Raw genomic sequence first — 111,186 nt, forward strand, 5'->3', positions numbered from 1 at the left:
TGATTTCATTCTTTTTTTTGTACTGGTAAACGACTCTAAACACTTCACACAGGGACATGTCAAGAATTGGCATCAGAAGTCTCATTTCTGGCAGAGCACAGAGCAGATAAAGTGTTATAATAACATAATAATAACCATCTTTTTCTTAGAGCCCCTTATATCTCTGTACTCTTCAATGCAAACATATTAGCTTCTTTCATTTGTAAATCCAGGATCCAAATGTGCCAAAAGTTATAGACTAAACTCACAAAATAAACCTCTATTTTTAATATTTATTACATTTATATGGATACATACATTCATATAAATACAGATTAATTGGAATTTCTGCCTTGATTTTAGTGAAAAAGACTAAAACCTGATTTTTCTTTTTGCTCAGATCAACAGTAAAGGAAAATCAACAACCAATACACTTTTATTAAATGTTGTGTTACTGTTACCAGAAAAAGTCTAAGAAGAAATCGCTGCATTTATTTTCCATCAGTAAGCCATGATAGGAGATTTTGACTGTCAGTTAAGTAAAAACCTTTTTCTGTCTCTTCAGTATGAAAAAGACTTTTCTGCCATTAAAAGGGTAAAAAATTTTCCATTTTCAGCTTTAATAATTATATGTAGAGCATTTTAAGTGAAAAGAATATCATGGTAGTAATCTATACTATAAAACTTTGAAAAGAGTCTTGATGAAAATTACATTTTCTACTTTTTTTTTTCCACATTTAAAATTTCATGCTGTTGTAAATGAAAAGCCAAATACTTACATAACTTAAGCTTTTACTCCTAATAGGTTTTGATCAGTTGTAAAAGTGTTGTGGTCTTCTAATTATGTTTATGTGGTTTTGTGACCCTTGTTCTATCCTATGACCCCCCCCCCCCCCTCTTCCATTGAGGTGTTCTCCCTACCATGACAAAGGTGGATAAAGGTGGAAAGATTTCATGTAATCCATGGACACCAGTGAAGATCACAAATCATTGAAGAAAAAAGGTTCAGAGCACTGTCTAGTGGGTCTAGATGACCCCACTCCCAATGGTAAAGTGCCTAGGATAGAACAAGGGTTACACCTGTCATTTTCTGGGACATAGCTTCTGCAGAGCGGCTGGAGTTCATTAGATAGACTGATTGCTTGTTTGCCCCGATGGCCCAAACGTCACGCCCTGATATCCGTGTGTACCTGCTGCATAGTACAGGTCAGACTATCGTCACGGACTACAGACTGTAGATTTGTTCCAGCGGCGATTCCTTCATTGCGTACCATCTCTAATCTCATTTCATTGAGTTAACCTTTGCAACCTTTTGCTCAATCAGTCTTTGTAAAATATCTGTGAAACTGAATCAAACAACATTCTAGCCCTTTCACTGGACGTTTAGTACATTTGGCCCCTTTGGTTGACCTCTTTTGTCCTCTGGATGGTTAGCCTGAGTTCACGGGGAGGTCCAGTGAACCAAACCAGAGTGAACATGGACCTGAACACTTCAGAGTTACTGACTCAATGACGTGGAGGACCCTAGAACCAGTACTAGAATGGATTGACATGAACATGTTCACAGAAGTGAACACCTTGAAACTCTACCGGTCTAGTCATCGTGCCAGGCTTCCAGGCCCCCACACCACTAATGGACGCCGATGCTGTTTGGTGGTACCCCTGACAGTTGTGGTTGTGTAAACGACCAAGACACAATTCTTACATTGTCACAGATTAGAATATGCACGTGGGTTTTTGAGGGTTTTGTGGAGATGCTCCTCGATCGTCTTGTTGGCCCAGATGTCCAACAGAAAACTGAGTTTTGGCAAAAATCAGGAACATGGAGGTCAATCCTCAGAAATGCAGTCTTGTGCCTTATTTTCTACATGTCCTCCTTTATGAGAAAAATCTGCAAGAACATGGTAAAAACATTACTTTTAGGTTTAATGTTTAAGCTTTGAAATTGTAATTTTCCTTTTTTGTCTTTCTTTGACTTAATTTCACAGACTCTTGCCTTTAGCGTGATCCCTCTGGGATTGTAGAGGCCGGATGGCCTCGCACGCGTCTCCATTGGCTTAAAAAACCCTCCTTTTCTTCACACGTCTGTGAGGAGATGGACAGCAGCTCATCTTCCAGTCCATCTGTGGTTCTTTTTAGTAAAACTAGAGACTAACCAGACCAGAGCTGAGGAACGGCCGTCTCTCTACAAAGTGCTGCAAACATCAGTGCATGAGTCCGATCCCAGTTCTGACGCTGGCCGGTTTGCTGCGGTCTCTGTTACGTTTCGTCCATGTTGGAGACGACAAACATTTAATTTTGATGTTGTCAGGAATCTGTCACAAACATACTCACAAAGAAAAATGAATGCTTTGTGTGCAGCTTTGCAAAAGAAATATGAATTTAACATTTAGTTTGTTTAGAACACAACTTTTCTTTACTGTCAGCTCTTTTTCACAAACATGGACTTTTAAACCTAAGAGGAGGCCTGCCTGCTGCTCTTTTTTTCCCACCACTCCCATGAAGTCAGCAGAAATGTTGTATTCTCGACAGACATGTTAAGCACAAAACCAAATGTTGTTTTCCTATTTTTCATATAGTTTGTCTGTATGAATGTTTCTTTTTGAGAGATATCTTACAAAAGGACAAAAACCCCATGAATGACGCAAAACCAGCATTTTACAAGCACTATGTGAGGACGAAGAGGGGATGGGGCTTGATGGCCAAATGGACCGGAGACACAACGGCGACTCCCCACGCAACGCCAGGGAGACGAGCGGACCAACCCGGGTAAATCAGGCTGTAAGGGACTGTAGGAACGTTCATGGCAGGAGCTAAAGAGCTAAAGGGCTAAAGAGCAAGCTTCACATGTTCCGTTTGAGAAATACTTTCGATTTGCTCCTCCCTGTTTTGCCTTTGGCCCCCGTCCCTCATCAGCAACATGTCCTGCTGGGTCTGCGGGGGTTTCTGGCTCCGGTTCCAGATTTCAGGTCAGGCTGCAGAGCGCTCAATCGGATGCATGTTAACACCGTTCTGTTGTGACGGTTCCTCGTCATGGCAGATGTTAAAAAAGTGCCAGAAATACCAGCAGAAATCCTTTAAGCTGCTCAGAAGAAAATCCCAAGAAGTTACAAAGAAAGATACAAAATTCAATCACAATATGATCAGAGCTGCTGCAGCAGACCAGCATGGACGGCTGACATTCTTTCAATCCAGACTTTACACAGTAGCAACCAACAACTACAGCCTGTCATGCTAACAATTTAGCTTTCAGGTTGTATTGGAGCAGTTAAGAAAAGAACAAGTTGATGTTATGAGGATTACCTCCATAAATGTTGTTATCTCTTCTACTTTAGGCGCATCTGAGGAGGAGAAATAACTGCAGAGCTGATCCCTCAAAGTGTCCTCATGCAAACTAGTGAAACGATTTTGGCACCTTGAGTGAGTAAGCGTGAGCGAGCGGACCGTATAGCGCCGCACAAGAGCACGCATTTACATAATGAATCCACAAGTTAAACGGCGAAGCGTTCGGCTGCCATTTGCAGGGAGTCAAGAGCGTTATACTTAATCAATCACACCTGTGAACGCGGCGTCAGCACACTAAAACACGCTAAATGAATGTTTGCCGCTGCCAGACGCACTCAGTCTCCTTTACAACGTAAAGGTCATTTGAAACGCCTGTAAAACCTTTCCAACAACTTGGAGGGAAGTTGAGTTTAATTCCTAGTAAAAAAGAAATTATTATTCTACTTTTTTTTAGTCAAACATGTTTGTTCTAGTAAAATAGATCTGCAGCAAAATGTAAATGGCTGTAAATTACGCTTTGGAGTCAAACTAGCCAAACCGCTATGCTAACCGCTATGCTAACCGCTATGCAGTCTGGGGTTGGGTCTAAATTGCCCCTAAAAGCCCGTATAGTGTGGGACTATCCAGTACTCTGAATTTAGATTCAAACCAATGAAGTGAACATTGAGGCACACTAGTTTTTTGCAGAGACTTCTGGGACATTTTGAGGGAATTGTGGAATTGTAGGTTGTGTCTGAATTCCTTCCCCCTCACCATCTAGTGCAGGGGTCGGGAACCTTTTTGGCCGAGAGCGCCATAAACGCCACATATTTTTAAATGTAATTTCGAAAGAGCCATACAATAATGTAGTGTCCCTTTCCCACACTGAGGCACGGAGACTTAACCTCTTTTAAGGTTCTTTATTCTGGTTACTGCAGACCACAACAAACGTCGAACAATTAGTTTAGCAACTCTTGAATCTCTCCCGCTGAGACGAGAGCGTTTCTCCCAACTATATATTCCCCCCCTCCCGCTCCAGCCCTCCCATTTCCCTCATTCGGCCCATGGCTGAACCCCATTGGTCCAAATTACCTAACAACAGGCTGAGCGACAGAACTGAGGGCCAATCAGATCTCTGCTTGACGCGTTCAATGAACTCCAGAACTTTTAACGCGGCCCAACAGCCATCCAACTCAGTCCGCGACAATTTGTTTAAAACTAAATATACAAGTGAATGAGTGCATTTGATGTAATTTCAACATTTTTAAAGTACAATAAGTCTGTGAATTCTTTTTAATAACATTGTTATGCTGTTGCTGATAAATGATAAGTATTTCTCGTGGTAGTTTTGCTGATGGTCTAGTCTGGTTGATACGTGGTGAGTTTCTGCTTCATGCAGGCGTTGAGACTTTAAACGTGATCTTAGGTTGGTCTGAATGTTCTGTAAATGTGAGAAAGACTGATCACATGCAGACCTGGAGCCAAACACACACTCACACGCTGCAGTGAGTGACGGGAAGCGGGTTTTACGTTTTTACAATCCCTGCGCGATTCACCTGCTGCCTGTCCCCACAACACCTCAGCCCCACCCTCTGCTTTCTCCCTCACACATCCCGTCTCCGCATCTGCGCGCTCTTTCTCAGAGACGGGAGCGCGCAGTTTTATGCACGGCAATTCACAGGTTTCCGGCTGGTACAAACTCTGTGAAATAATAGATAATAGTAACTGATAGTTTTCTCTCCAAGCACCGCTACTACTGCGCGCCTCTGGCATCGCATCGCGCCTGAGAAGGACTGGACTAATGAAAAAAAAAGTATAATTAAAGATTTGTCTGCGAGCCACATGTGACCATCAAAAGAGCCATATATGGCTCGCGAGCCATTGGTTCCTGACCCCTGATCTAGAGCGTTCTCCATGTTCTAGTTTGTCTGAATCTACAATTCCAAAATCCAGTGTCCTAGAAATGTCCCAGAAGTCTCTGCCTAAAATCAGTGTGCATCATTGCTCACTGGATTGATGAATATAGACCACAATGCATTGCAGCGGAACAATGTTTACCCATTCATTACATTTTAACTTTGTGAAATCAATGACGTCATATCCGCCATTTAAAACCAAAACAGTAGTAAGCTTGGAGTCTGAATTGCTTTTATAATCCAGGGCACTACATGGTGCCGCACCATCTAGTTTTAGTAGTTGGGGTTGGGGGGGAATTCAAACACAGCCGTAGATTCAGACATACCAATAAAATGGTAAACATTCTGATCCCAATAGCTTAATAACAGAAAACAAAACCAGGGACTGTTAACAAGCTGGTGGGGATTCCGTTCAGGGATGCATCAGAATGGAGCTGGAGGCCCCGCCCACCCTACATCACAGATAGGATCTTTTTTTTGTCTGCTCCTGAGTCACAACGATTTGAGTAAAGAATTCCTCAGAAATGCAGCTCTGTGGTAAAAACACGATTACTTTTATAGGAGTGGATCTTTACGTTTGAACGTTTCCTTGTTTTTCCAGCATCTCTGTTTTCTGATTGGCGTTCTCAGGAGCCCTGAACCCTTCTCCCTCCTGTCTCCAGACCTCCCTCTTGCTTTCTTGCGTCCCCTTGCTCCCTGAGCGGACGGACTCCCCTCTCCTGCAGCCCGTCGGCCTCCTCCTCCGTTTATCTCTGGCCCTTGTTCCGTTAATCCCCGAGGGTTTTGTTTATTTGTGTTGGAGCCGCTTTTACAGCTTGCGACTGACCCCACCTATTTTCTCACCAATCATTTGAACAGCAGGGCTGCTTTGCAGCTATTCCACCAATTAACATAGCATTAGCATAATATTTGCATGTGTGCGTTGGGGTGTTGATGGGGAGAGAAAATAACAGTTTTACAAGGTTGATTCCTCAAAATGTTTTTTTTAATGTTTGAAGCGCCCGCGGGCGTCTTTATCGTGTTTTGATCTGACGTGGCGTCTGGTAAGGATCGCCATTTTTAATTTTTCATAAGTTTTGTGTGAGAAGCTGTGGCGCCCACCTGTGTGCTAGCACCTGACGATCGCTTCAGGCATTTCCACACTTGACATGCAGCATACCTGACATAAGAAGCTAAAAAGTGGAACATTCAGTAAGTGATCGTAGCGAAAGCATGGTAATTATTAGATGAAGAGGGGTGAAAGACGGCTGCATGAAGAGGAGCCGTCAGCAGTGTGGGGTCGGCGTCTCCGGGCCCAACGTGCCGTCGCTGTTCCGCCAGGCGCCACTGCTGCCACCGCCGAATCACTGAACGCTCCTGGGGGGGTGGGACCCGGCCATGGCGAGGTCACATGGCGTGCCGGGTAACCAATGTCCGCCTCATTTTGAAGCTGAATTGTCTGCAGAGGTCACCATGTGACCTCGTGCTCCTTAACCTGAAAACCAAATGCCGCCATATCAGCGTTTTGACTTGAAGACATAACTTCCTCTTTATGGCGTGATGGGGATTATTTTATGAACTGCTAATGCTTCAGCCACCTTCACAGGAAAAGCTTTTCTTCTCTATTTCCTGTTCAAAGTAATTTGATAATGCCATTAACAAAAAAAAGCTTAAATTCTAAACATTTTTATGCTGCCTTTATAAAATATTTTCTTTTTTATTTTCAGTGATGCAGCCGTTTGTGTGCATAGATATGTTAAGATTAGCTGAGCTGCCAGAATCAAAGAGGAAAGAAACGGAGCAGACGGACAAACACACATTTAGTGCTGAAATTCTGCTTTCAAACAAACAAAATGTGTCATTTTCTGTCTCTCTGTTTGCAACCAGATTCAGCAAAAGAATGTTTCATTTTTAAGAGTTATTTGCATACGTTTGAGTTAGAATTAAGACAAAAATTCTATGTTAATACATTTACAAGCTGTATCGTTGTGTGCAGTAAAAAAGACTTCTTGCATCACGGCTGGTGTTTCAGGTGCTTAAGCAAACTCCCCGCAGTGGTGTTTTTTAATGCGTGCAGTCCTACCTCCTGCATTGTGAAAGGCGTTCACGTCTAGCGGGCCTGTTGGCCCGGCTGCCGCCGCACTCGGCTCTGAAGCTGCTCTTGTCTCCGTATAATCCTTCTCCTCGTGAATACATTAATGCCGGAGCCTTAAACTCAGTTTAGCTGGCGGCTCAGCGTCACAGCACATCCTATTACCGACTTTAAATCATTAATGTGACATCGTTTTCACTCCGTTTCCAAACACCCACGGATGAACACTGCACGTTTTACCAAGTGGCACAGCGAGGCCGTGCACTGGCACGACGGTGATGGAAGTTGGTAACGGATCTGGAGGCTTGACTTAGATGAGAAAAGTTCCTGTGATGAAGGAGAAGCTGAAATCTGCACCCAGAGACACAAGCAGACATTCACATGGAAATGTGGGCGATGGTGATTTCCTCTTTTCTTCCTGGTTCCTGCTGTTGTGATGGAAATGGCTGCTGGGTGAGCTAACGTCCTACAGTCCACCTGAGGGCGCGCAGGACTTTATGCTGAGTCTCACCGCTGTTTGTCTCGCTGACAATAAAGCTAGAGCAAAAAAAAAAGAAAAAGAAATGGAAGGCCTTGTCTGCTCTTCCTCATAAAGCTTTTCTTTGGTTTTCGCCTCCGGCCAACTCCTGAAAAATTCACAGCGCCCAAAGAACAGCCGGCCCTTTTACTTACTTTTCTACATAAAAGGTTTTTTTTTGTTTTTGTGTGTGAGTCTGAAGTTATGCTAATTAGCAAAGCATGCAAAATCCTCTGAGTGCATTTATCTGCTTTTATGCGCCGGGCGTTTGCTGGATAGTGGGACATATGGACACAGATGGGTGATGGCGCTCTTTAATGCACCAGCTGAGTGGCGTTTTGTGTTTTTAACCCCTCAAAGTGGAGGAGCACTCCACCCCGTGTAGCATTCATTACATATTCTCTCCCAGGCGGAGGCACGCGCTGGTCCCACCGCTCAACTCCCTGAACACGTGTTCCTGGTCGTGCTAATGAGGTTCCTGACAGGTTGAGGTTCTCCTCGCCGCGCCTCACAGCTGGTTCCCTGATCGGAGAGGCGAAGAGAATCGGCGTTTCCTTTACGATGGAACCGCTGGACCTGACGAGTGACGGCTGACCGGAAGAAACCAAACACATGGATTTATGTAAGCCTGTGTGTTGGCTACGATGGAGAGTTTGGGTCACTATTACAGAAACTAAGAGGATTCAATTCTAAAAGAAAGTCCACATTTTATGAGAAGAATGGCATTTAATTAAGATTTTTCATTTCAAGAATAAAGTTGTAAAATAATTTTTAAAAATTGTAACAAAATAATTATAAAGAAATGAGAAAAAAAAAACTATGGAAATCAAGTTGTAAAAATATATTTAAAAAAACAAGAGAATAAAGTTGAAAAATTATGAGAAAATGTTAAAACTACAAGAATTAAGGAATAAAAACGATGAAAAAAATTGAGAATAAAGTAGAAAATAATTTTAAAAAGTCAAAATTCTATTAGAACAAAGTTGTAAAATGATGAGAAAAAGACTAAATTTATGAAAATAAAGTATAAAGTTATTTTTTGAAAATAAAGTTGTAAATTTACGGGAAAATGTGTCAAAACTTTACGAGAAATTATAAAATTTTACAAGTAAAAGTAGTAAAACTGAGAAAATGTTTTAGGAATAGAGTTGTACAAATATTAGAAAAACCTAGTCATAAAATATGAAATTTTGTAAAAATAAAAATTTTGTTAATCCCTTGTGCTATCCTAGGCACTTTAACATTGGAAGTGGGGTCATCTAGACCCACTAGACAGTGCTCTGAACCTTTTTCCTTCAATGATTTGTGATCTTCACTGGTGTCCATGGATTACATGAAATCTTTCCACCTTTATCCACCTTTGTCATAGGGAGAACACCTCAATGGAAGGGGGGGGGGGGGGTCATCTAAGTGGTTAAAGTCGTAAAATTATAGGAAAATATGAACCCTTTTTCTAGAAGCGAGTCCAAAATTTGATGAGCAAAAAGTCTTAAAATGTCGACTTTTAATCAAACTTTAAATGGAATTTGTACAATTATAGGCGCTTTTTTGTTGATTTATGAGATGAAAAGTTTTAATGTTTTGCTTCAGAAAGTTGTAATTTTAGAGCTAAAACGACCAGAATTACAAATTAAGGATTTTATTGTTTTAAAATCTTGATTTCTTTTATTATAATTTTATGAATTTCCCCTCTTAATTCTAGGACTTTCATGTCATGTATTGATTGTCTTTTCTGATAATTTGCTGCTAATAAAGACCCAAAAACCCCCAAACAACATGGACGACATGTTGGAAGTGCGTGCACGTGTGCGTGGAGGAAAGAAGGGACCCACACCAGTTTTACTGAACACATTGCTGTCTTTATTAGAGCCTTGTCTGGCGTAATACTGAAAAAAAGTGAACTTAGAACAGATGGTGGTGGCAGCCCACGGCTTCTTCTTTTTTTGTGGTTTTTTTCTTTATGTCTTTGATATTTTTCTTCATTTTTTTGTGCGAGTCCTGCAACTCTAGCTTTTCTGTGGCATGGATAACATCAATAAAAGAGACAGTAGGGAGAAGAAAAAAAAGAAATATACAACTTATATTACACTGTGTTATGAACAAAATATAAATCTATAACTCTATGTTATATTTACATAGTTATCTTGATTTTTTTAAGCTGAGACGGTCAGATATCTTATGTTTGTTATAAATCTCACTTCATTTTGAGCTCCACTCATGACTGATTGTCTTAAATAACATGATCATCATTTTCATTGTCTCCATGTGGGGGACAGACCTTGCCAGCAGGGATGATTGACGTGTGACTGTCGCACATGTTCTCACATGTTCTCACATGTTCTCACGGTACCATGAGGACCCCTCCCCACGTGTCTCTCCAGCATCCGTGTTCTGATAACAGGGGGGGACTTTACAGCACAGTCGAGACCCGGAGGTTCTTCTTCAAATAGAAACATCCAAAAAAGGTTTTAAAAAATGGCGGCGGAATCACTACGTGACGTCACGCCTGAAGAATAATCACGGCTCCTGCAGCGTCACGCGGAGCGGCAAAGGGCTCCTGGACAAGGTCGAAAGGTCGAGCCGACACCCTCGCTTATGGACACACAGTGGAAGATCTTTGGCGGATCGCTGTAAACACTGCCTTTCCTCTGATTGAAAAATGTCTGGCATCACAGAAAATATCTATGTACAAGGGTTTTAAGCAGGGACAGCATAGGATTTGATTGTTGTCATGACGATTATTTAAAATACGTAACTTAAGTTTCTTTTTTTTTTTTATCTCGAAGAGGATCAGAGCCAAAGACGTTCCACTGTGTCCCCACGAGGCGGCCAAACATGGACACCGGGTCTCTTTGTTCACAGAAAACAATTAGCCAACTGCTTTCCCAAGAAACGAAAGACAAGAAAACACAAAGAGAGAAAACCTTCACATTATACATGGTGATAATCATTACAAATTAAATTATGATGGCAATAAAAGAAAAAAAAGTTTGAGTGCTTCTTAGAAATGGGCTTGGACTGTTGACTGTATATGAGAACTGGACCGAGTGACTGTGATGTCATCCATAGAAAATGGCTCACTTCTGGTTCCAACAAAGTCATTTTTCCGCGATACGGATGTCGGAACGCAACATCGTCAGGAAGCAGAGATCTGTCCGGGTCAACATTTCTACTCCAATCACGCCCCTAACACTTGAAAGCGGGCTCAGGGGAATCTGTCAATCAAACGTTTGGGACGACTGACGTGAGACCGCATGCTTATGTCGAGGCGTCTGATTGGTCAGTTCAGAATTTCAATAACTTGAACTAAAGACAAATAGATGCGGATCATTAAGAACATGTAAACAAATGTAGCAGTAGTTGGAATAGTCGTTTATTCCTCTGTGAGCCCGCTGGTACTTCCTATTTGGAACGCCAAGGGGGCGGAGTCACTTATTCCAGCTGTCATATACAGTCAATGACCTGGACAACAGGTGTTCGGCTGGGAGGAGGGCTGACAGCCGCCCGCTCCGCCGTCCGAAGAATTAATACAAAACAAACGCATTTAAAAAAAAAAGGAAAACTCCTCAAATCTAAATACCTAACAGCTAAATAGAATAATGTTTTATTGACGAGAAGAAAAATAAATTATACTGTACATAACTTACTAAACTTAGGAAATGCTGACCATTCTTATAATTATTGTTAATAATATTATTAGTCTAGAGGCAGTTTGAAGAGAAATAATAATAATAATAATAATATTAAAATAAAAAAATTCAAATACAAACAGAAACACTGACTGGCTGACTTCACCTCGGCTCCACCCACTGGGATACAGCAGGATGACGTGATTGGCGGGAGCAGAAAAAACACTTGAGGGCACAGCTTGTGTGTGTGTTTGTGTGTGTGTGTGTTTGTGTTGCAGCAACAGCAGCAAAAGAAGTTGCCTGTCTTTCCAGAGTTTTTAAGCTTCTTTTTGCACGTAGAAAAAGAAGAAGTGCAAGCGTCCGGTCAGGAGGAACACACACACGCCGACACGGGCTGTCGGAGGGTTCGGGCGGCGTTGCGACGGGTTTCCGGGTAAAAGAGGCGGAGCGAGAAAAGTGGCGGATTGTCTCACAACACAGTGCTTTTGTTTCTGCTCCGTGACGCCAGAGAAACGAGCCTTTTCTCCCCCCTCTGACGACTGGGACGGTCCCTATGGCGTCCAAAAGGGCTGGACCATCATTGGCCAAAAACAGAGACAACCTTTTAAAAAGAGAGGGAGCATCGCCGACAGCACACAGTGAGGCTGAAAAACGGGGGGAAAAACCTGTTTCTGCTCAAAAATAACGTCTGTCTTTCAGGTGCTTTACAACAGAAAAGGGGGAAAAAAGAAAAGTCTCTTTTTTCTATTATTATCCAAACTTGTAGCACAAAAACAACAAATCACATTCACAAGCCACTTATTGGCACCGTGTACCTGAGTGAGAATATTATAGAACCAAAGAACAAAAAAAGCGGTTGTTTTCAAAGTGTCTTTGATAATAAACAGGTCCTCCGTCTTAAAGTGTCATCTGTTAGCCTGTGACAGGTCCACTGTTTTCATTTGACTTTTCTTTTTACAAACAGCACTAAAAGTGTTTTTCTCTCCTCACTCATGGCAGTACATAATGCAGTAGTACTTGAATCCTCCTCAGCGAGCTTCTCGGCTGGCGTGGTCCGCTCTTCCTCCCAGACTCCAGCTTGTGTAACAGTCAGTGTGACAGACAGGTCCTGTGCTTCCGTTGATTGGTCAGATGCTGGTGTCAGGACTCCAGTGGGAGGCAGTTTGGGCTCTGTCCACAGAGTCCTTCTAAAGGAGGATGGGCGAGTTGGTTAGGGGGCGGGATGAAGGAGAACTTTCCTGATTGATGGGAATTTGGGGATCTTGGGTTTATTGGGTGATGTGGTTCTCGTTGTCACTGGCGTAGTCCGCCTCTTCGTCCTCGTAGTCGAAGTCGTCGTACGCGTCGCCGTTGCTGTCGTCGAGCCGCAGCTCTTCCTCCTTGATTCGGGGCTCGTCTCCCTTCAGGCCGGCCAGGTTGGGGTTGGGGTGGTGGTTGGCGGTGGGTTCGGGGCTGCTGGACATGCTCGAGTGCTCTGAGGGCATCTGGGGGGAGGGCATTCCTGCCATGGTCAGGGCACCGGGGTAGACCACTCCAGCAGAGGATAGGGGCAGCTGGCCTTGCTGCCTGTAACACAGGAAGACAAAGACATTAAAGAAGTTCAAGCGCTGAAGTATGACACCTAAATGCAAATAACAAACCAGAAAACCAGTTTTTAACATTTAAATGTCCAAACAACTATTATTTTGGCTCTAAAGTTCCCCTAAATTCAGGCAGAACAAACAAGTGAACCCTGAATCTCTTAAGAGGAGAGATTTACTGAACCGAAGTGCATAAATGATAAAAGTGATGATGTCACCCAAAGAAGATGGTTACTTCCAAATGAAGTCAACTCAGCCGCCACTTTTTTACAAAATGCTCGTCGCCACGTTGGAGCCAGATGACATCAGTAAGCAGTGATTGGGTCAAGTCATTATGACTTATTGCCAATCAGGAGTGAGCTTGTTGGAAGGCCACACCCCCACCACTTGAAAACGGACTCGGCAGAAACTGTCAATCAAACGTCTCGAATGTACAACGTGGGGGCCAGAAGGGACCACCTACTGTCCTTTTACTGAGGCATCGGATTTTCAGTTTAGAACTTGAATAACTTGTAATAAAAAATAATAGAATAGAAAAATGAGAAAGAATATGTTAAAAATGTATCAGAACAAGAGTGTTTCTTCTGACAAGTAATGTTTATTTCTCAATAGAAGTCAATGGTTGGGTCTGAATTCCTTCCCTATTCACTATATAGAGCGTTCTCCATGTTCTAGTGTGTCTGAATCTACAATCCCAAAATCCAGAGCCCTAGAAATTTCCCAGAAGTCTCTGCAAAAAACCAGTGTGCATCAATGCTCACTAGATCAGACAATATAGACCACAATGCATTGCGTTGGAACAATTTTTACCAAAAAAGGTGTATTTAGATGTATCTTTTAATAAACCATCAACGTTTTAATCTTCAGAAGACAGTGGATCGTAAATAATCCTCATAAACGCTCATAATTAGATTTTAACTTCATCAGGTCGATAAAGTCATATCCGCTTTAAAAAGAAAAGAAAAGAAGTGAGCGTGGTGTCAGAATTGCTTTTAAAATCCAGGGCTCCTTACAGTGCTGAACTATCTAGTTTTATGGGGGTTAGGGCGGCAATTCATGGGATTTTGGCTTCTTGGAGCCAGCAGATACTTCCTGTTTGGAATGCAAGGGGGGAGGGGTCACTCAGTCCAGTTCTCTTATACAGTCAATGGTTGTAACAGTTAAAAAAACAGTGAGTCAAACAGAGTGAGGCGGGTGTGGGGAGGGGGTACAGGCACTTATTATAGCCTGTTGTCTCTGTCTGGGTCTTGATTGAAACTCATTTGGAGCTGTGATTGTTTCAGGGATTTTGCTCCTGAGAACGTCGTGTGTAAAAAACAAACCAAACCAGAAACAGAGAAGGTAACTGTTGGTATCCTACGCCCACTCATGCTCAGTCCACAGGACTATCCCCATGTGACAGCAGCAAAGAACTGTGGGATCAGACGTCTTTTTTTTCTACAAATGTTTAAATGTATTTTTATTTAAAGAGCCACCACACTATCACATGCCCTGACTTGAATCACATGAACTGTCCCGGACAGCACTCTCACCCTACGCTGAAGTATTGCCTCATTTCCTGTCGGCGGGACCTCATGATGGCCTTATACTCGCCGATGCGGAGCTTTTTGCCGTCCACCAGGCAGGTGCGCTTGGGCCGTGGCTTGTACTTGTAGTCCGGGTACTTTTCCAGGTGCTGCTTGCTGAGACGGGCCTGCTCTTCATAGTACGGCTGCTTCTCCAGGTTAGTCATGGCTTTCCAGCGGGAGCCTGGACGCACAGACAAACGCATCGTCAGGGATTACCCCCCAAAAAAACGCTCACTCAGTTTTTCGTTCTCAAAAATATGTATACAGCTAAAACAACACATATTTTAATGTTCCACTCCAATCATCTTCGTAAAAGAGTTCACTGTGGTCTTTTAATTATGGTTATGTGGTTTTTAGCCAAATTAAAAAATAAAAACATAGTTTCTGCAGAGCCACAGTAGTTCATTAGAAATTCACCTCAGCCGGTCTGCTGGTGCAGAGCAATCGCACCTCCCACTTCCCATCATCAATAACCGAGAGCTCTCTGTTTACATGCTATCCTGCTAGCTTACAGCCCCTCACATCCTAAACCTAACATTACACCAGCTGTACAGTTTTGATCTGGATTCCAGCTCGGATGAGGAAAGCAAAGTCGTACGTGGATCTATGTGTTTGTTTGTGTGTGTATATATATATATATATATATATATATATATATATATATATATATATATATATATATATATATATATATATATATATATATATATATATATATATATATATATGATCTTTCTCAAACTGCATTTTTTAATTTTCTTTTGACTCACGATTTGAAAAATAAATAATTCTAAGCTTTTCTTATCTCCTCCATCATCAGAGAAACGAAACAGAAAATGTTATAAACACTAATTTCCATTTTTTCAATCATTTCTTGGTACTGTAAGGTCGACTTAAAAGACTTTTTTACATAAAATGCTTTATATATGGATTATTTATATATGGATTAATTGTGGTTTAGCTTTCTGATGCCATAGTTTAAGAGGTACACGGCGCTGACAGAATATCAGTCTGTCTTTTTACGAGTTGCAACCACAATTCAGTGTTTTTGTAACATATCTAGCATGTAGCGGTGTAGCACTGTGGGGTTTCTATGTGTTTCTAACCAGGATAAGAGTTAGCATAGCCACAGTAATGTTTGTTTTAGCCGGATCGTCTGTTCTTTTACGTGTTGCAAAGAAGACTGGCTGTTACTGTAAATAGGCTAACGTGGCTAACATGTAGCGGTGTGTGTTTGTGTGTTTTTTAAACAAAGTTAGGAGTTAGTGTAATCTCAGTAACTTTTTGTAGCCGTATCAGTCTGTTTTTTTTTAAACATGTTGCAAAGAAGGTTTTGTGATTACATTAACTCGATTAACGCTTCTAACGTGGCTAACGTGTAGCATGTTACGAAACAGTTCTAAAATGACTCAGAACACAGTTCAGACAGTCTGACTCACTTATCTCTGACTCTGGTTTCACTTAATGCGTCTTTATGAAAATAGAAAAAAATTACAAAAATAGGCCGTTCATTGACGATAGAATCCGATGTGCGGAAAATACCTTTAGCAAAAAAAACGTTAGCATGGAAAACTGTGCATGGCATCTATTTAACGTCCCTGACATGATATGGATCAAATAAAAATTTGAATGATTAACAAGGAAAAACGTTAACTAGTCTACTAATAAAGGCTTTAAATGTAAATGATAAAAACGCAACCAGAGAAAACCAAATATCAATTGTGCTTGAGCTTAGCATTTTATTTTCTAGTTTACATGTACCTAATGTTTATACCAGTGAGACTCTTGACTTTAATTCTTGTAAATATCAGAGACACCGAGTAAATGTTGAAACGCTGCTCCATTCTGCCTAAACGACACGCGTAAAGTGGGCAAAAGAATCCAAAAGAGAGTAAAAGGCGGTTAATGAGGAGCAGCGCCGGGACGACAGGTACTCATCTCAACTAATGAGGACTTCACTTAACCTTCTGTCATCTGTGGGCTCTGAATCCACGCTCACACCGGTTATGGCAGCCCCCCCCCTCCATGTGCACGTGTGTGTGTGTGTGTGTGGGAGGTATGTTAGCTCGTCTTCCAGCCGTGAGCGCTTCATATCTGGCCTGAGTTTGCACTTGACTACTGGATGTTTAATGGGTAAAAGCTGTCAGCTGTTTTCTCTGCCTGCGATCTGTTAGCAGTTGGGGGGGGTGGGGGCTTATTAAAACCAGATTTCCCTCTGTTATAAAACGCTTAGGAGCTCTTTAAAATGTCAGGGCCCGTCCCGGCGGTCTGAGCGAAATGTCAGGCGGCCCCGCGCTGCTTGTTTAATGCATAATGAATTATATCATCATTTGTCGGGGCTGCGCGCCGCCTCAGCCGTTCGTTAACGCTTGCTGAGGAACGCCGGCGGCGGGGGCGGGGTCGGCAGGTCTTACCCAGGATCTTGCTGATGTTGGAGTTGTGCATGTCCGGGAAGGCCTGCAGGATCTTCCGTCTCTCGTCCTTGGCCCACACCATGAAGGCGTTCATGGGCCGCTTGATGTGCGGCTCGTTGTTGCTCCGCCCCCGAGACTCGCGAAATATCCTGGAGTCCGACACGCTGGGGGAACCTGGAGGAAGAGGAGGAGGTGCACTCAAACGACTGAAGATTCATTTAATAAGGATTCAGGTCGAATCATCGTGTGACGATGTGATTAGATCATTGACTGACCTGAAAAAGGCTAAAGAATTTGAGTTTAGGTGAAGTTTTAGTTTGAGTGAAATAAACCTACAGAGCCGGAATCCAGATGGTATTTTTCAAAATAGAAAAGATTGAACAATGGTGTAGGTTCATTTGATTGACAGCTTGCCACAGATAGATCCATCTGATCTGTCAATAGGATTATGAATTCCTTAATAAATTGCTCCGCCCCTCCTGAGGATGGATGTGGAGCGTCTCTGTTAGCCGTGTGTCCCGCTCACCGTCCGAGTCGCCGCTCATGGTGAAGTCCAGCATGGCGTGGCTGAACTTGTCCTCCGCCTGCTGCTTCAGCTGCTGACTCAAGCTCTCCAAGGCAGCTTTGTCCTGAACGGCACAAACAGTTGACAGTTGCAGGGGTCAGCGGCTGAGTCACACGCCGCCAAAGCCAGTGAATGAACCAAAACCACAAATCAGAACAACATTTTTCCCCACAAACAAAGAAAAACCTGGCCAATAATTGCTGTTCCTTTCGTTGACATCCAGTTGCAGGAGCGCGTCTGCATGCAAACACGCAGATGCATTTAGTGGGATGTGGATGTTTACTGCAGTGTGAGCGTGCGGCGCATCAAATCCCGGTTTGTGTGGCGACTCCTGGCAGCCACCTGCGAGAGTGGAGTGCGGCGCTCGCCTCTCTCTTGCAGAGGCCCTGAGGGTCGACGCATTAGCGCCGCGTGGACAAGAGCGAGGCCACGCCGCACGGCCCCCTGGGTATTTATTACAACCAATAAAAAGCTGATTTAGCGAGCATTTACATGCTTAATGCAAGCGGCGGGCACGCTCTCCCCTTGCACACACGAGTGGCGTGCAGCTCCAGCGCCGGCGTGCTTTTTTTTTTTTTTTTTCCACAGTTTAATTACACGATTAAGAGCGCAACCCAAAACACTGCGGTCTTCTCCAACGAGCTTCCCAAAAAGTGTCCCTCTCCATTTAGGCGTGACCCCTGCTCGCCGGCTGGCTGGATGGAGGGGGGGCAGAATGATAATGAAATGCTTTTTCTCCTGTTTTAAGCTCAATGGACTTTAATTGTTAGAGATAATTTCCCCCCCAGAGTGGAATAAACAGACAGGAAGGAGGGAGAATAAAAGCCACCAACGCGGCGGCGCTCTAATTGTCTTCTGTTCAAACCATTTAAAAAGTATTTTATGTTCGATTTGCTGTGTTTTGATGACTGCATAATAACCTTTAATGAATTTGGGTTTTCTTGTATGTAAATCCCTCATTTACTGGGAAAAAAAGAGAACAAAATGTCTCCCAGGCTTTTAGATTTTCAGATGAAACACGCGGGTGCCGATGGCTCTGCTGGTGAACGGGGAGACGGAGTGGATGACAGCCTAGTCTGACGTTAAGCCGCGCTGCAGAACACCAGAAAAGTGGATTGAATGGCTGACACCGGAGCCAAGACACAAAGTAGTGACAAAACTAATCCTGCGAGTGTGTCAGGGATGACGCCGCCGCGTCCCCACGCCGAGAGCGCCGCACAAAGCCAAAGGGCAGGGGGGAGAGCGCTTTTGGGAGAGGATGGGGTTTGTCCTGCGTCGACAGGAATCGAAAAATTTATCTCCAAATCCTTAAAAAAACAACAAGACATTATATCTTTTTAAAAAAACCCTGATTTAGCTTAAAGAAGGTTTCCGGTATTAAATTGTTGGTAAATGTCAGTTTTTTCAGAGTTTAGGTGTCAAACTGCTCCGTCTAGATAAATGTGTGGGGACGCTCTATGGAGACGAACACGGCGAGGCGCTTTTCATGCTGCGGCGTTTGAAGTGTGTCACATCTGAGCAGAAAGAGGCAGAAAGACACAGATGGAGCTGTTGAATGTCAGCGCCGAGGATCCGTGCAATTTGAGACTTTTTTGAAGTGTATATTTAGAGAACTATATGTTGAGTGTGAGGCACCAGCTGACTCTGAATGTGTTTAACAAATAACCACAATTTAGCAACGCTGCCAAGGAGCGGGCGCCGTCATTTCACATTACCGTCTCCATGCCGCTTCGCTCTGCCCCGCACGCATGCACGCACACGTGCACACACACACACACACACACACACGGGCTCGCCTTATAGACACACTCATTACCTCTGGGATGCCTCCGGTGTCACCTTATCTGCTCCTGTTTGCGCTCAACACATTTTCAGCCGGGGCATTGTGCGCCGATTTGCCTCCAACGTGGAGCGGCACGGATGGCGTGCGGCAAGACTAAATGTTACACGACGGAAACTGAGATGGCACGGCTCGGGAGGACTATTTCTGATTTACGGTTTTAGTTTCCAATATTCAACTGAGGAGATAAAACACTCGTCTGTTTGTAATTCTCATGTTTGAAAGGCGCAGAATAATATATAAATATATATATATATATATATATATATATATATATATATATATATATATATATATATATATATATATATATATATATATATATATATATATATATATATATATATATATATATATATATATATATATATATATATATATGTACATAGAAAAATCACACTTTAATTTAGAAAACCTATAATGCTAAATCAAACATGTACAGAAGTTGCAGGTAAAATCTGCAGAATAATTCACCTAAATAAAGCAATAAATGTCCATTTAAAATCCTAAACATCAGTTATTTTAACACAGAAACACAGAAAATGCATCACATTTATTCAGCGTTTTAATTATGGGAGTTTCATCGTTTTGTTTTGAATCGGGCAGATTCAGAAAAAAACTTGACGTGTTTTGCTGAACCCTTTCACCCCGGCTGCAGTGCTGGTCCTCTTTAAATTACTGTAAGTATTTCAGCATTTACCTAATTAACCTCCTTCATATGGATTCTGAGCATTGAGTGTGACGCATCAGAACCCGTCTGACGGCGTTTGGACAGTTCTGCATAAAAACGGCTTCTGTTGGAATTTTGTGAATGGGTTGAAGAGTTGCAGTCAGACAAAGAGTGTGTGTTTTTGTGTCTCAGGAAAAAGCTTTTAACGGAGCATCGGATGATATTACATTTGGAGACTTTAAAACATTTATTGTTCTTATTGAAACTTTCAATAATTAAAAAAATGAGGGCTGCCCTAAACTGATCATAAAGCGATTTTCCCCAGCAAGTTAATTAGCTAATTAGCATCCGAGCAACGTGCTAATATCAGGACAAACGACACAAAAATATTTCTGCTGGCTCTGAACAAACTGCATTGTTTGCCACAGATGCTGAAAGTTGCTCAAAGTGCTGATTTGAGCTTAAATCATACATCATTATTTCTGTTTCTGTTCCATTCAGTGTTTTATCCCTTTAGATGGATCCTTTCTTAGTCATTCTTACTGGTACAGTGACATTTAAAAAGTGCTCTTTGGTCTGTTTCCCGTTTTCCTCTTAGGACAACTGGAGTTTGATAGAAAATAAAGGAATTCGTTTAGATCAATGAATTAAAGTGGTTCTACAAAAACAGTCAGAAGTATTAAATTTAGCTTTAGTAAATCTGTAAAGACCGTGTGAGAATCAGATTTGCTTGTGTTACAGAACACCTAGTGGTTAGCTGTGGAACTGACCTGATTCTCATTACTTTTGTTTCCACATGTGCTTCAAACAGGAAGTGTACCCGCTTGGTGAACTGGTGTTTATATAAGTTGGCTTTCTTCCGCTCTCTTTCAAGCAATCTTTGATTGAATATGTAATCATCCTAAGTTTGATACGATACGATTTGTATGAATGTATGACTGCTGATTGTATTGGTTTGTGTTTTATTCTGTGATTGCTCGAAATAAACCATTTCAAATCAAAAAATGAAATCAAACCTTGTCCGAGCGGCCGTTGTTGAGGCCCAGGTTGCTGACGGCTGCCACCTTGGCGTCCAGGACCTGCTGCTCTCTTTTCAGCTGCTCCTTCATCTGCCGCGCCTCGGCGAAGGCCTTGGTCACCGCCTCGTGGTCGTTCATGTAGGCCGTTGAGGACAGCGACGATAGCAAGTCTGCTGGGACCAAACACCAAGGTGCAGGAAAGCAGTCCGTCAGTCAAAGCCAAGCTGCTGCATGTCTGCAAGTCCAGAAACCCTGAGGCAGCTCCGTGTGAGTCTGTTTGCTTCCTCAAGCTAGCAGGGGGGTTTTCACTCCATTGAAAGCATCTGACCCATGAAGTGAAGACATTAGCATACATGTTTGTTTCTCGCAGACACACATGGCATTTACGGACCACTTGGAGGTGAAACAGGGCGTGTGAGCCACTGCGCCTCTGGCTCGCTGCGCTTCATGCAGCAGCTCTCCACCTGCTTGAGATGCAGACCTGAGCAGCGCTACAGGAGAGCCGTCACACTGGTGAGGCTGCGTGTTCTGGCAGGACGGCTGTGTGTGCGGCGCTATCGGCTCGCTCCATCAGACGGGTCGCTTCTCAACAAAGAGCCTCTGCTGGTTTATGAGGCCATTATCTGCGCTAATCCGCAGCGCTAATGCCATCTCAGGCCAGATTACCAGCGTCAGATTGGTGATGACAGAGCCGTGAACTCTTTCAGAAGTCAGAGCTGGAAAATCTGGATATGAGCGGGGGGGCAAGAAGGAGAACAGAGGAGTGAGAAGAAAAGGAGTCAGATCATCTCCAGACTGACAGCGTTTCCATGTGCACTTAGATGCCACCTAACCTGCAGATTAAAGGGGCTTCACTTTAATCCCAGCAACGTTCAGACAGATTTTCGGTGGAAGATTTGATGACAGAAGCAGAGAGAAAAGTGAGATCTGTCAGGTCCGGTTAGATGTGTAGCTGACCGGATGGAGGAGACAAACACCACAAAAAGACACTAAAACACACCTGCCAGGGCAGAGCAGATGTTTGTGCACATTTTCAGAAATAAAAGCAGGTTTTCAGGGGCGTCCACACATTTGCAAAGTTGCTACATATTATTTATGATTAAATGCTCTCTGTTAAATTGTCATTTTATGTCACAGGAACAGAAAAACAGCAGATAAATCTGTTCTTCTCATTTGGTCCCAAAGCCTCTGAAGGTCGGGGAGCCACAGGTTTTTAACGGCTTGTAACGTCATTTAGCCAATCACAGTTAAGAAATCATAGTCCCAACAAAAGTGTTCGGGAGCCGCGAACTATTGCTTTTTTTTTACAGTAGTAAAAAGTTGACCGCTAACCGGACTTTGGAGTCCGGTAAGGCAGTTTTTTTTAAGTGTCACTGGTGATTTTTACTTTTGTATTCGCCTTTCTGTGCTGTTCTTTTTCTTTACAGCGCTTTTCATTGCCCTAAGTAAAAATTGTGCTTTAGTTTTTTAGTTTGAGTGTTTTTCTTTTGGTCCCCGTCATTTTTATCTTATTTTATTTTCTGATTCTACTTTTGCACAAAACATTTTTTTTAAACCAGATAATTTGATTATTTCAAGAAAATATATATATTCTTTACATTTGTCATCCCTTCTGTCCGTGTCAGTGCATGTTTCATACATCTGTCAAATATCTGACAGATGTTGTGGCATTTGAAAAAATGTTTGCAAAGCTTAATCCTCATTTGAAAACTTTAGTGAAAAAGTGGTCATGTTTTTTCAGACTCTCACGGATCCACCTGTAGCAGGAAGTCCAGTTTTTCCCGCCGAGCGCTAACGGCTAGCGGTGCTAGCTGGAGGGCCTGAGCGGAAACAGATGGCAAAACTCACACACACAAATCATGTGATGGGGGATCACACAGAAACTTTAAACACTGTAATCCATTTTTCCCAACAAAAAACATCTGGGACCGAGAATCCACTAATCTGATATTAAATCCGCCGATTTGTTGAAAAACAGTGAGATTAGCCAGTAAGTCAGAAAAAACGAAAAAAAACAGCGTATTTCCTCTGAGGAGGAGGTGGGATTGTGTTTGCATGTGTGTGAACCTTTGTGTGTGTGCTGTCATTGTGTCATTAATGTTTGCGCCGTCCTGGCTCATGTAAGAGGCTTGTCTAATCTCATTGGCGATAGCTCCTGTCTGTCATGCACCCCTTCTCTTTATTATTCCCCCGCTTCATGAAAAAAGAGAGAGAAGTGCTAATCCTCCTCTCTCCCTTCCCTGCTATGTCTCTCTGTCTCTTTCAGCCACTAATAAACACAGAACAATAAAGCCGCCTGCAGGCAAACAGCAGCACGGAGGCAAAAACAACAACAACACACTAATTATAGCCTGTTACATATGTGTAATATTTGAACTATCCGTGCCGCCTGAAAAAGGGATTAGGAGAACAGAATTGTGACTCATTCATGTCATGTTCTATGTGCGTATGGCTGCCTATGATTATGGTTCTGGCACCGGCAACAATGGTCCCCCAGTGAGGAGGAGCACACAGCTCCAGTCGTCGTTAGCATTAGCGGGGCGGCTTCACCTGACCATGGTGGTCAACGTGGACGCCACCCTCAGCCGTGGACGGACGCTACCGTTTCAAGCCGAGACGATGCTACATTTTCACCTTTTGTTCAGGTGGGCGTAAGAAAACAGAAAGAAACAAATAGTTTTAGCAAATATGAGATCAAAAGGAAGGATTTTCCTGTTTCTCTGTCTTTTTTCTAGTATCTTCCTTCATTTTTTGCAGCTTAACTTCTACAACTTTTCGTCCATTTTAATCATCCATCTACTCAAATGTTCAGCTCTTTCAGATTTTTCCAGCTGTGACTTTTGCTCCTTCAAATCCTTGAACTTTTCCAATTATTCCAGGATTTCCAGGATTCCTGCCTCCATTGAAATAAACGAATCCTTGGTGCAGAAGCTCGCAGGTTCGATACCCGGCTCTGGCATTTTCCACCAACATGTATTTTTTGTTATTGTGCTGTTCTACTTTATTTCTGGTTAACTTTGTTCATTTCTTTATTTTATGACCCTTTAAGCTTCATTTTCACTCAGCAATAAAACATTCAACCTGCATTTCTTCTAGAAACGCAGCTCCTTCTAGTTTTCATTTACATTTTTATAAAACACATTTTCATACATTGTTTAATTCCTGCTTTTTACTGACTTGTTTTATTTATTAAGTGTTGCGTTTCATTGACCTCTTTATTAAGTCTTTATGAGTTAAAGCTGAGAAATGCCGACTGCAGTGCAGCAGGACTGAGGAAGCGAGCCTGAGGATCAGTGGCTTACGTCAAAAATTGGTCAATGTTTGCTGGAAACCCCCCCAGCAAGACCCCGAGGTAAAGGGGGTTGACTCAGACCATGAGGAGGGCAGCAGAGAACTGCTCTGCAGATACATCCGGTTCATTGAACTTCTTGGATTGTTCTTCTCCTCTGACAGAAAAGAAGACGGCGAGACGTTCTAGGATGGGGAATCGTATTTTGTAATTGTTAATAAATGAAGCTGAAGCTATAGTTTCCAATGGTTTTCTAGCCGTCTCATTGGTTATCTTTGTCTTCATTGGTACTTCAGTTTGCAGATAACAGTATTATTTTTGAACATTTGTTTAAACAGCATTTCTCTAGAATATTTCTAATCATCCACAAAGTCAGATTCTAAGCATTTAGTTCTTTTAATGTTTTTCTTTTATTTATGGGAACATTTTAATGCTGAGAACAACAAGTAAATATTTGCATAAATGATGTTTTGAAGTTTTCCTCAAAGAGTCGGATGGATTTGTAAAATAAATCAATACATAAACTGTTTGCATTTATCTGAGACTTTTGAAGATCACTTTTCTTTTTACTTTACTGACTAATTAACTTCAGTAGAAGTCATAGAGTCCAACTTTTTTTAGTCCATCCAGTAAACAATAAAGCATCTATATCTCTATTGCATATATACATATATACATATATATATAATTGTGTTTATTCAAAGTGTCGCTACAGCAGATAATCCAGAATATTGATGTATTTTTTTGTGATGTCAGCAGTTCATCTTATTATGATGTGAAAGGACAGCTGTTTGTTTTTAAGGAGAGAATAGTTTAGATGTTCAAACCAAAGAAGACAACATTGATATATTTTTGGAGTTTGATCATCATTTCAGAGTTAGAAATAGGATTTCTTGGAGTTTGGACTTTGATCTTACAGTAGCATTCGCCTCCCTCCCCCCCTCCCTCCCAGATATGCTACATATTACTGACGTAAAGTGTTGCATTTCGGTGAAGCGGCTTTTCTCTGCAGCAGAACTCGTTGGAATTTCGTTGACTGCGTAAACGGTAGTGGAAAGAATGTAAACACTGGAGCTAAAGCTGCCACATGAAAGCTTCGTCTGTCCTCATTTTGCTTCCGTCAAAAGACCATCAATCATGTGACTGCCGTCTGAATCCTCTTACCTATGGAGCTAACTCTGCTTGGCGGTCCTCCAATGCTTGAGGGGGCGCTGTGCTTCATGGAGCTGATGGGGCCCAGCTTGGTGGCGGCAGCGGCAGCAGCAGGGACCTGTGGGGAAGTTGGGGGGGAGTTGGGTGACTTGCTCTCGCTTGCCTTAGGCTTGGCCGACAGGTTCAGTGGCTGTGCACCCTCACTGTCCTGCAAAAACCAAAACAGCACAGTTTCGCTGGCTGGGACCACCGCAAGAATTTGGAGGTGGGAGGCGGGCAGAGGGGGACGCCCTCCTTCCTCCCTCAATTGGGACTAATTGAGCGGGGGGAAACCCCCATGCAAGGCAGCCTGATGGGATGACAAGGTGACGGGGTGCATGCCACTGCCTGTTGTGTACACAGCTCAGCACAAACACAAACTGAAATGGTGCAGACCGCCCACATTGACATGCAAAGCAGAGGACTTCCTGTCCTGCGTGTCAGCAGGACAGCTCATGCTCATGCAAGTGCCACACTCACATGCAGGCTCCAGCAAACAGCGTCATGGGCAAACAAAGAGGACCCATAGATGATCACACATGACCCCAAGAACACGCCGCTTCCCGCCCGCACGCACTTCTGCTCCTCGCAAAACACGCAACTTTTCCTTCCACGTTGTTGACACCAACAGTTTGGGCAGATTCGGTTCTGTTAAACGCGGTGTTAACTTCAACACAAACGGCCTTTAAGTGGATCAGCCGGTGGACCGCCGCGCACGTTATCACGTTAACTGTCATAGCAACGTCACCCCCGCTGATGACCTAATCCAATCAGGCGAAACCTAAGAGGGTCACATGACAGGAAGGGAGAAATTAGATCACAGAGGGAGCAGATGCTCACAAAGCACTCCGTGTAATTAAAACGCCGCAATTAAAAGCCAGATGCGACGAGGGACGACTTCACAGAGGCGAGAGAGGAAAAAAAGAAAAACAATCGGGACTCGGAATAATAGATTAGAAAGTTCAAACCGGACAGGAATAAAAAATAAAAGTTTCTACAAAGCTGGTGAGAAAGTGAAAGCTAACAAGCAGATTATTTATCTCCATGTATTTTTTGGTCATTAGTCTAATTGCTGCTTAGCCAGTGTTAAACAGCATAGAGTGGGATTGAACCAAAACAGAGAGGATTGTCTTCTGTTCACTCATTACGGCCGACTTTCACTGATTCCCGCTCCTTAAGCCTTATGAGCCCCTCACAACTCAATTAAGCTCTTCCAATTAAGCCCCTGCATGTGTGCGTGCACGTCCGTGCGCGCCAGACAAGGGCTAACCGGATTGTCCTTCATTAGGGGGGGGGTCTTTCTTTCTAAATAGACGGAGGACCCCCAAAGATGCCTTCAGCGAGACAATGGGCCGGAGAGGAAGAGGAGGAAAACAGGAGCAGGATCTTCTCAGTCCCGACCCACATTTTGGTGGCTTTGGCTGCGAGTCGTCTGAATATTTATTACAAACAGATAAAGCCTCTTGTGGAGCGTTTGGGGGAGTTTCCTCTTCAAGCCAAATCCTGCGGTGGGAAGGTGGCCAACCTGAGCGATGCCAGTGTGGAGGAATTAGTTTAGACAGTGGAGCCGCGACGCTTGGACCGCCTTGTTCCAGTGTGTGTGCGTCACTGCCAGACATTGTTCAACAAGCTGTAAATCTCATGAAAGTGCCTGTGAGGACTCCAAAGCCTCTGAAAGGCTCCGAATCTTGAGTTAATACAATTGCCTTTGTGTCTGTCTTGGCTGCTGAAACGCTCTCCAGCTTTAGAGTGAACATGCAGAGTGACGGCGACAGCCAGAGGGACGCGCAGACACGGCGAGGAAGCAGAAGGGGGCCACCAATGTGTGAGTGGGGGCCACATTTCACTTCTGCCGATGTCGCCGTGTGCAGGAGACATCCACAGGAGTTCTGCATGTCGTCACGCCAGCTGACCGTTCAATCAAACGCACCGCCGCTAATCACTGTTTGCTCTTCCACGTCTGCGTTCTTCTGGCATCGCTCCGCCTGCGACCTTTGACCAGTCTCCATCCCGCCGCTCAGGTTTCTCCAGCCAAAGGTGAAAACCCCCGTCTGCTCAGACATGCACTGTGGCCTTTTCTTTCAGTGGAATTTGCACGTTTTCATTTCTTTACACTACTTCGGTAAGTTCTGTGTCTTGATTGGCTGACGACCTCGTCAACCAATCTCTGCAGTGCCACGTCTCCTGTCCAGAAAGCAGTTCTGAGTTCTCAGATCTTTGCTGTGGTTCTATCATGCTGGACCTAATTGTCTTTTTCTGCAAAGGTTTGAATTTGAGAGAGAAAACGGTGAAAACATTCAGGTCTTCCTGACAAAAGCGTTCACCTGAAACATCTCCAGACTGATAAAGGAGGGACCACAGAAGGGCAGAACTCTGATGTGTCGCTGACACATTCAGTCAAACGGTTTCTAGGTTCTGACTGTTGGTCCTAAATGAAGACGCAGCTTTTTGCTTTAGCGATTTCCAATAAAACCAAGAACAAAAGACATGAGACGTATTTTTTATGTTGACTCCTTTTTCCAAAGCATGAAGTCCAGAAATCAGAGCGGAAATTTCCTGACAACCGGTGGAAAACCTCAAATCTACGGGTGAAGGGTGTTATGACATCATAGCCCTGTATTGGTTTCTGAACATCTTGGCTCGGGCTTCTTTATTTTTACCCAGAATTCCAGTGGGCTACACTTTGTGGACTTTGCAGACCTGTTGTCATAAAGCACTTTTAAAAAGTATTCATCACTTTAGAGTTATTTAAACCTCAGCAGGCAAAAATGTAACTTTTATGATTTTGGAGATAAAATATTTTTGTTTGAAACTTCTGACAATGTTGTGCTTTTGCCTGATATTTTGATCCAATATACACTAAGACCTACATGAAGATAAACTGGGTTTGTGACGCTCTAATTTGTTTAAATTCATTTTTTCTGACAGTAACTTTTGACATTTAAGTTTAAGCAAAAGTAAAAATCTCTATAAATGGATGCTTTGCATGTATGCTTCAGTAGATGCATTGAAGACATGCATCAATGTTCTGTTCTGCAGGATTCGCATCTGTCAGACCCTCCAAAACCAGAAGTGACTTGGTTTCATGTCTGCAGCACGTCTGCATCTGTTCACGCACACACAATCTGCTGTGATGTGGGTCTGCCGCCGTCCTTCTGCACACCTGCACGTGTGCGCACACGTCTGCGTCCTTGTCTCACCCGAGGGGAAAGCACTTAAGCGGCGTGCGCCTGAGTCCAAACAGCTGTGAGCGGAGCCCGCCACCGGCTCCAAATGACTCCAGACCCGAGGTAGGGCCCGCATGGGGAGCGCCTCTCTGAAATATACATGGCGTTTGGCCAAGGAGAGCCAGGGGAGGGGCTGAGCGGAGCGCTTCGGTGGTCAGTCTGGATGGGAAGACGCTGCAGAGCACTTATGGTGTTTGTGCACGGCTCAGCAGCCAATCCGCCCGCTCCGCTGTGCGGCAGCGGGCGGATTGGCTCTGCTCCCCGGTCGCTCACTCCTGCCGGACTCACCGCTGCCCCCTCTCCGCCTCCTCCCCCTCCACAGGGCGCGACACCTGCCTGTCAACCCCACTCCATATAAATGGTAATACGAAGTGTGGGGCAGTGGGGGGTTTGGCAGCAAGTGTGATGGAGATACGGGGAGGGGGGCAGCCTCCAGAGGTCAACCCTAACAAGCGGTTGGCGTGCATGTTGGTTTGTGCACAACGGGGGCCGGAAGAAAGTTGTGATTAATAAAAACAAACAAATCTGAGATATAAGAAAAAAAAGTATTTCAGAAAAGAAAAAACTGGTGAAGTTAAAGAATGCTGAAGAATGTTGGTCGTCGGCCCCAGATCTCTGCGGGCTTCGGCGTGTCTGTGAGGATGAGGGGGGGGCCATTCCCCAACACAGGCAGGTAGATATTCATAGAATTCCACCTGGATGGACTCCATGCTCCTCCCTCCCTGTCATCCCTTTCAGGCAGCCAGCTGAGAAAAGCTCCCGCCGCCGCCGCATCCTCAAACGGACGGTGGCGGCGGCGGGAGCTTTCAGGGGGAAATCTGCACATTTCAGCAGCAGACGCTAGAGGAGCTCCTCAACATGCGTGTTGGAGAGGAAGGAAAGAGGGATGATGGGAGTTTTAGATGTCTCTCATCTAGAAGACAATGGGACATCCCAGGACGTTTCTGTACAAGAATAAAGTTTGAAACGTTTGAGGAAAAAGTCACAGATTCAGGACAATCTGTGTGCCGACGGCGTAAACGGGCCCCCCCCCCCCCAGAAATGCAACCGTGTGGGTCAGGTGTGTTCTTCTGAAGACGATGCTTACGATGCGATCTGCGCCTCTCATACTGAGACACCATCCAGGGTTATTAATGAGTCAGTCTTTGGCTCATAAATACACTTGATTCTTGTAAACTATTGACTTTTGGACTCATAATTTTTATGACTTGATTCTCGTTAAATGTCGACTTTTCCTTTTTCAGCCTATTCTCAGAAAATAATGAGTTATTTGTCATAATTTTTGAACTTTATTCTGGTAAAATAACAATTTATAAATGTTTTCTCATGACATATTTGCTACTTTGCTGTAGTTTGTGTGAACGGATCCCAGTGGAATCTAAAGTTGTGGTTTTCAGGCTCTGTGATGAGCAGAGATGCAGCAGAACGGAGGAACGTGCACGGACGCAGACTCCTCTCCTCACCTTGGTCTTGTTTGCAGGGGGGGGGCTGCGGCTCTTGTCGCTCTGCGGGTGGGTGTTGGTGGTGGGGGAGTGGGTGCCCAGGTTGGCCTGGGGAGGCAGGTTGCCGCCGTGCTGCTGTTTGGCCCCCGGGGAGACCTGCATGGCCGCCAGCTGAGCCGCATACAACTGCTGTGGGGTGGGACAGACGGGACGGGCAGGGAGGGGTCAGAGAAAGAACGGAAGGGGGGCAGTAAGAAAGAGGAAGGGGTAAATGTAGGGGAAGGAACGGAGAAGAAAAGGACGACATGAATAAATGAAAACTCCAAAGAGAAAAAAAGAGAGAAGTCGGCTAAAAAGCTCTGGAAGAAGAGGCCATTAGTGGCCCGGCCTCTGTTTGTGTGACCGTGGGGGGGGTAGAGGGGACACCGCCGCTGTCAGCCCCCCACCCCCAGGGAAGAAGCGCTAACAGCCTCTCTGACAGGCTCAGAGATGGCCGTGTCCCCTCCAGGTGCATCGTGGGAGACGGGCAAACGCTCGGCCTATCCAGGTCACGCCGGAGAGCCCCCCCCCTCCAGCTCAAGGTGAAAACGCAGAGGTGATGAAGAGGAGCGACGAAGAGCAGGCGCTGTGGAAAAACAAGGGTTCTCCTCACACTTTAATTAATGTCCAATTAAATGAAAGCATTATGGTGGGGGCTCCTGGGGTGGGAAAATACTCATTTATTTGTGCTACACAGTCTGCGGCCAGGATCCGTTTCCAAATCTGGACGGAGCTCCAGGTTTGATCAAAAAATGTGGTCCCCCCCCTCATGTTGACTGATCCAGATCTCTAAGAGGCTGTTTCCTCTAAAAAGCAACAGAATGTTGTTGTTGTTGTTTTTTGTTGCCGTCTTATTTTTTTGAGTGATTTTTGTTGATTTCTGCTCATTTTCTGGAAGAAGACCATCGTTTTTGTGTGTGTGTTTAGTTTAACGTCCGTCCGTCTGTCGGAGCTCGGCTGTTGGCCACAAAGCCGGGTTTATGCAAACGGACCGCGCAGAGATACCTGCCCCCCCCTCGCTGACAGCCACGTTCACCTCCAGCTCCATCCTAAACCGGGACTTCTTGAAACGGAGACGTCACCGTCAGTCACGGCGTTCCTCTGAACACGTGTGACGTGTTTTTCTACACTTTTAGACATCAAACTGAAAACAGGTTCTTCATGGTTCTAGAGGTCCTTAGCTGTTTATGTCTCTATAAATGGGCTTTGGCGTCTTGGGAGGGATCACTCAGTCCAGTTCCCATATATAGTCAATGGTCTGTTTTCACTCATTACTCCCCAGTAAGTACGCCTTCACCATTTTGAGGGGGGGTCCAAATCTATAATTCAGGACGCTGGATGGCCCCGCACTATTTTTTAGGGAATAGTGTGGGGGGTGGAGTTTTCAGAGCTTTGATTGGTTGGGGGGAGACCTGAGATCAGGTTCTTGCAATTAGCTGCACTGTAGCTCCTGATGAGGACTGGATAAGGGGGAGGGAGGGGTTGCAGGAGGTGCAGTGGAGCATGAACCTCCCACCTCCTTTCTCCTCGCCAGGCAGCCCCCCCCCCCAGCGATTGGTGGTGTGTATTCCCGGTCGTGCGTCTGTGGGTCCCGCCATGTTCGGACCAGTGGTTCAAAGGGCCTCTTTACCCGCGGACTGAATGGAGTTCCATTACACCCCCCCACTCAAAAGCCTGCTCAATGGGCCGGCGAGATGTGACGCACACTTCCCTCTCGCACACATGTGGAGGACTGCGGAGCGCGCCCAGAGCGTCGCCACGGCGACACTCATTTCAACAAACAGGAAGTGACAGCGCGAGCGCCGTCGGGGTGGCTGGGAGAGCAAACACACGCGTCGGCCCCGGATGCAAACGAGCGCACACACGCCGAGCGAGGAGGGGAAATGCCACCGCGGTTGAGCTTCAAATGTCACTCTGAGCCGCGTCACAAACATTCAGACCTGCAACGTCGGCGCCGGGACACGAGCAGCCCGTCTCATGACACCATCGAGCTTCTCGGGTCAGAAGGTGACCCGTCATCGATGTTCCCTGACTGACGGGGATCGTCCTTTGCCTCGGTTGCAACAAGCCAACTCTGTCCTCCTGTTTTGCTGCGGCTAAGCCCAAAGCGATCTGAGTATCTGTGTGTGTTTGTGAGCCTCCGGTCAATAATCTGCGGCTTTGCTCAGATTATGAAGCGGCCTGATCTCTGTTGTCCGGGTTCGCTGGACGGCAGCTGGAGCGCCATTGTTTACACAGACACCAGCATGGATTTGCATGGATTGTACTGTTTTCCGCACAGTGTTTGTTTCACGGTTTGGGGCAGAAAAACAAGCATCTGTGTGCACTTTTGGGGAGTCATCTGATAAAAAACTCTGTCCTTAAATCTCTGTCAGATTGGGGGTTGAATCTGTTGAACCTCTTGAAGTGAAACGTCTCAGGACCCATTTCCATGAACATGGCGTTTTGGTGTTTTAGCAAATAGAGAAAACTATTATTTCTTTAAGCAAACGGTTGTGAATCAGGAGGAGCTGAAAAAATGCTGTTGGAAAAAGATCCTCGGCTGTTTGTTTCACACGGACTAGGATCGGTGGCCCACAGGCTCCCTGCTCTGCTCCGTAACGACATTAACGCCGTCCTTTTGAATCTGTACGGCTTGACAGACAGCTCACCATTTTTGTTGCTCAGGTAATGTCGGGTTGGGGTTGAGAGGGGCTGTAAGCTAGAAATGAGTGCAGGCAATGCCAACGGAACTCAGAGGTGAATCTCTGCTAAACTCCTGCCGCTCTGCTGACACTATGTCCTAGAAAACACCGTTTCTTTTGACATTTAGGCTAAAAACGGCATCATCTTCCTTTTCAGCAGAAGCTCAGGTGTTGAGGCTTTGTGGAGCTTCAAATGCTTCAGTTGAGGATTTGTCCGGTTGAATTTGACGAATAGTCCATAAAGGAGCAGTATAAAACGTTTTGCTAGTGCGGCGGAATGTGCTCAAGTGTAGAGTCAACTGTCTCCGCGGCCCCCATTGATTTCCCATTGACTGAGGTGGCCGCATCAACACCCCGGCAATCCTCCCGTGCTTGGCTGTTATCCGTCTCCCCCCTCAGATAAGGCTGGCTGCAGAAACGAGCTGCTTCATTGATTTCTCTTTTACCTTCCCTCATCTGTTCCTCCCTCCACCCGTCGTTGCTCCGTCTCCGGTGTACAGTGCGGTAATCCAGGACAATATGTTCCAACATCTGCCTCTCCATATGATGCCTGACCCGCGCTATTGACCCTCTTTATACCTCGTGCGCGTTTTTCTCTTTTTTCCCCGTGTCCTCTATCTTTCTCTGGGTTTATCCTTTCAAGCGCTCATCATTTGGTACTTTTCACTGTTATCTCTGCTTCGCTCTCTTGCTCGGATAAGTGGATTTTTTTCCCGCTCGCTATCTGTCCTTCTCAGTACATTTGTGCGATGTGGACGATAGTGTATCATTGATATCAAGGGTCAATAGGGAGCCAGATTAACATGCTCTAATGCACAATGTCACACTCATCCCTTAGATTAAGAAGCTAAATGGCAGCCTTGAACGCGCCAAAGCTGCCTTGAAAACCTTGCAGGATTCTGCGTTAAGCTGCCGTTGACTAGAAGAGCCACTCTGCAGATTTCTATGGACGGGTGTTAGAGAAGAAGCTTTAAACTATTGAGATTAATACATATTTTTCCAAAAAGTGCATTTAAAGCTGTGCTTTTGAGGGATTTTCTGTGTGTGTGCCTATTATGTAGTGGAAGAAGGTCAAAGGCCGCGAATTCCAGCTCCATATCAAGAGTGGAGCTTTCTTTATGATTAACTCTAAGTACTCAATTCTGCTAAACAGATTCTTGGAATTACACCAAGATTCTTTTTCATTTATAGCTCAAACCTCCATTTAGGGGATTCAGCTGATGAACTCACAAAGGACCCCACCAACCCAACCCAAGAACCGGGGGCTTGCTAGGAACCATATCTGGCAGGACTTGTTTTCCGGTAATCCTGGTTCCACTCTTTGCTGATTAGCTAGATCAGGTGATTTTATTCTCTGAATGACTGAACACACCTGATCCAGGTAATCAGCTGCAAACAGTTCAGGAGTATCTGAAAAACAAGCAACTTCTCTGACCTTCAGAGGCACCGAAATAACCACACAGAACATTTCTAAAAGTGGAAAACGTCTTGAAAATGATGGTTTAGGGTTGTAGAGAGGGCAGCACGATAGCTTCACAGGTTAAAGTGATGACTCTAACTAGTCTCTAGGTGTAGTGTGAGTGTGTAGTGTGAGTGTGTAGTGTGAGTGTGAGGCCCTGCAACAGACTGGAGACCTGGACAGGGAGTCTGATGCCTTCACCCAACAGAAGCTGTGATGGCCTCCAGTCACCCCAAAAGTGACTCAGCTGGTGGTGGAACTGGATGGATGGAGGGTAAAACATCCCAATCTGTTCGGTTTTTGCATAAGTTTTAGCCCGTATGCTACATAAACAACAATTCTTTCTGGCCTTCAAACTTGAGTAGGTTTTAGTTTACCAGATTTAGATGACCTGGATCCGGTGCGTTTAGCCAATAAGGAGCTTCAATGGCAGCTTGGTTGGAAAACATGTAGGCCCTCCAGGCCTGGATTTGGAGAGCCCTGTTCTAGAGGAACTGAAAGATGGCCCATTCACACTAAACAGTGAGGGTCGCTTCAGCTTTAGTGCTTAACGCCCTTAACACCCTTAACGCACAGGGTGTTGACCCGTTCTGCAGGTCTTTGGCTCATCCAAACCCCCGTGGGTCATAGGCAGGGGGGGTTGTATCTTAAAGGCGTATCCTGCAGTTCCCTTAAGGCCTGGATGGACACCCTAAAGGGCGTCAGGAAAATGGAATGCACAATTGTCCAGCGCAGAGGGGGGCACTGAGGGTCAGATTCCTGCATGTTTTCCAACATACCCTGCTCTGGCATGTTCTGATTGGCTGGACACACCTGAACCAGGTAATCAGCCATGAGTAGGGCAGGAATATCTGGAAATCCTGCAGACACACCAGCCCCCCAGGCCTGGAACTTCCCACCCCTGGTCTAGCCTGTTGTTAGTGTATCGTGATGTATCTGCAGGGCTAATGTCAGTTCCGTGTTTTAGTGTCGCTCACAGCATGTTCATGGAAGGAAAAACGTTTACGCCCATAGAGGAACCCGAAATCTTGATCTCTACATGCAGTTTCCCCCCCGTTTAGGACATTGTGACTAAGGCATTAGTTAGTGGTTTGGACTGAATCAAAGCTTTTCCCTAGACTTTTGGTTCTGCAGAAGTCAAACACTAATAGATGAGAAAACGTACTTTAATTGAAAAATTCTCTTGGAAGTATTTTTCTTGCATCAGCAGAACTCAAGGTCAGTTAGCCGGAAGAAATGTTAAAATGTTCCTTTGGATGAAAGTTTAAAACTGTCTTAAATGTCTATACAACGGCATTTGTGGCTTGATTCTTTCCTTTCAAACAGTTGAAATACAAAGAGAAAACCTTAAATATGACATAATGAATAAAGCTGTGAATCTGACTGCCGTGTTTCTACGGCGACCTCGCGGCTGACGCCTCAACCACAAGGACCTCCTCATCAAATGAGGCCGTGGGGACAATCCCCAAGGAAATCCATCTGCAGCCGTGTTAGCCCGGGCAAATCTCTGTCTCTCTGACAAAGCCCTAATCTCTGTGGACAAACCTGTTTGTGGAAGCGTGCATGTCGGGTTTTTTTCCTGCCAGGATTGCGAGGCAGAAATCTGTCAGTGAGATGTCTGCATTTCCCCTTATTTTCCTTTAATCCAATTGCAAGGTGGACAAAGCTGTTGAAGTGGAGATTTTGATTGCAGCTGAACATATGGATGGCTAGATTGAAGCGGCGGTTCCAGACAGACAACGTTATTCCCGGCGTGGACGCGCACGTGAGTCCTAATCAACCCAACGGCGACAGCGGCAGAGTTACGCGGCTCTCTATTCTCTCAGCGGAGTCCGGCATATGGGCCGACGCATTTGGCTGACAGGTGCAAATGTCTTACACATAAACTCCGCCTGACCTTCGACCCGGTTTACCCGCCGCCGCTGCATAGAGGCGATAAGACGGGTTGGAGATGTGTGCGTGCCAGAGCAGCTGTTTCCCTCACACATCTGCGCGTTATGCTTCATTATTGCGCCGCTCAGAAGGCAAAAGGTGGTGGGTTATGGTTTCTGGAGCTTAACGCGTCTCAAACAAGCCGCTGAGAAGACGGCCGTCCTTTTAGGACGGACATGGACTTTAAAGATCTTAACTTCTGGTTCCGGGTTGATGAGCCTGTCGGCTGCTCTCACAACAATCTTCAAGCGACTTAAACGTTGATTATCCCAAAAAAAGAGAGCTGACATGACCCAGAAGAAAAAACAAGCAACAAGCGACAACGATGACATTAAAAACATCCTTGAGGACGTCCAGGCTAAGCTAGTGGAAGAGTTCCAAAGACAAAACCAGCAACCAGATAACCGGGTCCACATTCTGGAGGAAAGAGTGGACGATGTGGAACAAGAAACAAGGATGAATAAAGTCAATACATAATAACTAAGTAATTCGTCTCTGTCATGTGATTTATTGATACCTAAGGATTCTTAATTCTGTCTGATAGAAGTTATGAACCTGATAATAATCAATCATGTAATGAAATGGTTACAGTAGAACAGGGTGGGATTCTAGAAGTTCACTTCCTTCCACTCCCATTCAATCAACCTTTGATTTAATGTCTAATTAACTCTGAGTTTGATTCGTCATTAAATCAAACTCAAATCTTTAAAATTCCATCCAGCATCCATCGATCTATCCATCTATTATCTGGGTAAAGACGTATCCCCACTAAATGACATCTGACGTCCCATCAGGACCCCCCCACACCTCCTTTCTGCACCTCTGGCCTGCTGTTAGCCATCAATCCTATTGGCCTTTAAGAGCTGGGACAGAGCCGAGGCCTTCGGCCTTCGAGGCTTCTGCCCCCGTGGATTTCTATCCAGGATGCCACCAAACGTCATGTGACACCTTTGAACTAAAGTGTTTCTGAATTGTGTCCCAATAAGTGACAAAAGAACGATTGATTCTTTTTGTTTTATTACATTAAAGCAGGTTTTCTATCAGCCAACTGAAAAGTTTCTATTACTTGATTATAAGAAAACTTTATTTTTTCATATTTTAGTTTTTATGTTTGGCATCAGTCCTGATTGTTTGTGCAACTCGTCTATCTAACAGGAGAATATAATTCACCCCCCCCTCACGGACTTAAAAACCAACCTATTAACCACTGAACCGTCATTTTTTATGGTGGAATCCCTGGTTTCTTTGCCTGCCAAAAGGGAACGCGTTGGAAATGTACCTGCAGCTGTAGAGGTCCAAGGCCGGGCGTGGCGGCGGCCATTGTTGTGGGAATGAGCTGGAGGGGGTAGGGGTCACCTGAGGAGACAGGTAAGAATCTGTTACACATTTTATCCTGGTCCTGTAATCAAAACAAAGAGCGGATTGAAAAGGATCATATTTGTGATTTAGAAAATACACTGGGAAGGCCACAGGCTGCCGTCTCCTTCAGGGCCAGTAGTTTTTAAAAGTTACTGGCCCTGCCTGAAAGTTACTGGCCCGACACCGCGCACAGCGGTGCCCCCCCGGAAAATTTTAATATGGTGCAGTTTGGTGCATTCTGGTGACATCTAGCACAGTGGTCCCCAACCACCGGGCCGCGGACCGGTACCGGGCCGCGGGACGTTTTGCACCGGGACGCACAGAAAGAAAAAATAATTTCCATTTTATTGATTTTTTTTCCGAAAAAAACGTTTTATTTTGAAAAGTTACCGGATTCTCTCTGTTACATCCGTCTCACTCACCATAGCAACCAGAGTGTGTCGCATTGGGTTGGGGTAGAAACGTTGTTGCTCATGTGATGTTCTGTTGTTGGTGTGACGTTACGAGGACACCGCTAATAAAGTTGCACATGATTACACAGTGGATTTACGTTCATTGTTATTATTATTATTACTAAAGAGAAAATACCACCCCCGGTCCGCGGTAAACGTGTTTTGCGTTGTACCGGTCCGCGGTGACAAAAAGGTTAGGGACCACTGATCTAGCACTTATTTCTAAACTTTACAATGACTGAAAATAGAGCATATCAAACTTAAATCTGCTCTAGTCTGTTTCAGATTTTTTGAAGAGAGCACTGCAGTGTAGTAACACTAGTAGTGTAGGTAACACTGTAGTAGTGTAGTAACACTAGTAGTGTAGTAACACTAGTAGTGTAGTAACACTGTAGTATTGTAGTAACACTAGTAGTGTAGGTAACACTGTAGTAGTGTAGTAACACTAGTAGTGTAGAAACACTAGAAGTGTAGTAACACTGTAGTAGTGTAGTAACACTAGTAGTGTAGTAACACTAGAAGTGTAGTAACACTGTAGTAGTGTAGTAACACTATTAGTGTAGTAACACTGTAGTAGTGTAGTAACACTAGTAGTGTAGTAACACTGTAGTAGTGTAGTAACACTATTAGTGTAGTAACACTAGTAGTGTAGTAACACTAGTAGTGTAGTAACACTGTAGTAGTGTAGTAACACTAATAGTGTAGTAACACTGTAGTAGTGTAGTAACACTAGTACTGTAGTAACACTAGTAGTGTAATAACACTGTAGTAGTGTAGTAAAACTAGTAGTGTAGTAACACTAGTAGTGTAGTAACACTAGTAGTGTAGTAACACTAGTAGTGTAGTAACACTAGTAGTGTAGTAACACTGTAGTAGTGTAGTAACACTAGTAGTGTAGTAACACTAGTAGTGTAGTAACACTAGTAGTGTAGTAACACTGTAGTATTGTAGTAACACTAGTAGTGTAGGTAACACTGTAGTAGTGTAGTAACACTAGTAGTGTAGAAACACTAGAAGTGTAGAAACACTGTAGTAGTGTAGTAACACTAGTAGTGTAGTAACACTAGAAGTGTAGTAACACTGTAGTAGTGTAGTAACACTAGTAGTGTAGTAACACTGTAGTAGTTTAGTAACACTAGTACTGTAGTAACACTAGTAGTGTAGTAACACTGTAGTAGTGTAGTAAAACTAGTAGTGTAGTAACACTAGTAGTGTAGTAACACTAGTAGTGTAGTAACACTGTAGTAGTGTAGTAACACTAGTAGTGTAGTAACACTGTAGTAGTGTAGTAACACTAGTAGTGTAGTAACACTGTAGTAGTGTAGTAACACTAGTAGTGTAGTAACACTGTAGTAGTGTAGTAACACTAGTAGTGTAGTAACACTGTAGTAGTGTAGTAACACTAGTAGTGTAGTAACACTGTAGTAGTGTAGTAACACTAGTAGTTTAGTAACACTAGTAGTTTAGTAACACTGTAGTAGTGGAGTAACACTAGTAGTGTAGTAACAGTAGTGTAGTAACACTGTAGTAGTGTAGTAACACTAGTAGTGTAGTAACACTAGTAGTGCAGTAACACTAGTAGTGTTGTAACACTGTAGTAGTGTAGTAACACTAGTAGTGTAGTAACACTGTAGTAGTGTAGTGACACTGTAGTAGTGTAGTAACACTAGTAGTAGTGTAGTAACACTAGTAGTGTAGTAACACTGTAGTAGTGTAGTAACACTAGTAGTGTAGTTACACTGTAGTAGTGTAGTAACACTAGTAGTGTAGTAACACTGTAGTAGTGTAGTAACACTGTAGTAGTGTAGTAACACTAGTAGTGTAGTAACACTAGTAGTGTAGTAACACTAGTAGTGTAGTAACACTGGTAGTGTAGTAACACTGTAGTAGTGTAGTAACACTAGTAGTGTAGTAACACTGGTAGTGTAGGAAACACTAGTTCAGAAGTTTTCATGCTGCTTCTAATCACTGCTATTTCACATTTGTTCCTAATCAATAGTTAAGAAGTTTTATTTACTTTTTTCCTCTGACTGCCTTGAGTTTCTGCTTTTTGTTACTGTTGCAAAGTTACATTTACTTTTTAGTTACTTTAGTTACTTAATTAAATTAAATAAATTGAAAAATTAATAAAATTACTGAGATCATTCAGCTTTTGACTAGAAATACTTACTGCTTACAGTGTTGTAAAGAAAAACAAAATGAAGTACTTTGACATTTTACTACATTTGAGTCTGAGATTCAGGTATTTGGAGTTGCCTTTGATTCTTTGACATTCAGCTTAAAGCTTAGTGCATACTGTTTCATCTTCAGTGCATTCATTAAATATCTTGCTGTCCATACGACTAATTCCACCCATTACTCCATCTTGGGGAGGTTCGAGAAACATCTTTGTGCGTTCGTTGTCTCCTTGTCCAACTTCCCAAGCTATTTTTGCGCCATTAAGTTTCTCCGACGGATGCGGAGCGTGTGCACCACGTGACCAAAACAATCATGGCGGACGTCAAACTTTCAAAGCGATGAAGATGAGGAAAATCTACACCTTTTCGCAAAATATGCTATATTGAAAAAGGTGACAATATATTAACCGTTAGATATTTTAGTGGCCCGAGCAGACAAGTGAAAAACAAAGTCTTGTGGTCCGTACTGCTCGAGAAACATGACCGGGCCAGAGAGCTCTGGGTGACGTGGAGGGGGGGCGGGGTTGCTTTGCGCCAACGATCCCACCCACATCTCCAGAGGCAAATCTCTAATGGACGACTGTTTTGTTGTTGTCTTTCTAAAATCCTCCTCCTGCTTTCTCCCATCTCACCCTCCTGCCCCCCCCCAGTCTGTACTCTGTGTTCACGGCTCTAATGAAAAGCCTGATTGTGTGTCGTCCTCTTAATGCCGCCGGACAAAGAGCAGAGAGGTGAGGGGATTCTGATAAAACCGTAATTAAGAGCCACGGCTGCCAATTGCTGCCCCCTCCCCCAACACCTTTTTCCCCCCTCTCACCTCTGCGTTCAACCCCCCCCCCCCCCCCCGTTGGTTCTTAAGTTAAACTGCAGAACTGCAGCCCCTCTTGCTGTCTCCTCCTTCCCTTCTTCTCCATCTGGACCAGAAAGGATAAATCAAGCGATGGACGGATGCAGAGAGACGACTGAGGTTGGATCACGGCTTGGTGTGTGTGTGTGTGTATAGGGGGGGGGTTAACCCTATAATCACAGACAAACGAGGGGGGCGGAAAACAAAAGGTAAAGGTAGACGGATGCTGCATTTAATTGATGGACGTTCGCCCAAACATGACTCTCAGCTGTTGCCATCGGCGTCCAAGCGTCCGAAAAGCGCCGTGGCGTTCACAAGGATGCCGCTTTTTAATCCAGGGGAGGTCTTGAACTCAGAAAATGTGAGTCTGGATCAGTGCGTGAGCACCCATGCACCCTCCCTACAACATATTTTCCCATATGACTCTGCAGAACAACTGGAAAGAAAGCCGAGACATTCCTGTCTTGTGTTTGGGGGGGGGGGGGGGGGGGGGGGGGGCATTAAAGAATTATTTCAGGACTGTGTATTCTAGGAGATTGGTCTTTTCTCTTTGCTCCCAAGACAAACACGAGTCCAGTGGATATTTCTGCTCCTCCTGGGGGTGACTGGAACAAAGGCAGAGGGACACGGCAAAGCAAACATGTTGCTTTTGGCTCGTGGACCCAGACCTTCGTGGGCTCGGCGGAGATTTCTCACCGACAAATTCGCTTAGGATGGAGAGAGAAAGCTGGCTTCCTCAAAGAGCCACACGCGTGAAAACATGGAGTTTCTAACATGTATTTGCTGCATTTTTCTCATGATGGAGGTTATTTAGACAGAGAATTAGGATCAATAATTGCTTTGTTCTAACCGCTGTGAATTGGATCAAGATCCGACATGTGATATTGACGTTATGATTGGCGGGGCCACAAGCTCCCTGCTCCGCCCAATTCCGATGCATCTACTTTTAGACACGTCTTCATTTTTGGTACTGCCACTCTGCAGAAACTATGTCCTAGATTACAACAGCTTATTGGATTTAGACTAAAAACGGCATGTTCATAATTAAAAGACCTCTGGGAGCACTTAAGAATAGATCCAAAGATGATCGGACCGGCTATTGTAAAAATCTATAAGTTATATTAACACAGTTAAATAAAGATAAAATCTCCTAATTGTTCTTTTTAAACTATTTAAGTTTTTTTGAAACGTGCAACAAAAAGACGTGTTCCTACACTGACCAAAAATATAAATGCAACACTTTTGTTATTGCTCCCATTTTTTATGGTATGAACTCAAAGATGTGAAACATTTTCCACATACACAAAATAACCAGTTCTCTGAAATATTGTTCACAAATCTGTCTAAATCTGTGATAGTGAGCACTTCTCCTTTGCCAAGACAATCCATCCCACCTCACAGGTGTGCCATATCAAGATGCTGATTAGACAGCATGATTATTGCACAGGTGTGCCTTAGACTGTCCACAAGAAAAGGCCACTCTGAAATCTATTGTGGTGGTGGGGTTATGGTATGGGCAGGCATATGTTATGGGCGAAGAACACAGGTGCATTTCACTGATGGCATTTTGAATGCACAGAGATATTTTTGTTCAGTGTATTTTTGTGGGAAAAATTTGTCACATTTTGGAATGAACCATACGGGGCAGGAAAAGCTGCTCGGAATAAAATCTAACAACACTTGGTAATTTCTTACCTGGATTTAAAGATGATTAACAAAAAGTTCACGAGCTATAATGTGGTGAAAGTTTTGCTTAAACATTTTGGTAAAAACAGAATATCCTATTTTTTGTTTTTGTTTTAATTCTTAGTTTTTTGAGAGTTCGTTTTAAAAGCAGGCCCCAAGAAATAAGTTAAAACCTGTTAAAAAAAACCCAAAACATTTAAATAGGCAAAGGCTTTTGCCAATGGTGGAAAGAGTAAGAATTCCTATTTAAAGCAAAAAAAACTAAATTAGTCACCAAGAAGCTCACTTAAATTCTGTTTTTTTTGCTTTTAAAAACCTTAATAAGATTTTCTTTCCTGCAAAACGTAAATAAGACTTTTTTCATTGAAACCAGGGTCTTCTTACCGTCTTTAGATTCGGTTTTTGCAGCGTTTTTATTCCATCCTGGCGGTTGCAGGTTTAAAAACTTGATTTCTGCGGCGGTGGGATCTATTCCCGTCTTCACCGAGGTGCTGTGAGAATATGTCGCAGCACAATGCCACACATGTCCTATTTCAGGCCGCAGCGCCACGCTGCATCAGCTCCCCACCAGTTTGGAAGTTGCCAGAGAGTTTTCTCGGGGGCAGCTTGGCCCGCCGCGGCGTGCCAGTCCAGTCGGAGTTGGCGGAGGCAGCGAAAAGACGAGCCCGCCGCCGGAGAGGGTATTTACGTGGGCAGTGGGTGTGGGTGAAGACGCCACTAATTAAAATGGATCGGACTTGTTTGGGAAGCTGTGAAACTCAAAGTGGGGTGGGGGGGTTGAATTTGCACCATTTTTTTCTATTATCCTCCCGTGTTTGACATGACAAAGCGCTCGCTGGCTGTCTACGTGTGCGTTAGCGTGTGTGGGCGGCGCTGGAAACACGTTCTGGCTGCGTCCCGTGTTAATGTGAGGAGAACCTGGGGCAGGCCACATTAGACCCCACCCCCTGCTCAACTCCCCACCCCTCTGAAATCACCCCCCCATTGAGCATTTCTTCCCAGCATTCCCTGGCATGCATCAAACTCCCTTCCTCAATTTCTATGTGTCTCTGTGTAACATGGTAAACAACACATTGCCACACAGCCGGAGCGTGATAGCCAAAAAAAGAAAAAGAAGTCCAGCAGAATGCCTTCATTTACCTCAAAATGAGACGAGAACAACGGCCAAGAGGACAGAACCAGAACGGCAGAGACACAAGTGTGCAACAGGACTGCTTTTCTGAAAGAGGAGCAACTGGTCTCCCAGGAGGAGGAGGAGGAGGAGGAGCAGGAGGAATCTACCTTTTCCACTAGAAACACATCACACATGCAAAGACACGCCCCTGACTGGATGCTACTCACTGCAGCCGGGCTTGTAGTTGAACCCCGGGGGCATGAGGAAGCCCTGCTGGGCCGCGGCGGCCGCCAGGGTCCGCTGGTCTGGGGGAAAGACGGGGATCATGAGGGGGGGCAGCTGGCCCTGGACCTGCTGATGAAGGGGGGGGGGGGGGGGGGGGGGGGCAAAAAAAAGACCACAGGTCAATGCAAAGAGAAGAACTTGAATGTGGAAAAATTTTGTCAACACCAAGCTTGCCAAGTCTAAGCATAGAGTACAAAAACGATCTACTATCTTCTTTGGACTATAGATCGATAGATGTAATTTATTCCAGACTTATAGTCCAATCAATAAGTACACAGACCCACTACATTAAAAAGGCACAGTGTCAAAAATACACAAGTTCAGGTACAGTATATGAAAAATTACAACAGTTAATGAAAAAGAAATTAATTAAAAAGTATAAGAATAAAATAACAAGATAAAAACATTACTTATACATACCACACCATAAAACATTAGTTACAATGACAAATAAAAAGTGTTTTCATAAATCTGACTGGAAGCGTATGGCACTAAATCTAATGTTACTTATGGTCAAGATGAAGCATTCAATCTGCAGATAAATGTGAACACGAGTGAGCGCATGCAACCCCAGAGAGTGTTCCTTCTGAGAGAAACGAACAGCTCACTAGCTCTCGTCCTTATTTAAAAGCACTCTTAGCGGATCATTGTACGCCACCTGCAGCTGTCTCATACTGGCATTTTTCAAGTTCGCCCAAAGATGAGCTGTATACAGAGGAGTACAAAATGCTTTAAATAATGTCACCTTGACTCCTTCTGTACACATACCAAACGTTCGAAAAAGAGTGTTGGCTTGGCCATATACCACACGGCACTGCCTGTAGATATCTGCGTCATCTGACAAGTCTTCTGAAATGACATCCCCAAGACACTTGATCTTATTAGTACACACAAGCACAGCATTTGATAGGTACAAATCAGGGAATTTTTGGTTTTTGTCTTCTTCTGTCCGAGAAATCATAATCAAACTTTTTTGAGCGTTAAAATGATGTCATTGTCAAGCCCATAAGCTGAACAGCAATTGTTGAAGACCAGCAGTACTTGGAATCAACACAACTAAATCGTCAGCATACATCAAATGGTGATAATGAGATCTATAATTACAATATTATATAATATATAATATAATACATTTTGAGGGACATTTATTTAACAAAATACAGGAACAAGAACGGACATTTCATTTTTAAAGACAAATCATAATTACCAAATAGATATCAATCATAAACTGAATAGTTATTGTTGCTATTTATGCTTTTAAAATATCACATATAAGTTGCACCTTAAGGCAAACTATGCACAAAAGCCAACTTACACAGTATTTACTGCATATGAACACAGTACTTGTTGACCTGTCAACAAATATATCAACAGATTTTGTCATTTAGAAAATTAATGTTAATCAAACTAAGTTGTAATGATGTTTGTGTCGTAACATTGGACCATTTTACAAAAAGTAAAATGGGACTGAGTGTAAAGAAACGTCCTTTTTAGTAAGCTGCAACCACACGGACCACAAGCCCCCTGCTTCAAGCTCTTTAGCAACAGGGAGAGGAAAGGGGGCGGGGTTTCTCTACCCCAACGGTGTGAAAATGACAGTTTTTTTGGATTTTGGCTAAAAACTGCTTAATCATGATTAAAAGACCACTGGGAATGCTTTCAAAGGTGATTGGTGCGGCACTTTAAATCATTACAACCAAACGAAAGTTTTACAAAAATGATTAACATTCAATATTAAACCTTAATACATAATGTAATGGCTTTTAGACCAAAGTGTCAAATACGTCGGGTATTTTGGGTTCCTGGTGGTTAGAGTCCCAAAATCTACAGAAACGCACAGAAGATCTATTCATTTGAAGCAGAAAGTAAGTCACAAGGACAGTCCACTAAACCCTAACAGCAGCTGGCCTTGTGTTCTCTCCTGCACCAAACAAAACGCAAACACAGCCGTCTCTGCACGCCTGTCGGCAAAACGCCACACGACTTCATAACGTCTCAAGGATTTTAAAAGGAGAAAAAAGCTCCTCTGATGGGTAACTTTGGCAGGGACGTCAGGAGAGGGAGCGGCAGAAAGGGAAGGAGACGGCGAGAGGAGTTAGAGACAGATGGTTGAGCTAAACAGCGTTCTGCCAAGAACAACACACAAAGACCTACGCTTGATGGACTGACTGACTGACAGGACAAGGAGGAGGAGAGGAGGAGTGGAAAGAGGTGAGTGGTGGAGGAATGTCATGGATCCAACTTGGTTAAATCATTTTTAAGACTTATCCAAAAGCTCATTAGTAGGCAGATCGTTTCCACCAGTAAGAATAGAAGTGACCACAGCATTAATAACACACACACTTTGACATACCTTTTTAAGTATTGTTGCAACCAACGTCAATCAGCTGATTGTAGAATTTTCTCTGCGACAGAATCAGCTGATTGACGTTGGTTGCATAAACCCTTCACATCTGTACAGTGTTGTATATCAGCGTAAGGCTACTTCAGAATGGAATTAGGTTTATAGCATGAACGTAGAGTTACGCTGGTCAAGAGAACTCCAACACTAGAGCTAAAGCTCTGCTGTTAAAGGGTTCAAATGAGCCATTTATGCTTTTATTTGCACCCCTAGTTAAGAGTCTCCATCATCAATAGTTTTCAGCTTATCTTAGCTGGTTAGCTAACATTTACCTTTCAATTTTTTTATTTTAATGCTGGCGGTAAAACCAAAACACAGAAGCTCTTTCAGAGCTGAGATCTTGTGGCCTTGTGACCTGCACTTGGATTCTGGGCACTTTGCTCCCCCTCTTCCTCCTCGTTTCTCTGCTGTCTCTTTCATTTGACCGGGAGGCCCAAGGAGGTAATGGCCCAATAGGATAATGGGCAGGTAAAAATTGTCTGATGTGGAAAATTGATCTGGAATGATGGAGACGGCTGGAAATGGCTGCGCAATCGCGGCGGCACGACCGGGTAATGTCTGGACACTTGAAGTGGTTAGAGGCTGAGAAAGTGTCAGCGTGTTTACAGCGTACTGTAAATACCTTGCCTCCTCCTCCTCCTCCTGCCTCCTTCTATGTGTCGGCACGCCAGCAGCACCGTAATCAAACTATCACAGCTCGGGGAGCGGGCGGCTCCCGTCCCCCCCTCCACCGCCGAATTCAATAATTACTCCAGCATTTTTGGTTAACCACAAACCGCAGCCGCTTCTGCGATCAGAGAAGGGAAGCCGATCCAGCGCGACGCCCGGGCAGGACCCCCGTGGGGACGAATCACAGACAGAATGGTTCTGCTTTGCCTTTCAGGCCTAATTGGACATATGCTGGCGTGGAGCTGGCTAGCAGCGCTGCGCTGCACTGGCAGGAGGAGGAAAAGAAGTTTAAAGCAGTTTGCGGACAAAAAACATCGCACTTTTCCTTTCCTGCCCTCTTTTAATCACGCAGCAAAGAACCCCAAAAAGATCAGCCTATGAAACTGTTGAACGAGTCGTACAACAATGGGATAAAAAAGATACAGAAGCACAGGAGAAAAGACGCATACAAGTTGCTTCCATCCCATATGTTGCTGTAAAATAATCTGAATGCCAGAGCAGCAGCTGCTGAGCTGATGAGCAGCACTGGCAGTTCAGAACACTCATTAACACACGCTAACAAAAAGAAGAAGAATTATCTGTGCATTCCCTTTCATTTGCATTCCCTCATATCTACAAACTTCCCTCATGATGAATGAGCAATAATACAATACCTAAAAGTGATCCGGGAGTTTCCAGAACTGGCCTTGTGATTATAATGTAAACTTTGATATTGAAGACGAAAATCAGAGACAAAGAGAACTGACGGAACGAAAAAGGAGAGAAGGATGTACTGCGTGAGATGTGGAACGTAGATAAAGGAGAGGAAAATTTGAAACAGTCGGCACTTTGGGGAATAACGTGCTCGTCTGCTTTCTTTTTTTCTCATCAGAGCGCAAACAGAACCCTGTTGGGATGGTTAAGGGGCTTGAGATGCAGTGTTGGAAATCAGTCCTTACAATACCAAAAACAAGAATATGTGTGTGTGTGTTAAGCTAAATAAAGAAACTAAAGAAACCAAAGGTCTGCTGATAGGAAGAAGAACCGTTTCATGTCAAACAGAGGAACCTGAGGCCCACAGAACCCAAGTCCTCCAGAAAAAACGATGAAAGGAACTAATCTGTGAAAACTGGAGGAGAATTAAGGGAAGTTCAAAAGTGGAGAGAAGGAAATAAAAAGGAAAATATTTAGGTACATATATATATAAAAAGAGCGAAAAAAGTGCGAGACTCTTTCTTGAGAACTTTCACGGGGGCAAAAAGGACGTAAAAGAGAGAAGTTGACGCTTCAACCCTGGCGAGACAACTTCTCGGGAAATAAACAACAGACAGAGAGAACAGAATGAACAAGAGAGGGAGATGGAGCGCGAGGGAAGCAGGAGTTGGATAATTGGCAGCGAGTCGAGGCGGCGTTCTCCGCTCGCCAGGCGGCACAGCTTGAACTTAAAGCGCTGCTGCGGCATAATGAAGATGTGGCCGTTAATTAACATATGGGGTGCGAAACAGGTTGGTTGGCACGCTCAAAAACTCCAAGGTAAAGTTATTATTGGGGAGTAATTAGCTCTATGAAGTTAATTCGCCGAACAATAGCTGCCAGCGCCGCACAATATGGCTCGCATCTGAGTGCGTGAGAAAATAGCCCCCGCTAAAGTGCGAGTCCCACAGCTAAAATCTGTTGGCGACCATATGTTATGGCAATTAATGCAAGACCTGGACGACCTATTGCTGAAGAGGGGACGCGTGAGCAATAAAACCAATAATTAATTTGGGCGGAGAGGGAGAGAACGAGAGGAGACATGGTTGTGTGTGTGTTGTTTTTTTTTTTTTTATTTATCATTTAACTTTCCGTTGAGGGCCAGGGGGCTGTGAATGTAAGGGCACGGTTCAGGTGGCACCAACCAGGACAGACCCAGGCGTACGTGTGTTTGGGAATCAGGGAGGGGTGGGAAAGGGGTCTCAGTGGGACCGGCTGCTTGGTTGTGGTCCAGGTTTATGAGTGTGTTTGCTTGCTTAGTGACACATACTGTGTGTGAGGAAATTACACTGGCTGCTGTGTAATGGGGTGATAAAACCCGTTACACAGCCAATTGGGCGAGGTGCAACTATGCAGAGGATTCTGAGGCGTTGGGTTGTGCTACACTAACCCTTTTTGAGCTTTATACCTGTGTGATAAATTCAGTTCCTTTTATTTAGAAAAAAAACGCTGATTTACAACTGTGACTGTCTGGAGTAGTTACACAAAAAGAAACATTGGATTATTGTCATTGTCCAAGTGAAGTCCCGTAGTCATGTCATGTGACAAGTGCATGCATCCCGACTGTTACACATAAGGAAAGCAAACAATCAGAATTTGTGTGGGCATCCTACGGGAGTCCTATGGGCACTACGTATTGTATAGGTGCACACCCCACACGTGCAATTTTTGCAGGAGGTCGGTAAAGGGGCAGTACTTGCACTGTACTAAAGACTAGAGTGTGGCAAAAGGGTACTCTATGACAGCATCATGTTGTAACTGCCTCCAACTTACATTAAATGTAGGAATAAGTCACAAAACACTTACCACACGGACGACACTTGAACATTCCATTTTCAACAACATCTCAGAGGAGGGTGTACAACAACATCACATGTACATCATAAATGCGTGTAACTTCCATGATCCTTACAGATACTTCACGATACACTAACCACACTGACTAAAACGAACAACGTCCCTAGAAGACGATTTCTGACCATGGTTCCATCTACCCATTACATTTTAAATCAAGAGAAACATCTTAACATTTTCCTAATTTACTTCCTGTATTGACCCTATTTTCATCCACCTCTGCTCTTTGATCCACTGGGGGGTCCATTTGCATTCATACTGTCCCTGAACTAAGGTTCACTTGCAAGAGAAGTCAGACCAGAGTTCCAATGAGCTTCCACAGTGGCCACACAAAGCCAACTATGTAAGGAGATGAACTCCAAATAGATCAAACAGCCCAGTGTGATGCACCCTAACTTACCACCATAATGGCAACGTTAACTTAAACAGCTTGTTAGCCCTTGCCACCTGTGATTCTCTTAAACCTCTCAAAGCATCAAGTGGCTCTCATCTTTCACCGGATTTTTCCCCACTTTGTCCAGTTCTCCGTCTGCGTTTCTGCCTCTGACCTATAGCCACAGTGATTCTACATGAGATGAAAGACAGAGGTGGCGCTACAGGGGGGTGCGCTGACTGTGTGAGGGTGTCTGTGTGCCTTTCTGTTGGGTGCTCTACCCTTCATTAGGCTGGATTCTCTCATCCCTTCTCTACATGAATTGTGTATTTGTGTGCATTTCTTGTTGCCATTCCCCCCACATGTGTGTTTACTCTCAAGGTAAGCCCCTGAGCCGCTCGGCAGGTGAGCTCTTTTCATCCCCGTCGTGCCTCCTCGGGCGCCAGCAACAGTCGTCCACAGCAACACCGGGGGGAGTCTTGGAGACGAGTCATTTAATTAGAATGAGACAAGACGAGAGGGGAAAGTAAAGGGAAGCGCATTCACCCTTTTAAGCTTAACAAGGAGCCCCCTGGCAGGGGGCATGAGAGTGTGTGGGGGGTGTGTGTATCTTTATATGAATGCTGTTGAGGAATTCTCGAGAAATCATGCTCTTGAATGGTGAAAATGAAAATTTAAAATGTTTTTTTATGGCACTCAGAGGATAAGCTTAGCCATGATTTGGCCAAAGTCTATAAAATAATTAAAATGTTCAATGTAAGGTTTAAACTAACTTCATCGTTTATGCTTAAAGATAACATTCTAGTCCAGAGAAAATAGACAAAGTGTGTTAAAAACAGTTTTGGTTTCACAGAAATAAAGTCAAACATTTTTGATGATATAAGACTTCCAGTCTGGGTTTTGAGTTCATGTGTAGATGTGACATTGTCAGTTTAGGGTCAAAAACAAGAATGTGTGTGTGTGTGTGTGTGTGTGTGTGAGTGTGTGTGAAGCAAAAGAAAGAAATCCGCGTAGTAAAAGAAATGTTAGGGTGGACTCATATTTAGCAAAGACGGTTACGTCAGCTGGGTGCAGGTCACCAAATAACCTATTCAGGCTTTTTACAGAGTTGAATCAAATTTTACAACAAAAATAAATACCCTTAAAGCCTCAAAACCAAACTAAAATGTAACACAAACAGCAGTATACATATTTGTGTACGTTACAAATTATTTATGAGATATATTGTCATCAATAAACATGAACTTTTTATCCCCCAAAGATCCTTGATTTAAATAAATGTTCTCACAGGCTATAGGGACAAAGCAGTTGCAGGGAATTTACATGTTCCATGTGGTCCATGGCGTTAGGATTCCTATCCTGCAGGGGGCACTATAGTTTCAACAGCTGTGCAGTAGTTTTAATACACCTGAACCTCCTTTCAAATGACAATAGTATAAAAAGTGTATTAAAGAGGTGGGGGTAGGGCTGCAGGATATGAGGAAAACTGGCGATGTGCGATATTAGTCATCAATATTGCCATAAAGATATAACTTGCGATAAACAAATAGCAAAAACAACAAAAACCTCTCCATTTCACTGCAAAAGTTTCATTTATATAAGAGTCAAAATACCTTAAATTATTCTCCAAATGACCCTCATCTAATTATGAGACCAACATCTAACATCAAAGCTCCATCTGATTGGTCAACGACGTGAAGGGCTCTATCCCATTGGTCAACGACGTGAAGGGCTCCATCCCATTGGTCAAATGCATAAAGCGATTTATTCAATTCTTTAAATAGTTCAAGTTGCCATCATTTGCAAACTACCATTTATTGGCATTTTGGCTGACTTTAGCGATATGGATATTGCACAGTTTGAAATCGCAATAACGATCAATTTGCGATTAATTGTGCAGGGCTAGGTGGGAGGAATCTTTTTTCTTATCTTGTCGTCTTTTTGTGGATTCTGGCAGAATAAACCAAATCTAGATCCGGTAGACATTCCACAGGGTCAAAGGGTCAAAACGTGTGTTCAAGCCACCACTTTCAATGTAAATGCGAGTCTGTCTGCCTCTCGAGGTTCAAATCTCTCGTGTTCTTGCTATGCAAGTTTCTACGACCATTTTCGGGCTCCACTTACAAAATCTATTCAACCCAGGTTAAAAGTTAAACCCAGTTGAGTTGACCAATCAGAGACACAGACTTGCTTGTGATGTATGGATGCCGTCCCCTTTTATTCACGGAGGCGCCAACTATTTGAAAATCATCATGAATGGGGAAATTAGTAATTCCAGTTTGTGTCCGGAAGGAAATCCATGGCACCAAGACTTTCGATTCTGTAAAATTTGCACCACTTCGACATTTCGCTCTTCCAACGGTAGGTACTAGTAGCGTGCTGGCGACAGCCCAGCGTGAACCACATGGGCTAAATGCCAGTTTAGCACATTCTTCAACATTCATCACAGGTCCGGTGTGAACGCAGAATTCGGCTGGGTGGCTATGACATCCCGGTGTCTGTAAACAGGCTGGTTAAAATCAGTAAATTGTGCTACACCGTTAATCATTTGGGTTAAAACCAATTAAAAGGAGACCAAAGACTGTCGCTGGCCTCTGACCCCAATGAATGTGAACAGGGCGAGTGTTGGTGCCTGGTTCACACTGCATGTCATCATCTTCTGCCACATTCAGTGACCAATGGAAGCTCAAATAGCTCATATCACTTGCCTGATTGGGGTTTCAGGGTGAGAAAAAACCCAATGTGAGGACAGAAAATAATTTGTCCCCCTTTTCATGACGGATGTGTGCCACTCCTCTCTCGTTTTTTATGAGCTTGATTATTCGTTTCATTTCATCACCTCTTCCAAGTGGACGGTTGAAAGCATTCTTTGGAGGCCTGTGGGGGTTTGGGGCCTAACAAAGCCAAGGACGAGGCGCGCACACAAAAACCCGCGCGGAAGGACAGCTGAACTCAGCCTCGTTAGGGGGGAAAATGCAATCACAAGGGGCTTATCATACAGACACAAACACGCACACACATGCTTTCCAGCACACTGAACCTGGTGCCCCCGCTCTGGCAGGCCATTGTATTGTGGGATTGTGTGGACAATCTCTTCATGAATGATTAAGCAGTGCATTTCTCGACCAAGTCTTTGATGACGAGTGTGTGTTTGATCGTCAGGCAGCGCCCTGTGTGGATGCTAAAGATGGCGTTGTCTGTTTGCGTGATGTGGACGATAGACATCAGTGTGAAAAACCCCCAAATGTTGTTTTTTTGGGTTCTTACGGCGAGCCGCTGTTGACTGCGTCTCCCTTCGTAACAAGGCCGCCTCCAGCTGCCCCCGCTTGTGAGAAACTATTGTTGGGCCGCTTCAATGGAGAAACGCTTGTTTGGGAAAAGGTTGCAAAGTCATGGGAAAAGAGAGCTTTGTCTCTGCGGGGTCGAGAGGGAGTGAATCATGAGCGGACGTGTTTATAGCTTAACACACACAGCTGCGGCAAACACACACACACACAAACGATGAGCGCATCACGGAGGCACAGAAGAAACCCCGAGAAACAAACACACACTCCTAAGTTTGTCGTTTTCTAAAAGAGACAAAACCCTGACAATTTAAGTCGCACAAAAGCAAACAAACACAGCTGCTTTCCAGCAAATCCTGATCGTCCAGCACACATGCAATCACAAGGTCTCTTATCACGGAGGAACTCTCAAGCAGAGAGAATGTGTGTGTGTTCCTTCTCGGACAGGGTGTCTCTTTATGCTACAAAGCCCGGCTTTCTGAGGCTAAAACTCAGTGTCATCTGCCTTTACAAAGGCCCGGGCTATTCCGTCCAAGCCACCTGGACCAAAATAGAGGCTCCAGTGTAGCGGCCGAAAGTACAATACTTCCATTTTTAGGTAGACACAAACCCGCCCATTTTCTCTAAAGCTTGAGACAAAGATTCACATTGAAAGAGGTTTTTTTCTTGTTGGAATCTCTTTTTACATTCCTTTTAATGACATTTGTTCATAAAGATTCACTAGGAAAAATAAAAAGAAGGAAATTGAATTTCTTCCAATTTAGCAGCACAGGAGGTTCCACCTGGATGTCAGATGACATCCATGAAGACAAAAAAACAAACCTTTTTTGTTTTTGACCCAAAGTGGTCAAAAAGTAACTTTTGTCCGTTGAGAAATCTAAATAAACAAGAGGCGTTTGTCAAAGAGAGGTCATGGAGGTTCAAGGTAACCATGTGACTTATGCAACATGAGCACACCTGTGTGCACTGCATGTCCTGTCCCTGCCAACGCGTGTTATGAATGTGCCTGCGTGTGCTAAAGCAGGGAAAGGTTCCTGCAAATTGGCCATTGAGGGACGCACTCCGATGAAAATTCTGTTTTTAACGTGTTTTTCTGAAGATGGAGGACATTTATCAAGAAAATGAAGCATTTCTGATTGTTTCTTTATTCAAGAACAGAAAGGTTGTAGCTGTGACATAAAAATGCAGAAAAATGACGTCTAAATAAAAAGTTTCACCAATCACAATCACACAACTCCACCAACAAGACAGCGTCAGGAAGGAGCGCTCCGGCAGACAGCGGCGGGCCTCACCTGGATCTGCTGCTGCAGGAGGTTGATTTTGTGTTGCTGCTGCAGGAGTTGCTGCTGTTGCCGGGCAATCTGGGGACAGAGCGCATGAGACATTTTTAGAGCCAGCATACTGTGCGGTGCACGGGTGTTTCGTGCGTGTTTCGGGGCCCGTGGGAGCTGCGACACATCTGCGGGTCTCCGAGGCCCCGGTTGCACGACAGAGGGTCGATGCCTCCACATGAAATATTAAAGAGCCCCCCTCATGTGGACTCAGCGGCAGCGCTCTGCTCTTCCCTTTCTGTTACTGAATCACAGTCTGAACTTTATGATCATTTCCCTTCATCCTGGCAGAAAGACGTTGGCTTTGGAAACAACGTCTCGCTTGTCACAGGGTCTAGTATTTCTTCTTCCCTCTGCGCTGCAGAGAAGCCGAAGGCGCTGCACAGCACCGAGTCGGTCACAGGTGATTTGTCCTCGTGGCTGCAGTCCTCCAAAAGCAACAAGAGCAGGGAAGAGGAGGAAACCCTTTTCTATGCAAATACAGCACAGGCTTCCCCCTCAGGGCTCACACTGAGCGTGCATGTGTGTGCATGAATGTGCATGAATGTGCGTGTGTGCGTGCATGTGTGAGCGTGCATGTGCGTGCGTGCATGTGTGCGTTGTGTTGCTCGTGCTGCATTCCCTCCAACAAGCAGCTGAGAAGTCAGCTTTCAAATCAGTTGTTTGAAAGGATGTTATTATAACGGCAGTGCAAAAACAACAAGGATGTGCTGTTTTCTGAAACCAGAAATGTAAATTTAAATGTTATGATGCAAATTTTCTGACATCCTTAACTTTATTAGTTCACCTGCTAGCGCACCAGCTACAGGAAATACACTTCCAGACATTTCAAATTAAAAGAAGAAACAATATAACTTTAGAATAAAACAAATAAATTGTAATATTAGGATAATTTCTCACAAAACTGAGGTTTTCTAAAAAATAAAGTTTCAAGGTTAATAAAGTACAGCAACATATTTGGTGCCTAACTAAAACCATGGCAACCTCTGAAGGTCCTAACTGAAGAAAATGAAGCCTGTTGTTTTTTTTAATCTTCATTATTTGTTGATAATTTATTAATATTGAGGATTAAAATGAATTACACGGCTTGTTTGAAAAGTATTAGGGGATGTTTGGATGAAACCAAAATTAAAGCCACAAAGAACAGAAGCTCTAAAAGTTGAAACTTTAACAATTTTGATGAGCAACTAATCTGAAAAACACGACAAACCTTAATTTTTAAAAGAACAACAACTGGGCTTTATAATCCGGTGCATTTCACATATAGATTCATTCTGGTTGTGTTTACTTATGTTGAACCAATTGTGAGACGCAGGCGGCGCTCTGTCCGAATAACGGTCTGTTTTTGTTGTTATTGTGAACATGCTAACGCGGCTAACGCGGCTAACGTGTAACAGCGTGGGACGGTTTTGGTTCAAACACCTCTGGGAGTTAGCGTAGTCAGTAACGTTTATTTTGGTGGCACCAGTCTGTTTTTTTTGCGTGTGGCAAACAATGTAACACTTCAAACGTCGCTAACGTGTAGCGTGTTACAAACAAGTTCTACAGTTAATAAAGTCTGACTGACAGATTTCTCTCTGACTCTTTTGTCCGGCTTACTGCGCCATCCATGACATCAATTCAAAAGCCGACCTTTGATAGTGAGGACGGTTCAGCGGCTGACGGCTGCAGCCCTGATCTGAAGTTGCGTGACCGGAAGGCCGCATCATTGTGAATCATCATTTCAGAGCCGTCGCCGTGTGATTCGAACCTCTGAGCTCCTAAAAGCAGCCGACTGTGCTGAAGGCAGACAGGTTTACCTGGTCCTGCTGCTGCTTGGCCAGCTCCATCTGCTGCCGCTGCTTCTCCATTTGGGAGGCGGCGAGCTTCTTCTGCTCCTCGTGAGCCGCCAGGAGCTGCTCCCTCAGGCTGCTCAGCTGGCCGATCATGCCCATTAGCTGGCGCTCTTTCTCCGCCAGGCTGTCTGGGGTACCTGGAGGGTGGAAAAAGAGACAGGGGTCAAAGGTGACGGGGCAGCGCTTTGAAGAGGAACGCACAACTTGGTTAAGGTTACACAGTAAAACCTTTTACTTAGGCCCATAGAAAAGTCACGCGAGCTCAAACGATGCGAATCGATCAAACTCGTTAGGGCTGTGGGGGTGAGGTCAAAGGTCGAATGAAGACGCAGCGTCTGAAGCTGAGCAAACCCCATCCAAGAGCTGAATATATGACTGTTTGGGGGCTCTGAACGGTAGGAGAGGGGGCGGCAGCCGAAGACGCGTGAAGCGCGTTTGAGCGGGAAAAGCAGATGTTGACTCGTTTCCCCGGAGAGAAGCAGGCCGGCCGGCGTCAATTCATCAAGTCCCGTCCATCACCGGCTTTATTGCCTTATTGAGAGAGGGAAAATAAATCTGGGCTGCAGAAATATTTGTAAACAGGCGAAATGTGGCGGAGCGAGGCAGGAAAGCAAACGGAAGACCCGAGCCAGATTCCTACTTTTCACAAACAGAGCAAATCCACGGCCAGGTTTGGGAATTTACATTTTTCCGGCGAGGCTGGAAGCGTATTTGATCGAGTTACGTGGGGAGACTTTTGCTGCTGGGGCTGTCGAGTCGTATTTTCTGTGCGTTTGTGGAAGAAAAGAAAAAAAAAAAGAGCAAAAAGAGAGGAGAGTGTGTCTGGTCTGTGTTTACTCTGCAGTCAGCCGGCCTCCTGCTCACATTTAGCATGGCCTGACCTTTGACCCCTCAGATCCTGACATACCAGCTCCATTACACTGACACACACACACACACACACACACACACGGCCTGAATCATTCAACAGGATGTAGTTAGAGGGAGGCACGCCGAGGCCCAATCAGCAGGAGTGTGTGTGTCCATGTCTGCTCCTATGTAATGATGTTTGCCTCCGTGTCTTTGTTGAACGGTGCAGCAGCACAATCCCCCATTGTTCCCCCGCCGCTACCTTCAGCAGGGCCGCATTCCTGCACCCGCCAAACCAGATGAGGAGAAAGGAGGAAAGTCGGCGGGGGACGAAAGGAACTAGTAAAAAAAACATGGAGGCAGTGAGGGGGGGGGGTGCCCCCGGCTGCCCTTTGGGCCCGTCGGGAAGGTGAGAGTCTTCTATTTGTCCTCCTAGTTGGGACTCGCCGCCTCGTCCACCCGACCGCCCACCTCCAAGGCACCCCCCGCTCCTCCTTTACCTCCCCCCCCTTTACTCCATCTATCCATCCGCCAACAATGAACAATAAAGGCAACTGTCGAAGCACCGGCCGCTGGAAAAATAAACACACCGCTGTCCTGCCTCACAGAGCCACCTTTGTGCAGCCGTGCTGACCAAGACAAGAATGAGCCCTGTGTTAGAAACCTACCCCCTTCAAACGGGGGTGTTGGGGGCAAAAAGGAGGCAGAGGAGGGGGTTTGAGAAGGTGAAACGGCCGATCAAAGGGGATTTTTTCTAAAGCTGGAGTGGAAATATTTGCTCGCACGCGTGCAGACGCCTGTGATCGCAGCTTCAGCGCCTCAGACGGCTGCCCGAGTCCCAACGTCCGGCGGCTTTTACTCGACTAGAACGCTACGTTCAAGGCGGGCTTGGAAACGCGAGTTCAAGCAACTGCTTTGAATGAAAGTTTGATGTGAAAGCGTGTGATCTACGTTTCAGCTTCTGCTTTCAAAAGTCTCACAGTATTTAGTCCATAAAACACACGGCGGCTGAGTCAAAAGTTAAACCAGTTCAACTTAGACCAGTCAGGGACGGGGAATCGGTGCCGAGCCGACCGTTTGAAAGTCGGTCATGAAGGTCCGGACAGAATCGGACGACGCCAAGTCACAGATGTGAACAGAGCTGTGAAAGATTCAGCGGACTTTCCCCGTTTGGCCTCTTCCAACCGCAGGTACGAGCGCCGGTATCAGCGGCGACAGTGAACGCACACACAGAAACCCACGCTCTGGAACACGCCACACATGCTTCAGAGCTCTCCCCCCGTCATAAATCAGCCGGTGTCGGTTCGTTTCCTCAGCGGCTGCGGGGCATTCGGGACGATCGATAACTGGTTTCCTCCACCGGTCTGCGCACACTCCTCCTCGGGCAGATTCCCACGCTCCAGCGCTACCTGCACGCCTCCCCCAAAGCCAACTTTCCTTTTCCTCCTCCTTCCACAAAAGCACTCCGTCACCTACGGCGTAATTAACCAATTTGTAACATTGTAATACTTGTCACTGCGTTCACGCCGCTAATTAATGACCTCTGCGGTACGGATGACTCCTCCCGGCTCAGCGAGGGAGAGGGAGGAGGACCAGGAGCCACCTCAGACCAAAAAAGAGGAGTTATGCAGAATGAAGAACACGTGTTAAGATGTTTATTCACATGTTAACCAAGTTACAGCAAACGCCCTAATGAGTTAATACGGTCACTGTTAGGCTAACAGAATTACAGGCTTCCTAAACGCACCATTTTCATCCAAAAACTCATTTAGCTTCAGAGAGCCACAGAAAGTAATCAACCTCCTTTATATCTTCATAACTTTAAGCAAAACATTTCTCTATAGACCCAAATCTGCTTTTCTAATATTTGCTCTAACTGATGTCAGCTTTATAAGTGCAATAAGAAAGAAATGAAGGTAAACCAAATTCTAGGAGCAGTTTGCAGCCCGTGGCGTTGGCTCCACGTTGTCTTTTTTTGTCATAAAATGATAAAGACTGCCGCAGTTTAAAAAACATGCTCGTTTTCTGGGCATGGCTCCACAAAGCACCCTGGGAATACCGGAGGCTTTGACCCAAAAGTAACAGCAAAATCACAGAGGTAAGCTGTTAACTTCCTGATTGAAGCACGTTTAAAATCAAAAGTGACTGAAAAAAGTTCAAAGAATATCCTCCAGGGGGTTCTTCCACAGAAACGACAGCCTTTTTATCATTACATAGTAGAATTTAAAGTCAACTAAACTGCTTGTGTTCATGACAAAATCTTTATGTGACATTATTACAAAGTGATGGTTTCTAACCCGGTATTAGTTGTGTTCTAATCAGTATCATCATCAGCTTTCATAAATAAAGGTAAATAGTGCCTTCCCAGATTTAAAGAACATGTCTTTAGATCTCAGAGAGCATCTTCGTGGTTCCAGGAGAATTTTATTTTGAAATTAACTGAAAATATTCCAGATTTCATTGTAGGAGAAATGTCCCGTATAAATCTTCGTTCACATCGTCCGTGGCAAAGCTGGTTCCAGCGACCGCTGGCAATAAGAAAAACTGTATGTCCGTGTTCACAAGGGACAACGTACAAAACTCGCAACCGTTGAAAAAAGGCAGGTCGAGACTTTGACCAACCAGGAACTGGAATTTGGTAGTGAATGCAGCCCTAAAAGGGGGGGCGTCCTTTGTTGATTTACTGAAGTGCCAACCATCTGATAATTGATGGTGAAGGAGAAATGAATGATCGCCAATCTGAAATTCTACGACAGAGTCTTTCATATGTCGGAAAAGAGCTTTGAAAGAAAACACCTGGAGCCAGATCCACCAGATCTGCACCGCTACCACATTTTACACCAAGCCTCTTCCCACTGTAGGTGGCAGACGTGCACCAGTAACAGTAGAAGAAGAAGAAGCCCCTCCCTGTTCGTCCAGTGTGATCATCATTTGCTATTGGCGTGGTCAAGAATGCGCTCTTCAAAAACGGGAAGTGCTATCTATGAGACATGTTCCACATTCCATGATTGCAGTTTTTTAAATGGACATTTACTGAACTACAGGAAGCCAGAAGCTCAGAGGCTCTTTGCTTCCTGAAAACGCTCCTCAGTGGAGTTCAGCGTGGAAAAAACACACGGGTGCCGCTCTTTGGCTTCACTTTCAGCCCATTTCTACCTTTATCCTCCCAGAGGGCCGAGCAGATCCCAGACGCACTTCCACGTTTCACGCACACACACCGCTCTCCAGCTGTTGGTGTGACGCTGTGCCACGCGGGACGCCCTTACACAGAAATGTCAGCGCAGCGGGGAGCTGGGAAAAAGGGGTTTGATCAATGGAGCCCCCCTTTGGACGGCCATGCTGCTCTGGGAGGCTCTTTGATTACAAACTGCTTTGCTTCCTAATGAAGCTCAATTACTGGAGGAGAGCCACGGCTTTGCCCCGGACTTCCAGAGAGGAGTAGCCGCTCTCCTCCAGCCTCCATCTCTCTCCTCCAGCCTCCTTCTCTCTCCTCCAGCCTCCTTCTCTCTCCTCTAGCCTCCTTCTCTCTCCTCCAGCCTCCTTCTCTCTCCTCTGGCCTCCTTCTCTCTCCTCCAGCCTCCTTCTCTCTCCTCCAGCCTCCTTCTCTCTCCTCCAGCCTCCTTCTCTCTCCTCCAGCCTCCTTCTCTCTCCTCTAGCCTCCTTCTCTCTCCTCCAGCCTCCTTCTCTCTCCTCTGGCCTCCTTCTCTCTCCTCCAGCCTCCTTCTCTCTCCTCTAGCCTCCTTCTCTCTCCTCCAGCCTCCTTCTCTCTCCTCTAGCCTCCTTCTCTCTCCTCTAGCCTCCTTCTCTCTCCTCTAGCCTCCTTCTCTCTCCTCTAGCCTCCTTCTCTCTCCTCCAGCCTCCTTCTCTCTCCTCTGGCCTCCTTCTCTCTCCTCCAGCCTCCTTCTCTCTCCTCTAGCCTCCTTCTCTCTCCTCCAGCCTCCTTCTCTCTCCTCTAGCCTCCTTCTCTCTCCTCTAGCCTCCTTCTCTCTCCTCTATCCTCCTTCTCTCCCCTCCAGCCTCCTTTTCTCTCCTTCTGTCTCCTCCAGCCTCCTTCTCTCCTCCTTCTCTCCCCTCTATCCTCCTACTCTCCCCTCCAGCCTCCTTTTCTCTCCTTCTCTCTCCTCCAGCCTCCTTCTCTCTCCTCCAGCCTCCTTCTCTCCTCCTTCTCTCCCCTCTATCCTCCTACTCTCCCCTCCAGCCTCCTTTTCTCTCCTTCTCTCTCCTCCAGCCTCCTTGTCTCTCCTCCAGCCTCCTTCTCTCTCCTCCAGCCTCCTTCTCTCTCCTCTGGCCTCCTTCTCTCTCCTCCAGCCTCCTTCTCTCTCCTCTAGCCTCCTTCTCTCTCCTCTAGCCTCCTTCTCTCTCCTCCAGCCTCCTTCTCTCTCCTCTGGCCTCCTTCTCTCTCCTCCAGCCTCCTTCTCTCTCCTCTAGCCTCCTTCTCTCTCCTCCAGCCTCCTTCTCTCTCCTCTAGCCTCCTTCTCTCCCCTCCAGCCTCCTTTTCTCTCCTTCTCTCGCCTCCAGCCTCCTTCTCTCTCATCCAGCCTCCTTCTCTATCCTCTGGCCTCCTTCTCTCTCCTCCAGCCTCCTTCTCTCTCCTCTAGCCTCCTTCTCTCTCCTCTAGCCTCCTTCTCTCTCCTCTAGCCTCCTTCTCTTTCCTCCAGCCTCCTTCTCTCTCCTCCAGCCTCCTTCTCTCTCCTCTAGCCTCCTTCTCTCTCCTCTATCCTCCTTCTCTCCCCTCCAGCCTCCTTTTCTCTCCTTCTGTCTCCTCCAGCCTCCTCCAGCCTCCTTCTTTCCTCCTTCTCTCTCCTCTAGCCTCCTTCTCTCTCCTCCAGCCTCCTTCTCTCTCCTCCAGCCTCCTTCTCTCTCCTCTATCCTCCTTCTCTCCCCTCCAGCCTCCTTTTCTCTCCTTCTGTCTCCTCCAGCCTCCTCCAGCCTCCTTCTTTCCTCCTTCTCTCTCCTCTAGCCTCCTTCTCTCTCCTCCAGCCTCCTTCTCTCTCCTCCAGCCTCCTTCTCTCTCCTCTATCCTCCTTCTCTCCCCTCCAGCCTCCTTTTCTCTCCTTCTGTCTCCTCCAGCCTCCTCCAGCCTCCTTCTTTCCTCCTTCTCTCTCCTCTAGCCTCCTTCTCTCTCCTCCAGCCTCCTTCTCTCTCCTCCAGCCTCCTTCTCTCTCCTCTATCCTCCTTCTCTCCCCTCCAGCCTCCTTTTCTCTCCTTCTGTCTCCTCCAGCCTCCTCCAGCCTCCTTCTTTCCTCCTTCTCTCTCCTCTAGCCTCCTTCTCTCTCCTCCAGCCTCCTTCTCTCTCCTCCAGCCTCCTTCTCTCTCCTCTAGCCTCCTTCTCTCTCCTCCAGCCTCCTTCTCTCTCCTCCAGCCTCCTTCTCTCTCCTCCAGCCTCCTTCTCTCTCCTCCAGCCTCCTTCTCTCTCCTCCAGCCTCCTTCTCTCTCCTCCAGCCTCCTTCTCTCTCCTCTAGCCTCCTTCTCTCTCCTCCAGCCTCCTTCTCTCTCCTCCAGCCTCCTTCTCTCTCCTCCAGCCTCCTTCTCTCTCCTCCAGCCTCCATCTCTCTCCTCCAGCCTCCTTCTCTCTCCTCCAGCCTCCTTCTCTCTCCTCCAGCCTCCTTCTCTCTCCTCCAGCCTCCTTCTCTCTCCTCCAGCCTCCTTCTCTCTCCTCCAGCCTCCATCTCTCTCCTCCAGCCTCCTTCTCTCTCCTCCAGCCTCCTTCTCTCTCCTCTAGCCTCCTTCTCTCTCCTCCAGCCTCCTTCTCTCTCCTCTAGCCTCCTTCTCTCTCCTCCAGCCTCCTTCTCTCTCCTCCAGCCTCCTTCTCTCTCCTCCAGCCTCCTTCTCTCTCCTCCAGCCTCCTTCTCTCTCCTCTAGCCTCCTTCTCTCTCCTCCAGCCTCCTTCTCTCTCCTCCAGCCTCCTTCTCTCTCCTCCAGCCTCCTTCTCTCTCCTCCAGCCTCCTTCTCTCTCCTCCAGCCTCCTTCTCTCTCCTCCAGCCTCCATCTCTCTCCTCCAGCCTCCTTCTCTCTCCTCCAGCCTCCTTCTCTCTCCTCTAGCCTCCTTCTCTCTCCTCCAGCCTCCTTCTCTCTCCTCTAGCCTCCTTCTCTCTCCTCCAGCCTCCTTCTCTCTCCTCCAGCCTCCTTCTCTCTCCTCTAGCCTCCTTTGCTCTCCTCTAGCCTCCATCTCTCTCCTCTAGCCTCCATCTCTCTCCTCCAGCCTCCTTCTCTCTCCTCCAGCCTCCTTCTCTCTCCTCCAGCCTCCTTCTCTCTCCTCTAGCCTCCTTTGCTCTCCTCTAGCCTCCATCTCTCTCCTTCAGCCTCCTTCTCTCTCCTCCAGCCTCCTTCTCTCTCCTCTAGCCTCTTTCTCTCTCCTCTAGCCTCCTTCTCTCTCCTCCAGCCTCCCTCTCTCTCCTCCAGCCTCCTTCTCTCTCCTCCAGCCTCCTTCTCTCTCCTCTATCCTCCTTCTCTCCCCTCCAGCCTCCTTTTCTCTCCTTCTGTCTCCTCCAGCCTCCTTCTCTCCTCCTTCTCTCCCCTCTAGCCTCCTTCTCTCTCCTCCAGCCTCCTTCTCTCCCCTCCAGCCTCCTTTTCTCTCCTTCTCTCTCCTCCAGCCTCCTTCTCTCTCCTCTCTCCTCCTTCTCTCTCCTCCAGCCTCCTTCTCTCTCCTCCAGCCTCCTTCTCTCTCCTCTAGCCTCCTTTGCTCTCCTCTAGCCTCCATCTCTCTCCTCCAGCCTCCTTCTCTCTCCTCTATCCTCCTTCTCTCCCCTCCAGCCTCCTTTTCTCTCCTTCTGTCTCCTCCAGCCTCCTTCTCTCCTCCTTCTCTCCCCTCTAGCCTCCTTCTCTCTCCTCCAGCCTCCTTCTCTCCCCTCCAGCCTCCTTTTCTCTCCTTCTCTCTCCTCCAGCCTCCTTCTCTCTCCTCCAGCCTCCTTCTCTCTCCTCTAGCCTCCTTCTCTCTCCTCCAGCCTCCTTCTCTCTCCTCTAGCCCCCTTCTCTCCCCTCCAGCCTCCTTTTCTCTCCTTCTCTCTCCTCTGGCCTCCTTCTCTCTCCTCCAGCCTCCTTCTCTCTCCTCCAGCCTCCTTCTCTCCCCTCCAGCCTCCTTTTCTCTCCTTCTCTCTCCTCCAGCCTCCTTCTCTCTCCTCCAGCCTCCTTCTCTCTCCTCTAGCCTCCTTCTCTCTCCTCCAGCCTCCTTCTCTCTCCTCTAGCCTCCTTCTCTCTCCTCTAGCCTCCTTCTCTCTCCTCCAGCCTCCTTTTCTCTCCTCTAGCCTCCTTCTCTCTCCTCTGGCCTCCTTCTCTCTCCTCCAGCCTCCTTTTCTCTCCTCCAGCCTCCTTCTCTCTCCTCCAGCCTCCTTCTCTCTCCTCTAGCCCCCTTCTCTCCCCTCCAGCCTCCTTTTCTCTCCTTCTCTCTCCTCTGGCCTCCTTCTCTCTCCTCCAGCCTCCTTCTCTCTCCTCTAGCCTCCTTCTCTCTCCTCCAGCCTCCTTCTCTCTCCTCCAGCCTCCTTCTCTCTCCTCCAGCCTCCTTCTCTCTCCTCTAGCCTCCTTCTCTCTCCTCCAGCCTCCTTCTCTCTCCTCCAGCCTCCTTCTCTCTCCTCCAGCCTCCTTCTCTCTCCTCTATCCTCCTTCTCTCCCCTCCAGCCTCCCTTTCTCTCCTTCTGTCTCCTCCAGCCTCCTCCAGCCTCATTCTTTCCTCCTTCTCTCTCCTTTAGCCTCCTTCTCTCTCCTCTATCCTCCTTCTCTCTCCTCCAGCCTCCTTCTCTCTCCTCCAGCCTCCTTCTCTCTCCTCCAGCCTCCTTCTCTCTCCTCCAGCCTCCTTCTCTCTCCTCTAGCCTCCTTCTCTCTCCTCCAGCCTCCTTCTCTCTCCTCCAGCCTCCTTCTCTCTCCTCTAGCCTCCTTCTCTCTCCTCTAGCCTCCTTCTCTCTCCTCTAGCCTCCTTCTCTCTCCTCCAGCCTCCTTCTCTCTCCTCCAGCCTCCTTCTCTCTCCTCTATCCTCCTTCTCTCCCCTCCAGCCTCCTTTTCTCTCCTTCTGTCTCCTCCAGCCTCCTCCAGCCTCCTTCTTTCCTCCTTCTCTCTCCTTTAGCCTCCTTCTTCTCTCTCCTCCATCTCGTTTTTCTCCCTCGACTTTTCCCCTGCAGATGGTCAAAGCTTTGCTCTGCTGTTTAGTTTTCCCTCCAGTTTGTGTCACATTTCACTTCTGTTCATAATCATCCACTGCAGCCGGTGTGACAACAAGAGTTCAGGTCATTGACTGTATATGAGAACTGGACTGAGTTACTGTAATGTCACCCAAACAAAAACATAAAATACCTTTGGATTCAACTAAATTACGTCAATTCAGTTGCCATTTTTTCACAATACAGACGTCGCCATGTTGGAACTAGAAACTGTCAGTTTCTATGGCAACCAGTCTTGCCAATCATATTTGGAACTTCACACCTCTATCACTTCAGAAAATCCCTCAATCAAACATTTAAACAACACACTCAGGCATCAGGTTGGTCCGTTTCTAACTTGAACAATTTTCACTGGAGAAAAAATGTCATCAGAAATTTTGGATTCCGAAGAGCATGTTAAGAAAAAAGGCATCAGAGCAATGATGGGTTTTCTGAAAAACATATTGACTGAGTAACAGCTGTTAATATGTCTATAAAAGTCTATAGGACCCAGCATGTACTCTCTTTTAGGAACCAGAGGGGGGAGGGGCCACTCAGTCCAGGTCTCATGTACAGTCAATGATCTGGGTTCACTTGCAAGTGAACCTTGGCGCCGGTCACTACTGTCTAAACACAAATAAACTTTTCAAAGTGAAGCAAATTAAAGTGATGCAAGAAAAATCTACTTCTATTAAAAAAATGACAGGCCAAAAAAAGAGTCAAATCAGGAAATGACTGCAAAATGTCTCATCTGTAAACATTGTGTCGTTGGGCAGAATATGAGATCATAAATAAATGTAGTCTGGCAATAATTCGACCAGCTGGTTTTACTCCAACGACATTTCCTGTCTGGCCAGCAGGCCTTCCTGCCCTCAGCTGTGCAGCTCCGTTAGCATCCAGGACCTTTGCAGCAGGGCTGGTCTGCTCCTAAAAGTGCATTGTGAAACCAGACAGTGGGATCGATTTGAACTCTGCTCATTCAACCCAACCAGAAACTGAAGAAAATTCAGGATGTAACCCTTTAGCATCTGAGCTTTAACTTCAGTGTTGACATTCTTTTCCTTCCGTAACCATCTATGCTATTATGGTAACTTGCTTTGTGCCGTTACACAACACTTTGTGTTAGCATTTGGGAAAGCGTCACATTCACACAATTTATCTGATCTACGTCAAAGAGTGTGTATTTACAACTCTGCCGTTTAAGGGTTAAAGTCTCATTTCAGTTCTTTTTTTAAACGCACAACTCTTTTTTCCCGGCTTGCAAATTTACAGTTCAACAATTTTCCCACATCCAAACCTTTAGGCACCGAGAGAACAACCCTAAAGAACAGCAACTAAAGAAAGCAGACGTACTTCTACGAGATGTACTCTAGAGAAATTCAACACAACGGGAGCTGCAAAGTCTTGAGTCGCAGTGTGCAGCCCTGTCAGTGAACGCACCACGCTTTGAAAGCCTCTTTAAAAAAACGGACACGGGGGATTTTTCTTTAAATAAGCACAGCCGCTCACGGAACGGAAGACAGAAAAACCATGTGACCGTCTGACACGGTGAACGCCTCACAGGGCGGCACCATGTGGGCAAAACTCGCCATTTGCAATATTAGTGATCAATATTACGACGACAAAATAACCTGGATACATCAACAAATAGCCAAACAACCACAAACACGATTTCCATTTCACTACAACACTTTAATTTAAATGAGAGTCAACAAATCTTAAATTGTTCTCCAAAAGACTCGAGTCTACATAGGAGGCGAGCATCTGACATGAAACGGCTCCATCTGATTGGTTAAATGCCTAAAGCATGGTATGTATGACCATGTGTGCCAACATTAATCACAGTGTTGTCTATTAACATATCACGATCATAATGCATCTGCATTACCGGCCTGACCGCTAATGAGCAAACAAAACGTTCAAAAGATACGACTGTAGACTGTTTCCATCTACAAGAATATTTGAAAATCTTCCACTTTCGGCTTCTCCCATCAGGGGTCGCCACAGCGAACGAGTCGCATGGTAGATTTGGCAATGTTTTACGCCGGATGCCCTTCCTGACGCAACCTTCTCAAACCGGGCTTGGAACCGGCAGAGGTAGAGAAGGGAACAGGGAGCAGCCCGGAGTCGAACCCTGGTTTCACGAACGGAAGGCGCCGCAAACCAGCACGAGCTAAACCGGCTCCCACAAGAATATTTGAAAATAGTAATAAAAAAACCCAAACGATCCTAAGAGACATCCTTACTGTAAAAGGCTCACTTGTCAGGATCCGTTAGGATCTCCGATCCTCTTTTGATCTATTGGAGAAGCGTTCCCGGTGCTATTTCTTTAAGATTTTACCGTTTTTAGCCACAATCAAAAACCTTGTGCCGCTTTCTAGGACCTAGTTTCTGCAGAGCGGTAGCGTTTCATTAGAAATAAAGCAGACTAAGCCTGCCTCCACTTCCCGCCATCCATCCGTTTACAGCCGCTCACACCTCCAACCTGACATCAGCGCTGTAACAAAAATGGCAGCAGTGTCGGAGCTGTTTGGCCGTGCCGTTTAGATCCAGACACCAGATCGGCGAAGAAGACCAAGACGAAAGGCCTGTTCACACCGGGACGAATTTCGCCGGCGATTTTCGCCGACGTTTAACGCCTCGTGACTAAACAAAGGGCACCAATTTGAGTGTGCACACCGAGGCGAAAAAACGCCAAGCGCCAAAGCGTCAAAAAAAAAAAACGCCTCGGGTTCGTTTTTTTTTTTCGACGCGTCGCGTCGAAATCTATTCGACCAATGAGAATGGCGCTTTTGCACACGTGTCTGGAGCTTCTGTAGTTACAGTAAAACACAACTTGGGGGCGCTCAAACACAAAACTGCCTTGCTGAGCACACATACCAGCGAAGAAGAAAGACGCCAAGTAGCGTCTACACTGCCGCGAAGAAATAATGACGGACATTCTAAAATATCCCCGAACCAAGCACCAGTTGGAGCTACTGATGCTTGAAATATTCATGTTTTCTTTGTATGATTCTGACAAGCGCGTAAATACTTGCTCTCTTCTTCTGAGTGAAAAGCGACTTTAAGAATCGTAAAGTTGCGCAGCGCCACCTTGTGTACAGGAGTATTTCTGTTTTACATTAAGCGCCATCTAATGTCAGGGAAGGAAATTGCATGTTCACTCAGCTCATCGTCAGCGAAAATCGCCTGGGTGTGAACACAAAAAACGTGGCGAAAAACGCTGGCGAATAACGCCTGGCGAATATTCGTCCCGGTGTGTACGGGCCTTAACGAAGGTCGAGTCGTCTACCAGTGGACGCATCAGAAAGGGGCGGAGCTGGGAGCTTGTGGACCGCCCAGCGTATCGTCTACGTCACAAATATGATCTTTTTCAAAAATGCATTTCTTCCCCAAAGATTTGAATAGAGAGATACTCAGAAGAGAAACTTTAAGCTTCATTTTCACAAAGCGGATGCTACGAGGAAACGTCAAGACGACAGTTTTCACCTGAGTGGGTCTTTAAGCTCATTGGATGATAAACTGAGGAGCTCAGCTGTGTTGCTTTCCACTTGTAGCATACCTTTAATTTCTGCGATGTGCCCTGAGCCCATGGCCAAAAGTTTATCCTTCCAGTCCTTTGACAACAGCCTCTCAATGCTGGGGGCCTCTATTTAAGGGGGTGGGGGGTGGGGGGTGGAGGAGAGAGAGAGAAAGACAGAGAGGGATTCAGATGGCTGGCCAACATGACAATAAAGCTCATTTAAAGTCCATTTGCTGTAATAAAGGCAGCGGCGGCTCAGCCTAATGGCCGCATCAGCGGGGAGGGGGGGAGGGGGGCAAGGCTGGAAGGAGGGAAGCTGATAATCGAAGAGAGAGCAAATGTGAAAAACAAAAACAAGGGAACGGCGAGAGGCAGAGGGACGAGTGGAGGACGGAGAGAGGCTTTTCTCCCTCTCACCTGCTGCTAGAGAATCATTAGCCCTGTGGGCCCCGAGACAAAGAGGCCCTTAATGCACCGGCGCCACAATGGACGCATTATCAGCCGCGCTTTGTTTCCACACACACCCCGCACGCCGGCTCCAAGCCCGCACGGGCGCGCACACACCGGCGGAGTCACTAATTACAGACACCGACTATGATCACACTCTCCCACAAATGTGCACACAGCCACAGCAACGGGGGGGGGTCACACGGGAGAGCAGACACACGGACAGATTCAAACTTTAACGTGTGCACACATGTGGACACACACACATGTGGACACACACACATGTGGACACACACACATGTGGACACACACACACGTGGACACACACATGTGGACACACACAAATGTAGACACACACACATGTGGACACACACACACGTGGACACACACATGTGGACACACACACATGTGGACACACACACATGTGGACACACACACACGTGGACACACACATGTGGACACACACACAAATGTGGACACACACACATGTGGACACACACACACGTGGACACACACATGTGGACACACACACAAATGTGGACACACACACATGTGGACACACACACATGTGGACACACACACACGTGGACACACACATGTGGACACACACACACATGTGGAAACACACACATGTGGACACACACACATGTGGACACACACACACGTGGACACACACATGTGGACACACACACATGTGGACACACACACATGTAGACACACACACATGTGGACACACACACATGTGGACACACACACATGTAGACACACACACATGTAGACACACACACATGTAGACAGACACACATGTAGACACACACACACGTGGACACACACACACACATGTGGACACACACACACACGTGGACACACACACACGTGGACACACACACATGTAGACACACACACATGTAGACACACACACATGTGGACACACACACATGTAGACACACACATGTGGACACACTTATGTGGACACACACACATGTGGACACACACACACGTGGACACACACATGTGGACACACACAAATGTAGACAGACACACATGTAGACAAACACACATGTGCACACACACACATGTAGACACACACATGTGGACACACTTATGTGGACACACACACATGTGGACACACACACACGTGGACACACACACATGTGGACACACACACATGTAGACACACACACATGTGGACACACTTATGTCGACACACACACATGTGGACACACACACATGTGGACAGACACACATGTAGACACACATACGTGCACAATCAAGACGAACTCACACACATGTAGACACACACATGTGGACACACACACTTGCACAATCAACACAAACACACACACAGGTGTGAAGTTTGCTTCTTCAATCACACAAAAGCTGCTTTGATTACAGTTTAACAATATGGTTACACAGAAAGTTGTTTACAAAAACAAACAAATTACAAAACTATGGAGGCCTGGAAAGGACATAAAACAAATAATTTGTTCCCTAATATTAATAATTTGTGACTATGAATTAGTAGTGGTCTGCACAAATCAGTATTTTATTATCAATAATACAACTAATTTGTGCTTGCAAAATAAGAACTTGTGCACAAAAAATGCTAATTGTGTGCATAAAATACTCATTTGAGATCACAAAAATAATCAATTTTAAGGAACAACTTGGTGTTTTATGTCACAATACAAAAATGTCAGCACAGAAACAGATGTTGTTGTTCTCATCTATTCTGAGAAGCACCTCATTTAGTAACACAACAATTGAAATTATAATTTAAACACTTTTACTCATTAAATAAAGAAAAAATGTATTGCCACATAAAATGTAAACTGGCATACATTCTTGGAGGATAAATCAAATAAAATGTAATATATATCTACATTTCTTCATTTTATTAGTCTTTCAGAACTATTGCTCAAAAGCTGTAGTTTAATTTTGTATTCTAAAAAGAACTTTTAAAAAAAATGAAAAAAAGTGCAAATAAAGGGGGCCACCTGATGTTTTTGCCCTGGGCCCTTGAATGACTAAATTCGCCCCTGCACGGCCAAAAAGACAAAAAAAAAGATGTTTTTAAAGATTTAAAACGACACCTGACTGCACACAAATGACACTGCTCACAAATGACACTGCACAAAAATGACACTGCACACAAATGAGACCGCACACAAATGAGACTGCACACAAATGACACTGCACACAAATGACACTGCACACAAATGACACTGCACACAAATGACACTGCACACAAATGACACTGCACACAAATGACACTGCACACAAATGACACTGAACACAAATGGATGCACAGGTGAGCAGCCCAACAGCCCTGCAGTGTCGCCTGCATCCTTTACCTCTGTTGTTGACGTGTGTGTGCTTGTGTGTGTGTTTTGTGTGTCCCCCAGAGGCCTGAATCTGGTCTTTTCCTCCGCCTTCTGGATGACAGTATTCCTGCCCCGCTGATGAGCAACGCAGACGGATTCAGACCATCACACTTTTCTCTTCGGCGCCGTCCGCTTTTGGACTTTCTTCCTGAAAGAGTTTAGCTCCGACGCCGCCGTGCAGCTCCTTCAGGGAGCGACGGAGGCTTTTGCTCGTACGCGAGTGGGGGGTGGCAGGGATGGGGGGGGGGGTATGTAAGCAGAAAGACAGCCCCCCCCCCCCGCTCCAATGACAGCTGTCTCACCATCACCCCAACAGGTGCTATTAGCCCTCGCTGTTCCTTTCCTTCCTCCTCTGGCTCTCTCACCCCCCCCCCCCTCCCCACCGGCCCTTTCTACCTCAACAATGACAGAGGCTTTTAAGCCAAAGAGCTTTGACAAGTGAGAGGGAACAACAAATGGCCGTGTCGGCCGCTCTCCTTCGCTCTCTGTCTCCATCTCCTAGTTATTATTTTTATTTATTAACAGGGATGCAGCCATTGTCCCCTGTGACAGGCCGGGGCCACTTTAACTATTAATAAAAGCCAAGAGGCTCCGGCATTGTGTGGAGGACGGCGAAATGGGAGGAAATGGACAGGAGGAGGAGAAGCGGGAAGAGGAGAGCTGAAATGAGAGCAGGGCATCTTTTTTCCTGATCGAACCACAAACAACCCAAAACCTGCTTCACCTTTTTGGAAAACAGCTGCTTAGTGGGCGGGGGGGGCACCCCCAAATTCCCATCCCGGCCGCTCCGCTGTAAATCCCATCCTAACGGAGCCTCTTCACGCCTTTTTCATGGACCAGCACCTGACTGCATTTAAAGTGAGGGAACGGCTGGACGTCCAAAAATCACATAAGCGGGTGGGAGGGGGGGCACACTTTCCGGGCGTTCCTCCTCCTGACGTGACCTGTTTTGCAGGGTGGGGTGTCTCTAGCTGAAGGGTGGATGCCTCTCCACCCCGCTGACAAAGGGTTCAGTGGTAGTTCTGAGCTTGGAGACGTTCAAAGTGGTGCAGATTCATTCTGTATCAGCTCCTTCCAGCTCCTTATTAAACCTGTATGATGCTTGGGGGGCATAAAATATCAAAACCCCACATGTCCGCATGAGCAGAGCACGTTTCTCACATCTACACTCTCAGAGAAGGAACCCACACTTGTGAAGAGCCTTCTTTTTTTTTGGTCGCTTTTGTGCATAAATTAATCCGAGGTCGTTTTTTTTCTGATCCCACACGGCCAACGAGGATTCTGGGAAAAAGGCAGAAGTGGAGGGAAAAGCCACTGACAATGAGTCCAGAATCATCGGCTATTATTTTGGCTCATTGGATCAAACGGAGTCAAGCTGCTGCCCCTGCAGCCGAGCCAAAACAGCCCCGTCCACCTGCAGAGGGACGAACTGTGCCCCCCCCAACCCAGAATCCACAGCGGAGAGCAGGAGGAGGGTCCGGCTCGCTCTGACCCGCCTCACAAACAAACAATACCGTCCACCTCGCTTTCTATTTTTTCACTTTTTGCCCCGTTTCTCCGCCAGCAGCCGGCTCCATTTTTCCCATTATCTCATATTTGTGAAGAGCGGAGACCTTTGGAGCGAAAACGCTGGGAGGGGGGGCACTGAGGGAGACAGAGAGCCCGGGCCCTCGGGTTTGGAACAAAGGGATCTCTGTGCCAGCGCCAGGCCCAGCCGGGCCCGGAGGAGGGCGGAGGATGAAGGAGGACAACGAAGACGAGGAGGAGGAGGACGACTCCCAGGGTTTGGGACCTGTGGCTGCAGCTTATGCCCCCTCCCATCCCCCAAAAACAGGCATCACATTAACTTGGCCTTGGCAGAAATTAGAAGGATCAAGCTTCAGCCCCCCCCCTCAAACCCTCCTCCCAAACTGAACAGGGGTCAGCATTGAATAAGCGATTATAGCAGAACTGGTGATGTTTGTGTGAAGCTGCCCCCCCCTGAACACTGAAGCAGTGAGGTGGCAGGACGCCGCCAAACAGAGACGGCGAGGAGACGAAGTGCGAGGCGAAACCCCCCCCCCCCAGGAGAAAAGAATCAGAAAAAAGGGAAAAAACTTCAGATATTTTTAAATGTTTCCTTGTGAAAAATAAACATTTTACATCAAGTCTGGGAAGTAGCCCCCCCCCCCCCTTACCTATATAAAAAAAATAACATTTTTTTTGTTGCAATTTTACTTTTTTTTGACAGTGCACTCTGTTCTGCATCCTGATTGGCTGTTGAACTTGTCAATCAACCTCCTCTGGGCCCCTGTCTTTGTGATTATTTCACCAAATTCTGCGATCAATAATTGTTTTTATTCTAGAAAACTGGACGTCTTTAAAAGTTGAAGCAAGAGAGTTCAGTATGGAAATGTTCATGTCTGTCTGAGGAAAGTTTACAAGTACTTTAAAGTATACAAGTACTTTAAAGTATCTAGAACAATGGTAAAAAATAAAGCTGGATACTTCACGGATTTCCCTTATTACGGGTTATTTTTAGAAAGTAACTCCTGCGATAAACGAGGTCATTTAGGTCAGGAGGGGTCTCCCATGCCTTCACAGTTCAGCCCCCCTGGGTGATTCCTGAGGGGGTCTGGAGATCCCCTGCAGGGGGATTTCACTGCTGCTGGAGTTTGCTAAATACACAAAAATGTGTGCCCAGAACGGAGCCCTGAGGTGTCCCATAGTAACTGTAGTTAAGCGTTACAGGCCTACCTTTAACAGGACAGTATGAAGATGAGGCTCTGGCACCAAAAAAGTAGGAATAAATCTGTTTGTGATCACTACCAGAACTACCAGAACAACGTTTTATGTGTCACCCTTAAGTTTAGCCGCCGCTGCCCTAAACTTCTCATTTTTACTACTAAACACATCAAATTGGCTGAAATGTTGAGAAGAGCCTCCAGTTTTTAGATCTCAGGAGAAGCAGTTCAGTTAAATCTGTCGATTTCTAAAAATGCTTTGATGTTTGATGCTAACCTTGCTAGCGTTTCTTGAGATGAACAGTATCTGGAAGTGGGAGGAGCTCTGCAGCTGCCGTCACACGGCCCTTGGCAGCCCCTCTCAATGAAAACCTTATGTAAACGCACAAATATGCTCTCTTTCTGTGACTTTTTCAGGCTCATGCGCATCCATTCAACACGCCATGAGAGTCAAACCAATCAGACTCAGATTTGGTAGCGACGTACGGATGGATGTTTGAAAATTGATCGTGGAGGAAAATAAATACAATCGTTCATTTATCAGAATAGAGCTGTGAAAGGAAAAGCCTGAAGCCATTTTGTGAGATTTGCACCGCTTCCACATTCAAGCATGTCATGGCAAACAGCAGGAGAAGAAGAAGAAGCCCCTCCCTGCTTGTCCAGTGTGAACAACATGAGCTCATCGGGATTTCATGAACACTTTGGAGATTCAAACCGGTGAACTGCGATGTTGTTTTTGTGACCTCAGACTGACTGTTGACCATTTTCCTTTCTGAGCCGGTCAACAGAGAGAGAGTTTGTTTGACTATGAACTGCATCACAGTCTACAGTAACAGCCTCAACGTCAGTGATTGTTTTCAGATGTAACACTTATTTCCACTGGAAATGTTTCAAAGACGGCTTTAAAATGCATCTTTACTACTTTACGCTCTGGATGCTGCAGCTCTCCTCCTTTCAGTCTGGCTGCTCCCCTCACGCCCGCGGCGGCGGCGGCGCCAGGACTCCCCGTTTACCACGATGTTGATATTTTGATGATCAATTCATGTCTGGGTGAGCTGGGCCATGTGTCTGCACACATCTTCATCGATTCCTTCTAAAGACAGTCCAATTGTTCCAAAGCCGTGCCAAGATTTTTGTTTTTTTAGGAAAAAAAAAAGAGAAGAAGAAGAATCCAGGAGTGATCTGTGGCAGCGTGAGAGGAGACGCACCAAAAGCTTTTTGTCCAATCGCCTCACACCGCCACCTCCACAAGGTTAGCTGCTGAAAGTACCAATTAGGGGCTTGTTGTCGGGGAGGAAGGCGCTTGGCAACAGTTGCTGCGGTGGCTGAGCCTTAGCGTAAACATTAAAATCCTTGTCCTCCCCACTTGCTAACCCCCTTCACCCCCCCCGCCGTCTCCCACTGAAGCAGAGGACCGCCGTCCCTGCTCGGCCTCGTCTTCACCGTGGATCCTCAGTCAGAAGCTCTTCCAACTTCAGTTATTAATAAACACCACTCTGCCGACAACAACCGGGGGGGTTTACACCAGCCAGCATGCACGCTCAAGCACGAAAACCAAAGAACCTGGCGTTTTTGGGGGGAACATCAGGGGACATGTGGCCCCCCAGAGCCAAGCCTCCAAACACTTTTGAGGGTGACACACCTGTAACCAGATAACCTGCCAGGCTTTAAAATGTTTGCCTGAACACCTGAAATTGCCACCCCCACCCCCACCCATCAAGACGCGCTGCTATATGCTAACGTGGGATTCAATTATCCCCAAATACCAGAGGAAGTAGGATCTTTTTTCACACATTCTAATATTAGAGGATGTATAGCGACGCGTGATCGGAGGCTCTAAGAATACGCCACAAAGTGAAAAACGTCTGAAACGTCCGTCAGCGCGTTCATCAATGGAAACCGCATTTGTCTGAATGCAGAGTTTCTGCCCTTCACTCTGCCGCCTTTCCCTAACAGATGGTGTTGTGGGTGCTTATGTCCAATTTGATTTGAACCAAACCCTCAGCCAATTTTTACACTGGCATGAAATCTCAGCCAGCCAGATCCACACACTGGCAGTCAGAAATAGCAGCGGAGAGGGCGCGACCTTGCGAAAGAACGATGAAGGGCAAAATCTGGAGCGACATTCGAGAAAGTCGCCGCCTCAAAACTTTTCCCTGTTGTTGTTTTTTACTCCCACTTCCCGGTGCGTCTCACTGCCTGTGGAATTAGCGATAGCATCTTAATGTTGTCTGGACTGATGGAGAAATGCGTCTTTTCTTTCCCATGCTGGCACACGCTTTCCCCGATTGCTTCTGTGACCTCCATTATCATCATATGGCTGTTTGATAGCATCTAGACATTTGAATCCACAGTGGACTAATTCTGCTCAGCCCTCGATAACCGCCGCTGCAGCACCTTATTAGGGACGAACGATGGGATCGAAAACAGATCCCATTTCCATTTTACTGCCTCACACTTTATACAGGCCCAAGTGTCTGCCACAGTGCCGATAACCACCAAATACCGCCCGCTAATTGCCCAGTTAACAAACAGAGCCTCGCAAGAGGCGTTTGGATAGATAACAGCAGCTGAGGGGCAACAATGGGTCAGGAATCCTCTCCACGCAACAACATGTTGGCCTGTTGCTGATTTACCAGACAGTGAGTTCATACGGCGCCTTATCAGTCCACCAAAGCATAACAAATCTCTAAAATGAGGTTTTCAGCTACAATTTCATTGATAGAAAAATCTGCCTGTGTGTTGGAAAAGATCGAATAAACTGCAATAAATTGCTACCATGAATCTTTACTCAGATAATAAAACAATCGCAGGGCAGCTTGACGAATTTAACAATCAAATGAATGCATTCGACCAATCAGACGCAGCTATTTTATGTAGTCGTGGTCATTTGGAGCACATTTGAGTTACGGAAATGATGTATAAGATCGTCATCGCACTATTGATCATTGATATTTTTTTTAAATATTATGCAGCCCTAAATTTGATTCCCACCAACTTCCTGTGGAAGAGCCAATCAGAGAAGACAAATGAAGGACGGAAAACATGGAGTCATGGTGATCAAAGGGTTCTCTAAACGAGGGTCAGCACTTTTTTATGCAGTCGCATCTCTCCATGTCAGAAGCATCCAGTAAAGTGGGCCTGTGCACGTGCGTGTGCACGTGTGTGTGCGTGTACGCAGTGGGCTCAGGCTGCTGTAATGGAAAATGACACTTGCAATCTGTCTCGTGGCAATAACCCCTCTTCAGCGGCCCCCCCTCTCGCCGGCGAGCACGCACACACTTTGAGGCTCGGTGGCGGCTGCAGCCCCTGGGCCGTCCTTGTCACTGCGCTGCTTTATTGCATCACTTTAACATGACAACAAAAGAAGACATTGTGTGTCGGGCCCGTTGTGCAAAGAAGGGGGAATGGACCCATTAATGGCGCTCTCACACACACACACACACACACACACACACACACACACACACACACACACACACACCCACACACACACACACACACACACACACACACACACACAGTGGCACAGCAGCATTTTCATTGCCAGCCATGACATTTTTCGTCTGCCTGTCAAGCCAATGACAGAGAGACAGACAGAGCAGCGAGACACCCCTGACAGACTAATGCTGTCTCGCATGTTGGACGCCTTTTCAAACTGTGCTGAGCTGTGACTTTACCCACAGTGTGACTGTTCCTCCCCAAGCTTTCCTACTTTTGCCCCGTGTCGGCTGCCTGATTGATAGTCGGCCTGGCGTTGAGGCGGCCCTGCACGGCGGACGGCGGAGGCGGGGCCGCCTATTCCGGTTTACGTGAACCACTGTTGACAAGCGGACACGCACACAACCGTCTCCCTCTGTTCGAGTCTCCACGTCCGTCTTTTTCTTCCTGTCTCTCTTCTCTATGTGCGAATGTTTGGTCCATCTGTGCATCAATCATCTAAAGACGCCGCGTGCTGCACGGCCTCCATGATGGCTCCTCCCCCTGTCCTGAGTGCAGCTCAAAGACAGGAGGACAGACATGTGAGATCCATTAGTTCAACGGCAGCAAACAGCAGTGGAATGCACTGACCGTCAGTGTGTGTGTGTGTGTGTGTGTGTGGGTGTGGGTGTGCGTGCACGTGTCTGCTCGGTCCGACTCCTACAAGTCACTGTGCTCCAATTATTAACCGACATGAACGCCTCGTCTAGTCGATCTGTTTCTACTCCAAAGCTGTCCTGGCAAATGCTCAACGCTTAAAGACAGGAAGAAGAAGTTTGGCCGATTAGATCTATCTCCTCAGTATTGACGGATGCTGCTGGTTAGGTCTCATTTAGATCACTTAGCCATCTGTGACTAACCAAATTGTAGTCCAACTAAGAGAAATGGAAGGACGACAACAGAGTTAGTAAAACAAATTACCAGAGTTTCTTTTTTTCCCCAGGTTTTGCTTTCTTTAACTCTATATAACCATTTATATCATACTTCACCCAACACTCCTGAGACCATTAACATGATCCAAACTTTATGAAATAAACCCATTTTAGTCCATGTTTTCTGTTCTGTAGTTCATCATTGTTCCACCAGAGGCAGTAGAGGGACTTTTCCTGCTCATTTCAAAAGTTTTGCTAACTTTCAAAGTTTTATTGTGACAAAATTCATCTCTTGTTATTCCTTTTCTTTGAATGCCTACCTGCTGTATTACAGGAATGAAAAATGGTTTATTCTTCATGGGACAGTTGCACCGTGATAAAGATGTGTGGATCAAATTTGAGACAGTGGGTAAATAAGGTGCGTTTTTCCTGAACTCATTTCAATAGCTTTGCTTTTTAAACAAATGCTGCTTAAAGCAAAAAACTTAACAAATCACCCAACATGTCATGACTGATAATATATATTTCTCATTAAAAAATGAAATTGAATTTTCTTTCTTCTTGATTTCATTCAAAGGTTTAAAAAATATCTTATTTTTTTCTGTTAGTTCTTTGGCACAGAGGGATTAACCGGGTTAATTAGGTGAAATAATGGTTCTAGAAGAAAAAAAATGTCCTTGCAGTCACATCTTAAATTTTAAATCTACACTTTTTCATAATGTGAGATCGAGTTGAAAATCTGCAAGATGAAACTTTTTCCCCTCACCTTTGCTAAAACGAACAAACAAACAAACTGCTGACTGGGAAGTGTGTCATTCATTCTGAGCTGTTGTAACATGTTAAACGGTTAAAGTCCATCCAAATAACTGGGGTTTCAAACCGTTTCCTTTCCATGTAAGAACGTTGTATGTGTGATTTTTCTGTAGGATGCCCCCCCCCCCACCCCCCCGGCTGAATCACAGTTCATCTTCTGCAGTTTATTTGGGGGCATTTTTCAATACTGACCTCATTTTTCTACAAAGGTTTTTTTAGGAGTTTAAACACGAGAAAAACGTGTGAAAATGTTCATGTCTGTTTAAGAAAAGTGTGTAAAGCGTCTAGCGTCTAGCGTCTAGTGAGGGATTTTGAAAACCACTGTAGTTCTACTTTGCAGATTTCACTTTTTTTTTGAATGTGGCCCCTATGATAAACCAGGGAACAGTGAATAAAGAAGAAGCAACAAAAAACAACATTTCAACATCGCAATGTGGAAACGGTAATTCAAAGTCAAGTCATCCTGATCAATCCCACTTTAGATTTGTTCCTTTTCTCCTAAATGTTTACACGCTGGATCACCTCCAACCTGAATTTCACAACCCAAACGTTCATTATATTTTTCTTTAGTACGTGATGAACTTCCTGCCCTCCAACTATTCCAACAGCAGTGCTTTCATAAGTTTTCTCCGAGCACATGCTTTAATAAATCACCCTTGGCAAGACTTGTGTTTTTTCCCTATATGCTCCTTCTTCCACCCTCCTTCGGAAAAGCACCCACCACTCTTTGAGTGGGCAGCGTGCTGACGGCAGTTGGCTCAGCCGTTGGGTCTAACCGAGTCGGTACGGTTCAACAAAGAGCGCAGATGCAGGTGTTATCTCCAGAAACTACAGGACAACGGCTTGGTGTGTGCGGTAAGAACGGGGCTACAACTGCCGCCTGTGTTTTGGCTCCGTAAACGGACGCAGAGGTGAGGCTGGGAGGGGCGGCAGTCTACAGTAGGTCCAGTGTTAGACGGAGAGTTGGACGTGTGTGCGCTCGGGTGTCAGAGTGTGTCACACGGAGCAACACGCCCCGACGAACAAATGTCTGAGTGTGGACGAGTTCCTGAACGACATCACAAGTTGGGCCTAGTGTGAAGAGCGCGCCAACAAACACGGCTGAACCAGTTTGGTTTGGAAGAAGCAGCGGGAAATAACAAGCAGGTTACTCAGTGGAAGGAGGAGACGCAGACGACAACGAGGAGGAGGATAAAGATAGACCAGATCAGATCTGCAACGACCAAACAGAATAAGACAGACGTCTTCAAATTGGTCGAAGCACGATGGCCACAAAGCCCACCAGCCACCATCTGACGCTCAGGGGAAGAGCTGCTGAGCTTTAAATAGCAGTCCTGGATGTTGTTTGCACACCATTGATCACCGATATTTAGTGCTAATCATCATTTTACTCAACAACAAGGGCTCTAAATATAGGCTGTTGTCTGGCATTTAGCGTGCTGTGGGTGTGGGAGGCTGGATTCAGGCAGACGCCAGTCTTAGATCTATAGGCAATACTGTGTGGAGAACGGGAGCAACATCTGAATATTCAGCCCTGCAAGAGTCAACATGAGTAAAGTGGGAGGCCAAAGAGTCCAGAGGAGAGAAGAAATCAAGATTGAACGGTTAGAAAAGAGTTTTTGGAGAGCTTGGTCTCCATGTCACATCGACAACCATCAAGACAAGACGGTGGAAGGACCAGAGAGAGTAAAGCGAAACCCAAAGGGATGCAGCAAAGTTCAAGTCTGGGATCTCTAAACCTGTCACCCAAACTCTTTGGGGCTCAAACAGCCGGGGTGTAGCGTGTGACCACACATGGACCTCTACTGAGAGAATCAGGACATACTTAAGACGTCTTTAATGGAAATAGAAGTGTCGTTTTCCTACTCGGTCTTTTTATTTTTACTGCTGTAGATTTTGATAAAAAAACAAACGTATTTCTTCATTTCCACTTGTGTTCTGAATCATCCAGTAGATGTCAGGATTTGTATCCCTATTGTTACCACAGAGTCGGAAATAATCGTGAATTGGATTATTTCAGACTAAAACCACAGTTTTGACAATACTTGAGATGTTTTTGTCTGCTTGAGTCTTTATGGTAAGGACATAGACCAACATTTAATAAACTACGATGACGATAACCCCTTTAAACCCAAGGTTCTAGCTCCAGACGTTCTATAAACTACTGTAACTCTGTTTACAAAATGTATGTAGTTCTGACCGATTCCAAAGCTGAGAAAAGTCGCTTTGCGCCGATATGCGACACTTTAAAGTAGTGACGTGATTACGCAATCAAAGGGATCCTGACGCGGCTTCCAAATCTGATGTTAGGTCATGAACGCTAGGGGAGCCACGGCAGTTTGATGATCACGTGCCATTTCCTGTCCCAACCGACAGCTCCGGTATTAAAGGGAACTTTTTGTTTGGGTCATACAAAATGACATTTTTTTATTGCAATCTTTTGTGTTGGATGTTTAGACACAAACTGATTGAATTATATACATTTAAGGCTATCGACCAACAGTGTTCAAACGAGCTTTTTAGCGTTTTACCCTCATAACACTACTTGAGGGATTCATCGAGACCTTTTGTTGAGTAAAGTTATAATGAAGAAACATGAGTCCCAGTTAAGCACGCGTGTGCTGTTCAGACCTACGTGCACGTGTTCCCATGAGCATCGTCACTGTAAGCAGACTGATGTAGTTTTCTATTGTGGTTGGGGATCAGATGTAAAGACGCACAGTTCAGGGACTCCCTACAGCCCGACAGAAGCTGTGGATTCAGGATTTTCTGGATCTTATTTCCAAGATTTTGACACATTGAATTGAACTTGATGAATTTGCTAATTCCACATAAATCGTTGATGTTGGGGACTCTTGAGTTCTCTGGTGCCTTCCTAAATGTGCTCACCTTTTAACATTTCAACGTCGGCCATGTTGCCTGCAAAAGTCTTTCAACCGTTTACGTTATGAACGTGCATCAGCTGAGAAAATCAGTTTTGAACTGATATGCAAACTATTTCATTCATGGAAAGAGTGGCATTCAGTGCAAAACCGCTTTTTCTCGGCTTCAGAATCCGCCGGAATGACGTTAATTGTGTCAACAGTTGAAGGGTTACGTGGTGAAAACACTTGTGATCACGGGTTCAGGTCATCCCTGCAGCCCTCTGGTTACCTGTGTTGGTGGACATAAACCCAACGAGACCAACAACCGGTCTGGTTTTAGGAGGTTATCGTAGAAAAAGCCTAAGATTCTAACTGAAAGCTCAATAATTGTCCACATCTGGCACCTTTTAATGAATCTGATGGTTTATTAATGAGTATCCTACATCGTCAAAGCGGCTGACGTTTTAGGAATCAGGCAGAAACGAACACTTTGGTTATTGACAAGACCGACAAACAACAGCTGATTTGGGTTTTCAGCATTACCGTCAGCCCAGAGGCCAGTGCTAGAGGATGTGCGCACGCTGTTCTGCACGCTTACATCTGAGAATGTGTGGATACGTGTGTGTGTGTGTGTGTGTGAGGTTGTGTGTAGGTGACAACTCCAGCCTCAAACTGACTGGCATCTGGTGGTGGCAGTTGTTTTAACAGCTGAGCTGACAGCATTAATCCGAAAGCACCCAAATCAAAAGAAGACAACACCTGTTCGCTGCTCCTGAGCCCCGTCCAGGAGGATGAGGAGGAGGCGGGGGCGGGGGCTGGGGTGGGGGGACGAAGGGCGAGGTTTGAATGGAGGCAGGGAGGACAAGAGGTGGACGGGGAGAAAACGGGAGCAGGTGGAGAGTCGAGGAAAGAGACTGACCCAAGGTAGGGGAGCGAGGGATGAAACCAAGGGGAGAAAGAGGAGGGGAGGATGGGAACACCCCCCACCAACGTCCCAGTTCCCCCACGCATCAAGGAAAAGGGCAGTGGGAGGGGGGAAAGGGATCCCATTGAGTAAAAATGGTGGAATGAAAGGAACCTTTCCAGAGGAACGTGGAACGGGCCAAGCATCGGTGAAGGGGGAGAATGCAGCGGGGGGGGGGGGGGGGGGTGTGCTTGTCTTTTAACATCTGGCTCAAATAAGGCTGGGTCAGTCTGTGGGTCGGGGTCGTGACCCCTGAGGCAGAAAACACAGACGCCACCACTTCATCTGCAGGCCCCGCCCCCTGACCAGCAAGCCAGGGGTTAATTAACTGGGACCCTGCGGCTTCAAAGGCCGAGCGGCTGATCGGGCAGATGACTGACCGTCTCCCTGGCTGACTGAATGGATGTTTTAACCAGCAGGGGCGGCCCTCCGCGGGACCCCCCACCACCCCCGCGTCCTCGTTGGACGTCCGCCTAACAAGCTGAGAGACTCGCTGACTTGTTGCTCTCCGCATGACTCAAGCTCGGAACGGGGAGTTTGTGACGATTCGCTCTGTTTACCCTCATGGCGACTTCCTGGGACAAGCTTGGCGGCAGCATCCACGCCTCCAGTCGGGCCCTTAGAGCCCGGCTACATCTGGAACCCCAAAACTGGGTGCTCCAGTGAAACAGTGAAGGCTGAACTCTACCAACGTCTCAGTCACATGCACCTTGGATGGGGGGTGACCCGTACAGGTGCTGCGGGGGTCACAGAGAGGAGCGGCTGCAGGACAGTTCCCCTAAAGCCGACGTGACCACCATAAGCACTAACAGGCCCTGCAGGATTCTGGGGGGGGGGTATTGTTTAAGGTTTTTTTAAGTGTTTGCTGCAAACTGTCACTTGCAACATGCAGGTGTGAATGTTTTATGCGTTTCCTGCTGCAGACAGTCCGTGTCCAACCGTGAGGGCATCGTGACTAAAGCATCATACGTGTTGGTCACACATATAACAACATGCGGGAAAAAGACAACTTTAAAGCAGACACGCAACTTTTTCTGCAGCTGTAAATGGTATAAAAACTGAAAAATGTTACACTAAAAGAAAGCTCCATAAAAGAAAAAACATAACATTAAATGCTGCAGTTTGATGTGTCCACTGCAAATGAAGGTGAATATATGCTCTAACTAGACATTTGCTTATGTTGCCCAACTAAAGGAGCATTTATATCCTGATGTAGATAATTAGAGGCAGAACTAACATTAGGCAAATACATTAATATTTCCACTGCTTATAAAGGCATTTATTTAAATTTACTGGAAAGAAGACTTAAAAAAAAAACACAAAATGACAAACATTTGCTTGAAACGAATAAGAAACGCCCCCCTGGATGCATCCTTCTGTCCTCCTACACCACACTTTGAGGTGTTCATGCCTTTCATTTTTTTGTGCCTCTGCATCTTTTTCACTCTGGAAAAAACTCTGGAAAATAATTGAAAATACAGCAGGAATAACGCACAAACAGCAAACTGTTAGGACACTTAATTCATCACTGATCTCCTGAGTGTTTAGGTAAAAGCACACGGCTTCAGCTGACGATGGGCTTTTTCTCCAAGTACACGGAGTAAAAATGTGTCCAAGTGATGCAGTACGAAGTTTTTGCACTTTTTTTCCATTTATTCCTTAAGGGTACGTGCAGAACACTTCAGCTGCAATAAGTTGTCAACACAAGTTGAGCCTAATCCTCCCGTTGTGCAAAGCTAACTCTGTCATGGTCGTGACAGCGTTAGCATGTTAATGCCGACATCTGGAAACCTCTCAGGAACGCAATACCTTTTTGCCGTTTGGAGATAAAAAGTCGCTTCGTTCCAAAATAAAATTTGCAACATCCACCTACTCACAAAGTAACTGCTGGTATGTCTGTTGAACAGAAGATTGCTTCTTGGTGACTTTTAGTCTTCCTCCTTCCAGCTAAGAAAAGGCGATTGAAAGTGGCGTTTTTTATTAAAAAAACAACACAAAAAGGCCTGAACTTGGAGCACCAATTGCCTTCTGCAATGTGAGTTTTTTTCTAAGTTCCTCTGTTGAAAAGTTTAGAATTTTTGTCCTGTTTTTTTGTTTAATCCATTTCATATCCTTTTGATAGAGTAATTGAGGGACAAATGGAAGTTGACTCACTCGGCACAAAACTCATCAATCTTGTGGGCATTTTGCAGCATAAAAACATTCCTCCAGCTCTCCATGGAAATGACTGAAAAGACCAAGAAAGGGAAAAAATAACAGAAAAAGGAAAGAAAAAACAACAAACGAGAGAGCAAATGAGGAGGTTATGAGGACGCTAACTAGATAAATCAGAATTTTAGGGATCTGGTCATCTAAGCTGATGTGAATAAGGACGTCTGTAGCAGAAAGGCTTCATGTTTTCTGCTACCCATGAACTCTTTACGTTCACTGGGATTGGACACGCGTGTTCAAGTCACCACTTCCAATGAAAAGTCTATGTAAACACGCCCATGTGCGTGTTTCAAACTCTCACATCACGGTGTCGCTACGCAAGCGCAGCCATTGATCGCTCGTCAAAGGTTGAACTTTGACCAATCAGGGACTGGGATTAGGAAGTTATGTATGGTGTTGCTTTCAATTCATAACGGTGCCAACCGTCTAAGAAATGGATCAATCATTCATTCGTCGTCTTCCGTTTTGTCCCCTTCGGGGTCACGGGGCTGCTGGAGCCTATCCCGGCCACTCGTGGGCGAAGGCGGGGGACGCCCTGGACAGGTCGGCAGTCTGTCTCAGGGCCACAATCACACCACTGCACACCTCTGGACAATTTAGAGGAAGCAATGAACCTATGAAGCATGTTTTCGGACGGTGGGAGGAAGACGGAGGAAACCCACGCATGCACAGGAGAACATGCTAACTCCACACAGAAAGGCCCCCCATTGGTGTTCTGGTTGACACCAAATCATTTCTGTATCGGAATGGAGCTGTCAAAGACAAAACCTGGAGCAAGATTTGTGAAATCTGCACCACATCAACGTGTCACACCTTCCAACTGTTGGTGCACGCATTAGCATTAGGATGAGCATGGTGCAGCGGCAGTCTAGTGTGAACAGCGCATGCTAGGAGGGCGTTCACGAGCGCGGTGTGCACGTAGCAGAAGGACCTCAACCGTCTGGGAGCAGAAATGTACTTGCAGGACAGCAAAACTGTGAGCAGGTCACGTGTGAAACCTGGCTGATTCATGAACCTCCAGCTTTTGTCCTTAACTTAATGCCTCGCCGGGAGGGCAATAACACACAGCGGCGCGCACACACACACACACACACACCTCCAGAAAAACAACAGAAGCCCCTCTGCTCCGTCTAAGCTCCTTTCTGTTGGTGTATTAGGGAAAGAGCTGGGCTTTCCCCCCAAAACACACATTATGCCTCCTTAATATCGCTCATCTGAAGAGGGAAGAATGGCAGAATGGAGTTTCATCCCTCCTGATTGTCTCGTGCAAAGGCTGGGGAAGAGAATGCAGCGCTGAAAAGCAGACGCACAACAATTCAATAAGAAAAAGTGACTTGAATGCGCCTTTCATGGAGCCAACAATGGGGCCGCCCCACAATAGGCCTCAGGTCCGCCCCATGACGCAGTCGGTTTCTCATGCCACAAAGAGGCAAAGAAAGAAAGAAAGAACGAAAAGGAAAAAGAAGAATTGACTGGATTTGAATTGTGAGCCATGTCCATGATGATCCCCCACCTCCCCCGCCTCCCCCCAGTCAAGTTAAGTGACACATGCGGATCTGGAAACGGGCATTCAGGAATTAGGCCTTCAACACAAAACACAAACATTTTACCTCAACTTTTCAAAAAAAAAAGGTGGAGAGGCACTAACACATGGAATTCAATCCTTTTTTCTTTTTTTTAAAGGTGTTAGCCTCATTTTTCATAGCAAACTCCTGCTTAACCTAAGTCCACAACGAAACTGGGAGCTCCATGATGTCAGGACATAATCCTCAATCCTCCATTCCCTTCACCTTCTTCTCCAAAGACTAATTCAGCCAAACAGCGCTGCAGCAATTTCACATTCATTTAAATAAGTAACTAACATATAACATGTAGGGCGCAGCAGATTATGAGGCAAATGAAGCCAATCAGAGAAAGGCCATCAGTCTGACTTTATTAACCGCAGTAGAACTTGTTTGAAACACGTTAGCCACTTTGGCCCATTATTAATGTGCATATTTGTGAAAAAACATACTGACACCAATAAAACAGCCTTTACTAGGACTATGCTAACTCCCAACCGTGTTAGTAACACATTTAAAACACGCAGTCTGACACTGCTACATGTTATTCACAATAACACCCAAACCCAAAAAAAGACTGATACGGCTAAAACAAGCGCTACAGGTTACCGTGACTACGCCAACTCCCAAGCATGTTAGTAAGATTTTAAAAACACCGACACCGTTACATGTTAGCCATGTTAGCGCATTTACAAGAAGACCCAACTTTATTTGCAACAGCTTAAAGGAAAAAGAGACTATGCTAACTCCGACACCGCTACGCGTTAGCGTGTTCAGACAGAGCGCCGCGTGTCTTTCAAAGTCACTTCGACATCTATAAACATGTATCCAAAAAATACCCAGCTGATAAGGCACACTGTGGTTTTTAGAAAAACATGAAGGTCTTTAAGTGCGCCTTATAGTCGGGAAAATAGAGTTTTCACCAACAGGAAGAGGAAATCCCACAGCATGAATAGATATGTGTTGCAGTCTATCCAAGTGAAGGCTGGGCATACCATTGTTTACACTGTGTGTTCATGTGTGAATGTGTTTAACATACCCCCCCCCCTCCCCCAGACAGCAGAGAAGAAGGATTAAAGCAGCGAGGAGGGGGGGACTGATGGATGGATGAACGAGAGACTGGCCAGACCCCTCCACTCCTCTGGCTCTTTTCTTTCTCCTTTCAGCCTCGCTCTCCTTGGTGGTGGCAGGACGTATCCGCCCTTCCCATTGTCACCCATTGGAGCGCACGGAGGCGTGAGGGAGCTCCGGCCGCTGCGTGCTTGTGTCGCACAATGGCCTGGCCTAAGTGCTGTCCCATAAAATGCATCAGTGCTCTCAAAAAACCCTCCGCCGTTCCTTGGAAATAGATGAAGCGGCGCAGCGGCGAACATGCATGAGTGTCCTCATGAGTGCACAACTGTCACAGTTGGGCGTTTGCTGCCTCTTGCCGTTTCTGTGGATGTGCGTCTGCATGGCTGCTATGGGCTGGACTGGGAAGGACTGAACCAAGAGGCTGCAAGTAGAAAGCAGCTAGAGACATCACCTGCTCAATTCACCAGTCAGTCCCTGTTCACCTTCATATCGAAAAAGTCCAACAAAGCTACAAAAAGTACAGACCAGTTCAAAATACTTCTCAGAGGTGACTGCTGAACCTTCAGCCAAGTTCTAGTTTGCCTAAACAGTTCCCTAAATCGCAGTTTTGCAGATTTTTTTTTTTGAGTTCTGCATCCTGATTGGCTGTCGACCATCGTCAATCAATTTCCTCTGTGCCATGACCCGGGTACAGCATGCGTTCAGCAGTGGTGTAAGTGGGCCGGTGCTGACCCGTACTCAGTACCAGTACTTCTAAAAGCAGCTCTCTAGAGAACCACCACTTCTCTAACCCGCACGAGTAATCTTTAGCTCCAAAGAGCTAAAAAAAATCCCCCTCTAGAGTACCGTGAATACTAGACCTGAAAACTTTAATTAGGATATTTTCTGGATTTTACTGCGGCCTCTCGCTCGCTTGTTCGCACTCGCCCGTGTGCCACAGGTCACTGACGGCGTCAGGCGTCCGTCCAACTACGACATCAATCAGAACGCGCTCTGACTTTGTTTAAGGAACTGACTTTTCTCAACACAAGGGTGTCATCCTCCTCCTCCTCCCTCTCACTCCTGGGCAGAAAGAAATAAACACATAACTAAGAGCAAACCAGAGCAGAACTGCGAGACAACAAAACACGTTATAAAACCCACACTTGAACTCCAGACGGGCAGAGTGAATGGTATCCCACAATTCCTTGCGTTGCCGGATCTGACAGCAGACCCGATATGTCTGTGATCATCGCTGCAATATATGATCACTGGACAGCCGTAGAAAAAGCCATCTTTTCCCAAAGTTACAGGAAAAAGTATTGCAGTTCCTCAAAAGACCACTAGAGGCTGGAGCCCACAATTCCCACTGAACTCTGTGTTAAAAGGTCAGATTCAGACTGCAGTCACAAACTTTTTAAGTCCACTATTTTAGTTTCCATTTATGACACCTCTGTTTCTGCTTTGTTGGGTTTTATTGCTGGCACATATTTAGGGCTTGTCTACGTTTTTGGACCCATATGTGAACCCAGAAGAGCCTCAAACTTTTTTTTCTGCCAAACTACCCGCTATGTGCTTGTGGCTCCGCCCAGCACATTTTAAACGTCACAAATACAACCTTTTTTTCAAACGGCATCTTTTGTCCGCTTCTGATTTACAATAATTTGAATAAAGAAATAATCAGAAACGTAATTTTAAGCTTAATTTTCTTTCTTTATGTCATTTTTGTCCTCATGAAAGAAGTTACGTTAAAAACCCCAAAAACACAGTTTTCAGATGTTTAAGGTGGATGTGTCTGCCCCTCCTGAGGCTTTACTTTTGAAAAATACTATGAGTGACATCAGAGAGTATTGTTCCAGAGTAAATGATTCATTAATGCAACTGTAATGACAGAATCCCAAATTTAGTTTTGAAACAATTCTGTAAACACAGAAAACGTGTTTGCTTGAATCTACTTTAAGTAGACAATCTTCTTACGTCCCTTTTTGCATAAACATTCAGTCACAAAGTGTTTACGGGGGGGGGGGGGGGGGGGGGGGTCACTCTGTAATGGCATTTAAGCCAAATGCGTTCAATAGAGGTTCAGACGGATGAAAGCGTCTCTCTTAAACTAGTTGGGATGTGTTGTTTATCGCCGCTTTCAGCTGAGGCCGAGCGCTAAAAGGAAGAAAACATAAAGGGTCCCAGAGGCCGACGAGCCCCAGCGACGGGTAGCTGGGGCTGGGTAGCAGGGGGTCAACAGACGGGTCCAGAGATGGAGCTCAGCTGGCACTTAATGTGTAAGCCACTTTACAGTCAATGCCGCTGTGCAGCGACGAGGAGGAGGAAGAAGAGCGGATGAGAGGAGGAATGAGGCTGAGTGTCTGGTGAAAGTCCAGGGCAGAGGAGGCACCACTCCAGGGGCCCAGAGGAACATCTGTGCCCCATTTAGTGAGGCTTCTTCTCCTTTAAATTCCCCCCCATCTATCCGTCTATCTATTTATTTATCCATCTATGCGTTTCAGGGGCCACTCCTGCTCCACGCTAGGTTAAGTGATTATTAGCGGGCCTTGCTCTGCGCCACGAGAGGCCGCAAGAGGTTAAACGCCGCGTCCACGGGAGCTGACCAGGTGTGTGCACTTCCACTCTCCTCCTGACCCTCCCCTGACGCTCTGCCCCAATTACTTCAGGCAGCGGCGCCGGCACGAGCGGACCGGCCGTGGCGGCGCCGGCGGAGTCGTGACATGCCCGAGCGCGGGTCTCCTGGGTAGCAGGTGGCCGTCGGAGGGAGACAGGAGATGAATGGCCAGAGCAGCCCGCTTGGGCCGCTCCATGAGGGACGCCGCGGCGAGTCATTTATTAGGGGCTGGTGTGCACACACACACACACACACACACACACACACGGAAAGGACCACTACCATTGGTCCCCAAGCAAATATCTGCACACACAAGTGAATATGCAGCATTCACGAGCCTCAACACTGACCTAGTATCTACCGCTCGCCATTCATCTAGTCTAAGTAGAGCAACACTCGCCACAGAGTAAATCTTTCAAACTTAGTGTGTGTGTGTGTGTGTGTGTGTGTTTGTGACGTCTACCTCGAGGCCTGCCTCCCATAAACCTCTCCTTTCTGTTTCGAGATGTTTATCGCTTTCTGACCCATTTTTTTTCTTTTGCCTTCGTCCCTTCGTTCGCGTCGCTCTTGGTGTTAATGGTGCGACACTTTCCATGTGTGTGTGTGTGTGTGTGTGTGTGTGTGTCATTGATCCAGCTGGAAGCTGTGCTTTCTGTGTGTGTGTATTATTCCAGGCCTTTCATAATGATTAAAGCCTTCATTAAAATTTCATCCCAACCTGCTGTTTTCTGCTAATGGCCTTTGTGAGCCACACAGCCAAACAATAGCTCGGCCGGCTCAGAAAAGGGATTTCTATCTCAATCATTGCTCTCCACTCCATCCCTTCCTTTCCCCTCCCTTCTTCCTTCTCTTTTTCTTTCTTTTCTCCACGCGTTCAAAGTCTGGAGGGCCTTTTTTTGGTTGTTTTCTCTGTTAGGACGCTGAGCTGAACGGTAAGACGTGCCCCTTCCCTCCATCTTTCCTTCACCCTGCCCCGGCTGAGTCATACACATCCATTATTATTATTTTTTCTCCACCATGCGGCCGGTTCACGAGGTCCAGTGAAGAGCGAGCAACCCAAAACACACCTCAATTACAGCTCGACAAACAGTCCAGGTCTTTTTTTTCCCTCCTCTCTTTTTAAATAAAAATGTGGCACAACAGGCCTCTTTATCGACTGAAATAAAAACAACCAGACGGCGAGCGCGGACCGGCCGCCGCGGACGCTTTTGAAAGCCTCCCAGAAAGGCCTGGAAAATAAGGTTAGCGCCGTTTGAAATGAAAGCCTGTTGATGCGGCGAGGAAGCATAATACACAGGAAAAAGCATAAAGGCAAATCCACCCTGCGCGGCGGCGGAGCGCTCCGCTCACCTCCCGGTCGCGGTGTCACTCGTAATTGAGGCTGCTATCTTGGGGATGATTGAGTGCAAACCGTAGTGCACGGCGGCAGCGCCGCTGGGAGAGGCGAGGAAGAGAAAAAGCGTGGAGGTGGGTGAGAAAAAAGCAGCAGTTGTTATGAGATGCATCTGCTTTCTAAAGAACGGAGGCTGTGAAAGGGAGGAACATGGGGGTCTTTGGTCCAGCTGACCTCTGGCTGTTTGGAAGGGTCTTGTTTGACTGTGGAAGACCATGAAGCGCCTTCAGAAGAAAGTCTTGATGTTTTTCTTCTTAGAAACAGTTTTCTTTACTTTGAAAGAAAGAATATTTGATGTTTAACCTCTTAAAAAATCACCAGCTTTTGAGCTTTTGAGTTTTTTGATGAAAGATTTTATCAATAAAAAAAAAATCAATGTTAAAGCAACACATTATTTACTGAAACACGCCTACAGACAATTTAGTGCAAATTTGGAATGATTTTAACAGTTGAAGTTGTTGGACCAGTGGCTCCTCGGTTTGTCATTTCAAAACTTTAACACCTTTATTGACTTTCTTTCCGATTACATTCTGATGCTTTCTATGTTATCTCTATCTCCCAACGGGTCCACATACCTGTTAGGGAGCTCCTCATGAGCATCATTACATGCTTCCCTTTGTGACTTAAGTCCTCATTCATGTGCTAAGCTAGTGCCAGTCCTGGCCGCGGGCTCAATTCCCCACAGTTAGCCTGAGGCTACTTTTAAGAATGAAAAGCCCCGGCTAATGGGGCTAAGCTAAGCGGGCCTTGGGCTAAACTCTGCTTTGGCTGCCTAAGCTGTGTGAACAGGGTTCAAAATGATCATGAAAGCATAAAATAGTAGTAGAATTAACCCCATCTAAGCATTTGTATGATATTTGACAGAGGCATTTCTGAAACCTGTATCCCGTTAGCATGATCTAAACTTTCAACCCGTTACCGTGTTTTCAACACTTTACGATTGTAAGATGAACTATACGGTGCATTAGCAAACAAAAGGTAGAGAGAAGTCCGTCAGTCAGTCAGACCTTTTCAAATGCTTTCACAGTGACTCTACAACTTATTTGTGACACGCTACACGTCAGGCAAGTTAGCGTGTCTACCATACCCGTCACTCCCAACCTTGTTTGAAACACAGACTGTTACGGCTAAAACTATTTTTGCTGTGACGACACTTAATTCCCAGCCATGTCAGTAACATGTAGGACAAACAGTTGATGCTGCAATGCGTTAGCCGCATTAGCCGCATTAGCCACTAGCGTATTTCAGATGCCTGTAACTCCCAACAATCTTTGCGATACGTAATAAATAAATCAAAACAGACTGACATGGTGATAGAGCGTCGTGGAATTCTCTAAATCTCAATGAGCACAACCAGAATGAATCCATACATGGTCCATGTGTTTCTGTCCTGCAGTGCATCATCACCCCACCAGAGGCAGTAGAGGGCCTTTTCCTGCATATTTCAAAATGGCTGTTTCCATGAAATTGAAAAAACACTTTTGGCGGGAACTATGAGCTAACTTTCAAACTTTTTGGTGAGAATAACTCATCTGTTATTCAAATGACTTCCTGCTTTATTGAAAGAATACAACATTTATTGATATTTAATTGTTTATTAAACATTAGTGGATCAAATTTGAGTCAGTGAGTAAATAAGTTTTTTTCTTCCTGAACACAATACTTTTGCATCTTAAACTTACACTGTTGTCATCAAAATCTTACTAAATCACTCATGGGATTATAATTGATACGATTTTGTAAAATTAATGAACAAATTCTTTTGCAGATTTTATCAATCCTAAAAAATATGAACTTTCTGTCAATTCTTTGCTGCAGTGGAATTTACACGTTTAAGCACAAACTTGTCCGGCTTTGCCAAGCAGGCTCTGACAAACGAGTGTGAGGAGAAGAAGGCCCCAAAAACGAAAAGTTTCCTCTTTTCTGAAAGCATACAGACGTAGCACAGAAGCAGACAGGAAGAGGAACTGACGCAGAGCTTGTGTGAAAGCGCGGCGCCGCACCACAGTCCCCCAAAGATCACACATATGACGCCACACAGCCTCCCGGCACTGACCTTCAGGCTCGTTTTTGATCAGTTCCTCCATCTTGCGCTGTTTTAGCGTGTCCACCACGTCTGCCAGGCTGCCCTTACGCCTCTCAGGGGTCCCGAGGGGTCCCATGCCGAAGCCCCCGTCACTGCAGGGGCGTCCCCCGCCAACGCCCTCCTCCTTCCCCGGTGAGGTAGCATTGTGCTGAGGATACGGACTCAGGGAGCTTCCTTTGCTGCCGTCGTGCTCCTAGAAGGTTAAATACAAAAAGCAAAAGACAATTTAGTAGCTAAAAGTTGGAAAGTAACTTAAAACGGGGGAGGAGTTGGCTCTCATTATGTTCCTCTTTCCATCCAACTTTTAACTTTTCGTTATCCTCGTCTTCTATCTCCAGATCTTTCATTCCCAGCCAGTTCTCCTTCCTTTTCCTTGCATCCTCTGGAATCTACATTTGACTGACTTGGAGGTGCTTAACAGAGCGCCGGCGTGAGAACCAACATTAAGAGACTCCGCTCCAAAGAGTTTATCACAAAGCCTTCAGCGGCTCACTTTGAGCCACGGCCAAAGCTGCGGCGCATCATCCGGCGCCCAACTTTCAGAGCCGCTTCGCCTTTGTCTCCACATTCATGACAATTAATGCTGAGGCTGCAACTGCAGCAACAAACACACACAAAAAAAGCAGAGAATCACATATGATGTGACTCTTTGGAGGGAAGAAAGCTCTGGAGCTGCATCAAATCCTTTCCGTTGAAGAAACGACGTAAACGCGTGCGGTCTGAGGCTGTTTGCAAGCTGTCATGACGACTAATTATCCTGCAGCTTCGGTCTCTCAAACAGACTCGCTTTACTGACCTTTGAGGGAACAGAAAGTCTGGCAAAAACTACACGTTTCCCCTAAAATAGGAGTAAAACTAAAATATCAATGGATGAATTGATCAATTGAAGAGTTATTGGGTTGCTGGAGCCTATCCCAGCTGCTGTTGGGCCAGTTTACCTATGAGGCATGTTTCTGGGCTGTGGGAGGAAACCAGGGGGGGCAAAGGAAACCCACACATGCACAAAGAAAACATGCAAACCCCACACAGAAAGGACCCAGCCAGGATTTGAACCCGCGAGACCATGTAGCTCCTCTGGCTTAAATAAAGATGGCTAATCCTGCAGAGGCAACAAAGCTAATTGACAGCTTCTGTAACTAACATTTAGGATCTTAAGTGTTTGCCTCCACCGTCTGACTTAACGCAGGTTTAGTTACAGGAGGAGGCGGGACGCCGTCAGCCGTCTGGAGCACACGCCTTGCATGCTCTCTCTGGAGGTCCTTTAAGGTGTGCTGGCGGATTACAACAACAAACGAGCCAGTGAGTCAGCCGGGCTGTCAGCTCAGCTCTTCGTGGGCACGAGGGTCAATGGTCCATGGGGTTAATCTTTGGCTAATCTCGCTACAGTACGGGGCCGCGCCACCTGAGACAGCGGCACACATTTGCAGGAGAGCGCGGCGGCGGCGTGTTTCGTGTGTAGGCGGGAGTCACTCACAGAGACTGAAGTGCATTCCTGCTGTACGGTTTATTCACCCACAGATCTAATCATTAACTCAAAGGCTGCTGGCTGATAGCGCTCCCGCCGCACAATGAGGTAATCAACATGCTGGTGTTTACTGCTCTCCGGGAAAATGATTGTTTACGTCCAGGTATTGAGCGGAGAAAACGGTCGGGATTTAGTTGGCGATTGGTCAAACTCCATGGGAGAGTGACGGGGGGGGGGACGTCTTCGGGACGATCAATAATTCCCCGATCCTCTCCTCGGCGTTCCTGCGCACACACTGGAGCGTGATGAGGCGGCGAGGCCCCAACCCCTGAGAAAAGAGAGACGCTTAAGCCGGGGGGGTTTGCACACTTTCATCAGATTTGGTAAAACGGGCCAACCAATCAGCCTTTAAACCCCTTTAATGCCGTGAAATATACAGGAACTATTTAATTATAATGTTGTATTTGAAGACCAAAATACAATAAATATCTGGGCTCACATGTTTCATATTTTTCACTATGAAATGCTCCAACATGTACATTATGTGAACAGGAAGATAGTTATTATTATTATTGTTGGTTTGAGCAGAGAAACACATAAATCTGAATCTTTGCTAAGGTACAACGGACACTGTCCACCCCCCTCAATTAATTAGCATCTGCGCCGTGTCAGATTGTGTGATTGTGTCAGGCGCTGTGCGATTGTCATTATTTACAGTCGTTATTTCAGACATGAGCAAGTCACGGAGCGTCCCGCCACGGTGCCGCTAACGTTTTACAGCAGCTAATTACGGAATTCAAAGTTAGAGTCCCATTATCTGTCACACACCTAGGTGTGTTGTTCTCCACTCATGGGGGAGCAGTGAGCTGCAGACACATTTGATCCCCCCCCATCCTACCCCTTAATGCTGAGTGTCAAGCAGGGCCCCATTTTTAGAGTCTTTGGTATGACTCGGCCTGGATTTGAACTCACGACCTTCCAGTCACAGGGCGGACACTCTACCACAAGGCCACTGCAATCACAATCAAGAAATTGTACGCCCCCTTTTTAGAACGGAAATTGGAATTAGAGCCGGACTTGGGACGCGCCTGCCCTGAAGCCCTAGCAGACTTCGAGTCGGACTTTAGCCACCTTTGCCTCCCTGCAGTCCGTCCTCTCCTGCCGGAATTTCTCTTTGGTGATTCCGATCACAACAGCCTGCGGTGCAGATTAAAACATTCAAAACGACAGCGAGGAGAGGAAAAGAAAAAAACTCCCCGATCAGAAATGGAGAAAGAGGGAGGAACGGTGTCATTAGAGGAAATGAGAGGGGGGGGGGCGCTGACAGAGGCAGAGCAAAGGGGGGAGGCAGGCATCTGGAAGGCAGCGGTCACACCTGTCACATCCCATTTATCCAACCCAGCGCCTACTTAAAACAGCCGCACTCCGTCTTTCCAGAAAGACGTCGCGCAAACCAAACAAGCAGAACAGGAATATGGAGGTGGGGGGGCGAGGATCTCTGCCGGGGAGGTGTCATCTGGCCGTGTCCAACAACGAAGGTCATCCCCCGATCAGAGAGAATGAGCGGGGAGCTCTGCACGGCTACGGCGAGGCCGTTTGGCGGGAACGATGCGTGAACGTTAACGGCTCGTCCTCCTGATCCACGGGGATCGAACCGGCGGATCCTCCGACGTAAATTTGTTTGTAAACTTTTTCTAGTCACACATGCATTTATGCATGACTGGAAAGGCTCCTCATGTGTGCGAGCAGGTCTTTTTTTATTGGAGCATATATGTGTGACACTGTCAGAGCGCATAGCCTGTAGGTGTGTGTGTGCGTCTGTATGCATGTATTTATACGCACTGGATGCTGCAGACTGGCAGTGTGGGCGGTTCTGCCTTTGGTTTGCAGATGTCAATTCTCTTCCAAATGACTGGAACAAAGTAAAAATTGCGCCTGACTCTCTTTATCCTTTTACTGCCTCTGCAATGGAACCGAATTAAACAACTTTTGTCTTCTTAAGCTCATCTGTGAGGGGAGGCTGGGTAAAAAAAACACCCAACTCTTGCCAAAAAAAAAGCAGGGAATAAAATTCTAAATTGCGTTTTTTTCCTGCAGCCAGCACAGATGCTGCTGCTGTTTGACTTTCCTCCTGAACCTCTCCGAGCCTGACATGTCTCGGGCTGAGAGAGGTGACCGCGTGAAAAGCCGTATTTCACGCCTGGCGCGTCGCTTTGCGTCAAGACGTAGGAAGAGCTGGAAAACAGCTGCCCGCCTAAAATTACGATTGCGGGCGCATCGACAACCGGGAGGGTGTCGCCGATCGCCACATGCGGGGGGGGTGAGACTCCGGTCTGCGTCAGGGCTGCCAATCTCCACCAGATAGGACTTCACAAAGCTCACGACCTGCTGCCAGACGCACACACAGACAGGAAATCCCTTTACATGCCATGGCTGAACACACTTTTGATTTGGGGGGGGGGGGCCCTCAGGCTTCATGGTCTTCTACCATTTGTCTGAAACAAAATCTCCTTTCTGCATCAAGAAAATAATCTATTTTTTTCTGTTTTCTTCCAAAGATTTCCCGTTTTTCAAGCAAGTTTTTTTTGTGCTGAAATGAACCCCTCCCTCACTGCTGACAGGCAGCGCGCTGCTGATTCATTCACTGGCATGAGAAATTAAGTGTGACCGCCGCGCCGCTCTCAAGACTGCCCGGCCACTGTGTTAAATCTGTCACATATTTCACATGGACCCACACTCCCCGCCGCACCATTGGGAGGACGAGGAAACCAGAGAGACGGCTAAGACGAACGAGTCCACGCCCGGTGAAATATCTTTGCACGTTTCTGTCGTGCAAGCGGCCAACCCCGCCTGCTAATGAAATAATTGGTGTTTGTCCATTAGCACGTTTAGGAGAGAAGATGCTCGCCCGCGCCTGATGTGAAAACAGTTTTCGCAGTGATCTGCAAACACAAACATTCAGAGATCCGAATCCCAAACACACATCTGCAGTCGCACCCTCCTGCTGAAAAATCCACATTATAGGTGGTGGATTTGAAAAAAATCTATTTACCTACACACACATTTTAGCCCGACACCTTTTAAAAAACCCAAATTTGTCGTCAAACTTTTAAAAAACGGATGGTTGGGCGGCCGGGGGGGGGGCATTGAAGAGGTCAGCGTGCAGCTAACGCTTTTCTGCTAATTCACAATGACAAGATAAAGTTGTAATCCCACCCCTCCTCTCCAAACTCCCCCTTTGCTGTTCCCCGCTGCCTCACTTTAACATCATCCGGTCTCTGATGAGCCACTTATGTGGCCCCTCCATCCAGTTCTGACAGCTCTGCACAGAACACGCCCCTATCCCAATCGCCTCGGGGTCTAACCCCCCCCCCCCCAACAGCTTTCGGTAACTCTTTCTTCATGTCTTTTTTATTTTTCTAACCCGTTCAGTCCAACAGCTGAGCAGATCAGATCAGGCCTCTAGTGTTGGACAGATTCCTGTCACTATAGGGGTTCATGGATCTACACACACACGACGTGTATATTTGAATAAACCCCTTCTGTATTTGAGGCTAAGCTTGATTTATGATAATTATGTTTATTTGCATTCCTTGTTGGACGGAAAAAAAGAAGAGAGAGGGAGTGGGATGTTAGAGAGGGGGGTAAGGGGTTAAGAAGGGGGAGATAGAGTGGGTGGGGGAGTCATAGCATAAGAGTGTCATAAGTGAACTACATGACTTAGCTGTCACATACACACATCAACACAACAACAAATAGTCTGCACACAACAATGTAGAGGTTTGAAGTGTATTCTTACATAGAAGACTGACCTCACAGGGCGCACCACTGACGTGAGGTTAAGCACACAGACAGGGGTGTAAAAACAATGCAATGCCCATATTTGGGCATGGGTATAGTTTGAATGAATTCTCAGAATGTACCTTCATCACACTGGATGCTCCAGCACAGGCAGGAGTCCCGTCACCCCACCCACACCCCAGAGCCAGGGGTAGACAAAAATATAGCAGCCCGGCCAATCCAGGCACCCAAGAGCCCCCCTGTCACCCTTACCAGACCCCCACCACAGAGACGGAGCCAGAGGACTACACCTTCATTTCTTTTGTTTTCATCACCTGACAAGTCAGCTGTGAAGGAATTGCTGTTGTTAACCCTCATCCCACAAAAACAATGCATAATAACAGACGTGTTTACAGCTAGCTAGGAGTCAGTAAAGTCCATCTGTAAAACACACACGCCCTGGCGCACACTTAATAACCCCAATCAACGATTGCACCATCCACCCACTCTCTACGAACAACCTCTTCTCTGCTGTCCAGCAAAGGACGACAACGCTGTGGTGTGTTACGTGGCAGAAGAACTTTTCCGTTTGCAATCTCCTGAAACGAACACTGATAAGGCCAATTGTGTATCCCCCCTCAAATCTAAATGTACCACCAGTAATCTAATCACTGCCCTCAAAAGTAACAGATAACCCGGAGCGTCCGAGTGACAACAAGTCTGCACGTCTGCATGGCTTTACAGTCAGCACCTGCTGCACTGGTGGAGTTCACCCTGGGCGGAGCCTGCAGCCTAATCAGAGGGCTAATTGCAGGATTAGCTTGTCATTACAGACAATAAACACAATTTCATTGTTTTACTGCTTACAAGCGTTTATTGTCGGTTTGGGGTAAAGGTCAACGATCGTTGTCAGCCAGCAATCGTCCCATTTCAAGGTGAGGTTAAGGCTGTTTTCCTGATCCAAGAAAAACAGCAAATTCCTCTGCAGATGTGCTGCGTTTCATGGCGTTTATTGAACAATAACATCTAAATTCCATAGTATGAGTGAGCTGAAAGTCAAACAAGAAGAGTAAAAAGTGTCACTAGCTGTTACGTCGCTAGTGTGTCATTTAGCACGTATTTACACCCAACTCTAAAGTGATTGACCAGTCCTCCAGCTACAACAAACCAGGTTTTATTTACTCAGCACCAACATTTGGCAACTCAAATTCTACAATCCCACAACTGAATTTAAGGCAACAGCTGGTACCAAAACGCAAGAACACCTAGAAATGTAGTTTTGGACTTTAGCCCTGATGACCTCCCATCATCCAACTCTTCTGTTGATTTCTTTGTCCTTTATAGAGAACCAGACTGCAACAATGTCAATCACTCAACTTGGTTTCCTCGTTGCTAAGAAGTGCTTTTATCGTCAGAGACGCTCTACCAAAGCAAACAGGTGTTTTAGATCCAGGCTGGATGGCGAATGCACCGTTTTGGATTCTTAGTCAAATGAAAATGTCTGAAACATCTTTAGGTTTCATCCCCAGAACTTCTCAATACACTTGAAAACATGGCAAACTCTAAGCGTAAACAAAGTGTGTTTCTAGCTTAAACATCCATAATTCAATGCCAGTTCTCCACTTCTATGATGATGACACCACAAGACCACAAGGTCATAGTCTGACCATTTTTATGGTGTAGAGGCAACGAGCCAATGAAGCCACAAAACGGGCAGACTGGTGTTTCTGCAGTCTGAGTTTGCCCTACACTAATATTTTAGGATGGGAAAACTCAATGGAAATTTTCCAACAGACTTCCCGGTCTAACCCCTGTTCCAAAACGTCCATTATCCGATGTTGTCCTATCAACCGTTCCAAACTCAATGTCTTACCGTGTTGGCAGGGCTTTCCAGATTTCGGTTAGAGGGCGAGCGAGGGGACACCTTGCCACAGTAGGAGGCCAGAGGGAGGTGGATGACACCGCCCAGTCCCTCGTTTTCCTCATCCTCCACTCGCTGTCTGCTGGTTGCCATGGTTACCTCTCCATCTGTCCCCCCATATGGAGAGGCTGGTCGCTTGGAAGACATCCTGGAAAAGGAGTAGGAGATAGAAGGCAAGAGAGAGGAAGGAAAAAACACACAGGGAGAAAAATGAGCAATATTTAAAAGATGATATGGTAAGTTGACATCTGGACGGCTGAGGCTGTGGCAGCAAGAGGAGGGCCAGATATGTGGGGATGGAACCGGTTTCCCAAAAGGAGTTCACCAGTGGCCTTTCCCTGGTACCAGACTGGTATATGGGTACTATTTCTGTGTGTTGTGTTGTACTGTTGGCTCACAGCATGGCGGAAACCTGTCTGCAGTCTTCTGCGAAGGTTTGCATTGCCATCCCAGACTGGTATGGACTTGATCCAGATGGTACAAGTCTCATAATCCAACATCAGACATGTTGGGTCAAATTTTGATCCCACGGTTGGTTTTAGGACTCTTGATCATGAACACTTGTCTTATTTGTGATCGGTAACACAGCAACGTTTTCTAAAGCAACCTTCTCACCGCCTGACGCGGTTCAAGTGACCACACGATGAACCGCGAACATAAATGCATGTAAATGTGCATGTCGGGATTCCGCGTTCAAAACTACGACCGTTTTCAGGGTCTGCGTACAAAACGCATGGCCACTGAACGCACGTTGACAGTTAAACCAGGACGAACTTTGACCAACCAGTGGTGACGTATCGATGACGTCCCCTTTATTCCACAGAGTTGCCAACTGTTTGAAAATTGAACATGAAGGAGAATTTTATAAATGTGGTTTGTGTCCGGCCAGAAGTCTTTGACACCAAGTCTTTCATATATTGGAATGGAGAGGTGAAAGAAAAAGCCTGGAGCAAGATTCACGAGATTTGCACCAAACCTACTCCAACTGTAGGTGGCAGACATGGGAAAAACAAAAAGCTAGTCCAGTGTGAACACCATGGGAACCTGCATTTAGTGCGTTCTTGAACATGCGTCACATGACTGATGTGACCGTAGCGAACCACTTATGTGGCTCAAAAGGAGAAGAGTGTAACTTTAAGGGAACCCCTTCAATCAATCCCCTTTGGTCACTTTTTGATCATCAACCTTCAAGCAGAGTTTCAAACCCACTTTCTGACCCTAAGCAATGTTTACCATGGGGCCCATGACGCCGTCACGTTTCCCGCCAGAGGACGGGGCCATTACTGTAAAAAGAGCCTGGATGCCCGAGCTTTATGTGAGAAATGACCACGTTTTGACTATGGGCTTTCAGAGAGAAACACCAATTGGAAAAAAAGAGAAGAAAGGAAAAAAAACAGGACTGTACAGAGCAAATAATATGCATTTATGAAAAGCTCAGGACAATAGAGGAACTGGAGGAAAATGGCTAGCAACATGACAGCTCTGCTGTTTGCATTTGTTGCTGTTGCTTTGTTCCCATGAATAAAAAAAGGGAAAGAAAGGATATAAAGCCACATCTATTAGGTGAACTCTGTCTGGCACAAGGTAAATTTGCCTCCCCGTACTTCAGCTGAATGGCGATGCGGCGACTACGCTGCAATAATAGAATTTAATGTCGTTCCCGGCGTCGCCTGAGTGCTTTCAGATGCACTTGTCAGCCTTGAAGCCACCGTGACTATGACCCTGGGTAATAGGCTGCTCGCGCGGGTGGGGTGGGGTGGGGGAGCCAAACTTCAGGGGGACGTTCATTCACGGCGGGAAACACCCCCACCCAAACCAATCAAACCGACATTAACAGGCCTGTCTGTAAAGCTCATCTTTGTACCCGATCCATACTGCGCCGGTATTTAATTGGCTCCACTCCCCCCCCTCCCCCCCCTTCACCAGCTTCCCTCCGGTAAACTGATTACACTTTTGACTCTATTGGATTTCCACCGGACTGTACATCTGGCATTGTTCCTGGGAGCGCGCTCGCCGCTACTTCACTCTGTATTTACCGTCTAACGGCAGAGAGAAACAAAGATTATAGAAAGCAGCAGAAGTTCAGACCTGGAAGCTGCAGCTTTCTCTCCCTGAGACGTCCTTACAGACCAAATTGAATAAGCTACTGTATAAAAAAGAAAAAAAAACACCTTACCTAGGTAATTTGATTACCTCTAATTGCTTCTGGAAGATTTTTTTTTTACCTGCAATATTCATGGATTTTATAGATAATCTAATAATTTAAACCAATTTAGTAAATTACATTACTCTTAATTTGGACGTTGCCAACAAAAATGAAGTTTTTAGGAACTTGAAGAAGCAAAGATCTCTTTTCAAAGGGGAGTTTTCATCAGACAGATATATATCCTGACATGAATGGAAGCAAAGTGGAAGCTTCTAGAAGCTTTTGAGATGTTTTTTTCCTTCCAAATGAGCCTAAGAAGTAATATCGATGGCATTAGTGGTGGAGAACCTGCGTAGGTGTCACTTCATGCAGCGTTTGATGCAAGCAGCGGGCCCAGCTGTCCCAGCCGAACGGCCTTTAGCGCCACGCGACCCACACAGCGAACACTGCCGCTCTGGCTGCATCACTCCCCGTTTCCTTTACCTCCTTTCACACTGAGGCCTTTTGTTCCAGACACACAAGCACTTGTGTCCACTCTGTCCTCGCCGGGCTCAGAATCCGTAGAACCAGCATTTGGGTTCCATCAATTAGCCGCAGCATCCGACGCCGCAGCATCCGGCGGGATTCCAGAGAAGGTTTGAGCGCTTTAACGCAGCCAGGACAGAGAAGACCTCTGGCAGGTTCCCCCTCCCCCATTCTAGTCCTTTGAAGTGGAATTACAACACAATCGGGCGCCGCGGGTGTGCAGGTTACTTCATTGGAGGTTTTTGGCAGGGCTGTCACTCTGGCAAACAGGAGGAGGAGGAAGAAGTCTCAAAGCGAAGCAGGGATTTAGGGGAATTTTTTTTTTTTTTTTAAGAGTCACCTTATTAAGCCGATAAATTGGCGTGGCCGTCCAGGTCGTAATTAATGAACATGAACGGGGAAAAAAACGTAAAAGAAAAGAAATGAGCGCCCGGCTTTCCTGCTCCAGAAACACACACATGCGTGCGCGCGCACGGCGGGAGTGCTAAGCTGAGATTAGAGCGCCACTTCCCCTTGGCTTTTTGATGATTAGTGGCCCCTCGGCTAAGTCCCTCTCATATCACATATGTCCACCGCCGCTAAGTCACTAATCGGACAGCGATGGACGTCCATTAACGGGTCGCCTAATCGCCATCAGCGGTGGTTAACCGTCTACTGGCTGTCAGCTCCACACACTTTTTACATGAATCTAAGCAATATGAGGATTTATTGGAGTCGGACAAAAGGGACAGAAATGCAGCATTTTGTTTGGGGTTCGAACGTGTGACTGCTAGCTTGGCGCTAAACTCCCACGGAGAAATGTTCTGATCGGCATCTTTGGGCTTTTGGAGAGTCATCGCAGCTAAAACCAGCTAAAGCTAAATTTGTGGTCCGTGTTCCGTGTTGCACACCTGGCCTTCAGGTGTGGGACCCTCTGAACGCAAACGGGGGGCCATCATGAAAAAGGGTTTTCCAGCGGCAACGAAGGGCCATTTCCAAACAGTCTGTCTGTTTAGATAAGAGACTTTTTTTCTTTTTTTACCTCTGAGGCGCAACATTTACATCCGTTTGACACCTGAGGAGGGAATTTAACCAAATGTTTCCTCCCATAATGCACTTCTTTATCACTTTATTTCCACCTTTTATCCCTTTACAAGCTCAAAGTGAATATTTCTGCAGACTTATTCTAACATCCTCGTCGTCTCCCTGTTTCTCCTCCTCCATCACCTGTTTGTGAGAATTTTTCCCATCATTCTCTCTTTTTTAAGTCCATTTTGCCTAATTACTATTTAAAAGGGCAGAAAATGTAGCAAAACAGGGATGTAGATTAGGAATAAATGAGAAGACTATTTTCAGCCCAAATTCTTTTTCTTTTTCTTTTTTGCAAACTGACTTCTTTTCTTCCTTCATTTTCTGAGTTGGAAAAAAAATAGGCGGGAGAAAAAACCCCCGAAGCTCGTGCCCGTATGAGCTCACGCACTCAACGACCAACACAAAGCGTCCTCTGTGAGGAGCAGTAAATCGCCGGCCGGCGGCCCGAACCGTGTTTCCTGTCCAGCTCCACCACAAAAGGGAAAAACACACAACCTAATGCTGTTAATCACACACACACACACACATGCCGGAGGAGAAAAGTCATGTGTGTGTGTGTGTGTGTGTGTGGAAAGCACAGAGCGTGGCTCATGTGGCCTTCAGGCCGACCGTCCTCTCCTCCTCTGCCGCTCCGTCCATCCACCTCAGAGTCACCAGCGAGGCTTCGGCTCCTCATATTTTCCCCTGTCATGCTTTCAGATTGACCCCCCCCCCCTTTTATTTCTGTCCTGATGCTGAGTCACCAGCTCAGCGTGGAAAAAGACGGAAAGAAAGTTTGTCTGGCAGCTCGTGGGAAAAAGCTGCGTCGCCTCGGAAAGAAAAAAAACAGACAGACAGAGGGGAAAAGTGCATCCGGTGGACGGCGGCCCCACTCCCCTGGTGTTTTTGTCACGGGGGGTACTGTACGGTGTTTACTGTGGGGGGGGGGGTCAGTTGTTGTGCCTTCGGTTTTGTCTGCCCCTCTGAAGCCGAAGCACATCTTTACCCCGGCTGGGAGGTTGCCCCCCCTCCCCCCTCCCATTTTACTACCTGAAAACACAGTGGCTTCATTGTAGCACAGAGGTGGGGATGGGGGGGGGGTCCAAACTCCTGACACTGTCTGGTATTGTTGGCTGGAAGGATGTGTGTGTTTTCGCAACGAGAAAACGCGTAAAAGAAAAAAAATGGGGACGTTTGAGGCGTTTCCCACTCAGGAATGCCTCCAGATTGACCTTTGACCCCCCGCCCCGTGACCCCCAAGTCATATGACCTCAGTGTAGTTGGCCCAGCAGTCACTTCTGACACTCCGAAGCGCTCACTCTCACTTTCTTTTCATCTTGATTCACAAACAAGAACCACAACAAGAAGAGCCTAACAACCCCCCCCCTTGCTACTTTTTGGCCATCGGGGGGGGGGGGTCCACTGATCAAACCGGGTGGGAGGTCGGGGTGAGGGGAGGGAGGAAGTGAAGGGGGAACACTTTAGCATTCTCCTCTGGTATTTTCTCCGTCTTTCTTTCGGCGGATGGAGACACGGTTATCAAGACTCTCTAGGGACGCACAATATGGCTCAGACAATGGCCCCCCCAGTCCAAGGTGGTTGGCGGCGAATATGGGGGGTGGGGGTGGGGGGGTGACAAGAGAAAAAGACAAGGAGTGGGAGGCCTGCGGAGGGCCACAGGGGCAGAGCGGCGCATTAGTTTGCCAAGCACGGACACTCTACTCAATTACTGCTGCAGACACACACTTTCTGTGTGCGATCGCACACACTGTTCGCACACAGAAAGTGTGTGTTGCTGCATTCACACACAAACCACTTTAACCTCCACCTCTTCTAAACGCAGAACAGTGATGGGAGGCAGCACTGCTCACTTACATCAAGCTGTGATTGTCAACATCTCCCCTCTAAGCTATGAAAGTTTGCGACTTTTCACCCCAAAAAAGTTTCCAATCGGCTCAAACGGCTCCTGATCGATACGTTTAGAAGCTTCCCAAGCCGCTAATCAGCTCCCCGGTCGTCAGCGCTTCCAGAGTGCACGCGGCGATGCGATCTGACACCTCCACACACCTAAGGAGGGGGACAAATGGAGGGGTGTGAAAATCTGCCGCTACCTTAACACCCCTATGACAGAGACCTCTTCCTCTCCTCCTCCTCCTCCCCCTCCCCCCTGCCTCCCCCTTTGGCCCTTTCACTCTGCTCCTTCTTCTCCAGGAATGTGTCAGTTTGGCCACATCTCCTTCATCTCTCCATCTGATGGCTTCTTTCTTTCCTTTTTTTTTATTGGCCCGTCTCCGTTTCTCGGCGGATATTTCGGTGCCGTTTGTGCAAACAGAGGCAGTCTGTTGCTGCTATTTTTAAAACTTGGTAAAAATGCAACGAAATATGGAAAAATAAAAGCAGGAATTGAAGTGAAGTATTCCTTCAACCTTTTTAATTTTAAAGTTAGTAAAACTTGATAAAAATCCTATTTAAAATAATAAATAAAGTATTTATTTTGGATTTTTCAGCAAAAATGATTTTTAAATAAATAAGAAGCAATTTTTTGTTTATTTTTAAATTTTGACAAAATAAGCATTGATATGTTTTACGTTGGTAAAGATATCAGCAACTAATTCCAGGAGGAAACTAAAAAGTTTTTCTCAGATTTTGTTTTTTTTAGGAGGAAACAGACGCGTCTCTGGGGCCGCAGCGCAGCTTTTACGCACGGACGCTCCAAACGCACGGCCGATCGGAGGATACCCCCCCATCCTCCTCCTTATTTATTTGTTTTTTTACTGTCATCCACACATGAGCCCACCGTCACGCACGGCGGCCGGAGGCGCGGTGATGGAGTGCATTACTGGAAAGCGAGAGTTTAAAGCGCTCTCCTCTTAAATCATTGTAATCCCCACATTTATCTCCATACATTCAGCTTTTTCTGCGTAATCCTTCACTTTTTTTTTCTTTTTACCTTCTGTTAGCTGCCCCCCCCCCCCCGTCACGTCTGTTGGATTGAAAGGTTTATAAAAGACACTTCTAAGAGAGACCCTGAAATCCCCCCTCAATCCAGCCCCAGACCTGAGTTTATTTCGGGAGAAAAAGATTTTAAAAAATGAAGGGAGCCACTTTCATGTTTAAGGAGAAGCGTTTCCGCCAGAATCTGCATCCAAGACGCATTACATTGTTGACAGCGCGGGGTTAGAAGGTTCACACCCCCGGAATGAAGCGCAAACAAGAGGAGCGCAGCTAGATTAGAGCAAAACAACAGGGATACTGGGATTATCGGGGGAGCCTGGATTAAATCATTTGGATTGAAATAAATAAATAAAACATAAACTAGAAACTTTTTTCAAAACAAAAAAAAGTTTTGTTGAGAAGAGTTGGCAGGAAGTTGAGCTGAAAGAAGATCATGAACGTTTTTCTCCAAAGGAGCGCAACTTTTTCCTGACGCGCACATGTAGTCAATCATCAACTGCGCGCGCTCCCCCCTCCCACTCCACCCCCACCCCCCAGCTTTACTTCTCCACCCGCGCTGACTGTCACCTCTCTGTCACGCACTGAAAAAAGTGGCTCCTCGTGCGTCCCCAGCATCCGCGTGCGGCGGCGGCGGCGGCGCGCGTCACGTACCTGTTACACTCCTGAGGTAGCTCAGGCTCAGTGAGCATGCTGGAGCGCTCCGTCTCTCTCGACAGCAACAACATAAAACAGTCCCAGAGTTCAGTTCGCGCGCGGACAGCCGAAGCGGCGCTCAGTCTCCCCACCGGAACGCGGACGGGACAGAAGCGATCCTTCAGCGCTCGCGCTCCTCTGCTTCTCTCGCGCCCTCCCTCTCTGCTCTCTGCGTGTGCGCTCCGCTCACGCACTTCCAAAGCCCTCCCTTTCTGACTTTCTCTCCCTCTGCCTCCGTCCCTCCTCCTCCTCCTCCTCTTCTTCCGCCCTCCCTCCTCCGGGAAGCGGCGGCTGCTCTGATGGGCTCTTAAAGGGCCAGCAGCACGCGCGCGCGGGCTCCGTGAGCGAGGGAGGCACGTAGGGAACGGGAGAGAGAGGGGACTTCTGAGGAGGGGGGGCCTCTCAACCATCAGTCTGAACGCAAAACAGAGCTGCCCCCCTTTCCCCAGGTCCACCGAGAGTAAGTCAGAGGAGGATTACTACTCAATACTACTCACGTAAAAGTGAAAGTAACCAATTCATAACTCAGGCAAACAGGGGCGGAGCTAGAGGAAACAAGGGGGGCACCTGCCCCCGCAGCAAATAGCTTACCCCGCAACTTTTGAGTCAACAGTAGAATAACAAACGACAAACTCAAGAAATCGTCACAAGAAGCTTCTTTAAGCTTCAGGAACACAACTCAGCTAGAAGAACTGCTCTTTCAATATTCATGACGGTAGAAATATTAACACTGTTGGTATTTTTTATCTGGTTTATAGTATAAAGCCAGCATGTCCAAAGTCCGGCCAAGTTTTTTCAAGACAGACTTTTTCTTCATTTTATTTCTGGTCTTCAAAACCGAAATCACTGTAATTTTGCTAAAAAAAAAAAGTTTTTCTGTCATGTGTGTAGAAATCAAAAGTATCCCATTCCAAACATTTTCATCAAATAGTCTGTGTACATTAAACATTATAAGGGTTCAAAGAATGCAGGTCCAAAGGTCAACCCTAATGCTACGGTCACGCCAGGCTCGACGACACTTCAAGGGGTTCCAACCAAAAGTCTAAACCCGGGAATGTGTGGACTCTCGCTTTTAAAACTCTCACATTCAGGAGTCACTACCAAAAGTTTTTAAATCCGTTTTCGGGCGCTATGAACAAATCGTGCGGCCATTAAACTGGCGTTACCAGCAAAACCACTTGAACTTTAATCAGACAGGGACTCGGATTTGGTTACGTATGAACGGCGCCCTTCAATCCACAGAAGTGAACAGTAAATTGATCATGGAGGAGAAATGAATAATTGCAGTTTGTGTCAGAACAGAGCTGTGAAAGAAAAAGCCTGGAGCAAGATTCACCAGATTTGCACCACTTTGACTTTTCACAATAAGCCTCTTCCAGCCAGAAGAGCTCGTGCTAGCACTCGCGCTAGCACTAGCACTCACGCTAGCACACTCGCTAGTACTCGAGCTAGCCCGGGGCAGCGACAGACTTGTGTGAACACCGTAAAAGAATGTTCGAGAACCCAGATTCACCGCGTTCTTGAACACATACCCGGAGTGTACGTAGCTTAAAAGTGAAAGTAACCAATTAAATCGAACTTCAGAAGCACAGACAAAAGTTGGATCTGGTTTATAGCCTAGAGCAGGCATGTCCAAAGTCCGGCTCGCGGGCCAAACGTGGACCACATCCAGATGTCTGCCGCCCTGCAGATTCCTTTAATAAATGAAATGCCAGCAATTTTAAAAACTGTGTGTACGATGTCCTGCTTGTGATTGGCTAGTTTTTATTAAAAGCCGTTGTAAACCTGGAGCAACACCGTCAGGAGAGTCTTCTGTCATGCTAGCTCATTTCTACAACGTCTCCTGTTAATGAAGGGATTGGTTTCTCTTGTCGGGGTTTTGTACTTCTTAGGGATTTTTTCTCAGACGTTTTCTTCATTTTATTTCTGGTCTTCAAATGTGAAATTAACCGTAACTTTGGTAAAAACGTGTAAAGTTCTTTTTCTG

The 111,186-nt window shown here is 46.0% G+C and overlaps 1 protein-coding gene across 10 annotated transcripts; it reads right to left on the reverse strand.

The window, feature by feature from the left end:
- Positions 1 to 9,584: 9,584 nt before the first annotated feature.
- Positions 9,585 to 109,407, reverse strand: sox5 (SRY-box 5). Of its 10 annotated transcripts, none has more exons than XM_023952082.1 (15): positions 109,158 to 109,403; positions 101,783 to 101,978; positions 94,635 to 94,857; positions 69,235 to 69,321; positions 56,659 to 56,831; positions 54,821 to 54,889; positions 44,158 to 44,281; positions 37,575 to 37,651; positions 30,203 to 30,370; positions 25,486 to 25,681; positions 21,030 to 21,205; positions 17,465 to 17,567; positions 16,939 to 17,112; positions 14,489 to 14,705; positions 9,585 to 12,942 (listed from the first exon to the last, which is right to left on the reverse strand). In XM_023952082.1, the coding sequence occupies exons 1-15, from the start codon at positions 109,229 to 109,231 to the stop codon at positions 12,645 to 12,647; spliced, it is 2,355 nt and encodes a 784-aa protein (XP_023807850.1). In that variant the 5' UTR covers positions 109,232 to 109,403; the 3' UTR covers positions 9,585 to 12,644.
- Positions 109,408 to 111,186: the final 1,779 nt, after the last annotated feature.

The sequence above is a fragment of the Oryzias latipes genome, chromosome 23 (assembly GCF_002234675.1).
Source record: "Oryzias latipes chromosome 23, ASM223467v1".
In the NCBI taxonomy this organism is placed as follows: Eukaryota; Metazoa; Chordata; class Actinopteri; order Beloniformes; family Adrianichthyidae; genus Oryzias; species Oryzias latipes.

Bases quoted from the DNA above. Each gene is read 5' to 3' on its own strand.
- sox5 (XM_023952080.1), bottom strand. From the start codon at position 109,231: ATGTTGTTGCTGTCGAGAGAGACGGAGCGCTCCAGCATGCTCACTGAG. The intron at 94,858-101,782 runs GTAAGACATTGA...TTAACCTTCTAG, and splicing joins TGGAAAGCCCTGCCAACACG to GAGCACGACGGCAGCAAAGG. The intron at 69,322-94,634 runs GTCAGTGCCGGG...CCCCTTAAATAG, and splicing joins GATCAAAAACGAGCCTGAAG to AGGCCCCCAGCATTGAGAGG.